We start from the raw sequence: 140,529 nt of genomic DNA, 5'->3' as shown, positions 1-140,529 counted from the left end.
CATTCCGCGTGGAGACACGCCCGTTCACTGCGCCTTGTGCTGATGTCCTGGGGATGGGCATTTATTCCTTTCTCTGCCCGCTCCAGCATGAGGGCGGGGATCACGTTTGGACAGTTTAGAATAAACTTCACTCAACGTCTAAGATCTGTGACTTCTCCCTCTTCTGAAGACAGGACGGGTTCGTCCCCAAATATCGGCACGACTGATGTGCCTTTTGCTGGCTTGTGAAACTGTGGCTCCTGAAGTCGCATGTGCCGTTCTCTTCGTATACTTCTCAGGTTCCTTCTAGGGTGGGCCACCCAGAGCGCCCGAGAGCAAAGCCACCGCACATTCTCCATGGCCACCGTGCAGGGCCTGGGCCCGCAGGGGTTGAGGAGGTCTTGCTGCCCCTTCCTCTGCAGCTGTCCCTCCCCTGGCTGACACACAAGTCCCCAAAGGGAAGGAAGACGATGGAATTAAGAAAGAGTGAAAAACAAAAGAGCCCAGACAGAGCAATGTTTGTGTTTCTGCACCGCACCTTGCTTATGAAGCTCCAGGATTGTCAAAATGAAGGTGAGCACCAACGTTTGTTCCATCTTGCCCCGCGTCCAGTCCTGCCCCGCTCAGAGAAGGGTCTCTGAGGGCCCCAACAGGAAGGGATTTGGTGACAGTGGGAAGCAGGGCGGTGGAAGTCACGCCTCTGGGGTCAGGTGTGAAGCCCACGGAGGAGAGGGGCCTCAGAGCCAGCGCTTCGACAGCTCACAGTGTGACCCTGAACAAGAGGCCCTTCAACTCTCCAAGGGTCACTTGTCCCATCTTTACAAGGGGCTCCCGCAAATCATTGAACGTGTCAGTCTTACTCTATTTCATCCCATCCAAGACGGGTTTTTTTTTTAACATTTTATTGTCACCAATAATAAGATGAGTCTTGAAATCCCCAGCATCTCAGATTGATTAAAACGCAGAACAAAAGGAACTCTTCCTGCCCGGGGCGACTGGGTGCGGCACAGCCCCCACGCTAGCACTTCCGAGCTGGGTGCTGACCGGCTTTGAAACCTCAGCGGGTGTTAGCATCCCACCTGGTAAACTTCCTGTGAAGTCTGCTGGTAAAAAAGCCGCACAAAGGAATACGCGTTGGGCAGCGGCTGGCGCTATAGACAGGCTTTCTGTCCCCACCTGTGTCTGAATGATGCGCTGGAGTTTTCTGTATCAGAGCCTTTCAAGTTCAACACGGGTGCCCCTGTCCTCAGATGAGAAAACAGACCCAAAGCAGCTGCGTGACCTGCCTGAGCTCCCAGCGCTCCACAGCAGCTGAAGGAGGCAGGAAACGCAAACCTTCCAGGCACCCCACAAAGCAGAAGGGGCCTGAGCAGCCCTCCGCAGCCTGGTCCCCCCAGGTCTTCCGTGGGAACAAGACAGGGTAGAACTCCGAGAGCTGATTGCTTTTATTTATATTTTGGGCTTCTGCATAATGTCTTGTTCGGGGAGGAGAGGATTCAGCAGCTAAAAAATTCAACAAACCCATAATTAAAGGAATATGTACTTAAGTGTCAGGCCACAGCCCGCACTCACCCTCCTGGCCTCACAGAAGAGGAAAGGGAGACACAGAGGGAGCTGCTGGCCCGGGTTTCAGTTGTTGGAGGCCAAGGAAAGTACTAGAAGTGAGGGGTCCCAGCTGCTCTCTCTCCGCTGTAGTTTTACCTTGAGTTCGATTTGGGGAAATTAGGCCATTTTAAAACCCACAGTTGAGTGGACTGACTCACCGTGTCCCCACCCGAAACATCCAAGAAGACGACTGAAAATGCCCAACCAATGACGTCTCCAGCTGGCCCGGCCTTTGAGTGCCGTTTAGAACGTGGGCTGCATTACGAAGCAGTGGACTGCTAATAAAATGTGTGTCGTAAATTGCAATTTAAAAGCATCAAGGGACACTGAGATTGGTCTTTTAAGAAACGCTGTGAGGACTAGTTTGATAGAGTAAGAAGAAGGAAAAAAGCACTTAACAATGGAATAAAAATCACTCATTTGAGCCTTATAAATCCAGACTGTGGTGTGTGGCGCTTCCTGGGAGCATATTGCTTTTTATGTGTGCGGCATATGCCTGAGCCCTTGCCAATAAATCAGGGGCGTAACTATGGCTGAAAAGCGAAGCTCCCCCTGCTACCAAGTCCCTCCTACCTAGCTGGGCACAACCCTGTGGTTTAAGATCTGCCAATCAGCTGAGTCCCCCGTGTGCGACTTTGATTTAGAAATGAGTCGTCTGGCGGAGAAAGAGGGAGGTGCCTTTGATCCATTTTCCTAACCATGGTTGCCGCAGACACAGCCAGGTGGGTCCCTTGGTGAGCCGGCTCGGCCGTGTCACTCTGGGAGCTGTCCCCATGAGACCGACTGAGAGGAACAAGGTGAGGAATGTCACTGTGATGCAGAAGCCCAGGGCGCCATCCGCACAGAACCGTGACTGTCAACGTGTTTCACCTCCTGGCACACGTCAACTCATCACTAAAATGCTGAGGCATGCCAAAGAATATATTTTTTGCCAATCTGACAAAAAAAAATAGGTGTGATTGTGACTCATTCACACCAGATGGCTATGGTTGGCCAGTTGTCGTCAGACTTCACTGGACCACCTCAGGGAGAGAGGTCCATGCCCCTGACTGCGAAGTCAGGTGGCGCGCGCTCTGCAAGCCCTCGCCGCACACCAACCAGAACTCGCTAAGAGAAGAACAAGAACAGCAGCCGGCCATTGCATGAGCATCAGTCCTTTCTAGAGCGTACTTCTCTCTCCCGGGGCCTTCTCTCCGCTCTGGGGTCAGTGTCCTACTTTACACCCCCTCGCAGCTGTGAACGAGGAGCCAGCCACAGTGCACACCCTCCGGACCAAAGACAGGACAAAGGTAGAGGGCTCCATTCTCCTCTGATGCTTCCTGGCGCGTTTCAGACACGGTTTCAGGAGGCGTGTCTGAACAGGATGTGGTGTTTGAACTGATTCGCTCTCGGACGGAAGACGCACGTTTGTGTGAAACACGCATCACCCACCACTCCCGTGGACGAGCATTTGATCTTCGGAGCTGAGGTGGCTGCCATGCTCCCTGTCTTACGCAGAGTCAGAGTTGACTGTCATAGCACCGGCGACATGCAGGGAGCCCTGGCGAGCTGTCCCTGTGCTCAGTGAGCGTGTGGGGTGGGGACTTTCACTCATTCTCACTGGACCCTCCAGGGTCTGGAGGAAGAATGGAGCACGAGGAGTGAGAGGACTTGCCTGAGGTCAAGCAGCGGAGGCAGAATCCAGCCCCAAGCTCCGGGCCCTGCCTGGACCCTGAGACGGGGAGAGGGCTGGGACAGACCTCACAGGCCTGGCACAGGGTCCTCTGTTCCAATGACTCCAGCTGCTGCTTCCCGCTCCCTCCACCTGGTTAACCCTCTTGGACTTGACCTCAGCCTGTCCAGACTGAGCTACCAAGCTAACTTTTGGCCCTACTCCTCGCAGGCCACCTGGCCCTCTTGCCATGGGACAGTTAATAGCTACTGTGGACGATGAGCCGACCAAGGATCAGAAGGAGAAGCAGGTGCCAACTCTGGTCCCACCACTGGCCTGCTGTGTGACTAGCTAGCAAGTCGCCTGCCACCCAGAGCCTCAGTTTCCTCACCTGTGAAAAGAAAGGGGAGGGGATAAGATTACCTTGATTTAGGGATTAAATGAGACCACATGTGTACAACACCAGGTCAGTATCTGGCACAAACAGAAGCCTAGTACTGGATAGCGGCTGTACACTTTTGCTCCATTGTGTCGTTGTTTGGTTGGTCGGGGCCGTAGTGGCTGAGAGGAGCGCTCCTCGGTGGCCCTCCGACTGTCACCAATCCACAGACTCTGGGACCACTTACAGTAAGACCAGGGGCTTCTGCAAGACCTACAGCAACTACTCCTCTCTCTGAGGGCGGGGCCTCTGCCCGCCCCTCCAGGGCCCCTCCCAGGACGCAGCTGGGTTGCACGCAGCAGGTGCGCAGCCCCAGCTGTGGGTGCCCCTCAGAATGGGGACTGGAAGTCAGTGGGGGAGACGCAGCGGGTCCCAGCAGAGCTGTGCCCTCTGCCTCTGGCTCAGCAGCGAGCGGGATCCAGGCTCCTGGCCTCCCACTGAACTTTTCATTTTCTCTTTGGCTTCAGCTCCTCTGCAACATCTGGCTTCCATCACCGAGCAGAGGACACTGAGCCCCAAGTCCCTTGCCCTCCCGAGGACGCTGAGCGTCCATTGCACTTATCGGAACTGCACTTCCCAAGCCAGAGCAAGGAATGCGCCAACAGAGATGGGGAAGCAGCCCCGACCCAGCCGAGGTCGGAGGTCAAGGGGAGGACTCAGAGCCGTGCCTGGGCCAAGTCCAACCCCCACAAAGGCTCTGGGACATCTCAGGCCCACTCAGCTGTCCTGAAAGTCTCCAAGGCCCCCACGCCCCAGGCTCCCTGCCAGGGGCTGAGCCAGCATTGAACGAGTTACAAGGGCAAATCTTGAAAGCAGAAGAGCCCTGGATAAGAGACAGTGGTTTCTTTATCATTGTCACCATTGTTACAAGAGAATGGCTGACCATGCTCACAGTGCTCTCTCCAGGTGCTTAAAGCCACGCCAGCATTGCCACCGTAGGGGGACAGAGGAGGCAGCTGCTGGGCTCATCGTGGACAAGTCCCCCCTTCATGCTTTGAAGCATCATCTGTTTAAAGACCTAAAACGTGCTCTAAGTCACATCCTTTTCTTCGGAACTTAGAGAGGAAGAGATGGAATCCCACAGAGACAGGGGCACCTGTCAGGGCCTCAGACCTTTCCCGTAGCTGAGCCGAACTGAGGCCAGTTTTGGGGGTGCACCTGCAGTGTGGGGTAGCTCCAAAGCCCACCACTGTTTTCAGACCCCAGTGCTGGGTGTTCAGGGCAAGGAAAAACCCACCCCAAGCCTGGGTCCCTTTCTCACCAGCCTCTTCCCTGAAAGACCCCCCCTGAGGACGCCCTCACCCTCAGTCTGCGCCCCTGTAGCTGTCCTGCTTGTCCCATTGTCCCCACAGCACTGCGACCACAGCTGTCTACATGCCACCTCTCCTATTCCACATCGTGACCTCTGGGCACTCAGGCCCTTTCCCTGCGCCTCTTCGGTGCTCAGTGTCTCACAGGATACACGTCTGAGACATGGCCAGGAATGGTACGAATGTGGACGCCCTACATGTGCAAATGTTGTTGTAGTTTCCAAGGTGTGTCTTGAAAGGTGAGCAGAAAATTACCAAGGACAGAAGGACACTAGAAAACATGCCACTGTGGGCAGTGATTCTGTTTGCTTTGTCCACCGTCGGTCTCCAGGGCCCAGAACAGCAACTAGAACATGCTTGGCACTTGGTGAGTATTTACTGAGTGAATGGCAGGAAGCTCCCGTCTGCCTTGCTAGATACTTCCTAAGGGAGAATTTCAGCAGAGCTGCCTGTCCCTGGGTGGTCTTCCGAGCCGGTGTCTGTGAAAAGCTCCTGGCCACCCCCAGGAAGAAGCTCACAGCTGCAGACCGTCCTGGGATGCCAGGGCTTCACCCAGACCGGGGTCTGTTCCCACAGCATCGACCACATCCGCACCACTCCTGGATTCTGCCGGAAATTCCCAAGGAGATGGGCCCCGGCGTGGAATTCCAGCAGCGGCACCCCGCTTCATCTGAGCCTGGCAAACTCAGGCTGCCTTGGGTCCGGTCCCAGGGCAGGAGCCCTGGAAACCGCAGGTCCTGTGGCTGGTGTGTGTGGGCCAGGAGCCCTGGTGGGGAGGGGACAGTGACTGACCACTCGTGAGTGAAATGTACTGGTTACTGGTGTAAGAGATGAAAATTCCGTACTCTTCATCTGGCTCCAACCCCAGTACACGTCTTCTTCCTCAGCCCAGGCAAGAGCTGCATTTTCTGGGCTTTGGAGCCCAGGGGCTCCCCGGTGCAGGGACTGCGTCTAAAACACAGTGAGGCCGACAGGTGCTGTCTGCTGCTGCTGGCTTTGCTCTTGTCTCACTCTTCAGGACGCAAAGCCCAAGAGATTACCCAGGTGTGAGCCCACCCTTTGCAGGGGGAGGGCAGCCACTTTCGGTACAGTCCCCCAGATGGGGGAGTGTTTCCTGAAAAAGAATTAAGTTTGCTGTTAGCTAAAGTGGCAATCCAAGCAAAACTATTGAGTTGGCCAAAAAGTCTGTCACATTTTTTTCTGTAAAATAAAAGACTCATTTTTTCATTTTCACCAATAACTTCATTGATTTGGGTATTTTGAGGATGTCAGCTCTCTCCCACTATTGGCTTCTAGTGCGTAGAGGCCAGGGTGCTGCTAAACACCTTCCAGTGCATACGACAGCCCCACAGCAAAGAATTGTTTGGCCAAAATGTCAGCAGGACCAAGAAGCTTCACAAACCACTTTTGATGCATTCGATCAGTCACAGCATTTTCTCCATACACTGCATCCTCTTCTGAATCTCAGTGTGTTTTTACCTTTCTTGAAATAAAGCATAATACAAAGAAAATGTTGTATATTTCTTCCATCTTCAATACTAAAAAAATAGGTGCACAAAAATCGCTAATTTTGACCAGTTCTTTAATGCAGGCTGATATGACAGCTGTCAGAGTACAATCTAACAAAATGAAGTTCAAATGAAGTTAGAGACAACTAAGCGCTCCTGGAGCTATTGCACAGGAAAAAAAAAAACATACCGGACTTTTTGACCAGCCCAACACTATAAAGCCAAGTGTCTGGTTCTAACTCCCGACCCTTCCAAACTGCCCTCACCTGGAATTAGGTGGAGCTAGTCTTTGCCTCCCTCCCCACCTGGACACAGAGGCGTCTTCATTCACAACCTGCTGAGTCTTCCTCTGCACAGGGATCTGTTTCCTATCCGAGCCCCTTCAAGCAACATTCTCCCCACCCTCCCTGCAAAGCCAAGCAGATTTCTTCATCCCAGGAATGTGCCTCCTACAGCAGCCCCACCCATCAATCAAGGCTGACAGCAGCCAGGGTCTTCAGCAAAGGTCAAGGAGAGGTGGGTGGAAGGGCGCTGTGGCCTGGTAGCCTGTGGCCTGGTGGCCTGTGTTTCTAAGCTCAGGGCTCATGGTCCCGGGATACCTAGGGCTTCTGTGGACACACCAGCACGGGGAAGGGTACCCTACTCCCTAACTATATCCCCCTTCTCAATCCAGTAGTGGCTCTGCCTTGTGCCCTTCAGGCCCTCAGGGTCCTGCATGCCACCTTTCCCCCACATTCTTTATGCCATTAAGACTGCAGATAGAGACTTGACCCCGGCCCTGACCTCAAAACACTGCAGGGCCTCCAGACAGCCCCTCGTTCTCCTGGTTTTGCTTTACCTGCCCAGCTACTAACTATCCCGGGTTCCCTTCTGCAGTCCCCCCAACAAAAGCCTTTTCTGCTCAGCCTCCATGCTTGCACACTCCCAGGAACAGGGGACTCACTCACAGGCAGCCGGTGGCACCACCAGCACTCCCTAAAGCTGCAGCCCCCACGAGAGGCAGGGACTGAGCAGGGCTCTTTGCGGTGAAATTCCTGTCTTCCGTGGCCACTCAGTCACCGGCAGCTCTAAGCACGACTTCAAGGAGCTGGGTCACACTGTCCTAGGCAAATGAAGCCTTGGAGCACGATGGGTCCCTAAGCCAGGTCCCTCTCCCATCTATTACAAAGGCGATGAATTTTTCAAACGTGAGTCTAGGGTTTTACAATGATCCCTGTGAAATCCCAGGGAGATTTTTATTCATGAAGTCTGTTTGTTTTCTTTTTCTTGGGGACTGCGTATTGATGCTGGAGAAAGGATTTGAGATCTGAAAAGAGAAGGCTGCTTCCCATCATCTCCTTTGTGTGCCCCCCACCTTTGTCAGACAGGCTTGGGTGTGCCTCTGGGCTTCAGCTCACTAGCTGTGTGACCTTGGGGAGGTTTCTTATACACTCTGAGCCTCAGTTCCCTCAATCCCAAACGGGGGATGGTAAAAATCCACTTGTTTCATGAATGCTCCGAGGGTTCAGTAAACGAAAACAGAGCGTGCAAAGGACTTTCCACATTACCTGGCTCTGGGCACATGCCTGGCCAGGATTTCGGGTGTGGGAAAAAACTGTCTCATCTGGAGCCCTGTGCTTCCGATCGCCGCCGTCGCCAAGGAGGGCGTCCCTGTGGAAACTGAGCAGGATAAAGGTGAGAAGCCTGCGCTCCGGGCGAGCTGCTCCGTGACTGACCCACAAGGCTGTTGGGATGATGTTGCCTGGATTCTAGTTTGGGGAAAGAAGGGGTTTCGGACGTGGAGTGTGCGGCTTCCTAGCTGTACCTTGCACGGAGCAGAGCACGCCCCTCACCAGTATGGCCCCTCCCCCTGGAGGCGGAGCAGGGAGAAGCTGACCTTTGGATCAGCCAGACCTGAGTTCAAACCCCGCCTCCACCCTCACACTCAGGTTCCTCTCCCACCTGGGCCCTGACTTCTGCCTCCTCATCCTAATTCTTCAAGGAGCTCAGCTTTCTTCTCTTTTTAAAATTCTGTTTACCCAGGAACTCATGGAGGCCCCCAGGCAGGCTTACGGGTTATTTTTCCTCTCACCCCCAAACTACCCTGTGTTCTGCCACCAGCCCACAGGATTGAAAGAGCCTATTCAGTGTCTGTCTTCCCGACCACCTGGGAGCACCTTGAGGAGATAGACAGAGACTCATTCATTGGTGTCTCCAGCACCCGGAAGGATGCCTGGCACCATGATGTCCCCCAAAATATTTGCTGAATTAATTAATTAAAAATAAAAACAGAATCCAAACCTGGGTGCTAGGAATGGCCATAGACTGGAGAAACAAGGAGGGGACCTGGTGGGCTGGGAAGAAACCTGCATAGGTGAGACCCAGGTTCGAGGCCAGCCCCCCCTCCCCCCCCCCCCCCGCCCCACTGCTTCAGCCTGGAGAGAGGGAACCACGCTAAGGTCCCTCCCGTTCCTGACTCGCTCTGTGAACGGAAGCCGTTTAAAGCCAGGCTCTGTGCCCCCCATCTTCCCTGTAGCACAGGGCTGGGCCTGTCCCCAAGGGAACAGGCCTCCAGGGCAACCCTCTGACTTGGCCACACCGACTGAGACGAAGAAGGGAACTGTTTTTAAGAATGACGTGTGCCTCCTCGTCCAGCCTCGTTACCTGTGAGTGCTCCGCCTCATTTGCTTGCTTCTGAGCGAGGTGAGGCGTTCATTCCACATCAGCCACATTTACGGGAAGTCTGGGAGGAAATAAATTTGCCACAGACATTATAAACCATGCTGAAGCCATTACAAACCGCTGTCCTGAAAGCAGCAGCCTGAGGTGACTGAAATGGATAGATGCATTAATGCATGGGAGGAGGAAAGGGGAAAAGGAGGGAAGGAAGGAAGGTGGGAGGGAGGGGAGGGGGAAGAAGAGGGTGGGAAGGTTGAAGGGAATGAAAACAGACACCATTTATCATCCATGACCCGTGTGCCAAGCACTGTGCCAGGTTCCTTACCAGTTCAACCTCATTAAATCCTTTTAAGATTCCTGAGATGGTTGCTAAGTTTGGGTTATAAAGCAGAAAGGAGACCCTTAGGCCCACAGGGGAGCCAACACTCTGGGCTGAGTCAAATCGGCTGGCGAAACCTCGGGAAGCCGGGAGCAGACCACCCGGTGCTGATGAGGGAAGAGTGGGGCCGGGCCGGGACCGGCTGGACGTCTGTACGCAGAGAGTCGAGCACCCACCCTCCCAGGGCCCCACCTGCCCCCATCCCTGCCCAGCCTCACAGGTGCGAGGAACCTTCCGCAGAGTTCCAGAAGTGTCCTCCTGGAGCATTCCCCTCTCTGGGTCGCTGCCTCGGGAACTTTAGCCACCTTGGCCCCACAAACCCTCGGTGCTACCTCCAAACTTCGGGGGGTCACCGGACAGGGTTTGGATTCCTTCTCCCAGCGCCCCAGTCTGGACGCTTTCCAAGGCGAGATGCAGGAGTATTCGTATTAGCTCATTTGTTTTCCTGCTCCCAGGGAGGGCTGTCCTGCGCAGCCTGTTTTCCAGTGCCTGAAAACTGTTACTTCATATATTTTGTCCAGTCTTTTAATTTTTTTAAGTGGGAGGATGAGTCTGGTCTCTCCCTCATGGCCACAAGTGAAAATTCTTTCCCTTGCTTGAAACGTTCCATAGCTTCCAAATGCCTTCAGAAATAAAGCTCCAGAAACATGGAGTGACGTATGAGAACTGGGTGGTCTGGTTTCTGATGGCCCTCCCAGACTCCTCGGCCCACCCCGCTCCCCCTTACCATGGGCGGCAGCCACGCACAGCCATTTAAATTTTGTCTCAAATTTGCCAGGACAGTTTGTAACTTTGCACTTTGTCTGTGCAACTCCCTCCGCTCTGAAGGGACTTTCCTCTGCACCAGTGAACTTGAACTTCCTCCTTCAAGAACCAGCTCACTTGCCACTTCTTCAAAGCTTTGCCTATACCCCCACTGTGGGCAGAAGGAACAGTTTCTAAGCAAGCATACTGCCAAAGACTGGGGTTTGTTGGTCAGACGAGTAGCTGACAGGGACCCTGGGAAATGTAAGGGGCCATGCGTGGCCCCGTTCTGGCCTCGCCCCTTTGCGGATGGAGAACTTGGTCTCCACGTGGGGGGATCTGGAGTTACAGCCCTGCCCTAAGTGTGGTACCCCCAGGCAGCCCGGACGTGTCATGCCTGGTTCTCTTTTTAAGCCAGGCCCCGCCCCGCCATGTCTCAGCTCCCCCAGCTGCTGAATCCTGTTCCCAACACCTCCTGCTGCCCCTGTTCCCTTGGCTAAAAGATGATGTTCACTGCGTTTCTTGGCTCCACCTCTGGACTGTAAGGTAGCACCAGTGGAGAGAAGGGAAATCCAATGCTTGGATGTCTCATAGCAAGAAAGCAAATTTATCAGCCCCGTGGCCAAGGAGGGCAGGCTTGTGAAGAAGGCAGGCTCCCCCATGGCCCTCGGAGACCCCCGCTGTCCCAAGGACACCTTTTAATGTTTAAGTCTAGGGAGAGAGAGGCAGTACGGGAGACCACAGCTCCTTCCTTCCTGCAGGACAAGCTTCTGGGGTCACAGTGGCTGGACCCCAGAGCCCCCACATCTGTGGGCTTCCAGGACGGAGGGGACAGAGGGGGCCAGGACCCTCGCACTCAGAGCGCTCCTCTGCCCATGAGGGACCACGTGGCCTGTGCACGTCCCCTCACTCTTGTGTCTCACCTGAGCAATGGTGACTTAGCCAGGGTGATCTCGGAGGCTGGAATACGTGTGAGGGGTGCGAGCCCATCTCCGTTCTCTAGGACGTGTCCCTTTGCTGGGAAAGGGACTTTCCCAGCACGCTGCCAAGTCACACAAAGGAGTTAATGCTTAGGCCACAGGCCATGACCTTAATTCCATCAGGCCCCAGACCCAGTACTGGTGGCCTCTTTCACCCTCTTCCCTCAAGAAGGAAGCCACTGGGGCAGGGCTGGTCCATGGTGTCTTGTCTGACCTCATCTATTCTGCTGGTGACATTCATGGTCTCAGGGCCCATCCCAGGGCCCAGCCAAAGCATATCCCAGGTTAGGAAATTGGGGGAAGTCGGAGCACCCACAGGGTACCCAAGCCTTCCCTTCCTTCTCGCAGAACCCAGTGGTAAAGGATGTGAGTTGTCCGCACACTAGTCTCTGAATGAAACAGAGCTGCCTCCCACTCGGCCGTCCTCGTGGTGCCATTTCTCTAGGTCTCCATCTGCAGGGGGCAGAAGTGAGCCTGCGTCCCCACCTTGAACTCCTAAATCAGACAAAGGAATGCACCACACAGACCAAGAGAAAGACATTGACCTGAAGACAGTGGCCTGTTTCTTGTGAGTGCTCCTGACATCAAAGGGGTCCCAAGCGCCAGCAAATGTGCCAAGCCCTCAAGGAACCCGGGGAGAAGCCCGCGGGCTCTCTGGGCAACACTCTCAAGGAAGTGCCTGACCCCTTCCTGAAGTCCGTGCTGAAATGTCATTTTCGTAATTGCCTTCCAATAACAGTGACTCGGTTGAGCAATGCGGGCTCTTTAGAAACAGTTTCACCGAATCCTGCTCTGGAGAGCTTGGCAGTGATTGAGATGGACGGAGCCAGCGAGTGGCCCTGTTAGGCGGCCAAGGAGTCCCCACAGAGGCCCTGCTACCAGGATGCGTGCGGCAGAGACAACACTAGAGAAGTGGGGGCCCCAGCCTGGGGCTCCCCACACCTTTGATTAAGACGGGCCAGGCTTGTCCCCGCTGCTCTCAAAAACGTGCTGTCTGCAAACCCAGGGCCTGGAGTTCTAAACAAGGAGGTTGTTCAAAGCTGGATTAAAGGGCATAAAAATAGTGTTAGATTTCACGGCACAGTGAGGCCTGTCAGAGCCGAGCGCACAGAGGGGATGGCTTTATGGCAGTGATCAAAACGTCTGCCGGGATGGTGCCCACGCTTCCTGAAAAGGCAAAACCCGGGCGTTTGTGTCAAAAATACTTCTGAAGAAGCTGCAGCAATCGGAACGTGCGAATGTGCCGAACTCTCCAGGCAGAGGAAAGGAAAGAAAGAAAAATAGTCGGTAGCCTCATCATGTTGGAGAAGCTGATGGGCAAGAAATAGCGCCTTGGAGCAGCGTGGAGGAGGGCAGGTGGTGGAAAGGGGAGGAGTCATGGAGGCTGGGTTTGGGTCCCAGCACTATCAGCAGGCAAGCTCTTGCTTTTATTGAGTTTCTACTATGTGACAAACACCATAGCAGGCGCTTGAAGTGTGATACTCAGTATAAACACTTCTTTGAGAGAGCCGTGTGGCCTTGAAGGTGTCATTGGTCCTCTCAGAACCTCAGTGTCCTCTTCTGGAAAATAAAGGACACTCACCCATACCTGCCAAGGCGGCTGAGGAGTGCTTTAGGTCGCTAGGGCTGCCGTAACAAAGGACCATGCACTGGGTGCTGAGACAACAGGAAATGACTTTGTCCCGAGTCTAGAGGTTAGAAGTCTGAGACCTAGGAGTCGGCAGGGTGGTTCCTCCCGAGGCCTCTGTCCTTGGCTCGTAGACAGCCATCTTCTCCCTGTGTCGCCCCTCTGTGGGTGTCTGTGTCCTGATCTCCTCTTCTTATAAGGACACCAGCCCAGCCTATTGGATCAGGTCTCACCCATATGACCTCACTTTACCTTAATTACCTCTTTATAAGCCCTACCGACCATCACGTTCTGAGATCCTGGATCTTAGGACCCAACAGACCACTTTCAGGGGGACGCCATTCAGCCCATGCCAGAAGTGAGAGTGAGCACGTGGATGAAAATGCCAAGCTCCTAAGAAGGGGTCAACGAATGGCAGTTGGATTTCAGGAAAAGTCACCGAAGAATGAAAATCACGATTTATTAAGATCGTAGCACGCTGGCCACTGTGATGAGCACTGCGCCCCGAACATGCGCCGACTGAAATGCTCATGGCAAATCAATGAGTTGGGTGCTGTTCTACTTTCCATTTGATTCAATGAGAGACTGAGGTGCATACAGATCAGGGCAGGACGTTGGCCGATGTCACCTAAGTAGTGAAACCAGAATCCAAAGCTCCGTCTGTCTGTTTCCCAAACGTAGCGGTCCCCATCCGTCTACGTTAGAATCTGAATCAAGCCCTTTGCCTCTCTTTTTCCATGCCCGAGCCCCTCAGAAACACCTTGCCGACTGAACCTGCTTCTACTTACACTCTTCTGATGACGGGGCGCTCACTACCTGTGGAGACAGCCTGTTCGATTTCTGGACAACACTAACGGTTTGTATAAAAGTCCTTCCTCCTGCAGGCAAATGGATTGATTTCAGATTCAAAATCAGACCTGAGTAGACTCATTCTTGATTGTCATTTCCAGAGAAGGCACCTTTGACAAGTTCCCATTGCTTTTAGAGGTGAAATAGTCATAACTTCTCCTCCTTCGAAACTGCCGACAGCGTGAAGAAAATAGAGACAGAAGATGGAAATTGCTTTTCTCTCTCCTTGCTAACCCCGCCCGCAGGAAACAGGCCAACCATGCACGGTCTTCAGTCAGGGCGACATTTACATTCATTCGGGTGTCACCGGACTGTGCTTTCCTCCGTTTCTTTCTGCTCAACGCGCTCATTAGAGCACCCAGGCCCGGCAGTAGATTCACCTTAATGCTTGTCGCCCTCGGGTTTCAGTAACGCGGGCTCCTTCAGACTCTAACAAGCTGCAGAAAAATGGAAAGAAGGAAAGCTCTTTCTTGCTCTCTTTGCAGAGAGTCCTGCCATTGTTTCCCTTCGTCCTTTCAGAACGGTGGGTTGGCAGTTCTCATTTTATTTCAGAGACTTGAGGGGCGCAGAAGGGAAGCAGGAGGCTGGGGAAATATTTACAGACAGCAGAAGCTGCTCCTGGGGCGGGGGGGGGGGGGCCTTGTGTCCGGGTCCAAAGCATCAGGCAATTGGAACAACATGTGTGTCTGTTTTTCTAAACTTGAAAGATGTGTTTGGACGCTTACAATGAAACTGTGTTTGCTTAACTTCTACATAATTACTTTATTTTTCTCGTACAGGGCGTGTTTACACGTCTGCAGCTCCCTTCTAGAATCTGTCCGCACGCTCGTGCCTTTCTGCAGTTCCACCCGGGGTGTGCTTTGCACTAAACGATCTATCTTAAGTTCTTTATCTGTTGGTTCACTTCTTGGAATTAGCGTGTTGTTATGAAATAATTTATGAAATGGAGGTTCTTAACCACTCCCATTCGATTTTTCACCCCTTCCCCACCCCCCACCATAATTATATATAAGGTAACAAGAAATAGCTGCATGCATTTTGCTGTCTTCTTTAATTAAGCTATTTCTTTATGTTTGAGCCCCATGGATTGTTCCTGGGACCAAAGGACATGAATAGCCTTCTGACTTGCTATCTACATGAGGTGCACTTAAAAAAAAAAAAGAGTTTAGCCATTTACAACACGGCAACTGTTCTTACTACCACGGCACTGGCGCCAAGTACTTTATATTCTGTACCTCAGGCACTTTAGCCAATGGTCTTCACGTTGGTATGTGTATTTAATTTTTATTGGCAGATGCTAATCACCCTCCAATGCCTTCATCATCGGTTTCTAAACAGGATAAGACACCAACTCTCTTATCTGCAACCAAGACTCTGCCGGGATCTTGGCTACCGACTTCCGATGCTGTGGTACTTTCTTTATGCCTCTTAGTAGATGATGGCCCAGCGCTCATCTATTCTTTTGCAATGAGCAGTCTCGGGTGGGCTAGCCGCTCCACAACTCAGAAACTGAATGTTTGCCCTGCGGAGGCCACTGCGTTAGCAGCTGTGACGACCATGCTTGTTTAAGATAGGGAAACTGAGGCACCCACAGGCAGACTGCCTTTTACTCAGGGGGGGGGGCTGTCCAGAGCTGCTTTTCCCCAACATTCCACGTGTGCTCTGTTCTCTTCACCAAAACCGTAACCATGCCCAGTGCCCTGCCAGGCGGGGCAGGTGCCACGTCCTCCTGCTGCTCCCGTAGGTCTCATGTTTCCACAAAGGTGGGAAAGGATCAGAGCTATTTTGCAAACACGTGGGCAGGGAGATCAGGCTCTGAACTCTTTTGATGCCATCAAACAGTGACTTTGGCTGGCTCATTGCTGAGCCGCCAGCCTCCGCGTGGTCAGAGTAACAGCTAAAACTCGCCGTGTGTCCCTACGCACAAGCTCCATTATGAATGCCTGCAGGGCCTTCCTCAGTTTCACTACTGCCCCCCTGTATAGACAAGGCAGCTGAGGGTTATGGGGTTTAAGAAACTTATCTGAGGCCCTGGTCAGCCTGGCTCAGTTGGTTGGACTGTCACCTCATGAACCAAAGGGCCACCATTTCAACTCCCAGTCAGGGCCTATTCCTAGGTCATGGGTTTGGTCCCTAATCAGGGTGCCTACGAGAGGCAACCAGTCAGTGTTTCTCTCCCTCCCTTCCCCTCTCTCTAAAATCAGTGAGCACGTCCTTGGGGAAGGGGGAAAAATGTATCTAAGGCCATGTTGGCAGCATGTGGGGAGCTGGAAGCTAAGTGTCTTTCTCATCAAATGTCCATCATCTAACTGCAGTCCCCAGATGAAGTCTGTCAGCTGGGGGGCCAGGCCAATGCCAACGTCTGAGCAGTGGCCGTGGCACTGTAGTTATAGAGCCTTCGTCACACAGACCTCAGGGAGAGCTGGGCGAGAGCACTAGGGAACACACCGTGGCATCTTTGCAACTGTTCTGTAAACCTGAAAGTATTCCAACATAACGTTTGAAACAGAAAAGTAAACAGTTTTCCTTAATCCAAGCTGCCCTTCTCATGGGAATCCCCTTATAACTTACAATTGTCCCGAAAAGAGGGTTCTGGAAGAACACTTGGGGAGCACTCTATTCTAAACAACTTGTGACTGTTATTCCTGGAAGTCTGTGCTCCACCCCCTCCCCTGCCCTGAGCTCTCTCTCTCTCTCTCTCTCTCTCTCTCTCTCTCTCTCACACACACACACACACACACTCACACACACAATACAAGCTGCTGAGACTAGTTCCACACACACAACCCCCTCTCTCCAGGCGGACAGCAGCCTGGGGGTTTCATGTGGCCTATTGTTAGGGGCAATTGTCCCAGGTTTTCATCTTTGTTTTTTTTCCCCCTTTACAGGGGCCACAAGGTTGCAGCTGAATTTCTGTAGAAAGAGAATGACATTCTTTCCATTTAAAAAAAGGAAGGGAGGGAGCATTTAAAAATATGCGTTGGTACATACTGTAATTATCCCTCAGAAGAAACGCAGGGAGGTGACATTAACTAATGGGAGTCAGCAGCTGCCTGCTAATTGAAAGCCATCATCACGAGTGCGGAGGTGTCCAGTGCTAATTGCTCATTTAGTCTGTCTGTCTGGTGTCAAAAAGGAATCCACTGGGCAGGGCAGGGGCAGGGGCCGGGGCTGCGTTTTCGTCCCTCCGGCACAGTTCAGAGTCGGGGTGCCCTGAACACGGCGTTGCCTGGGAAGGGGGGAAACGTCACATGTGATCGTGGTTTCAGTAATATAACTTTTGCCTCGATTCACGGAGGTTTTCCAGAGGGAGAAGGCTCACTGAAAACTGGTAACAAAGTGAACGGAAAGGGAAAACTGACCATATTCCTGACCCCGCTGGGCACTTCACCATGTCTTCAGTCCTCCCCCCAATAAACCTGCTGGGGACAAGTTTTGGGCACCATCTGTACACAGGGCCCAGAGCTGTGAAGGACTTGTCCAGTTTTCCCCCAACGTGTGGCAGGCACGGACCTCTGATGTCCAGCCCAGCCTTTGCACTGCCCCAGGGCCCTTCTGCTAGGCCAGTGATCATTAGTTTCTATACATCCTTTCAGTCCAAAAGGAGTAGAGATGCCTTGTTGATGGGGGACTCAAGTGTTGAAAAACTGTTAGTTTCAAGTGATAGCTAAGAAGCTTAGTAATCAATGCATGTGAAAAGCTATTGTTTCAGGAGCTAGAGGTGGGACCCACCCTGACTCAAGGAGACGGTAAACAGTTCCACCTTCCAGCCCCAGGACTGTGAGCCATCAAGGTGGTGTCCGAGCTGCTGTGCTTCAGGGCGGCCCAGGACACAGATGAAAGACCACAGCCCAGGACACAGATGAAAGAATGCTGACGCTTTTTATCTGATTATTTTTTCCCTTGAATTCCAATCCCCTTACCTATACTTTTCTTCTCCTTATAAAAAGAGTCAGCTGACAATGGAATTTAAGACGGTTTCAAACCCATCACCTTCTCAGATCACCAGCCAGCTGGACAAAGCACCCATAAAGATTCAATCCCTGTCTCTGCTTATTGGTTCTGGTAGGTGACAGGAAGCGCGAACCCTGGCTTTTCTGGTTTCATTATAGAGACGCAAGATGACCGGACAGAAACCCAGTTGCACTCCCTAAAATATCTGCTCCCAGATGGGTGCGGGAGATGTCTTAAGCCTTTAGCAGTCAGAGTTGCAGGATCCACAATGTCCTGAAGAGCAAAGCAAACAGGAGATAAGAAGGGGGAGGGGACGGCAGGGTGGTTACAGGGTGGTTTCCAAGAGGGTGGTTACACCTCCAAGTGTCCGAGCAAGAGGATTAACCCAGACCCACAGAAACAATGGACAGGACACAGAGATGAACCTTTCACTGAACAAGCCATAGGCCTGGGGCGTGATGACTCATCGACCTGCCCGCTGAGGAATTTCTGACCAGATCACCCTGTGAGGTTACTCTTGGTCACAGGACATGTCAGAGTCATTACGGAGCCCTTTTCCTCCACAGGGGCCACCCTAGAATTCTGTCCCTCACCTCAGTGAGCAGCTGCATCGTATCAACAGCCCCCCATGTGTGGCTCTGCACAACCAAGCCCCCGACGGGCCTGGTCCCAGTGCTGTTCCGGCCACAAGTGCCCATTTCAATATGTATGTCTCATGTCATGTCTGTCTCGGTCCAAGAGCAGAGCACCATCCCCAGCTCTCCCCCTGCCTGGAAAGCCCCATTAATGCTTCGGAGAAGACAGTCAGTCCCCCGGGGCCATGCCCGCCCTGAGGCGGAGGAGGTGAGAAGGTTCCAGAGCAGCTTAGCAGGCCTTCGGCCCCATCCAGCAGGAGGCCCCCCAGTCACGGGCCCCTGCATCTCAGAGGCAGAGTCCCCAGTTCTGACTTCTCTTGGGGGGAGGAAAAGCGTTTGCGGAGCCTAATCGTGGCAGCGTACACACAAAGCCTGTTTAGAAGTCCATTTCTGTCCTGCAGATGGCATAATGCAAAAGAAACAAGAGCACAGCAGGCCCCCCGCCAGCGGCAATTCAGACGACTGGCTTCCGTGTGCTGCAACACGTTAGGCAGGAGCACACACACGTTTCAGGGCCGGATGGCTTCTGCTGCAGAGCAGCGCCAGCACCGCCTGGCACGCCTCCTCCCTGGGTCGCACGAACAGAATGTGCCGAGTGAGAACTCAGGTCGTGGGAGCCACCGAGGAGCAAGGAGGTCCGAACCCAGGTGACATCAGGAGTAGGCGATGGCCCGATGGGGCTGGAATGAAGGTTAGCAAAATGCCAGAAAACCGGTGCCTGAAAACTGCGTTCTCAGTTTCCCCACATGTGGAAAACAGTCGGGACCTGATGAGTTCCCCGTGGAAGCCAGTGAGAGGTGGGGCTGCCCTCCCCCGCCTCGCCCACATGCGCCCACATCAGAGAGAGGGCTGCCAATCACCTAGCCTTTCCAGGAAGACAGCTGTACAAACATACTGGACGCATATATTTTTACTGCAAGTGGGCGCACAGCTAACCATCTTTTTGTAACAACTGTCACTCTGACTCTGTTCTCAGCCACGCCATAGGTCTCAGCCGCAGCTGGGGTGGCCCTTTTGGGCGGGGGTTGGGGAGGGGCATCTGGCTTCCAGCTAGCTCTGTGTCCCCACTTTGTAGGTGCCCTGCTCCCGCAGCGACACTCTCCTGGCCTGTGTGCAAGTGGAGCTGTGTTAGAACAGACGAGTCACGCCAGTTGCAATGCATACTGAGCTTTGCCTCTCTTTTACTGAGTGTCCCTGAGGGACTGGCCGTGAACTCTGCTTCACCCCGTCTCTGCTCTGGGGGAGGTGGGCGGAATCCGTCTGATTCAGGACCCATGACCAGCAATTGGAGGAAACGGGGGGTTGCACGCGGGGCCGAAAAGCTCCCTCCCACCCAGGTATAGCATTGCCACTTTTGTCCACGCCATTGGCCAAAGCCAGTCGCGTGGACACCTGTGGAAGTTAGGAGTGCAATCTCACCAGAGGGCAGGGAGCCAAACATAATTTGCAAAGCATGCTAATTACTACAGAATGCATTGGCAAACCCCTCTCCCAGGCCTGAGAGGAAGACGCTTTGGAAAAGTTTCCAGGGCACGGGGGTTGTTGGATGAACTCACGAAGAGTCTAGAGGCCTTGCTAGAAGTGAGTGTGATGAAGCTTTATTCAGGGATCTTTGAATTCAGCGAGGGAAAACTCAGAAGTGTTCTGAAGAAGAAAGAAAAGGCAAAGAGTCTGTGGAGTAGAAAGTGCGTTCCTGAGAAGGGGCAGCCCTGCGTCCGTAGCCCTGGGTCCTAGCTAGTGGGTGTCAGGTGGTGTCAGAGGTCAGGTGAACTGGGTCAGGGGTCCTTTCCCGGGAAGCAGACGGGTATCTGAGGTCTGACGGGTATCCAGGCGTTGTTGTGGATGGAAAGTTCCAAGTTCAAGTTCCCAGGGACCGGAACGAGAATAGAGTCTTTCCTCATGTCTCAGCCTTCCCAATGTTAATAATCCCAGCAGCAGCTTCAAATGACTCCATTTCATACATTCCCTACTCTTTCCTCAGGGTGCTAAATGAACAAGGATTGTATGGTTCATTTTTTGCCATTCTCAGGTTTTAATAAGTATTATTGATATTTTGGTGACTTGTGGCCTGGACTTTATTATCTTGTTAATATTTTAATATGGATATGCATGTGTTAAATATTTAGTAATATTTTAGTTATAGATATGCATGTATATAAATATTTAAATTTTATTTTTATTTTATTAATTTAATTTAGATGTTAAGGAGAAGCAAATTTTGCTGCACCAAAACATGCCTTTTGGGGATATTGATTATTTGAAGCTGGTTATTATTAAAAAGCAAAAGACCAAGAGAGAACCTATGACCCTCCCACTTCCCTGCCTAATGGAATTTATTCATTTATTTTTAAGATTGTATTTAGTTATTTTCAGAGAGATGGGAAGGGAGGGAGACAGAAAGAGAAACATCAATGTGTGGGGAAAATATTGATTGGCTGCTCGTTGCACGCCCCACGCGGGGACGTGGCCAGAAACCCAGGCACTTGCCCAGACTAGGAATATGAACTGGCGACCTTTTGGTCTGCGGGATGACGCCCAACCCACTGAGTCACACCAGTCAGGGCCACCTGCTGGAATTTAGACAGAAAAACTCGCTTCGAGAGGGCTGTCATCTCAGCTGAGTGTGAAGCGAGTGTGGCAGACAGGGAGAAACCGAGCAAAGTCTGTCGGACCCTCCTCTGCGTACCCTTGGTTCTGGGTGGCTGGTGAGCGTGGGTCTACCACGGGTTTGCTCTGACTCAGCTACCTGTGAATTGCCCACCTTCACGTTCAAGTGCCAGGCCCCTGCCTCCCCCTCCTTAGTCCAGAACAGCATGAAGGCCTCCGCTGCCCATGTGTCTTGAGCCTCAAATTCCTATGGAATCCCCGCAGGTACACATGTGATCGAGGGATCATCCCCCTGTTAATCTGTCTCTCGTCAATTTGATCAACAGTTCAGCCAGGAACCTGGAGGGAAAAGTGCTCTTCTCCCCGCCCTGTCATCTTTCAACTCCAAGACCTTAGTTTAGTTGTTCGGTTTTTTCCTATAAAGCCCTTCGTTCTACAATCACACATTTGCCTCTCATGAGTAAATTGATGGCCCATTTTCCCATGTTTGGAAAAGACCACCATATTTTCCATCACGGAAATTCTCGGGGACAAGTGTCTGGGGTGTGGGCAGGGAGGCGTTGGGGGGCTGAGACCCTCCTCTTCCCCAGGCAGGACTGTGGAATTGGATTTCACAGAAAATAGTAAAAAAAATCATTTCTACAGTTGCTGTTCACTTACTCCCCAGTGTCCCTCTTCTGGGGCCTGGAACAGAGGCCTCATTGTGGGGCATCACTTCGCGAGGGCAGAACGAAGACTGCAGGGGGGACGGGGGAGCTCAAAAGGTAAACAGCCAGGAAGGTCGGCATCTTGACCAGGTGGTGGAACAGGGTGGTTCGAGATGCTTCCCACGTGCCTCACGCTGCCTGAGGGGAAATGGAAAAGCGAGGCAGCCTGTGGGAGACGCTGGGCTGTCCTGGGAAGCCCCCAATTCTTTGAGCGGTCACCTAGGAACATGGCACTGAGGCTCAGGTGGGTGGCCTTCTGCTCCCACTGGTGCCAGGGCCCTGAAGGCCATGGTGCTGGTTGTGGGGGTGAGGGTGGGGGTGGGGGCAGAATCCAACTGAATGAATAAACTTCATTCGGCAGGTAAGCCAGAGGGTGCTGCCTGGGGGGAGGGGCTCAGGCCCAGGATGCCTCCCTGAAATCCACCCCAGACATGTGCCCCCTTGCCGGGGCCACTCAGAATCATCCTCCCACCCCCTTTGTCCTTCTTTCTCCAACTTGACCACTTAAATGCCCACTCTCAGAATCTGCCTGCTGGTGATTCAGGACCATGTTCAGGGTGGAGCAGAAAAGGCCTTCATCAAAGAGGAGAATATGCTTGTGCCTGTCTTTCTCTTTCTTTTGCATGTTGGCAAAAATCCAGGGGCAGGCGACATCTGGAGAACAGGTTCCTTGATGGCGTAGTTGGTGCTACACGTCCATTCCCCTGATATTCGTAATTGGGGGAAATGGTTACCCCCTTTCCAAATGCCCTGTGTTGCCGGAGGGCAGATGCCCAGGGCCTTGACTGTCTGCCCACCTTGTGTGGCATGGTCTCTTGGCATCTCTGAGGCTATTTCTTCAGCTGTGAAATGGAAAACAAGGGAGAGGACAGGTTAAAAGCTAGCAAAGTTCTCCCTGGCTCTATTTAAATGACATCCTTCTACTAAATGCCATGATTTGGCATTTTATGTCAGTTCAGGGTATTTTAAAGAAATATAACACTATATCTTTCTAGGGTATGTAATGGATCTCTTATTTCAAACATCCTCCTGTGATCCCCCAGCATTTAAGACACGTAGTCAATATTCTTTAAATAGACTGTGACCAGATGCCAATGACCAACCATTCTGGGCTTAAGGGTTCTTAACTCTGGCCAACCCTACTTCCATATTTTAATTCACTTATAACAATAGCTAACAGCTTTCTAATACTCACTCTATGCCAGGCATTGTTCTAACAGGTCACATCTTCCAAACAACCTCATAACAACTTGGTGAATTGGTGCTGTTTTCAGTTTCCCATTTTACAGGTGAGTCAACCGAGGCATAGCAAGGCAAGTGCCCACCCACCTTCCAGAAGCTCCATGCCTCTTCCTTTCTCCTAAGGGCCCACCGCCATTTCTCTGCTCGGGATTGATTATCCAGTGTGTCCTTGTCAGGGCCGCTGCTCTCTTTGCGCAGCTGTGGTCTTGCGTTAACCCTCAGAACGGTAGCCTGAGGACAGGGGTAGGAAGGCATGGAACCTTCTTCGCAGGTATGTGCTGGGGGCGGGAGGGGGTGTTGGTCAGAGGCCCAGAGGGGAGAAGGACCCTGCTGGCAAGTGTGGTGGTTGGAGTGGGGGTCTCCCCCTGCTCTGGCCCCCATCTGCACCCATTCAACCCCTGCATCCCCGAGCAGCAGGCCTGCTCTGAGTCGGAGACCTGTATTCTCCCCTGTAGACAGGTTCCAATTTCACCTTCCTGAAGTTTCATTTTAGCCATGAGTCTCCTCAAATGGCTATTGCTCCAGAAGCATTTTCAAAGAAATGAAAACCGTGTTCACCCGGGTGAGAAAACAAGGGCATCTTTTCTCAGTTACTGAAAAGAGGAGACCCAAATGCTCCCCTCCCAGAGAACACGCCCGTTGGCTCCTGGTCCAGCCTTCTGGGTGTAGGCGGGGGCCAGGGGCACGGCTGCCTCCCAGCTGCGGCTGTGCTCTCCCCATGAGCTGTGCTTGCTTGCCCACCGGGGAGCGCAGCCTGGGAGAGGCAAAGGAGCGGATCTCCTGGTCTCCGCCCCCTCCTCCAGCCACATCTGACCTGAAGGTGGTTCTCACCAGTAGACCCTAGAGGCATATGAAGTTCACCGGAGAGCCTGGACCCCAGGAGGGGCCTGCCAATGTCAATAGCATTCAAACCCAAACGGAACTTGAGAATCACATGTTTGCTTAATGAGCATGATAGGGCAAATTCTGGGCACCCAGTGGCGGCTTAGCTGCAGCCAGGGAGAGAAATCCACCCCTTCACTCAGAGTTTGCAGAAGGCACGCAAATATGCCTCTGACTGGCCCTAGCTCAGACCCAGGCGGACTGGTCTTGCTACTTCAGGCACCACCTGAGTAGTTCTTGCCAGGGCTGTGGGGAGCCTTGGGAGACCCCCACAGAAGTGGGAAGGACTGGCTTAAAGGGTCCCGGGGGTTGTAGAGGCTTAGAAAGGTGGCAGAATGCACACAGTTCTGCAGTGGGAATAGTTCCTATCTAGAGAGCCCCCCCATGGGCTGGTGGCATGAACACTGTAACTCCGTTCATGCCGGGAACCCTGTCATGCCCTCCATTGCAGAGAGGAGGAAACTGAGCCCTTTTCCCAACAGCTGGAAAGGTCGTTGGACCCAGCATGCCGGAAGTTCATTCCAGGTAGGACTCATTAGCTCCTTTCCCATGTGATGATGTTGCAGTGGCTTGTTTATGGTCATACCAGAGTTAGCTAATGATTGATCTGCCCTACACATTGGCTCTTGCTGCCTCCAAACCCCACTGGTTACTTCTCATCAGCCCATTCAAGCCCATGATGTCATACCACAACCCCAACACCTGGGCCAGCCCCACCCCCCCACAGCCCAGCTGCTTGGCAGTAGAAAGTTACCACCAGAAGTCAGCAGAGATGCCAGCGTCAGGGCTGGAGTCCTCTTTACAGATCAGTGGTTGGGGATTTTAGTCTGCAGGACGAGGGACCTGGTAACGGAGAGACAGAAGAGGTGCCCCCGAACAAGAAGGAAGGGGCCAGGACTGCGGAGACTGCCCAGAGGGAGGCAGAGATCAAGTTGTGGTTGACCTTGAATGCATGCCCAGGCATGCAGGCTGTATATCATCCTCCATGCAGGGGCATTTGAACCCGGGGAGTGAGCCTGGCAGGGCTGGGTCTGTGGGCTAGACGGAAACTTGTGCTGGATCTGTGGAGGGCAGATGGACAAACGGGCTGGGTTTGCACAGGGAAAGGTCAGTGGCCCTATTTAAGAGGAGCAGATGAGCGATAACATGTGCACTCTCTAATTGTGGCCCACCGCCCATGTGTGCGCTCCTAGCACAGATGTTTATTATTTACCTGTTTGCCTACTGGCGTGTCCCCAGCCACTGGAACAGTGCCGTAGACAGGTACACCTAGTAACATAGTCATTGAATAAATGTGTGAATAAACAAATAAGTGGGGAACTGCCGGGGCCACGTGGGGGTTGAGAAGGAGAGCAGCCGATCTCAAGGCTCCAAATTAGAGTTTTCAGAGGGTTCATCCCATGGGCTGGGCATGAGCCCCACCCACGTGGGTGGGGTCAGGGAAGCCTGGTTCCTGAGACCTAGCCCCAGAGCCTTGAGGCTGGGACAGATGGCAGATGTGGAGCTCGCTGTCCCAGCCTCCAGCAGTAAGGAAGAGCTCTAAAAGCGAGAGAACGCCCCGCCTCTTCAGATAAGGGACTCCCAGGTAGGCTGGCTCCCCTGAGATGTTTACATTCGAATCCTCAGACCCTGTGACTGTACGTGATAAAAGCGACTAAGGGTCTGGAGATGGGGAGATTATCCTAGATTAGCCAGGTGGGTCCCTCGTAGTTACAACTGTCCTTATAGGAGGGAGGCGGGAAGGTCAGAGTCAGCGAAGGGGATTGGACAAGGCAAATGAGTGACGTGGCCCTGAGCCAATGAAGGCAGGCGGCCTTAGGAGCTGGGAAAGGGGAGGAGGCAGATTCTCCCCTGGAGCCTCAGGGAGGGACACAGGCCTATCAATGCCTTGATTTTAGCGTCTCTACCTCCAGAATTATACGGGGATAAATTTGTTCATTTAAGCCACTGAGTCTGTGGTACTTTGTGACAGCAGCCCCTGAGAACTAACATACCTTACGGTCCCTGAGTACCTGCTGCCCTCGGGGCGGGGGTGGGGGTGCCTCGGGCCCCAGCCCCTGATTCCCTGGAGCCGCTCCGATAGGCTAACCAATAACGAGGATAGCGAATGCAGAGGCCCGGGTAGGCACAGTGAGGGAAACCCCCTCACCCAGCGGGGTGTGGGCGCTAAAGATCTGTTTTTCTTCTCACCGGCCCAAACACATCAGGCAGTTGAGGTTTACACGCCATTACTGACAAAGTTAAAAGGGAGCGGGAGCCTGAGATGTTGAAAGAAATAGGGAATTCACAGGAAGCTGGGGAAGAACAGAGCTCAGGGGGCAGGCACATTCCTGCCAGGTGACCCAGAAACAGTGGGGCGTGGGGGTGGGCACCGGGCTCCCCAGCCCCTGCCTGCAGCCAACCTACCTAACGCCAAGGGGGTGCAGAGATTCCCCTCCTGCAGGCAGGCCTCTCCATCTGCACCTCTTAGGCAGGAAAGGGCAAGGTTCTTTCTGAGTCTTTTGTTTCTTAATAACCAGCTTAAAATCAATACCCCAAAAGGCTCAGTTTTGGGGGCAGCAAGACTTGGTTCCCAGGGGAGAGTTCCTTTACAAATTGTAAATGTCCTCTTACAAAGGATACCTTTTACTCAGTTTTTGGAACTTCTCTCCTGTCCATGGTCTCTTTAAAATAACCAGCCTCAAATAACCGATATCCGAATAAGGCATATTCTGGGGTGGCAAATCCCTCTCTGCTCCAGCACCCAGGCCCCCTGCACTGACCTGCCCAGCACTCTCTTACAGGGAGGAGCCCGCGCTCCGAACTTGGCTTGCCAGTGGGTTAAAAAGGTCCCCCGATCAGATACCTCCTTTCCTGCCAAACCTGCACCCTTGCGGACCCCCCTCACCAGATAGAGTGCCTACCCTCTCTTTTTAGCTCCCATTCTTGACCTTTGGATTTTTTGGAGGACACTTTTGATTGTCACTGGAGTGGGCGTTTCTACTCCCATCTAGAGAAGCAAGGTCAGTGTGCCCCAAGAACGTTGAAACACGCTGCACCTGACTGTTCGGGCAGGGGCACTGACCTCTCTTCCCTTAGAGGGTCGAGTGAAAAGAAAATGACAACAGCCAACACAACAATAGCCAGTCTGTGCGAGTGAATCAAAATTATACCTATCTTCTGTCAGATGGGCAAAAAATACATTTTTCCGTGTGTTACAGAATCTCGGTAATTAGTCTACATGTGCCAGGAGGTGAAAGGGGCTGGAGATCGCTGGTCTGGAGGGCGGAGGCCAGGAATGCTGCTGCGGGTCCACCCGTGTCCCAGACGGCCCTGCCCCACCCCCAGGGCCTCGCTGGCCCCCGACGTCAGTCGTGTCGGTCGTGGGAAGGCTGAGAAACCCTGCTCCGGAGCGCATGTATTGCTTGAGGGTGGGAATTGCAACTCACTTGTTTTTACATCCCCAGCTCAGAACCCGGCACGGAGTTCCAGTGTACCTCGCTGTTGGTGAATACTGTGTGCATGGATGAATTCTTACCTTCCTAAAACACGGGTGATGCACGGCCACCTTCAGGCTGCAGACATGCCTCGGGCCCACTACCATCGATGCAAACATAGCCGCGTACACACCCGTGGGGACGTGCAGGGGACGAAGGCATGCGGGGGCCTGCCTGGCTCCAGGCTGATCACCACCTCCAGCGCCTCATCACCCCCGACCCCAGGAGCAGGAGCAGCCTCTTTTCTCTCTGCAGCCAGAACCACCTGGGGGCAGACCTGTCAGCAGAGGCATTAAGTGTTCCCTGTAATTAATCTTACATTTGGCTATTGCGGCTGCATTATCAGATGAGCAGTGGACTGAAAAGAAAAGAGATCCTTTTGGTGGTTACCCACTCAGGAGTCAAGTCAACAAGAGGAAAAGTGAGATGTCAATTTTGACGCTGCCACAGTGGCCCAGAGCATGGCAGGCAGGCTCCACCCGTTACATTGAGCGCTGATGGTGGGAAAACGGGGTGGATGAGCCAGAGGGGACGAAGAGCAGGCTGTCCCGCGGCAGCACCGGCTGGGTCCGGAGGGCAGGGCTGGGACGGCCAGGAGGCAGAGGCACTAACCCCTTCCATGACATTTCCTCTCCTGGGGACTGGAGGAAGCTACAGAAGGGGCTGGTGAAGGGGAAGAGAGAGCCACGGGGGGATGGCACAAAGTTGGAGGTGGGGTGACATGCTGGAAAAATTGGGACAGAAATAGCCTGAAAGGTACTGGAACTCTGCGAACCAGATCGAGTGACAACGGGCCCTCCCTGCTTCCACCCTGTTCACACTCCACCAGCTCTTCCAGGTTTGGTGCGTCAGCAGGCTCCCCTCTAATGTGATATTTAGCACCCGTGGGTATCTCCTGGCTGCTGGTTCCCAGCCCTGACAGTCTGTGAAGCCCCTGGAACAAAAAGAAGCTCCCACTCCCGCCTGGGTCTCCTGGGCCCACCTCAGTCAGTGTGTAAAGGTGGAGTCGGTAAATAATGAATCACTAAGCAAACTTCCATCGGGAGCATCTGTGGAGCGTTGCAGTGGAAAGCAGGACTGAAGGTCAAGGGCCAGTCGACAGAAGCCGCACTCACTGAGTCAGAGGGTTTGGGTTTCATTCGAGAGGTGACTCGGGCTCAACCGGGGGTGTCCCACGCTAAGTGGGGTGTGTCCCTCACATCAGGACATGTGCTATAAATTTTCAAGTCACCATCAATGTCCTGAAGTTCGTATCATGCTTTAGGTTTGGTTTTCAGGGTGTGGCAGTGAACCCCTCTTCAAACAGTCTTCCAGCTAAGGCCTGGAACTGGTCTCGGTTAACTGTGGTTGAACTTAGTGTGTGCGAGACAGTTTCAGCCTCGTAGTGCACCATGCCTCGGAAAAAGTGATAAAAGTTGACTAGGATTTTCCAGTGGTGGCCTCTGGGAGGCGGGGTCCTTTGTATTCTTCAATTTTGCTTTTATCAATTTGTGTTTTGTCCACATGTCCTCTAGTGCACATGCCTGTTTGCCTTGATGGTGTCGTTGACCTGCCCCCCACCCTTTTCTTAGAACCTTGAGCCTCATCGACCCAATGACACGAGAGATGCTGCCGGGTGTGTGCCACGTGACGGCACCCCCAGGCTCCAGCTGGTGGCTTGGATGTGGACATTTTACGAGGCGCCAAATCAAAACCTTTCCCCAGGATCCTGGAGATGAAACTCAGCTGTCTCCCTCCAGGTGGCTGGAACAGGAGGTGTGGGAGCTTGAGAGCGGATGGCAGCTGGACGAGGCTGAGAGAGAGAAGAAAGCAGCGTTTTTTAACGAGGTGCAGAGCCAGCAGCGGCGGGAGAGGCCTGCTCTATTTCAGGCTCCGGGTTCCAGCACTCTTGAGGCCCCAGCGAGTTCCTGCCTCCTGGTTCTGGGAAGGACCCCCATCTCTCCCCAGGGGTCCCCCTTCTGGCATCAGCTGGTCCCCGTGGGTTCCTTCCATGAGTACCCCAACTCATTATAGTTAACAGGTTTGCTTTACTTTTCAGTCAGAAGAAAATCTTGAGAACAGGAGTGTATGTTCTTTACATTTCTGTACGCTCTTCCTCCCTCGGCCTCTCATTTCAGATCTAGACACTCGCGACCGTGCCAGTGCCACCAGGTGTTGCTTTGAGTGAGTGCTTCCTGGGGCTGCCAGAAGAGTGACTCGCTCTGGTGAGTCTTGCCTCTGTCACCTGCCCCTCCATGCCTTTGAGGGCCAGCTCAAAGGCCAGATCCCCTTTGAGGGCCAGCCCTGCCGGTATCCTGGCCAGGAGCCTACCCTTAGGAGTTAGAGCAGGCAGAGGCTGGAGCGAGCAATTTCCAGCTCAGAGCTGTGTCCAAGATACACCTCTACTGTGTGCGGGCTGTGCAAGTGTGTAAGTCACTAATATCCCGACCCTCAGTGTCCTGACCTTTGAGACGTTGCTGACAGAGGGCATCTGCCTTCTAGAACCTGGGGGTCAGGGGAGTGGGGGCGGGAATCCGGGGACATGTTGCTATGACCTCAAAAGAAGCTCTAGGTAAACCACAGCTCACATGTTCGCCTCATCTTCTCCGCTTCTCCCTCAGAGTAACGTCCACTTGAAGAAGATCATGCCTCCTCTTAGCATCTTCTGCTCTTAGATCCCTGAGCACACGTCCTTGAGCTGCATGATCCAAACACTTCATTAAGATTCTCCTGGCCTTCAGCTTTCAGGTCTTCCCAGGGCACATGTGCCTGTCTTGCATGAGTCCACATCCCTCCCCCCCAAAATATCTCGGCAGATTACAACTAGGGTTTCTTTCTTGCCCACTATCGTGTTCATCTCAAGCTGCAAGCAGGGTGCATCCCTGCTCCACACCCTTTGTTCTGGGCCTGAGGAGCAACCCCGTCCAGCACAAACATGCTCATAACAGAAGGAGAGGGAAACGTTAAAACGCCCCACAGAGTTGGTGCATCCCACTTCCTCTCCCATTTCATTGGCCAAAGCACACCGCGTGGCCAAGCCTCCTGTCAATGGGAAATACACTTTCCTTGCATAGATGAATGCAAGAAAATACTTGGGCCAAATGCTAGTCTTTCCCTGGAAGGTTCCCTACTGGTCGCAGGGACTCTCTGGCTGGGCACACAGGGAAATGCTGAACTTCAGTGTCGCAGGCCTGATTCCGTCTGGGTAGGGGAGGCGGGAGGACGATGCAGTCTCTCCTCTGCCGTGGTGTCTCTCTGGGCTCCGGGGAGCCTCTCACCCTCATAACAACCATATTTACTTCCACCTACAGTACCGACGTCACATCAGAAAAACTGGAAGAAAATAATCCGGAATCTGACGTTGGCTTTCTCTGTGATCTTTTTTTGGGGGTAATCTTTCAGCCTTTTTTTTTTAATGAGTATGTATTTATTGAATAAGAAACTAAAAAGACATATTTAAAAAAATTAGAAGGTGCATCTGGCAGTGAAGTGGAAGATGGATTCCAGGGGAGAGACGCCGGACACAGAGGAGCGAGGGAGGACTAGGGTGAGGCTAAACTGGGGCAGTGGTGGTAGGGGCAGAGAAGGGCTGTCACATGAACTTGGCCTTGACAGGACTGGCGATAAGGGGTTGAGAGGAAGGCTCCCGTCAATCGCCCCCTTTGGGCCAGCACTGATGGACATGGAGGCCCATCTACCTGCAGAAGGACAGGACGCCCCCCGGGAAGGCTGCAGGTGTCACCCTTGGATGTGGGAAAGCCAGAAGCTGCTAGAAGCAGTTGCCTCCTTGAACCCTCCCTGACAGCCCCAGAACATTACCCAGGTTCTGCCTGGCAAGTGGGTCAACACGCAACCTTCAGACATTCTTTTACTATTTGGAAACTGTCCACCAACTTCCACCATCTTGCTTTTAGAAAACCAAGGCGGGTGGACACAGAGGACCATTCCATCCACCCTCCTGTCCCTGAGGGAGAAAAGTGCACAAGCAGACCTTCCTGACGTTGCAAGGGACCCAAGTTCTCAGGGCAAACAGGTTCTCGTCACAGGGTGAGACCCTCAGCAAGTCCGGGGGTGTCTCAGAGACTTAGGCTCCGTGTTATGTAAATAGAAACTCGAACATTTGCACCATAGAGTTTGTGCGCATCGAAAGCAATCACTTTTGCAAATAACACAACAATGCCTAGTACATAATTAGTAATTATTATAATGATAGAGCTATTTCGGCCCCACAGCACGACGGTGCAAACCACTTGGCAAGGCTCGGGCAAAGCCCCATCAGCACAATCAAAACAATAAGTAAGGGCCATCTATAATCTGTCCATCCATTCCACCATGTAAGGATCAGGACGTTCTTCCGCACATCCAGCCTAAGTTTCTCCACTGCAGCTAAACCCCTAAACTGACACCCAGCCATGTGCCAATGGCCTGGGTCTGGAACAAGTCCAATGCTATGGGAAGAGTGTTTGCTATGGAGTTAGACAGTCCTGCTTTACAACTGCATGACCCTGGGCACGTCACTAAAAATCTCGAGTTTCAGCCTCTCCCTGTTCCAAATGGGAGCGATATTATCTGCCTTAGATTCCTGTTTTGAAATTATTTTGAGCGTGATAGATGCAATGCATCTGGCCCGTCAAAGGTATGGATTAAACGTGAGCTCTTTTCCACATATTTCTAGTAGATTTCACCATTTAGGGAAAATCTTTTTTTAAAAACTCAAGAATTATTTATATCCAAGACTGTTATAGCTATTCAGTATCTGGGCCCCTCTGTCTCTAGAGACATCCCATAATGCCAATTAGAAGTGCCAGTACACTGGGATTAAAGAGGGGTGAGTGGCAAAGCCAACAGTGAAGTTCCCCTCTTGACACCCAGCTTGCTGCTCCTGGAGCTTATTTCCAAATATCTAACTCTCAAGAGGGGAAGAAAGCATGACAAAAACAAAACAAAACAAAAAACACAACCCCACGTTTCTGGGGCCAAGGGACTCTCATTAAGATCTTACCTCGCAGGGCTGTGCGAAGGCCATCAGGGGAAGGAGGGGGTCTGTGCCGGCGGGAGAAGACGTTCACACGAAGCTGCACATGCCACGTCACCACTCTTGTTAAAATACAAAGCCGATAACAGGGAACCAACAGTCACTGGGAGAACTGAGGATGCTGAGTCACCGAGTGGAATAGCCCTAGACAGGGCCTGGCTGAAGGGCCTGGGCCCGCTCGGTTTTATTATCACTCACAAACCCAGGCTTGTGCTGATAAGATTGTATTTCCTTTTCCTTGTCGTTCTGTTCTTTCGTGCCTCTTGGGTCCCTTTTCTCCAACTCCTCAGGAACCTTTCCCGAAACCACAGGAACAAGACTGAAACGACCTAATTTAGTTTGGGGACCACAAGTGCGTTTCCTACTTTCTCTGAAAACCACTTTCTCCTCAATAAATGGGGTAAGACGTGCCTGCTTCTGGACCTCATCTGTCTCCTGCCCATCACCGCCACCTTGGCTCGGGCCCATTCTCCCTCCCAGGTGAGGGCAGCTGCAGCCGGTCTTGTTTCCCAGCCTCGGGACTTAGCATCACGGCTCCCGCCTACCCACGCCTACCCAGCCTCCAGCCCGCACCATCCATGCTCCAGGCTGTTGCTACAGTGGTGTTTCAGCGATGCCGTCTGACCATGCCAAGCACCTCCTATTTGTGTCTATAATACAAGGGACTAACCGCCCTCCACAAGAATGGAAACTTGAACAAGACCTCAGTGAAGACATGTGCCTACACATTGCTCATCATTCCTGCGTCTTCTTATTTCTTTTCCCGGAGACTTCCTGTCTAGTCATATGGCACAGTTGTCCCAAACCTCTGGGTCTACGCATGTGCTCTGCTCTCTTCCCTAATTCATACTAGTGGAGGAAGGAGCTGCACAGAAATCTGCTCTCTCAAGGTGCCTCCCCTCCCTCTCCAGGTCTGATCCAGCACCTGTCTTCCATGACTCTGACGCTCTGTGCCCTGACAGGTGTTCTGTGCTCCTGCCACTGTAGGGTGGTCTCCCATGCTGGCCGAGCTCACTGGGACAAGCGTGTCCCTCTCATCTCCGCCTCCCCGGTGCCTGACGTGGCTGATGGTAACAGTGAGAGCTGAAGTCACAATTCAGCAAGGAGTGAAAAATTTGTACTTAGCCAACTGATGTATGCCGTAACAGACGCACGCCGGGAGCTCAGCTATCCTGGAGTCGGGAACTGGAAGCAGACAAACAGTAGAATCCCTCTGGGCGGATGCTTTTACAGTCTTCAGTTTGGGGGAGGTAATTATTTATTGAGCGTCTAAATTTGGTGGGGTCCAATTACAACATGGCCTGGCTCAGACACAATCTGTCTTCTCTCTCTCCCACTCCTGAATGACAGCTCAGGTCAGTTCAGAAATGACTGGAGTCCCAGAATAGTATCAAAACTTCCATCTGGCCCCAGTCAGTCTGTCCACCCTCTGACTTGGGAACCAGCGGTGAGAACGTGGACCTAGTGAGTTCCATCACCTGCTCCAAGCCATACCCCCCACTCTCTTGCTGCGCTGGACCCTGCAGGGCCAGCAGCTGACAGGAGGGGGGATGACAGATCGAGAGGCCCTGTCTTCCCGTCTGGCCGGTGCTGCCTGTGTCTCAGTTCCCCAGGCCTCAAAAGTGGACTCGGCTTCCTCAGACCCCGCTGAGCACCCCACGCCCAACCATGACCTGGCCCACCTTAGGCTCTTGCCCTGGAGGGTCCCCTGCAACCTCCTTCTCCGGGCTTCCACACACCTACACGTGAGAGGCTGTGTCTGCCTTGCCTCAGTTTACCCCAACGCCCGGGGCCCAGGTTCTCTGGTGCTCCAGCTCTGAGAGCCGACGAGACAGCGAGCAGCCTCTCTCCCAACTTTCTGCCTCCTCCATCCATGGACAGCTCTCCTGGACCCCACTCTCTAGATCCGTCTTTCATCTCCAAGCCCCTCCCACCATTGGCCCTCCCCCTAGAACCTCTGGGTCACAGGGCTGGTCCTTCTGCCTCCCTGGGTGGGGTTCACACTTCTTCTCTGAAAGGGGAGGGTCCCAATTATCCTTCGTCTTCAGCTCTGGGTGTCATCCAAATTCTGAAACACCAGGAAAAACTTCTTTTGTTGCTATCGATCGCATTTCCATGATATCAGGGAAGAGATAGATGGGAAATCTGCTTCGAGGAGTGGCATAGGACGGTGTGCCGGGCTGAGCTACAGGGTGGTCCACGATGGCACAGCAGCCCGGTGACTCCTGCAGACAGAAGGGCGGGCACACTCCCTATCAGAGACGCTGATAGTGGTCCCGCATCAGCAGAGTGGTGACTCGCCGTCACCATAATGGCTGAAAATGTTGATGTTTGCACACATCTAGGCATGCAAGTATCTATTTACTGTGCTAAAGGAACTTTTGGTACCACCGGGTTGTGTTGCAGTTAAAAAAACACCTATGCTCGGGAAATTCCAGTGGTATGGAAGATGTTAGGTCCCGGGCATTCCAGGGAAACGTTCCCTGTGGGAGGGACAAATGGACCGATGGCCACAGCATGACAGCCGGGGTTCTGTTGGAGCTGGGCAGGTGGGAAGGCCTCACAAAGGGACGGGAGGGGCTCAGGAAGGTTTCTCCGGGAGAGCTGAACCGGCATCTCTTGTGTAGGTGGAAAAGCATGAGGGGCCCGTTTCTCAGCCTTGGGACTCGAGAAAGAGGCAGGAACAGCCGTTGCCTGAGCCCTTGCTCCACTGAGCCCCCGAGACCTCTGCTTTGAGCATCTTCTCCCACCTGGCCCTCCCAGCCGCCCTGCAAGGGTATTAACAGATTTCTTTATTATCATTATATTTTTATTTTGATGATGAAGAGTAAGATGTAGAGAGACTGACTGACTTGTAACAACAACAAAGCTGGGAGCTGCACCCAGGTTTGGCCGGGCGCTGAGGCGTGTGTGCCCTCCGCGGTGGGCAGGGGCAGGGGCAGGAAGGACTCTGGGAAGCCAGGTGGGGCTCAGGACAGCCTGAAGCTTCCACCTGGTGCCCACCTTTTTTTGCCAAAGAATAAAAACCGTCACTCCCCACTGCTCTGAAACACAGTCATGTCAGGAGTGGCCTCATGGGAGAGCAGCCCAGGAGAAAATCAAAGTTGAGTGCGTGCAGGCTCGTGGGGCATTCACACACACGTGATGGGCGCACGAAAACCCCAAGGACAGCGGAGCAGCATCGGGTCTCCAAGACATTTTGGGGAGAGGAGAAGGGGGAAGGGGCGATCTGCCAGTCGTTGAAGAAGGAGAGAACCCGCGTGGCAGGCATGCCCCTCCTCGCTGGGCCTTTCAGACACAACGGGACACGGAGCATCTCGCCAACAGACCCCGGCCCGAAGCCCTCTCGTGTGCTGTACTCACTCCAAATGCGGCTACGGCAGCATCCTAGCTTCTCCTTCCTGAAGCCGGTGTCTCTGGGGCCCCTGGCCATGGACAGAGAGGGCAGAGAGAGGCCAGAGAGACAGACAGCATAGAAGCCACCCGCGTTCCCCCTGGCCACGGCAGGCTTCCTCCCGAAGCTCACCGAGGTCTGAGAAGGGAGGCGATTCGGCCCCACGGCAGGTGAGAGTTTTAATAATTACACGGGCCTGGGGTGACATGGGATTTTTAAACCAAGACTTAAAGTGATGTGGGTCTGTTATTTTCTGTGAGTGGAAAAATGATGAGCCCAGAAGAGTGAGTGTGCACCCAGGGTCAGGAGAAAGTGCGCTCAGCTACCCGACATCCGAACTTCGCACCTCGCTCTTCATTCGCAAGGTTCGCTTATTCGAAGGGCAGACATGCGCGGACACATGCACACGGGGCTCCTCTAGGGGTGAGGAGTGAATGAGGCCTCAGCTCGACACACGAGCAGCTCAGCGTTTTGGAGGAATCTGGCAGCCTGGATGGACCTGCGCGTAAGTGCTGTGGGGGCCCGTGGCAGAAGGGGCTGGGCCCTCTGGCTCCTCACAGCTGAGATTCTCTGTCTCACTGAGTGTTCCAACAAAACCCTGAAGCCAAATATTTCTCGTTCAGTTTCCAGGGTGTAGAAACACTGTGTGCCTTCAAGAACAAAGGTGTCTGTGTTCCCTCACCCCTCAAGCCTTAGTGGCCCTTGAAGGTAAATGTCCGGTTGTGGGCCAATGAATTCACTCCCTCCCAGGGCTGTTGATATTGTCACCAGGGATGTCTAGAAACACAAGGTCCAGGAGCCAAGGCAGGAAACCCAGAAGCCCTGGTTGGGAAGTTTTCCAAATTCACCAGCGCCACTGCCTCCCAGGTGAAATGGCTGGATTCACTTGCTTGGTGCTCTTTCAATCCCTACTTACAAAAATCCTGAGGCTGCTGGACCAGCTCTGGACAGTTCTGATGGGGGGTTGGAGGAAGTCCTCCAGAGGACGTGACTGCCCGTTGACCAGTGAGCTGGACCCAGGCCACCCAAGGCTCCTCACCTTTGCCCTGCCCTTGGGATGTGCCCTCTGCCCCTGACCCCCGGGGTCCAGCAGAGGGAGCTGTTCTAAGGACACGGTCTGGAGAAGGTCAGGGCTGTTGAGTCCATATGGACAGTGTATAGGACCGAACTCCAGGGAGGCCTACACTCTACAGATTCTGGTCGGCAGTCAGGGATCCATCTTGCAGATGCCTAACTCAAGCCGGTAAGAAGGCTCACTTGCTTACCCTCACTGACACCTGCCAAGCCAGAGTGCCCCCCCTTTTCTCTGTCCCTCTTTGCACGCCATGTACGGGACCAACCAACTCAGGGACTGCTCTTCCCAAAGCAGCGCTGGAAGCTGTGTCTACCTGCGGTGGCCAGGCCTTCATGCTGGTTTCCCAGGTGGCCTCACAAAGCAAATCTCTTTGCATGACAGCCCTGAAGCTTCAGGATCCCAAGGGCAATCATCCCTCCCCGTCCCCAGCTGCCTGTCCCCTGGGTTAAGCTACCTCTGCTCTTCAGTTGTTATTTTCAAGCATGGTTATGAATCTCTGGGTGCTGCCCCCTGTTCTGAACCCTTTGAACCCTTCAGCGGGCCTCTCTTTTGAAGAAATCTTTCAACTGACGGTGGAAAGAACCGAGAAGAGAAGCTTCCAGAGGCGGGGGAGGCGGGCACAGGGGCCCCGAGGCAGTGGGGCCCTCCTGTGCTCGAGGACCAGCTGGAGCCACAGGTCCCTGCAGAACATGCACAAGGGCAGCTCGGTCAGGAGGCGCGAGAGGGCGGCAGTTAGTCTGGGCAGCTCTCATCCGCAGACAGGGACCTGGGGGGAGATTCCAAGTAGTGTACGCGACATCATTTGATTTGTCTCTTAGACACATGGCAGTGGCTGAAGTGAATGGACCCTGGAAGAGGCGAGGATGACATGGGAGGGGACCGAGAAGGTTGCCGCCATGGTCTGGGAGCTTTGCCTTCTAATGCTCCCTGGTGTGTGGATGCTGGAAGCTCCGGGGGAGATGAAGTCACAGCGTGGGTCGGGGAGAGGAATCATACCACCGAGGGCTAACAGGGTCTTTCTCTTCATGCTGACCAGATGCCAGACTCTTTTTCGTGTCTTATGCAGGGGTGGCCAACCTTTGTGGCATCTCTGGGCCACAGTGGAAGAAGAAGAGCTAGCTGTTCTGGGCCACACGTTACATACATGGCGACTCATCACCACAAAAATATCTCATCATGTTTTAAATAAATGTACAATTTTGTGTTGGGCTGCACTCGTAGCCATTCTGGGCTGCATGTGGCCCCCGGGATGCAGGTTGGACCTCCCGGTCAGGACATAGGAGGTCATGGGTCTTCCCAGATGGTGGCAGTGTCATGTGGGGTCTCTGTGGCTCCAATACCAATCCCATGAGGTCACAGTTGGTTGTGGGGGAGGGAGTAAACCTGCCAGAGTTGGGGATCAGTCAGGCAACGGGGAGCCACGGATGGTTCGGCACCCCTCTCCAGGCATTGGCCGTGACATTAATGAGGGAGATGGTGGGGTGGACGCTTGCCCTTGATCTCCAAGGCCAGGGGCAGCTGGAGCTCCTCACCGGTTCTCAGCTGGCAGACAAGCCCCTTGGAGAACTTCTGGGGCTAATTAGCATTAGCGGTGGGTTTGGAGGACAAGTTTATATGCACACGTTCTTGGAAAGTTCCCATTGGACACATCCTTATTGATGAGTGTTAATTAGACCTTCTAGATCTCAGCTTGGCATGGAATGGGAAATGAGTTGGCACAGGTCGATTCTGTGGACGAAAGAGACTGCGCCTCCTTGAAGTCTCATTTGCTTCCAGGGCTGGGCAGCTGGGCAAGGTCCGGGGCAGCACCTGGAGACCCCCAGACTGGGAACCGGCCAGCTGCCTCTTTCCGATTGGAAGGCCGGAGACGCCCTTGAGGCCCCCAGTTCTTGAAGGGCAAGGCGGTGGGGTGAATTCTGCAAGTTCAGTCCCAGGGTTTCTCTCCTGGCCTTGATGGGGTCTGAGACCTTGGGGATGCCTGCCATTCGATCTGTCCAAGCGCCAGGGCTCCCGTGTGGAAGTGGGAACAAGACAACCGAGGCGCGGCGCAGACTTCGAGTGAGAGTCAGCGGACTGAGTGTCAGCTAAGGACCTAGCGTGCCGGGCCCCCGAAGGCTCGTCCCTGTGAGCAGAGCTCTCCGGTGCGGTGCCCTCCCCCGTGGGCACACCTGCTTTGGACACAGGTCCCCCCAATCCTGACCCCACACTCTCCACAGCCGAGGGCACAGGTATGTGTGTCTCCAGTGCCTTGGGGCTGGGGTTCTAGGCTTTGGGAAAACAAGGTATTCCCCCTCAGTGCTGGGCAAGCCCCCACCGGAAGGAAAGACCACACACCCAGGGATGCAGCACGGATGGTCCCCTGCCCATTGATTTAATCCAGCAGGGGCACAGCTGGCGTGTGAAGCCCGTTTTTGCGCTCCCCCGGGATCTTTTACAGATGGTCACCTCTCAGGATCCTATAGTGGCCCCAGTTGGGCTCCACCCACAGCCCCCGCCCCAGGGAAGCGTCACCAGTTCAAGACACCTAGCTCCTAGCTTTCACTCCCAACAGTTCCGGCCCCGTCACTCCTTGGAGGGCTGCCGAGAGGCAGCAGGGGCCCACTGGGCTGTTCGACCAGACGGCAGAGCCTAGAAACGGCCTTGAGCGAGCGAGCAGGAGGGTCAACACTCCTGCTCCATTGCCAGAGGGCAGGGCAGCTCTGAAGCCAGACCAGCTCAGCCCCACAAGCTTCCCTGCTGGGCTGAGCTGCAGGGCCCCTCTGAGGGGGTCCCACTTGACGTCACAGACTTGCTGGCCTCCTCCACACCCACACCAAGGCTATTAGGCAAACACTGTCACGTGAATTATTCCAGGGTCTGCTTCTGGCAAACCTAACCGAACACAGAATCAAATGCAGATCATAAGTACAATATTTAGCACTTACTCTGTTCCCAGGCACTGAATTAGGTAGTTTTATTTTTAAAAAGCACATTATCTCATTTAATTCTCACAATTAACTTTTTTTGGGGGGGGAGTGTCAGAGGTAAGAACGCTGGGGCCAAGCGATACAAGCCACATGCGCCAAGTCACACATCTGTCAAATGGCGGGTCCAGGACCCTCATGTCTGCCTCTCCCACGAGGGGGGGTGGTGCTGTGGGAGGGAGGGAGGGAGGCCGAGCAGGTCGCCAGGTCTGCTGCGACCCCAGAGCCAGGCTTTGATTTGTTCTAGATATTGGAGTCCCCACAGAATGTTTAACTTTTTAAATAAAAGGTTCTGTTTTAAAAAGACCAATTGGAAATCATTGCGTATCTGCTGCGCGGGTCAGCTCTGAAAATTCCGTGAAACAATGAATATAAAGCGCTGAGGGCAGAACTGGGCACACAGCACACAGCTGGTGAACGCGAGTGGACAGGACCATCTGTTTATAATATAACACGCACTCGCAATTTACATGTGTGTGTCATAAACACGCCATCTCTACTTTGAGGAAACAGATAATTTATATATTTTCAGTAGATGGAAGTACTCTCAATGTCTAGTGGTTAGAAATACGATATAGAAACATGCGTATATGCATTACTTCTATGTGCATATTCAGAGTGTGTGGATAGGAACGATTTGACTCTATGCGCATGAGTGGTTTCTGGAATACGTGTCCTTAAGAAAGGTGAGAATGAGCTTGACCCCCACCTCGTGCCTCTCTTGACTCTCCCCCCACTTCCCCCTCCTTGCCTGCTAAATATTTGCCAGGAAGTCCAAGGAGCCTGGCTCACCGTCACCAGCTCCTTCCAGCCCTTTGCCAAAGGGATTTTTTTAAATCAAAAGGAATTTCTAATTCACTGCAGGGCTCACTCAGTGTGCTGAACTTAATCTTTTTGAAATGCCACTTCCCCGAATGACGGGGGCTGGAGTCTGGTGGAGAATAAAGCGTCCCTCTCAGCCTGCCCTAGGTCCGCTCTTCAGAACCACTCTCACTTGGACAGATCTCAGTACTGGGGACGTCGTCAGAGTCCCTCAGAAGGCCCGCCAAGAAAGGGGCTCGGGTCGAGTGTGCCTGAAGTAGATGAACGCCCACCTGAAACAGACGCCGGGGAACGGAACCAGCGGCTTTCATTCACTCTGCTGTTCCTTTAACAAATATTTATCTAGGTACCTCACTTTAGTTCGGGATGGAATGCCTAGAAATAACTCGTCTGTGACTCCGCCCCCCAGGAATGCCCAGACTGGTGGGGAAGCAGACACACCGTGGCCACCAAGGAGAGAAATATGCGACACGCAGGTCAAGGACAGAGAAGGGACTGACACCTGGTCTTCCAGGAAGAGCAGGACAGATCCCTTCGGGAGACAGCATTGTAGCAGCAATGAGTGATGGCTCCTTCTGTTACAAGGGGCTCAATCCCAGCCCCTGGGCTTACCCACAAGAGCAGTGTCATTGGCTCAGGTAAGCACAGAGGTAGCGACGCAGGCTCTGATGGATCTGGGAGAGCTAGTGACACAAACGCCAGTTTAAATGTTCTGAAGCAGGTTTCTCGGTGTCTCTGGGCTTTGCTTTCTTCTCTCCAGTTTCCCCTGGGGCACATTTCCCTAAATCAGAGTGAAGTGGCCTCGTGCAGCTGGGGGCCCGCATCTCAGGCAGGCGATGAATCCACAGAAGATCCAAGCTTCTTTTGCAGCGGCTCCTGGGCTGCCACTAGCGTGACCTGGGTCTTGGGCCTCCCTGGGCCAACCCCTGCTCCCAGTGGGGTAGAAGAGGCTGCCTGGGCTGGCCCGAGACGCGAGGCCATCCCTGCAGTCGGAGCAGGGAGAAACGGGACACATCAGCCCTTCCCGGAGGGCAGACACCCAGAACACTCCCTTGGGACCCTTGGGAGCCCGGCACTGCTCTGAGGGAGGGTGCTGCAGCAAGACAGAAAGGACAGAGGCCCTGCCCTGGCGGGCTTGCACGTGAGGGCCACATGGTAGGGCACATGCATGCAGGAAGTGCAGATGCTAGGGGGCAAAGCGAGCCAAGGAATTGGGGGGAGGCAGCGAAGGGGCAGTGGTCGCCCCATTAAAGAGTTGTCGGGCGAGTTTCCCGGGAAAAGGAGACAGCGTTGTGCAGAAGCTGAAGGTGCAGCAGCCTGAGTATAGTGAGTCTCTGGGCCACGAGGGACCCCAGCAGGGGAAGGGCCACCCCCCGCCCAGGGCCCTGAGGCAGCACACATCCCCTAGCTTGACCCTACTGAGGGACTAGGAGGAGAGCGTGTCAGAGGAGGTGAGGCGAGCGGAGCAGGCACACCCGAGAAAGCACAGTGAGGGGGGCAGCATTCCTGCCGAGGGCAGCGGGGGGGCTGCAGGGACTGACCTCCAGGGCCAGGTATGGCCCCAAGGAGAATCGAGATGCTCAGATCAGAGAACCACAGGTGGGTCCTGGGACAGAAGACGTTAGACGTCTCTCTGAGAGTCTGGGATGGAGTGTGAATGGGTGAGTGGGAGAGACTGTCCCCCGCACAGGGGGTGGGGCCCGGGACCAGCCTGGATGTACGCAGCAGCCGCACAGGCTAGAACAGTAGAGAAAGAGACTGTGTCTGGGGAGGAGCTGCCACAAGGAGGGCACAGTAGAGGGGCCGAGGGGCGGGCGCACGCCGTGCTCCAGGCCTGCAACCAGACGCTCACGGTTTAAGAGCGTCCCTGCGGAGGCAGGAGGAGTCTCCCAGAAGCAATTGCCTCTCTAATCCTCCTTCCCAGGAAACTCGCTAATATTAAAATGACCACTCAAGGGGAACAGGATTTGATTTCAGGTGTAATTGAAGGGCATTGCCTAAGTACAAAAAGTGAGAGAAACGGGGGAAATTTCCTGGAGATGATTCATTTCCATTTCCTTGTACAAACATGGCAAGCTGCATATTAAAAATGCTGGCTGAAGAGTATTGCAAGTAGAGAACCATTTCTTTTCCTTCGCAGATTAGAAGAGACGGCATTCGGGAGGCCCTTGGCGGGTGAGGCACGGAAGTGGGCAGAGCACTGTCCACCAGTGCGTGCCGTCAGCACCGACAGCAGCAGCCCCATGCTATCGAGTTTCCCTCCACGCAGAGTGAGCAGGGGACAGAGTCCCAGGGTCTCAGTCCCACCTGGCAGACATGTGACTCAGAGAACACTGCGGGAACCCCTCAACGTGCCACATACTGAGCCAAGCTCTGGGGGCGCCATGGCTTCTCGAATGTGCCAGGGTCGTCTTAGAAGCCAGAAGACATGGACCCGGCCCTCCAGGATAGGACGACCCTGCAGTGGCAACACCCGTGAGCCCTGACCTCACCTTTATCTCTGTAGAGCCGTTTGCACTCGCTGGTCGAGGGGCTTTCTCCTGCACTAGTCCTCCCCCCTCACGGCGACCCTGGGCCAGGGGGTCGAGCCAGACCTGCATCACGCCGGTGTTTTGGTGACCAGGTCTTGGTTCTTGTCCTGAAATGCCAGACCGCCCAGCACCCGCACCTCTTTCCGCCAGTTCTCTCGGCCTCCACCCTCCAGCTAAGAGCGGTGTTTTGAGTAGATTAAATTCTCAGAATAACCCTTGAAGTGCTGTTACAACTCCTGTCTTTAGATTACGACATCGAGACAGATAACCTGGGGTGCTTCAAGGTCACACCTCCGGGACTTGGCCCCAGGCGGCCGGATCAGGAGGCCATGTTTTCAACCACAGGGCTCGGTGCCTGAGGTGCCTCCAGTCAGTCCCTGGTGTCTGAGTGTGAGCGTAGCTTCCAGTAGAGACATTACCCTCAGTCCTCACTGGGACTCCTGAGAGCTCTGGTCAGTAGCCCCATTCCCGGCATTGGCAATGTCGGCCTGGAGATACGAGGCCCATTCGGACATCAGCAGGTCGCTCCCTCAGCATGTCCTGACCCAGCTCGGCCCCATGGCATGCTCCAAACCCTTGTGCCCCCACCCCAGGATGTGGCAGCCGCTAAGATCTCATCATAAAGTATCCAGATTCATCTTGACTTCTCTCCCCTCCAGGAGAGCCCTGAAGTTTCCTTTGGTAGGTGAGGGTTTCAGCCCCCAATTCAAATCACCACTCTGGAAGCTGAAAGCTCTTGGGAGAAATGAGGCCAGCAGCCTGTCCAGGTCCACACAGGAATAACCAGTCTGACCACATTCAATTAAATGAGTACAGTGTCAATCAAGAAAATGACTTCAGGGGCTACTGAGTCAGAGGAAAATCAACACGGCTTGGACACCAACCCGTTCTGGTGACAAGGAAGTGTACCAGGGCAGAAAAAACACCAGGTGCAGAACGAACGTCCCTGGCTCCCCATCCTGGTCATGCCACCTGTTTGCTGGGCTCTGACACTGCGTCCTCCACTCTGTAATGGCCATCACCCAACCTGTCCGCAGGTGGGGAAGCCTTGGAGAGGACAACTATGAGAAGGTACCTGGGGCGCCATCTACCCACAGAAGCTGCTCAAGGAACCCTAGTGGAGCACACTGGCTGAATCCAATGAAACCCTGAGGTTTGTCAGCTAACGAGGGAGCACGTAGTGACGTTGCCATTATCACTGTACTGACAAGCAGTTACACATTTAAAAAAAATTATGTGTTGATTTTAGAGCAAGAGAGAGACACATCAATTTGTTGTTCCACTTATTTATGTATTTATTGGTTGACCTTGTATGTTCTCTGACCGGGGATCAAACCCGCAACCTTGCATAGCAGGACGATGCACTAACCAACTGAGTGCCCAGCCATGCTCTTTTCAACTGGCCCTGTTTGTCCAGGGGCCTCATCCAACCAAACCGCACACTGGCTCCACCAGCCTCTCAGTCAAGCCAGGGGTGTATGTTGCAGGCTCGTACCTACCGCCCTGAAATCCCATGAAGAAACCCAACTGCAGAAACCCTGGAAATCACTTGGGAATGTCCCACTTCTCAGCAAAAGTCTTTGGAGCCCTTCGAATCATTGAGACCTGGAGGAAGAGAGCCAGGGCTGAGACAGAGGCCACCAGCTGGTAAGGGGCAGGGGCCCAGGACTGGGGCGGGACCACCTGAGACTCAGACTTCGCTCTTCCACAAAGTGGCTGTTGGTCTCTGAGGAGCCGTAGTTTTCCCACTGGGTTTCCACAGAGGGGAGAAGGGTGGGTTAGAAATTTGATCCACCACAATAATTCATTGCTGTGGTCCAATGTGTCTGGCCCCGCTGGAGCCTGGGAGACTCCCCCGTGGTACAGAGGATGAGACAGGAGGGGGGAGTAAACAGCAAGCCCACCGTCGTGGGAATGAAGCGGCAGAGGCAGCCCTGGACCCAGTCCAACAGGGTCAAGGTCTCACCACCCGAATGCCCTCTTCTTGGGTCGTTCATCAGGACGGTTCTGAAGGTCAACTTTGACACATTCGGAGCTGATGTCCAAGCAAAGTTTCAATCACAGTTCCTGCCACATCGAATGTAATTTATCTTGCCTCCCAAAGACAGCAAGTGTCGAGCCAAACTTCTGGAAATTTAACTTCTGTGTTTGTATCCGAGTGAGAGGGGCTCGGGAGACCAGGCAGAACGCAGCCTGTTCCTTCCTCCTATCTCCCTGAGGACGGCCCCATGCTCCCCCCAGCTACCTGAGGGTCTGTCCAGTGTCTCCCTCCTGCCACCCAAATCCAAGGAGCCCCCTGTTGTTGCCCAGCCCCACAGCCTGTTCCCAGCGCCCTGGGAGGACTGGCTCCCTCTCAGCACCCTCATGGGCTCCCCCCCGCACCCCTACCACTGTCCCGCTCCTGGTCTGCGTGCACTGTAGACAAGGTGTCCAGTATCCCCACGGGGTTGGTTCCAAACCTGTGTCGGATACCCTCACACCCCTGCTAACACCCGCCAGTACCTCCCAAACACTGCAGAGTAAAGGGTCAGCCCTCCACACAGCTGCCAGCACCCACCACGCTCTGGCCACTCTCTCCACATCCAGCCCCACGTTCCCACCCAGCTCCACACAGGGCAATGCTCAGCTGACCATCTCTGCCGGCCTCAGGGCTTCCTGTCTCCATCTCTCTTCCTCCTCTTCCCATTGGGAAGAACACTGTGTCCACACTTGTCATGTCACACGCTCACACGTCATCACGTGCCAGCTCCACGCTGGCCTTTAAGACTTAGCTTAGCATCACCCCCCCCCCCCAGGGGACTCCCCAGAGCCCTGATGGGAGGCACCTGTCCTGTGGACTGGCAGGGACCCATCGTGGCTGCAGACAGGTCACCTACCCTATAGTGACAGTTCTGCCCTTGCCTGTCTCGCCCGCCAGGGGTGACTTCAGACTCCGCACTGCTTTTCTAGAAGTCCCCCGGCCTCGCCATGAAGGCCTCTAGATGAGGCCCCAGAATCTGCATTTTTAGCAGGTCATCCCTGATTTCTTTGGAAAACGTTCTTTGAATCTAGCACTGACTCCCCAAGTTTAGACCAGGGTTTGGCTCAGAGGAGGTTCTCAGGGATGGCTCATGAATATAAAACACTAAATAGTTCATTCAGAGTCTCAAGCCCCTAAAACTATCCATTCTTACTGTGTCGACTTCTTCACCGTCAAAATGCAGCGACAAAAACCTGTGCGTTGTTCTGCAGGCCCTGTTTGGCCCCAGGCCCCAGGCCCCGCTACCGGGCAGTGGGGTTCGTTGTGCAACTTTCCGTTGTTTGCTGCGGCTGCTTCTCCAGATTCTGGCCATGCCAGGTTGTCCTGAGTGCCTGCCAACACTCCCCTTATAAAACCAGGAGGCCAGGGGGAAGGGCAGCAGCCCCAGGGCCATTCGGGTCCATTTAAAGGGGGACTCTCTTTAAAGAGTCGATGATTTGGGAAAGGAGAATGCCCCTCTGGGGCCACAGAGGTGCCTGTGACTAGTTATCATTTGACAGGTCTGAAACCACAAGGTCAAGTGGAAAATGCCTCTCATAAAATGATTGCTGCAATGAGGAAGGAAGAAACAAGCGTCTGCCAATGACGCATCTCGTCAAAGCCCCACTCTGTGGTGGCCCTGGCCTCTGAGCTGGACACGTGGTTTCATGGAGTCTTCTCACATGCTCCCCTTTTACAGATGAGGAAACTGAGCCTCCAAGAGGCAAACATGTTGCCTAAGACAATGTGGCTACGGCGTAACAGAAGCAGGATAAGCTCGTATCCAGCTCACCGTCCCTAGACGTCTTCTGCCGATCATATCTGAGCTGGGGTGGGGATCTGGGAGCCAGAGACCACAGCAGGGCTGCCCTCCTAACCAAGGGATGGGGGGGCCTCAGTTGACATCTCGAGGCCAGCCTCTGAGAAGCTTGGAGCTTGGAGGTGGGTGTGGATATGATCTCTCTTTTCGTGTGGGTTCTGATAAAGAGCTAACACAGAGCTGGAATGGCCACTTCAAGGACATATGTCAGGGCCGGTGGGTTCGGTGACTGCATATGAGACAGGGAATAGAACGGGTGCTGGAGGGGCCGAGCTGCAGGAGGGCCGTGGTAGGGCCCTGTGCTATCAGGGCTGCAAGCCTCTGAATGGAACCTCAGGGACAGGGAACTGGGTACCATGATATGAGGAATCAGTGACCACATGGGAGAGGAGGGAAGGGACAACGAGAGGAAGAAGGAGCCGGGAGAATCCCGGCTGAGGAAGGGATGAGACAGGTGAAGGAAGAGAGACGACTTTTCCAAACTCTCAAGCACTGAGTCAGCACCCCACCTGGAAGAACCAAGGCAACGTGGGGCCGTCTTGGGCTGCAGAGGGGACTAGGAGTGAGGACTGCACTTTGAGAACAACCTCAGACTCAGGCACGTGTGCACCCATGACGCACCGAGCCCTCAGTGGGACGAGCATGTAGTTTTCTCAGCCACTGGGAGGACCGAGCCGCCGAGAGCCACAATAATTCACCAGACGCCCCATGACAGACCAGGGACAGCCCACGCAGTTCAGGCTCTTGGGTCCTGATGCCTAACCTTGGGCTCTTTCTTGCTGTACTGCACCTACAGGTGACCACAGAGTGAAGGTGTGCTCATCCCAGAGGTCGTTTCAAGGCAGGGCCGTAGCACACGGTGCCAAGAGCCTCGCTCCTCACGGTGTGGTCCTCAGCGCACATCCCTGCCTGCTGGTTCCCGGGGCAGGATCTCGGGTCTCCGCCTGGACCTGCCGATTCACTGTCCGTGATTTAACAAGACCACTGGGGGATCTGTGCCCTGGTAACACTGTGGGAAACATCTGCCAGTGGGGTGTCATTTCAGACTCAGCAGGAGAAGTTTTACCGTTGGGAACAAAGATTATAATAGAAATAACCATCATTACTAAGCACAGTGTTAACCAGAGCGCTGCAAACTTTTCAAAATATCTGGCCGCGAAAGAGCTATAAATTGCTCTGCCTACCAGCCAATGGCTGACCTAAAAACTTTTGGCTAGATATGATGCTTTGCCTTCCCAATGACATAGATATTATATGTGGTGGTATATTTACCCAGTTATCATTTATAACCTACAACAAAGCAAAACTGTCCTTTCTGTTATCACTTATTTACATTGCTGACTTACCTTGACCCTAGAACACACTAAAGCTCACGCAACAGCTCGAAGGTTTTTCCTACAAAGTCCCCTGTAGCCCTGTGCTGGCCTTGGCTCCTGCCCTCATCCACAGATAAGAGAACGGTGTCCCCACTCTGAGCGTGTCTCCCCGCAACACGGGGCTCCTGCACTGGCTGACTCCTGCGTTCGTCGGGTCTTCTGTCTCAGCTCCTTGGGCTTAGAAACTGCCAGGACAGAGGAGGTACTGGGCTCAGAATAGTGTGGATAATACCAAGCAGAATTTTTCTCCGCTGTCTGAGATGGGGAGAGGCGGGGGTCAGGGTCCAGGAGGGAACCCAAGGGATCAGCCAGGGCAGGTAGAGATTGGGGGAAAACAGCTTCGAAAACCCAGGTCTCTCAGGTCAGACAGGACTGGGGCCAGACCTTGCTCTGCCTCTTATTTGCTGGATGACACTGAGTGACTTACCCACTCTGAGCTGCCCTAGCCTCATGTATAACATGGGGAGAATGATGGCCCTGAAAGTCACCCTCGTGAGCGGAGGAGAAGAGACCAAAGAGATGAGGGGTGTGCTTAATGAGATCGGGCACACTGGAAGGAGCGAGGTGAAGCCCTGCTAAGCGGATGGAGAGAGACCCATAGACTGGCTCACTGGCCTTTCCTTCCTTCCTTCCTTCCTTCCTTCCTTCCTTCCTTCCTTCCTTCCTTCCTTCCTTTCTTCCTTCCTTCTCTACTTCCTTCCTTCTCTACTTCCTTCCTTCCTTCTCTACTTCCTTCCTTCCTTCTACCCTCCCTCCCTCCCTTCCTGGAAAGAAGGCCCGGAGCAGGCTCCAGATAAGGGTAGTGGAGGTGCATGATGGCACTGGGTGGGTTGAAGGAGCCCACTGATGGCAAGGTCTCTAACTGAGCTTGTGAGGCACAGTGGAAAGGTTGTGACCAAGTAGGTTCCACCTGGTCTGTATTTTATAATAACACAGTCAGAGCAAGGGCTGAAAAACACAAGGGGGTGAGGAAGCTGCAGACCCTGTGCTGGCCGCTGCAGACAGCTCTCCAGGTGCGCGCGGTGCAAAGGGGGATGAGGGCTGGAATCCAGCCCACCTGCTTCTGGCCCAACTGTGTGCTCCGGTGCGGGAGTACACCTCTCCAAAGCAAGGGGGGCATTTCTTTTCTCAAAAGGCCCACCCACTCCCTGAGTTGTGGGTACAGCCACCCAGCAGGCGCCACTTTTTGAAACTGCAGAGACTCTGGATAAACTAGCAATGCCCTGACTCTGCCTGAGGAATTGGAGGGAGCCAGGCCCAGCAGTCCTGGGGACTGATGCATTTTCACCTTTAAAGCCCGGAGAAAGATGAAGCCAATATCCCTCCCGAGGTTTCACAGGTGCAGGGGCTCCAGCAGGTGGACCCACGTGTCTGGGGCCTTGTGACTTGTTAGTGGAACAGTTTGGAACAGAACTGACCTTCACATTCTTCCCTCTGACACCTGCAGCCTCCGAGGGTGTCTTTCGAAGTGCAGGGGTAGGGACAAGTGAGCTGGGTCCCAGGCTGCAGGGTGGCCCCATGTCTTTGCAATTTCTCGGAAACTCAGTTCCCGGGGGCGGGGAGTGTCTAGGAGTCTTCACAAATGGCCACCACCTTACCCATGACTACATTCCACACTTGCCCAGCCCGGAGCAGAGGAGGGCACCAACAGCTGGAGTAGCGGTACGTTGGGGTGATTTTCCGGTCAACTTCCCATTTCCAATACAGTGCTCACTCTCCCAAGTCTTTGTTATTCCTATACACAGGAGCTGGGGTAATGTGTGTTGGGTTTAGGGGAATGCAGAGAGAGAGATTTACAGGGTGACTCCCTGGAATGGAGTGTGCTGGGGGGAGGGGGGAGGGGGAACGTCGTGTGGTCCGATGGAGGGGACACTTTGGGCACGGATGCGTCGGCACGTAGAAATTCACCGGGTCTCACACTGGAGATTTGAGCACTCCGTCTGAGTGGTGCCACACGCCAGGAGCCAATGTCTCTTCCATGGGTCTTCCCACCCTAGGTTGTTCACATGGCTCGTCTGACCACCCTCACTGTACTCCGTTATGGAGTGACACGTGGGTGTGCAGAGGAGGCAGCTCATTTCTGCCACTTGTCATTACAAGCTCAGACAGTCCCCAGGACACACCACTTCTTCCCTCGAAAGAGGTTCATGTCAGATTTTAGTACATGGGATGGTCTGGACCCCGCTGATTGCCACAGAGGTGGGCACATCAGTGTCCTGCCTGACTCCCAGCCCTGCTCTGACGGCATCACTGTGTGAGGCAGAGGCCACTGACTGCTGGTGAACTGAACACCAGGCTGGCGGTTGGAGTGGGAGGGTTGGCATGGTCTAGACTGCCCTTGGCCACGTAGGAGGGTGTGCAGGGCACACCCTTCCAGGTTGTGAGCATGACCCACTGTAAACCTAGATTAAGCAGTCATAACAAGGTTTAAAAACTCCAGTGGAAGGAAGGGCAGACCCATGATTTATCTCCATGCTATTTGGAGTGAGGTTGCTTCCTCTTAAACCTGGAAAATATAGCACGTATGTGTGCACAGGAAGGCAAACACCCCAGATATCTTTTCCCTTGGAGCCCATTTGCTTCCTTTTTCTGCTAAGATATTCGTCTGAGCAGAGGACACAAATTAACAGGTATTCATTAAAAATGCTTCCTAAACTCTGACTCAGCACATTGAGCACCAGACTGTGAATAAGAGGGTCACCGGTTTGAGTCCCAGTCAGGGCACATGCCTGGGTTGCGGACCAAGCCCCGCAGTAGGGGGCATGCGAGAGGCAACCACACATTGATGTTTCTCTCCCTCCCTCCCTTCCCCTCTCTAAAATAAATAAATGAAATCTTTAAAGCCAATGCTTCTCCAGTGGCTTCTTTGTGCAGGGGTTTGGAAGAACCGGCATGCTGCTTCCAGGAACAAGGGCAGGGCTGCGAATTCTGTGAGCACCAGACCTGGCCGGCCTTCCCCCCGTCGAGGCTCATTGTGGATGTGAGTGAAATGGTTGAATTAAACGGAGTACGGAAAAGCTAAAACATAAATAATCCTTCTCAACCGAGCTCCCTCGGAGATCAACCCAGGCACACGCAGAGCTCAGCTAGTCAAACCCCGAGTTACCGAGCCATAACTGAGCTCTGATTACAGACCGGAAAACACTGTGTTCAGTTAGCTGTTTCCTTGTTACTCACTGAACGTTTATCTAGAACCCTCTGTTTGCCAGCAACCGGGCTAGGCTCCGGGGCAGCTACAAAGTGGCAAACCAGAATCCTCATGCTCCAACGACTCAGGAAGCAACAGACAGATGTTGTGATAAACACAACAGTGTGCTCACTCCCAAGGCTCGTATAGAGTGTGGGAAGGGCGTTTTGGCCTGTCGTTTGGGGGATGTCCAGATTAGTTGCAAAATAATCTTCACTGAAGTTCACGAGTCCAGAGGAAGGGGAGGAAAACAGGGGTGGACTATTTTCCCACGTTCCCAGCATTGGTGGGCAGGGTGGGCAAGGGGAGGCTTATAGTTGTGAGTACGAGAAACACAGAGTTTCTTCTTGTGTCCTTATTTATTATTATATTATTTTCCAGGTGCGCAACTGTGGACCTACTTCTGCCACACTCTGCGTTTTCCGTACAAGAGCTGATGGTCACAAGACCATTGTAAAGGACCCCTCGTTTTGCAGGTCCGGACACAGAGGCTCAGAGAGGTGAAGGTGGCTCAGCCAGGTAGCAGAGTTCACACTTTACCCCCAGGGGCCAAATAAGGGATTGGGGAATCTGACCTCTGCCGGGAGTGACCTGGCAGAGGTCAGAAAAGGCTGACCTCAATCAGCCTTTGACCTCTGGGAGTGGGAGTCACTGAACAGGCTCTTCATTTTCCCTCCTCCCCCGACAAACCCTCTGTCCCCTGGCGTAATAGCTCTGGCGACAGTCCCCTGCAATAAAACAAAACAATAGCCATGGTAAGCAGCTCAGGAACACACCCTCTATATGTCCCCGCCCCCTTCCTGTCTCTCCTTTTCTCTCTCCCCATCGTCTTTGAAATTCTTCTCTCTGACACACTAGTCACACACCAGCTTTCCCTTTGCTCAGCGATCTCACTCTCATTATCATTAATTAGGGTAGCCAAAGGGCAAGAGGGAGGGAAGAAGGGGGAGGGGAAGAGCGGGAGAGACACACTGGCTGCAGAGGTGGGTGAGAAAGCAGAACGGTGAGAGTCACCGGACTGGAAACCAGGGCAGTGGCTGGCTGTGTGCACGGGTTTCTCCACCGGCTGCCTGGGGCCGCAGCCTCTCTCATTCAGTACAAGCCTGCAGTCTCGCGCTGCACCGAACCTCGGTTTTCTCATCCGTAAACCTCCGACGATGATGAATCCTACATCGCAGGCTTTCTGCAAATGTTAATTGGGCTGATACGTGTCCAACAGCTAGTACAGTGTCTGCACATTATCGACATTATTTATGAGCTTATGAATATACAAATCCACAAACACCTCCCCCTTGAGTTTGTGGGCTGGACTCTGAGGAATTCGGGGAGTTACTCTGGGCCACAGTTTCTTTAGCAGCAAAGGGAAAGGTTTGAATGAATGGTCAAGTGTCTGATCCGTTCTGATCCTGATATTCTAATGAGAACCCGGGCACCAACATGAATTCATCGCTGTTGTGGGTCATGGGGGGTATTAAGGTCCTATAAAAATGGTGTTAAGATTTATATAAATTATGCTATAATGAATCTTTCCAAGAGCTCTCTGAGGTTGCAGTGAATTCCCTATATTTAAAAAGGAGACAGAGAAAGCTCAGAGAGGGTAAGGAACTCATGCATAGTTGCACAGCAAGCTGCGGCAGGGGGGGGTGGGGCGGGATGCCCGCGTGGAACTGGCTGACTTGCAAGCCCCACTGCGCCACACAGCCTTCTCCAGGACCTGCGGACAGAGTGTGACTGAGAGATCTAAACTTTGGTGCTCAGGGTGTGGGTAGTGGGCTGGTCACCCTCCTGACAACTTGTAGATTGTTGAGCGGATGTCCTGCATGCTTGATGGGTCATAACAGAGAGTGTGGCGACTGTCCAGTGGTCTCAGGTATAAGTGTTAGGGGGGATGGATTGAAATGTGTCCCCCTCAGGCAATGTGATAGGAGGGTCTGGGTGAGGAAGAAGGCCCTGCTCTAGAGGGCAATTGCCACCTGGGTTGGAACTCCCTGTGTTGAATCTGGCACAGGGTAGATGCCCAGTTCAAGTTTCTATGTGGCTACTTCAGCTTCCCCAACGATTTTTGACAGACAAATGTTTGGTCTGGGTTTAAATAATTTTTTTTTACAAGCAGTTGTGTGTGTTACCATAAAACACATCATATTTTATTAAGGAATCTGTTGCATAAAATCATCAAGATATGGTTTCTTTTCTCACTTTCATCGGAGAAGGGCATTGGGGGAAATTCAGAGCCTTTGGCTTCCTTGCTAGGTTTGAAAGGGGACAAGCTTGAGAGAGCGTGGGGGTTGTGGAGTCGGGGGAGGGAGGAAGACAGCCGTCACCCACAAAATGTCATCTCCCCGCCTTGGGTCTCCTGTCTGTCTGCAGAAGCCCAGCCATTTCCCTGCAGTCCAAGTTAGCAACATTTGCTGTGTTTATTTTGACATTGTCACACTGTCCCCAGGGAGTGGTATTGACAGGCTTTCTTTTCCCTGTGGTATCACAGGGCCAGATGCATTGCTCCTGGGTATCACAATCACTTCATCTTGACACCAAACCCTGACATATACAGATTCCAAGTAACGTGCTTCTGCTTCCCGGGGAAGCTCAGGCGGCCCCTGGTATTGGGGCGAACAGACTGTGACAGCCCACCTGTCTGGGGAGATCACTGTATTTAGGGCACGGTGGGCTTGAACTCAGAGGGCTACAGGGACAGAGAAGTGGAGGCGTTTATTGTTCTGTTTAACGCAGAGTTATTTGATTACCTTCTTAAGCTTCTCGCGTTACACACAGCAGACCCCGCAGGGAACAAGGAAGACAGTCTCCGCCCTCACAGAGCACTGTGGAAGGGGGCTGCCGCAACCGGACCACTGTTGCCCCAGCGACCTGTTTCCAGTGGGGACAGTGTGCTGACAGCCAGGCACAGGAAGGGACAGCGTGGCAGAGAGGAGAGCTCGTTCTGGGGAAGACGGTGCTCAGTAGGCGCTCAGGGTCAGCTCTGGGTCAGGCCGGTGGTAGCAGGCACGTGTGACGCAGACACACACCTTGCCCACGAGGAGGTCACTTCCATTAAGTGCCGAAATGGGCCTATGGGTAGAGGCCACCGGCGGTCCGGGAAGCCATGCGGCAGCACGCGTGGGGAAGTCAGGGCCTGTGTCAGGGAGGGCAGGGTGCGGGCTGAGGCTGGAAGGTGCACAGTGAGTGTGGGGACAAGATGGCGGGAAGAGGAGGACATGCACAAACACACAGAGACAAGGAGAGCAGGGAATGAACGGGGTGGAGCAGAGGCTGGTGCCTGGGAAACATGAACCACTGCACAGTGAGGAGAGGAGAGGGAGCAGGACCCCGGGTGGAGAGCCAGCTGAGGGCAGCCTTGGAAGGTCGGCGCGCCGCACCCAGGGCAGGGGTGGGGGGGCCACCTTCCGTCGGTGGATGGCAGGGCATCACAGCAGGGGCGCTGGCGGGTTGGTTATCTCAGGTCCCGAGATGACGATGCCGGTCTCCCCGTCCTGCCCTTCTCCTCCTTAAATGAACTCTTAGTAAAAACATTGTAAACATATGAGTTTATGTCTCTGTCTTAACAAGAGGAGACTCGTGAATATCATGGACCCTCCCTGGATACTTGCCCATGACCCTGACAGCTGGGACCATGGTTATCACTGAAGAAGGAACTCAGAGCACACACTAGCAAAAGCCTGGAACAAACCTGCACCTGGCGGTGGCCCCTGACCCCCGGAGGTCACCTGAAGCTGCCACAGCAGGTGAAGGGGGTCCAAGGGGCCCTTTCTCCCTGCACTGAGGATATCTTTTTTAAAATTAAAATTCCAGATTGCTTCAGCCAGGAAACAGAACCAAACTAGTCCTTACTTAGAAAGTAAGGAGGATGAGAGGAATTAATGGGAAAACGTAGATTCACGTAACTGAAAGGAAAACTCATCAACTAAGTAATAACAATCACCATCACACAGCCAGCGCCTGCTTACGATGTGTCGGTCTCGATGTAAGAGGGTTATAGCGTCACCGTTATATAAGAAACATTCAAATCTGTAGAGGATGGGGATGAGTTCGTTCAAGCCAAACTGATGACAAATTGCCAGGAAGCAAAATCCCAACAGATGGGGAAATGCTCCAGAAAACGGCTGTTTCACCACTTACTTTACACACCAGAGTCAAGGGGCGGGACTCGAGGGGTTACAGGAAGTTCATGGGTGACAGAGTAAGACGCTAGGAGAAAGCACAGGAGGGGGGTCTCTGGGAGTGGATACAAAGTGAAAGAAATAGACACCACTTCTTAGATGCTGGTGGGCACAGGAGTTAACAGGCGACACTTTACAGGGGAATGATGGACAAGAAGGGGGTTTGTGGTGGGTGTGCCCTGAGGGGGTCTGGGAAAAGAAGGAAATTACCCTGACATCCCCGAAGGTAGGTTATCTTGATGTAGAAAGATAATAGATTGGCCTTATGGGAAGCTCGGATGTAACTGCCCCTGCCCCGTGACTGGCTTTTAGTTAGAAAGTTTTAATTTCAGACCACCGTCTGTGGTTACTTTCTGTCTCTGAGTTTGTAAGGCCACCAGGCGGCCTCCCCTGAGCTGGTCAGGTTTAGAAGGTGGCTCCTTTTTTGTTCCCAATACGTGTTTACCTAATGTTTACAAAATACAAAAGAGGACACTAGTATGAGGTTGATTTTATGGATTAGGAAGCAGAGGCTCAGAGAGATTAAGAAAGGATCCCAGGGTCACACAGCAGGGCAGCGTCCTGGCTGTGCTGTGGACGCAAAATCCCAGTCTCTGAATCAGCTCCTTCTCCAGCGATGCTAAGAAACAGGAAGCAGGAGTGCCCAATCCTGTGCTTCAGGTAGAAGGAAATGAAGCCCCGACTTTTCAGGGAATTGGTGTGTGTGATGGGCCTAGCTTGGGACACCTGCCACTTTGTGACCGAGGGAGAGGAGGGGTGACTAGTGGGCTCCCCCTCCTCCAACTACTTGAAAGGAGGGAGAGTCATTTCTCAAAACAAAGGCCAACACTGAGTTCCCTCTGAGATTTAACTTGGAACAACAAACAAACCAAACCAAACCAAACAGAACAAAGAGGTCCACTACTGAAGGCAAAAAGGAATTATCCCCATTACCCCCTTATTTTAATATCAATAAATAAAAAGAGAAAAAAGTTGTAATTGTCCGTGTGAGTTTTTATTATTATTAGGCAGCTTTTACATAGAGCAAATGAGTTAAAGTGTTTTTTTAAAAAATGTATTAATATAAAAATCATTTAAAATCCATTCTTCTTTAGGTCTTTGAAGTGAACTTTCAGATCTCTTTAAACATAGACTATATTTTAACAATTACTTCGAAGGAGTCCCTTCTTCAACGTTGAACAAGACACCAGTAGCCTGAAACAACCGGCCCAGACAAGAATTTATTCAAGCCCCTCCTGACGCAACAGGCAAATGCCTCCCCCAGTATTCGAGGCACGCAGTGAAACCGTACTTAAACTTGGAACTAGGTGCAGAGACCCTCAGATTCCTCTAAACATTCGCATCTGATAAACTTCCTGGCATTTTGTTTAAGCTTCTCAGTGGAAACTTACAAGCCTAAGTGAACTACTGCTCAGTCGCATTGCTAAATCGGTGTTTTCACGCTGCCTCCAACCAGTCAAAACTTCCTTTCTATTGTTAGGCTGCATCGGTCAAATGCCGGACTCGTGCCAAGTCCCCCACAAGTGACCCCACTTTCCCACCACTGCCTCCCCTGCGTGGAACGGGGTTCAGCGCTAGGGAAATGGCCAAGTTTTCCTTCCCATGCCAAGCCTGCATCATCGTCAACGTCTGAGCTCGTCGACCAAGGGTTTCTGGCCAGGACACAGGGTCTGAGGTGCAAGGGCAATTTTCTTTCCTTTGTGACAGTTGGCATGTTCTGTCTTTTATTTTTCCTAGTTACTATGGCAACAAGCATCTCTAAGTCTATACATTTTTTGCACCTGGGATTAGTTTCTGCACTCTCGCCCTGATCTAAGTTGAGTGACCTAACCCCTTTTAACCCTGCTGCACAGAGTGCTAACTGTCCCCAAATGCCCCTTTCCCTTATGTGCCCAGGACAAAGACTACATTGACCAGGGTCCCTTCCCTTGGAGTAGCTGGGAGTGGCCTGGGGAATGACAGGGAAGCAGGAGTGCTGTGGGCCAACTGTAGGATGTGTTCTCAAAGGTTGCAGGCATGCCCCACCTCCTTCTGAATGTCTGGAATAAAGATCTGATGGCTGGAGCAGGAGCAGCCAAGTTAGACAAGGAAGTAAACTGAGGAATGGATGGAGTGCACTGCCGTGGACAGCCTGGGTCCCTGACACCATGGAATCCCACACCAGCCACGCCACCAGGATTCGTACAAGGGAGAAATTAACTCCTACCTGATTACTGCTGTTTTCAGCAGCCAATTCTAATCCTAAGGGCTACGGATGTTGTGACCTGATTTGCAGAGAGGAACTTCTGACTCCTTCCGCGTCAGCTCTCATATTGCCTGTGAAACTCTGCCTTCTCCCGTGTCTGTCTGGGGACCACAGGCCTTGGGCATCCAGATGACTTCAATGATTTTACCAAATCAACACTTCGAATTAGTAGTAGATGTCACATCTTTTAAAACTGAGGCCATAGCTTCCAGCGCGACCTCAAGGTGGATTTGGCTGCCTCCAGAATGGCGAAGCACAGACCGTTCAATGCAAGGGGCCAACATTAATTTATATTTTATGAGTTTGCAGTTCAAAATATATGTCAACATCAAAACATTGAGTAAATCAGCACATATAGAAACAGCAAGAGCTGACGTACCGCACACTTTCTATGTGCATGCTCTATTTATTGTGCCCCTGCTCATGGCTGTCTGGTTGGATGAGGAGCAGGACCGAGGTTCAGCCTCCTCCGTTCATTCTCTCCGTTTCCCAGGATGAGGTGCTGGTTTTTAAATGTCATGAAGCCACAACACAGAACCTTTTCTATCTCTGAAGGGCAATGCCTTTTCGAGAATGAAGGCACGAACCTGGGGGCTTTGGGCAGATGTCGAATCCAGCAAATGCCTTCTGCTTGTTTGACCTACCCAGGAGGAGTGGACAGACATCGTGGAACAGAAGGTGTCCAGTTGCAAGGACCCTTAGGGACCACCCAAGGCAGTGGTGTCAACCCCGGAACAGTGGGCCCCAGTGGCGGCCCCACACAGCAACTCAAAACATCAAGCCACCTTTGCAGGTCCCCCCTCTTGTCCCTTCTTGTGTTTCTCTCTTAAACTACTTTTCCTAAGGGCGATTAATCATCGCCTTTATGATGTCTTCAGTGTCTGGGCCAGGCCCCGCATGGAGCACACAGCCAGTGACCATCTGCTGAGTGGACTAACACAGGTCCCCGATGGGGCGCCCCGTGGGTCCCCTCACGCACACTTCAAACACACTGCCCTAACTCAACCCCCTCGTTGTCCACAAGAAGATGGATGTCGGAGTGAGAAAACGGTCAGAGGTCAGGTGGCTACAGTCACAGAGCCAGGACATCCAATCGACAATGCTGTCCGTGGCTCCATGGAGATTTAGGGCTGAGGGGCCGAGTGCTGGGCTGTCCCCTCAACCCCTGTAGCTATAGGACAGAAGGGGGTTGTTGTAAAAGGCAGATTCCTGGGCCCCACTGCAGGTCCCCTGCATCCCAATCTCTGGGAGTGGCATGCAGGAGCCCTGTTGAGCTTACGTCTCCTGCTGTCATCCTCGTGCCCACTGACCTTGAGCTTGGACTCCGATGCTCCCTTATCTGGCTCCAGGAGTAACCCGAGGCTCTGTCCATGGTGATCATTCTTCTGTTTGGGGCCCGGTTCAAGAATTGCTGACCTGAGACTTTATCTACAGAGAGTCATGTTCTTGCATGAATTATTGACTCCATAAGCATTTACTACTGACAGTCACTCTGTCCCTAGGGCTCCATCCTTGTCCCTCTTTTGTTTTCTACAGCATCCCCCGGTGATCTCATGCACACCTGGTCTCCACCACCACCTGCTACCTGTGGCTCTCCCGAGTCTACCTGTCCTGAAAAATGCAACTACCCGTAGCTGTGTGACTTTGCAAGCAGGGCTGCAAACTCTTTGTCACTCCTCCCTTCAAGAGGGGGGATCTATATCCCTTCTCTAAGTACCCGGACAGGCTTTGTGACTGCTAGAATAGAGCACAGTGAATTTCGGAAGCCCAGTGATCAAAGGCAAGCACTCCCATCTGGTCCTCCTGAACTGCACTTTCAAGGAGAGAACTCGCTGAGTCCAGCCTATAAGCCAACCCCTCGGCCATCCCAGACACAGAAGTGAGGAGGCCTGATACACCCCCGGCCACTCAAGTGACCCTCAGCTTTAGGTCCTGCTTGATGTGGTGAGGCAGAGACAAGCCCTCCCTACGGGCTTCCATCCACATTCCTGACTCTCAGATCCAGGGTGACAAGGCCGTATCTGCCGTTTTCTACCAGTAATTTTGGGGTGTGGTGTAGTATGCAGGATTGGTAACCAGGACCAGCTGCAATGGAAAGCCCACAAAAACCTGGTATGGGACAAGCGGACACGGCCATCATATCCTTTTCCTTCCTGGGCGTCGGCCTCCGCTCTGTGCTGGTTGGGACTGTGCTGGGCTGAATGTAACGAATAGGGTTGAGTGTTGCTGAACATTTTCCCTCACAGAACAAGGGATCCAGGTAAGATGCCGCCGGCACTGACTCCACATCTCAGGTCCGGCTTCAAGAATCAAAGGAGCACGCTCAGCCTGCTCCTGCCATCAGAGATGGCTGCCGCCTCTCAGGTGCGCCTGGTGTGTGTGCTTCCCAGAAGAATCGGAGCTGTGTGTGGAACACAGGTATGTCAGGCGAGGCAGGACACTCTACTTACATGTGAGTTTGTGGTTTTGGCCCCTGTGAGTTCCCAGGTTCCTCACATTCTCTGTTTTTGGCCACCGCTTTGTGGCGATTTGCTACCGCAGCCCTAGTAAGCTGGCACCTCTGGGAAGGTGGACCCTGTGGCAGGGATGTTGGGAAGCTGTGGTCCTTTAGGGGTCTGGCCGCCTCCAACAGCGGCAGGCTCTGTATGACAATTTCAGGGACATAACAACGTGTAATTTAACCAGAGCATCTGGGCCGAGTCAACCCCACTTCTGCCAATTTGCCTGAAGATAACAAAATTGCTAGTTCAAAAAGACAGAGGAACCCCTAGGCTCACTGCAGCGTTAACTACGACAGCCAAGACACGGAAGCAACTTTGGTGTCCATCCATAGATGAGTGGACAAAGCAGATGTGGTACGTATACACAATGGAATATCACGAGGCCATAAAACAGAAGGAAATCTTGCCACTTGCAACAACAGAGATGAACCTAGAGGGTACTGTGCTCAGTGAGGTCAGACAGAGAAAGACCAATACCGTTGGTCTCACTCATACCTGCAATCTTAGAAAACAGCCACACAGGAATCAGCAAAACGAAACGGAAGCAGACAGGGAGAACAAGGAGCAGGAGGGCGAGGAGTTAAAAGAAACGAACCTTCTGCCTCATGTGCAGCAGAAAGAAGCAGCTCCTCAGGGCTTACTCTTAAGAAACCCTTTCCTAGAAAACCCGAGTATATTTCTCTTTGTCTTGTCGGTCCCAAGGGAGATGACAGCTACTCATTCCTGAGCCAAATTCTGGCAAAGAGAGCGAGGTGGTCGGGACTGACCAGTTGCTGACCAGCCGGCTTGGCAGGCTGTGGGGTCTAATGCACGTGAGTAGTGCAGCCTTGCGGTTCTGCCGACTCCACCCCCCCAAGATTCTCCGGGTTGGAAGGGGGCTTTGGGTTATGCCCTCCTTACGTTCTCTGTAAGGGGAAATCTCCTGCACGGCTCTCCTTCACGTCTCCACTGGGCTTGCTGGTCCATGACTGGGGAGGCCTGCCAGTGGGGTTCCTCTTCCAGAAAAACTGAAACCCACAGTGGGTGATGACGCTGAAAGGATAGCCCGGGTGTGGAGGGGCTGGGGCTGCAGACACACCAACAACTTTTAGGGCTGACCCCAGGACTTAACAGAGAAAGCTGCTGGGCTGGGAGGGAACTGAGCTGCTGGGGGAAGGGGAGCAGGGAGCCAGAGAACCAGGGGGTCTCTCTCCTTCCAGCTCCCCACTTTCAGCTTGAGTCTGCACATTCCCACAGTACCTCTTTTTATATAAGGGAAGCTGGGCCGGTTCCTCACAGCCCTGAGAGCCCTATTTAACACACTGTCCCAAACACAGAGCACCACCCGCCAGCAGCTCCGAACTCACCTTTGACAAGCAAAGCAGCGCTTTGCTTTTCTGCACGATCACCCAGACGGCACCAGAACCCATTAGGACCTTTCCACCAGGATGTGCCAGGGGCAGGGGTGGGGCGGGGTGAGATCAATTTCCTTAACCATTGTTCCTGAGCTCTGCTGCTGCTCCACAAGCATGGGGGGGGGCCGTGAACCTTACGTCAAAGTCGGGGCTCCCCGAGGGAACTCAGTGTGCAGACACCCCCAGTAATGACTAATACCAGTTGTTCTCCGGCTGGGTGTGTGTGGGGACGTATTCAGGGGGACGAGGAGGGATGCTCGAGTGTGCACACATTCCTGACACTTAGCCCCCAGCTCTGGGCTCCTGCAAAGGGTCCTGGGGTGGCAGAAGTACTGCTTTCCTGGAGTGTCACAACTCCAAAAAAAAAAGAAGAGGACAGGCCCTCTCTCCTACCTCCTGAGACACGCACTGCAATGGGAAGGAAGAGGGTGGGGAAAAAGCCCATCAGCCATCTGGGAAAAGATGTGTCTGATGTGCGTATCTTTATATAGACACGGTGATGATTTATGCGTGTCTCATCCCAGAGTCACTCAGTGAGGTTTCCCTCTTGCTGCGGAGTCACCGAGGGGAACTGCCAAGACCTACGGGCTGAAGCAAGAGGCTGACTGGTCCTTGGCTGCAAGGCAGACCAGCTGGATGACCTGGGGCCACTGACTTGCCCGGCCTGGTCCTCTCCAGATGCTACCAGGATAGGAGTCCAGTCTTAGACTACTACAGCGTTTTCTACAGTACTTTTCAAAGTGCTTTCCTGCACATTATATAATTTGATCTTGCAATAAACAACACTGCTTTATTAATCCATCCAGGAGCCGTTTACTGAGCATGGGCCATGTGACAAGTGTGTGACGGGTGCTGCTGTCAGCGGGGAGAGAGACGCAACATTGTCCCTGCAGCAAGCTGAATCAAACAGAAGGCAAAGGCACCGGTTATCTCATCATGCAAAGCCACAGGGCGCTTCAGGCCCTTGTCCTTGAGGGCAGCAGGAAGACCACTCTTGTATTTTGGGAGCTGGAAGATGCCCGGAGCCACACGTCCAGGTGCTGAGCCTGGGACTCCGTTAGAAAAGGTGGGAAGAGGCAGCCTGGGAGCGAACAGTAGTTGATGGCTCCTAGGATACTCCCTGGCTTCCCTCCTCCCCCACAGGAAAGCATTTTGGAGAAACACCAAGAGTGCAGAATACCTGCCACACATCTCGGTGAGAGCAAAGTCCAGATGTTTCTAGGGAGGCCAAAGGGCACCCTCCCTCATCCAGAATTGAAATGAAAACAAAGGGACTCATGAAACAAGCCAAACTTTCCTCTCAAACTCACGGAGGGCAGAGACCTGGCAAGCTCCCGGGCCCCCTCAGCACTTGGCAGCAGTCCTTGAGGAATTTTTAGATTCACATGCTTTTTTATTGTTTTGTCTCCCTGCCCACTTTTGTCCTCCCCACCCCCTCTAAAATCCATCTCCCTTCCCCCTCTCTCAGTATCTTTCCTTTTCTCCCCCAAAGGCCCTAGGGGCTCCCCAATGCCCCCACCCCATCTCCAGGGCGCTGTTTACACACTGTGGGCAGGGACCTGGCACGGAGAAGCCCATTATGAACACAGCTTTTTTACTGAGTGCCTACTATATCCTGGTACAGTTTGAAGGGTCTGACACATATGAATTCCCTTAACCACACAACAGCCCCATGGAATGGACATTTTCCCACATGTGGAAACTCAAGCACAGAGCAGAGTAAGCGTAGGGATTCTGTAACTAGCCTCAGAGCTCACACTGGGTGAGGTGAGTGGCAGGGCAGCATTTGAACCCAGGCCTCTGATCGGCTGCCCTGGCCTGAAGCCTGGGGCTACAGCCTCTCTGGTGAAGGGGGGCCTAGAGACCCCTCTCCGTGTCCACTGCAAAAGACTGGTCTCCCCTGGGCTGGTGAGGCTGGAAGCATTAAAGGACCCGGAGGCCAAGCTTTGCCTCTTTCCTCAGCATTCCTCAGAAAAGTTGCGAAAGATGTGAAGTCCAGTAAAGAGGACTAGACCTGTACAACTAGATTTTTTTAGTGCTTGTTAACTCTGGTGTCCAGCGTTTGGCCTCTTAGCCTGGCACTCTGCCATCTGGCAAGATGTCTCCCATTTCCCCACTTCCCTGGAAAGGATGGAGGGCAAAAAAAAAAAAAAAATCCTCAAACTTACCCCTAAGAGGGCCTGGTTCTAGAAGCCCCAGCCCCAGGCCACCTTGGGGCCAGCCCCTACCTGGGGTCCCCCTTCTCTACACCACGTTGCAGCTTCAGAATCCGGGAGCAAGTAAAAAAGGTAGGCGGTCAAGCGGGGAGGGGACCTGCCGCGGTGGCCACTCAGTGGCTCCGAACTGGGCCCAGTTGGCCCAGCTCCGCCGCGATCCTCCCTCCTTAAATTCCACCTCAGATCCGGCGTCCTCGAGCATGTGGTGCCTCTGCACCGTCGCCAGCAGGGGGATCGCCCCCTTCTAGCCACCTCGCACCCGACCGGGGCTCCTCAGGGCACTGCCACCTCCTCCCTGGGCTGACCCCACGAGGCCCTGCGCAAACTGGACGCCCTTCCCTAGCCTTGCCAGTTTGCGGGCGGAGGCCGCGGCGCGAGGTGGAGCGGAGCTGTCCCCGCAGCGCCCCCCTCGGGGAGGCGACTCGGTCCGTGCCGCCTCCAGCGTTTCCCCGGCCGGGCCTCGGCCGAGCCCGCTTGGGTCCACGTGGCTCTGGAGCTCTATATTCGGCTGGCGGGGAGCCCCGAGCCTGGGGAAAACCGAGCAGAGCACTGGTGGGAGACGGCTGCGGGGGAGGGGCAGCGCGGGGCCGAGGGGCGGGCGCTGGGCGGAGGAAGGGGAGGGCCGATGGGCCCAGGCGCCCGCCCTGCTCTGGCGCCCCAGCTCCGGGTCCCGGCCGCCGGGCCTGCCCCGCCCGTTACACCCGGGGGAAGGTGTTCCCGAGACCGCTCCCAGCCTCTCTCCGCCTCCTCAGCTCCAGCCCCTGCCGGCGGAGCTCCACTATGCCAGACAGTTTCGACACTTTGCAAAGACAAAGACCAGAGGGAGGAGGAAGAGGAGGAAGAGGAGGAGAGAGAGAAGGAAGGGGAGATGTGAACTGGGAAGGGGGCGAGTGTTTGGGACACTCTCCGAAGCCCCTCTTCCCTAAAGCCCCGGAAATTCCAGCGTGTCCCCCGCCGCGGTGAGTGAGCGCGCGGAGCCGGCCGATGCCGGGGTGCGCAGGGACTGCGTCCGTGGAGTTGGGGCTCGGGCAGTTTCGCGTGTGTTCCAGTGGAAGGGTGGTAGCTGGGACCCGGGAACAGAGTGGTGGGGAGGGGCGCAGGAGGGTGTGACAGTGGAAGTGAGAACGAAGACCCCAGGCGCCAGGGGAGAGACATACGTAGGGTGACCCTGCCCTCGCCCCGGCATCACCAGGATCTCTGGGAGAAGGCTGGGGCTCAGGAGGCTTCAGTTTTTACTGCGAGAGATGCTGGGAAGCTCAGCGCCAGATCCTGGGCAGCGGTTTCTGGGGTGCTCCTAGTGACACTGCACACTCGGAGCCGGGCTGGAATATCCCGGATCGGGGCCGGGGGTGGGAAGACACCGCACCGGCAGCGGGGCTCGGGGTGATCCGGTACAGCGTTCGCGGGACAGTATCCGGATCCAGCCTCCAAATCTGCTGGGAGCAGGCGTAGGTTCGGGAGGTGGCCGTTGTTCCCCGGGGACTCCAACGGCCCACGTTTCACTGGATACCGTGGGGAGTTGGCGCCGGGGAAGAAGCAGCTGGACGTGGCGTGCTAGGCAGTAGGGGCTGGGGTGGGCGAAGCGGAGCCAGTGGCGGGGGTGGCGCTGGTGGCAACTCGAAACTCTGAGTCCTCCCTAACCCCATTAGGCGCCGCAGCTGCAGCGAAATAATTTTGACAAAAGTTAACAACTTGTTTGCATCTCCCGGACGTGTGACCTGCCCGGGGCAGGGACCGCTCCTTCGCAGAACGCAAGGGGGCGGGAAACCCTGACCCCGGGACAGAGCGCCCCCGGAAGGGGATAGAGCTACATTCCGAACTGGGACGGTGGCGCAACTTTCAGCTCTTTTTAACTAAGCGTGAGTGTGTTTGAGCATGACCTTGAGGGAGAAAGCGCCGCTGAACTTGAGGTGGGTGTAGAGGTTGTGCCCCGGCTTAGCACAGATATTCCCGAGCGCTCCTTCTTCCAACACCCGTGGCCTGGTCTCCCGGAAGAGAGTGAGGATCCTTCCGACTCTTTTTTGGTCTGGAGCCCCGAGTCTCTTCTTCCTCCTACCCGAGGGTCTCTCCTAGCGCCTACCACGGGCCAGGCTTGGTGGGGGCGCACCGCGAGTGCACATGTGCGCACCCAGAAGTGAGAGTGGATGGGGGCTGGGCGAGTCAATGCGTCTCGTCTCCAGGGCTTTCCTTGTCTCCCCAGAGGGAGACTGCCTTGGCCTTGAGGGCAGTGACCTCCTCACCGGGTCGCCCCATCAGGCATTCTCCTGGCTTTCACATGGCCACCCCCGGGGACCCCTTGCCTCTTCTGGCTCATCCTCCTTGTGGGTCCCCACGCCCAACGGATTTGTGTTGAGATAGTTTCCCCAGGGAGACAGCGAGGGCCTACCCTTGCATTGCGGCTGTGTGCGTTTGTGCAGCTGATGGCGAGGGGGGCTCTCTCGAGAGGGGGAAAGGAGATAAGCAGGGATCCTGCTTGTCCGGTCGTCACCACTGCGCCTGGAACGTAGTAGGTGCAAATGCTAAGATGGAAGGCGCCGGCAGGGGCCTGTACATCTCCTCCTCTCTTTCTCTGCCCCATTTAGACATTAATAGAATAGACATTAATCTACCTAGTCAAGCACTGAGCTTCTGGACGTGCCTTGAGCACCTTACTACACGCTGGGTGTAAAGCCGGTCCATTCCTAGAAGCTGCTGGGAGAGCATCCTGGTTTTCTTTTCTGGGAGCTGTTGGGAGAGCGCCTGGGAGTTTAGGAAAAGACAAGGTGCACTGCCCCCTGCCGGTTGCTGGGGAAACTGGCTCTTGATTCCCCGGTGGGGAAGGGGCGCCCACAGCAGGATGCCTGGGGTCTTTCCATTCATGGTGCCTCCTTTCACCTTCTCTTCCTGCCCCCAGACACAGGGCACCATGGCTATTTTTGGAATCCGTGGTTGGCTGAAAACAGGGACCTGAGTTGACCATTGCATGTCCCCTGCCTCTGCCCAGATCTGGGAGTAAAGTGAGGGGGGTGGGGCTCATCTAGTTTCCCCCCCCTCTCCCTGACTTTGGGCATGAGATTTAGTGTCTCAGGGTCTCAGGTTCTCAGTTTCGATATCTGTACAACGGGATCATCACCACTACCTTGCAGATACGTTGTGTAGAATAAACGTTGCATGTAACTGTGAATGTGTGTGTAAACATATGTGTGTGGGGGAAGGAAGGCTAGCATAGAGCTTTTGGTTGAGTAAGTAAGTGACAGAAGGAGTAGGGGTCTTCTTCCCTGGCCTGGGAACAATCTCACGTGCCTGGAAACAGCTGAGCTTGCATTCTCCAGACCTGCCTTGGCTGTCCAGGTTTTGCCCCTGGGGGCAAGGCCAGGGCCTGGGCAGAGCGGCGCCTTCCCCTGAGATCACTGACTGGGAGGCCTCCGCACCCGCCACCAGTGTGGGGCTAAGAGGAAAACAGGAAGGGTTCCCGGTGATGGTGGAGGGTTTCTTTAGTGGGTGTGGGTTTTGCTTCTAGACGCTCTGCACCAGCAGGTGAGAGCTAACTTCTAGCCACCTCCTTGCTGACCTCAGGGCTGTGTTTTCTCTGGGAGACACAGGCCAGGTATTTCTCTGGCTAGACTGCTCAGCACCCCTCCTGAAGTCGGGGAGCTCCACGGAGTTGGCTGGTGGACACCTTTGGTCCTCTAGGAATGGGGGTGGTGGTGGTAAGGACTCCCTGAGCCTCATGTTTTTGTGGGACATTGTGCCAGGTAGGTCTCTGCCTCTCCCCTCCACCAAACAGTGCACCCCCCCACCCTGCAGACCAGGGCATCACTTGGAGGCAAGCTGTGGGCAGCTCCCCTGGAAGGGGCCTCTTTGACTCTCCTGGTCAGTTAACCTTGCCTGAGTCCTTTGCCGGGTAACAGCTGCTGACTCAAAGGAGTTATATTTGGACAGGATTTTGCCTTATGAGATCAAAACCTTAACCCTCTCCCCAGGCCCCTCCCACACTATAAAAAGCAACCAAGAAATTGGAAAATGAAATCCACAGTCATCTCGGCCTTACACTGCTTCCCAGTGAGCTGTGTGTATGTGTGCACGCGCGCGCGCACATGCGCGCACGCGTGCACACCGGAAGAGCTGGCTTGGGCACAGAAAATCCTGGAATAAGACTTATGTACACTTTGTTCAGTTGCTGAGTCCACGTGGGACCTTCAGCACCCGCCAAATCTGAGGCTCTGAGACTCTCCTGCTCTGATTGGAGCACGGGAACCCAGCAAGCGCCTCGGTTCTGTCCCCAGGGCCAGTTATTCGAAACTTGGCAGCCAGACTGTTCCAAGCTCTAGGTCTCAGTTTCACTCTCTGCAGAATGAGAGGCTTGGAGTTGTGCTCCAGTCACTTGGGGGGCATGAAAGCCTTTCTTTGTGCAGACAGCCCCCGCCTCATTTGCTTTTGCCTCCAGCTCATCCTCAGAACCCTTCAGGCGTCACGGGCAGCAGAGGCAGCCCTGGGCCACCCTGTGCCCCGGCACCTTACACTCACCTTGCATTCTAAGTCAGTCTCCGGCAGTTCCCAGCTGTGGGGCCTGAAGCCTGACAGCTGAGCTGACATTTTGGGGGACTCCCATATGATACCTGTGGCAAGAGGAACCACAGTGACTTCACCAGGGCCTGTCTTGGCTCCACTCTAAGAGCTGAAAATTTTCTTCTGAATCACTTTGTTCAACTCTTTTCGTGGTCATGTCAAAGTGCCGAGGCCCGGAGGGGAAGTCACGGAGCTCATCGGGAACACTGGCTGGCCTCCCGAGCTCCGAGGCCCTCGCTGCGTCCCCATCCCCGAAGCCACACTCTTTCCTTGTCGGAAACCAGCGGATCCGTGGGAGGCCTGCAGTGTTGTTGTTTCTTCGGGTTTCGTTGTTGGTTAGATTGTTTTGATTTCCGCCGAGCCAGCGTTTGTTTCACAGGCATGTAGGTTCCAGGCACCACACAGGTGCTGGAGATAGACAGATGGAAAAGTGCGCAGTCGGTCGGCCCTTGTCCCTTGACCCTGAAGTCACAGTGCTGGTCCCCCTGCTTGCGCAAGAAAAATAAGGTAAAATAGTAGCTTGGCCATGGGTGTGTTCCACATGGTTCTGCGGAGGGGAGGGACCTGGGGAGGGGTTTTCGAGGTTTGGTGCTTTGGCTCGTCTCCTGAAGTACGTGCTGATCTCAGATTTTTGCTTCCGTGGGATCCATCCTTGCTGCTCAGCCAGAGCACAGGTCTCTGAACGATGTGCCCCTCCGACGGCTTCAGAGTGCGGCATGTGTGAGCGAGAGTGGTTGCTTTGCTTTAAAAACCTAGTCCTTATGTTTGAGCTCAGATTTAAACAGCTGACTTGGGAGAGTGGGTTAAAGGGGATGGCAGGCAGCGTGGGGGGAGGGCACCCAGGTTTCGAGAGCACACCACCACGCCCCACTGTGTGAGCTGGGCAAGCCCTGCTCCTCTGCAGGCTGGAGTTGAGGGTGCATGTGGGCAGTTATCCCGTGGGATTCGGGGTACCGTGAGGATTAAACAAGATCATGTGTGGGAGAACATCACACCCGAGGCCCAGCTCCCGGAGCCTTCTGATATCCCAGCGAATAGTCTCTGTGCAAGAATTGACTGAAGGTGGAAAGTTCTGGAAAGCTCCTGGAAGAACACCTGAAGTGCAGGCTGGTTTTCAGCTTAATGGTTTGTTAATACCACCCATCCCCCAAGGAGCGAGGCCTGTTGACTGGGCTGTAGTACCAGCATGCTTTTCTCATCCCCATCCCCAGGGTTGTAGACACCTTGTCCATTTCTTTCCCTGGAGACACAGACACTTACACCTGGGCGGTGGGGCGGGGGAGATGGAGTGCACTGGGGAGATGGACCCTGAGCCGTCCTGCTGCCTGGCCACTCAGCAACAGGTGTGACATGTGCCCGAGGTGAAGGCACCTACCTGCAGGGGACTCAGTCTGTTGTGGTTAACCCTGGGATGAGGGCGAGACAAGGGGTATTTCCTACAGAGTTGGGGACCTGAGCAGGAGACCCACTGGCCTGGGACTCAGAACCTCTAGGTCCTGGTCCCGGTCCCTTTCCACTTGCTTCTTTCTGGGGACCTTGGGTGTGTCACTGAACCTCCTTGAATCTGCATTTCCTAACTAGTAGGTGGCAGTATGAGTTCCCACTCTGGGTGATCCCTGGAGAACAGGGAGGAGCCCACAGGCTCCTTGCCCTGGAGATAATATGCTTCTCTACCTTTTATTGAGCGTTCCTATGTGCCCAGGAGGGTGGCAAGTATTTTAAACATTAGATCCTCCTGGGTTCCAGTTGGAAACATGCACCCCCAAATCAACAAGGGGTGTGGCAGCACCCAGGCCAGTGACATCTCCCAAAAAGAGGTGAAGGGAGGGCAAGGCGAGGGTCACCAGCGGAGGAAGGGCCCATCTGGAGGAGCCGACAGAAGCCACTGGGAGAGAATCACAGCCTCCCTCCTCAACCTGGCAGGGAGGAGCAGGAGGCTAAACTCTGCCGCCTTGCTCTGTCCTGCCTGCCCCGCAGCCGCTGTGCCACCAAGACGTGAGCCCACTCTGGGAGGTGGGTAGCAGTGGGAACCCCAAAGGACAGAGGAGAAACCAGAGGCAGGAGAGGAGCTCGCCCAAGGCCACCCAGCAGGGGAGGCTCGAGTTTCCCCCCAGTGCTCTCCGTGGCCCCTAGTGAGCACACGATCATATCATCCGACCTTTAGGTTTTTTCAATAGCGTCTTCATGAAAAGCAGAACAGTCTAGCCTCGGTATTACGATTACAGCCCAAGACTTATCACTTACAACTCTGTGATCAAATTATTCACCTTTTCTGTGTTTCCATCTCATTGGCCATGGAGAGGATGTGATGTGAAAATAAACCAGAGTTACCCTGCAAATCTTAGCTCTTATTCCTGAGATGGCTTGTGGATGGGTTGTCCGTGGGGCCTGTTCACTATTCAAATGTGTGAGACATATTTTTACATGAAAAGTTTTTTCCTTCCAAAAATGTCTGATTCTGGGGCCCTGAAGGGAATGTAACAAAGTCGAGGATTACTTGCAGTAATTCTGAAACGTGGACGGGAGAAGACTGTGAGCACCAGGTTGTTTGGCAGAACCCAAGGAAGACTTTTGGAAGGCTCACTTTTTGGGTGTCCAAGAAAATACTCTTTCTGCATTTCACCAGAAATTTTTTTTACTTAAAAAAAAATCAAACCCAAGTAGATATCATTGTAATAGATTTTGCTACATTAAAAAAACCATTTGAATTCACATTGAACTAACAGCCGGAACAGGCTAAAAATTCCCCTCATGCATATTTACTTAGTGGAGGGCTTTGGAGGAAAACCCAACCAGAAAACCCAACCAGAGCAGACCTGGCTACTTCTCCAACTGAGAGGGTGGGATGACTCCAAAATTGTTTCATGCTCAGAAAGCCTAAAACAACTCCACATGAAGGACGAAAAATCTATCTAATTGGGCATTTACCTTTTCGGAAATAAAAGGTTCCATGGCAAGAAAAGAAAACACACACACACACACACACACACACACACACAAAAAAAAAAACCTCTTTTCCTGGAAGACTTGACCGGAGCCCAAAATAAACCCCTGAGGCCTGCAAATACCTGCCTTCTCTCTCCTCTGGTTTCATGGGCTGTTGCCAAACACCTCGGCACCCCCAGGGGTCTGAGAGCCCCGCAGCCCCTGAGCCCTGACCTCTGCCTCTGCAGCCATTGGCATTTGCAGCCCCGACCCTCCGTGGCCCTCAGGGCAACTCTGGGGTGAGGGCCCTGCTCGTAGTGCATGTGAAGTGACTTCCCCAAGGTCACACCACCTCTCTTTCCACCCAGATCTTCCGCATGCCAGAAATGGCCTTCTTGTGAAGGTCACCCCAGGGCAGGAATGAGCCCACGAGGTCACCAGTCTGGCCGCCCCTCACAGGTCTCCCTCGGCTCACCTCTCCAACCCCCTCACCCACCCTGCCCACCTTGAATGGTGCAGGCGAGGGAGCTGAAGCTCCATGAGGTGAGGAAAGGGCAGGTTCAGGCCTCTGACCCGGGAGCCGCCCCCTTCACCTGGCTCTCCTTGTCTGTGCCTCCCCGCGTCGCCCCCCCACCATCTACTTGGCTGAGTCTGAAACAGTGACAAAGAGACACGCGTCCACCTCTCACCATCCTGATTAGATCCTGGAGTCCACTAAGGAGCTGAAACTTTGTCGTCGTAACAAGGGGACATAACACAATACACCCCAACACCACATAACCACACGAGGCAGCGTCAGAGAACTCAGCGCAAGATAACGTCGTGTCATAGGAGTCAACAACCACAGCTACCTTGTACGGCCCATGTCAAGTAGCTACTGATGAAGCGGAACCGGAGCAGACTTGGCCAAACCTGCGTCTACCTCAGGCCCCCAGGTTCTGCTGCCGAGACCCAGGTGGGCAGACGCCAGTGGCACCGCCAGAAAGGAGCTTCCAGGAATAACTCAGACATTTACTGAGGTGGTTTCCTGCTCATTATTTTGCATGCAAACAGTTTTTTCCATAGCGGAGGGAGTCAGCGACTACACGGAATAAAGGCAAGGAGCCCAGGCACGGGCAGGAGTCATAAGACAGAGGGGAGATGGGACCTGCAGGCGGCCTGGGCACTGGGAATCTGGCTTCCACGTTTTGGGGAGGGTGAATGGATGAACTGTCAGCCAGCAAAGAAAGAGGTTGCTGCATGCGTTCTTTCCTTGAGTGGGGCTTCAAGGAAAGTAATTTTAGTTGATGAATTTTCTAAAAAACCACAAGAGCTGATCTGTGGAGGCTACGTGATGAGCTGCCTCCAGTTCCCCATGTCCCATCAGTGCCACCACCATGGCCAGGCCAGGGTGCCTGCTTCCTCAGAGTTGCCCATGGCCTTAATACCAAATCCCTCGTCTTTGCAACAGCCCTATGAAGGACCTGTACTTTTTAAACCCATTTTACAGACGTGGAAACTGAGGCTCAGAGAGGCCACTTGCCCAAGGTCACACAAGCTGGAAAGTGGCAGAGCCACAGCTCGTAACTTCCCCTTTTCTGCCCAAAGCTGCAGCTCTCAGGTCCCGTGCTGTGCAGGCCCCGTATCATCCTGTGTCTCCTGACCCAGGGAGCCTAGAAGAGTTGGTGGGGGGGTAGCCCCCCTAGAGGCTGGCGAAACACGTCACACTGGTTGCCCCCAAACCGAGCTCGGGATGTGCACTATCCCACCCTATGTGTGTAGCAGGTGGGCCCAGCCTCTTTGGAAGGAGGTCCTGAGCCGTCTGCCTGTGCGTTTCCCCAGTGCTGTTTCAGCAGCCTCATCGCGAAGGCTGGGGATCCGAGCTTCTCCCCCAGTTTGCCATCTGGGGTGAGCGGGACTGGTTTCTTTAGCCCTTGATGATCTGGCTGGATTTTTAGATCCCCAACTCGTGCCTTGCACGGCTGACAGCAAACACGTACCCTTGGCTCTTGGCCACAGATGGAATTGGGACAGTCACATGGTGCCCCGGGAATCAGAAGGATTGTGGGGCTGCCAGGGGGTTGGAGACAGGACCCTGAGCACAAAGGCTGTCATCAGACGTGAAAATGCACCCAGCTCCCTAAACAGGTGCCCCTTGGGCACCCGCACCCAGGAAAATGACAAGGAAGTTGCTATTGCAACATTGGAAAATTCCCATTTAATAACCAACGTCTTCACAATGGAGAGAAAGATTTGTTCTTGCTTCTTGCAAACGCTGTTAATCCTACCACCTGGTGGAGAGTTTAATGAATAAAGACCATTGCTTGGGAACCACATGAGCTACCACAAACAAGAAGGTCTTTGTGGGGAATATTCCTGGTTGTGTCTAAAGCATAATCTTAATATCAAGCTTTAGTCTTTGGGCAAAAACCAAAACCAAAGGAGCGGATCAGAAGACAGTGAGACAGTCCGCTACCACCTAACAGGAATTTCAAATGGAAACCGCGCCTTTCATACGGGTGTGAGGCATGGGCCCCAACACAAAGACAGCTCTTCCTTTTCTGTCTTGGCCTCTGGCGGGGGCCAGGCTGGGCTAAGGCAGCAGGGTCTGGGCGCTACAGGGCTGTGTCCCTTAAACTGGCGCCTGTGTAACGACAAGTTTCCTGACAAGGTGTCCTGGCCCTGGGGACAGTTTCGACTATGGGAATACGTCTGCATGGTCGGAAACTGCCCCTGGGGTTGGAGTGAAGGAGTTCTTCTCTCTTTTTCCGAGCGTGAGCTGTGTGGTCACAAGCCATGACCATCCCTGGAGGGGGCAGGAGGGAGGTGCGTCCGCGAGGAGGCCGAGCCCTGCCCTCGTTCAACCTTCGCCTGCTCCAAGACTTCAGTTCCTCTCCGGAGTCACTCAGTGACAGCACTGGCTCCGCTGCTTCCTTGCTGTGCAGCCTTGAGTGAAAGGCTTAACCTCTCTGTGCCTCCATTTCCTCTGAGCCTGTCTGTTGGTTTTCGCAAATGCTGGCATCCGTCTGTCCTTTCACCTTTCTTGAGTTTCTGCCCAGGAAACACCATGCAGTGGTCATTCCAGGCTCATTTAACCTTCTAGAGAGGCCTGATGGTCGTTATTGTCCCAGGGAATCTGACAGTGAGATTATTGAGTCTTATTGAAGTTGGCCACCTGACGTCAGGGCCCCCAGTGGGGAGTGGCTGAGTGAGCTCTGTGCCCCCTGCATTCACCCAACTGCACCCACACCCCCCACACCCTCTCCACTTTGTTCTGAGGGCCAGACAAGAGGCCGAGAGAACAAATTCTCCCCTTCACTGAACCATAGTTCAAAGGGTTATAAATAGGACCGTTAACGGTGGTCACATGCGCCACTGACAAACTCGTGGGATGCCAGCCATGGCCTTTGGCCCAGGGTTTCCATGTGGGAAACATAGAAGTTTTCCTTCCTTCTTTCTTCCCTTTTCCCCTTCCTTCCTCGCTCCTTCCTTTCTTCCTTTTTTCCTTCCTCTGGTCCACAAACTGTTGCTCAGAAGCACACAGCGAGGCCTCCGAGTGAGGCTGCGGTTGCCTGGAAAACAGACCCCTGTCCCCCTTCCTCCCAGGTCCGAGAAAGGAGCCCCGTTCCGGCAGACACTGGGAGGGCTCGTCAGGCAGAGGGGACCGCCCCGTCTGCCCGCACAGCCCTCCTCTGGAGCAAGCCCAGTTTACCCAACAGGACAGCCGCCTCGGGGGCACCTCCTGTTCTGGGTGGGGGTGCTTGGGGGCTGCGGGGACAGGAGGGCCTGGGTGAGAGCAGGGGCTCACCGCTGATTAGCTGTGGGGTCAGGGGCGAGTGCCTTGCAGGTTCTGGGCCTTACCCTGCCCGGCTTACCAGACGGGAGTGGGGATAAATAACGACACAGGAGAGGTAGAGGAACCTCCAGGGGCACAGCCGGTCTCCCCGCTGGCAGCAGCTGAGTGTGGGTAGAGCCGGTGCCCAGGGATGGACCCCAGAGAGGAACCCGGAGACCCAGTCTTGTGACTAGAGTGATGTGTGTCGTACATGACCTGCGTTCTTTCAGTAATCAAGCGGGGTCCGGGGTGTTTTCCTATAAGCAGGAAGGGATTGAGTGAGACCCACATTTTAGGAAAACTGACCGGCCGCCATTCTGTAGGTAGTCCACGTGGGCCTTACTGGGAGTTGTGTCTGCCATATTTGCTCCAGTGTGAGAAACTGGTGACTTTGTCTCTCTGGGGTTGTGGAACGTTGGTTATGTATTTGGGGGCTGAGGACCTTGAAACAGAAATGTCCATCCTGGTCACTGAGGGAACTGGGGAGCCCTTGGTGACCACAGGCAGCCCAGTCACGGAGGTGCATGCTGTCCCTCCATCATGAACCTATGGGACTCGAGGGGGAGAAGACCACCTCCTCGAGCCCAGCTGGTCTGGGTGGTGAAGGGAAACCTGGCGCGCAGGATGGCCCTGGCTTTGACAGTTCCGACTCCGTGGCCTTGGGCAGATGCCATTACTCGTTAAAGCCTCAGTCTCCACATCTGTGAAATGGGGGGAGGACTGCCCCCCTCTGAGGACTACCGTGAAGATGGAATGAATCGGGCACCGGAAATGCTTAGCTTGGTGCTGGCCTTATTGCCTGTAATTATTCTGTGGTATCTATTATTAATAATCGCGTTTCCCCTGGCAAAGCACTTAGCCTCCGGACTCGGAGACCCATGGGTTCTGAGGACTCCAGCGTGCTCACCCTTTTCAGGGAGGGACGGCACAGGCCAGAGAACGGCTTTTGCGGCCCAACAGGCATGCAAGTCTGGTTCATTTTCAGACTCACCCGTCTGGCCTCCTCAGTCCTGGGCCACTCAGCCCCCCCCCCCAACCCCTGGCTGTGGGGACCACCCAGCCGCCCTGCTCTGCTTTCCGCCGCCCCTNGGTTCTGAGGACTCCAGCGTGCTCACCCTTTTCAGGGAGGGACGGCACAGGCCAGAGAACGGCTTTTGCGGCCCAACAGGCATGCAAGTCTGGTTCATTTTCAGACTCGCCCGTCTGGCCTCCTCAGTCCCGGGCCACTCAGCCCCCCCCAACCCCTGGCTGTGGGGACCACCCAGCCGCCCTGCTCTGCTTTCCGCCGCCCCTCAGCAGCAGCCCTGTTGTCCTGATTCCTACACCCGGCGTCTCTGCCCCTGCACCCTGCTCTCATCACGCGCCTGACGCCCCAGCACACAGGAGATTTTTCCATCAGCTTCTGATCTGCCCTCGAGCCTTCCCATTCTGGGTCACCTGTCCCCTTTGCAGCCTGGTCTGGCTAGACAGTGTCCGTCTTGATCTCACTCTCCGTGGTCACTGTGTTCTAGACAGGAATGCAGACTCGAGACCACCCACTTGTTCACTCACCACCTCCCACTGGGCACAGAGAGGCCTTGTTCCTCGCCTGTGTGCCCGTGCCCCCTCCCCATGCAGCGGGCTCCTCTCGGGCAAGCCCAGGAGTGTACTGCTGTCCCCACCAGGGCAGAGCACCATCCCAGCCTAGGAAGGGCTCAGTAAACGCTGCTGGGAATCGGTGAGTCCTGGCCTGACCAGAAAGCCCAGTGAGGAATTAGGTTGTCGTTCAGGCTCCACTCTTTACCGTGACCTTGAGCAAGTCAGTCTCTTCAGGCCTCCGTTTACACACCTGCAAAAGGATGCAAATAATGGTACACACACATCACAGACCATTGTGAGGACAGACTGGGGTTGTGAGCACAAACACCTTAGTTTGGCAGAGTGCGAGTGAGCACTTAGACATGGTATCTGCTACTGCTTATCGCCACTAGTTTCCCCTGATTATTGTTTTATTAAAGTTTTTCTAGTCCCTTGGTGTTGAGGACTGCCCTGCAAAGTATTGAAGCTGCTAGAGTTTCCACTTTACCAGGGAGCAAACTCACACTCAGCAAAAGGCTGTTTGTCTACAGTCAGGCAGCTGGACCTGACCAGCCTCCCGGCTCAGCACACCGAGCCACAGGCCGCACACTTCGGAACACGGCATGACCACAGGCTCTGATCAAACATATGAGTGACTTAAAAGCGCAGCAGCGACATTCAGCCAGGCCCAGGGTGAGCAAGTACTCAGCTGATCCCTGCGCTTGGAGGGGGAAGCGATGATTTATTAGGCAGACTGGCTGCTCCCGTCCAGGACTGCACCACGGTTTTATTTCCAGTCCTCTGCTCTGGGCCGGGAAGAAACAAAATTGGGGAACAGCATCTCCTGTGTGACTCGCTGTGTTACGTTGTGCAGGAGAGACGGACATCAGGGTGTGTGAGTGGGCTCTGAGCGGTGGAGGCACTGATAGGGGAAAGGGGGGTAATTATAGACCCAGAATAGCAGGAGGGAAACGGAACTGCCACTTTTCCTGGGATTTTGCATCTGCGCACCAGCGAGAGTCACTGGACGTTCTCCTGGCCTCCGAGTCTCCTGGTTTGAGCCCAACTTGCTGAGGAGGGTCTGAGTCGCTGCCTGGTGGTGGCCAGTTTGGTGGGTGCATATGAGAGGCTGGAGGGGCTGGGGCGGGGATGAGAGGCAGTGAGTGTGCTGGTGAGTGCCCAGCGGGGACCCGAGTCCTGGCCCTGCCCTCCAGCCGTGTGGCCTGTGAGCCTGCCTCTCTGGGTCTCCGTGTCCTCCTCTGTGACCTTGGGCGAGTCACAGGACCTTTTCTGGGCCTCCCTGAACATGGGGATTATGTCCGACTGGCGTTCCTTGGATGGCCCATGTGTATAAATGCCTTGCATCGTTTTTAAGAGTTGAGTTGTCGGTCTGAATAGGAAGTAATCGTGGGAGGGCTGGAGAAATGGGAGGAATAGAAGAAAACGAGGAGGGCAGAGGGTGGCACGCAGAGTCAACACGTGGCATTTTAGAAAAATTTTCAGGGCCCAGGTCACAAAGCAAAGGGCAAGGAGAGTCTAAGTAGCTGATGACGTGCTCCTGGGACCAGCAGGTAAGGCAAGTTGGGTATCGACCTGTGTGTGTTTGGCGCCTCAGGCCCTGCTCCTGGGTACAGCCTAGTCTTTAAAAGCCCCATGGTTACAAGCTCACCAGTTGGGGTAACGCAAATCACCAGATATATTTTTAAAGGCCAAGAAGACAAATGACAGAATTGCCTCTGGTTGATGTTCTGCTCCAAGGGGAGTCTTAGGCTCTAGCTGAAGGTCACAGGCACCTGGCCGTGGAGTCAGACACTGGGGCTCAGGTGGGAGCAGGGCTCCGCATGTCATTTCATTGGCAGACTTGCCCCTTACCTCTGATGGCACCGACCAGTGATCATGGCCCTCCCTGTATGTGCCTGCAGGCTTCCGTGTTATGGTGAGCATCCATTATTTCGTAAGATACAGAGTACGTAACACTCAACTGGAGGTTCCTGCTCGTGGTAAATCAGGCACTTCCTAATGGTGCTCAGAGATTCATCGGCTTCCTTCCTTCCTTCCTTCATTATCCATTCATTCATTCATTGGCCATTACTGAGTGTTTCCTGTACCCATAGGCTGTGCAGTGCAGGTTGGGGTGGGGAATCTAGAGGTAAGTAAAATACTGCCCTCTCCCCCGACCCCTAAGGCACTCAGTCTAGTCAGAGTAACAAGTCGTAGGATTGAGGTGCTCTCTGGCACATACTATGTTTTCTGGTAAATGCAAGCATGAAGGAATAGGCAAAGGGATGAAGACAAGCACGTGAATAAAGAAGCTGCCTGTACCCAGGCTGGTGAGGCCCCTAAAAGGAGGGCGACACAGGAATTCTTGGGTTCATTCTCTCTTGGGAAACGGTGATTGGCTCTCTCCCTCTTGGCCAGCCGAGTGCTGGATGGTGAGGGGGGAGTGGTGAGTAGGACAGAAACACGCTTGCCTTCACGGAGCTGTCAGGCTGGTGACAGGCACTTTGTGGGGACAGAGAACTTTCTGTGAGTGTGCAGGGGCCGTGCCTAGCCTTGTCTGGGTGGTGAGCAGAGCTGTCCCTGGGAAGGGCCACTGACACCAAAAACCAAAGGCTGAGTCGAACGCACGGGAGGCAGGGGATGGTGTGAGCTGGGGATGGGGGGGTCTGGGTGACTGTTTACAAGGACTCCTTGGGCCCCTGCCAAGGGCAGGGGCTGACATTGAGGAGGCAGCACGGCCGGCCAGGTCAGGGGGCTGGGACAGGACGCCCCCGCCTTCATTCTTCTCTCAGACAACAGCAGGCCAAAGGAAGTGTCGTTCCCACAGCCCTCCTTCCCTGGACACTCAGCCCCAGCAGCCCTCCCCCGGCCCAGTCTTCTGTGCAAACACCCCGCCCCCGCCAGCGAGCTCCAAATAGAATCTGTTTATAGTCAACACCAGAGTCTTCAGGCGGATCTGGGGTCAGGCTGTGGCTGACACCTGCTGATTTTACTTCTGAAATGGTTTTGGATCTCTCCCTCCTCGTTTGCTCACAGCCCTGTCTGGTCCTCACCCACTCTTGGCCTGCCCCTGGTGTGGGCCACCCTTGTTTTCTGACGTTCGTGTTCATGGTGTGGTGATATTGTTGCCAGGGGTGTAAAGATAACTTGGTGGTTGTATCAGTTAGCTTCCTCTAGGTAACAAAAAGCCCCAAACCCCAGTGCCTCAAACAACGAACATTTGTTGTTTCTCTTGAGTCCAGGGATTGACGGGGCATTTTTTTGAGTGTGGGCAGCTTGGCGGGGGCTTTCCAGACCAGCTTGGGGGCTGAGCCTTGGGCTTCCCTCCTTGGAATACCTCATCCCGTGCGGGGAGGGGCTGGCTCAGGCGTGTTAATGTGCCAGCAGCACGATTCATTCCAAGCAGCAAGGTAGAGGACGTTCGGAGCATTATGCTTTGGCCTTTGTAGGCCTTTATTCCGTCCCGTGTTATTGGCCCCTTGGCCACAGCAAGTGACACGACCAAGTTCAGAGTCAAGGTGGGGAGAAATCAACTCCCCTCTAAAGGGGCGTGCATAGAAGGTGGAGTGAGGGAACTGGGGGGCCTTGCTGCCATCTTCTGTCCCAGTGGCTAAGAGGAAGACTTGGAACCAACAGAACAGGGATGTCCTGTTTTGGTCTGTTCGCTACCACTTGCTGCCTTCAGCACCCTGGGCAAGTTGACTCACCGTCAGAGCCTCAGCTGCCCATTCGTAATGCGGGAACAGTCAGCTTGGCCCCTTGGGGGTTTTGTGAGAGGGTCACAGGAGAAAATGTGTGGCCTGTACACTTCTCGGTGTTCGGGACCCAGTAGGAGCTCGGCTGGGAGCCTGTTTGTATTCCCAGATGAGGTCTCCGAAGCCACGTCCTGCTGGGCCTGGGCCCCTTTGTCCCAGGGCCCCTTTGTCCCAGGGCTGGTCCCGCACGTTTACTTCCACATCTTCGCCCTTGTTCCTGGAGACATTTTCCTCAAGGGTTTTTTTGTTTTGCTGTGTTTTGTTTGCAAACCAGCATCGCGCTGGTACGTCCACGGAGAAGCAGCTAAAAACATCCATTCCTTTTCAAGTTCTTCTTTCCCCAAGTGGGTCATTTTCCCCTCGGTTCTCCTGAATAGCGCTCCCAGGCCCGTGGCCCACGTGCCCCCACTGGTGTGGCTACTGGTCTGTGTCCTCCAGCGGGCTGAGCTCCTGGAGGGCAGGGATTGTGATTTACTCACCTTTCTGACTCTGGCACTGGCTCTGTGTGTGGAACAAAGTAGGTATTTACTGAAAAAATATTTGCTGTGAACTTGTTGCGTAAGTGGAGAGAGGGTTGAACGCCTGGCTGAGGACCCTGAGTCATCTTCAGAAGGCAGGGAAGGAGCACACGTCCACGCTCACGACACTCCTCCTGTCCCCTTTCAGCTGGCACTGTCTTCCGCCGCAGCCTTTCTGACCCGGAGCTGCCAGCAGGCGTCATGCGAATCGTCGGGGGCTGTGGTGGGCAGTGGCCCTGAGCTTTGTGGCCAGGACTGTTCCACTCGGGACCAGAGATGGACCGTCCCTCGACCTACTGAGGTAAACGATGCGCTAACCCTCTCTGCAGGAGTGACAGGTGTTACCTTTTCTGGTTCCTTCCTTGGATTATGCTGGGTGGGAAGAAGGGTTGTGTACCCCTCCCTCTCAGTCTCTCTGTAGCGTGGCCTGTTCTCCCGGGATAGTCCACGAAGAGGGAATGCATTCTCCCTCCGGGCGGAGCACAGGCCTCTCCGAGGGTCAGGCCACCTCTCTCTCTTTTTCTGAAAAGGAAACTGGGACTCTCGTGAAAACCGGTCAGGAAAATCCTGCACAGGGATCATCCTTCCCTGACAAGTGCCTGCCGGGCCTCCCCAAGGGGCCCGGGGTGTCCTGGAGTGAGAGTCAGCCAACAGCTGTGGCCCACAGGACGAATGTGGCCTGGACATTTTTTGTCAATAAAGTTCTCGCGGCGCCCAGCCAAGCTCGCCGTTCAGGCCTGCCTGCCGCACAGCCGCACACTACGGCGGTCGTGACAGACACCGTGTGCACGCAGAGCCTGAAATATTCACAGTCTGTCCCTGACAGAGATGTGGGCCAGCCCCTGGCCCAGAGCCGAGCTGCCCACCTGTGGCAGCAACTCACGTGTGGCTGTTTCTATTTTGATTCATGAAAGTGGAGTAAAATTAAAAACTGAGTTCCCAGTCGCACTTCCCAGTTTTCAAGTGCGAGTAGCCACAGGTGGCCCGTGGCGACCACGGCAGGGCCGGCGGCGGAGTTGCTGGGGTGCCTAACTCGGCTTGGGCATAACTGCATCCACTGTGGGAGAAGGAGGGTTGTGGGGTGGGGGGGAGGGGTTTCTATTGTACGTGATTATTGGCGAAGACCTCTATCTACCTACCTCCCTGTAAAAATGCAATTACTTTTAAAACGTCTTTGGGCAGCCGACCTATGGTCTCCACATGTGAGTCCATGTAGAAACGAAGGCACTTGGGCCTTGGGATTTCTTGGTTTTATGTATACAAATGGGTAGATACGAGCTTAAGCCCTCCCCAGTCGCAGGCAGCCAGAGGCATATGGCTGGGGAGATAAACAGGAGGGGAAGAAAATGAGCTAAGGGTGGCGTTCTTGGAAGGAGGTGGAATGGGGGGAATCGAGGTGGTAGAAATGGGAAGGATTCACTCCCTTCCTTTCAACGAACCCCTGGAACAAAGCCTCGAGGACCCGGCCTTGTCCCCTCTCAGAAGGGGCGAGCTCAGCCGGCCCCACGCGGCCCAGGCCTCCACTGGAACTCCCATGCGTCCCCGGTCCCCAGCGGGACAGACGCAGAGTGTGCTGATGCCTGCTGGTTTCTTTCACGCACCAACCCATACTTCTGAGTTCTTTCCCAGTGCCCAGCTGTGTTCCAGGCAAAGACCCCTGGAGTTCCCACTCCAGCAAGGAGTCAGGGAGGGGAACAGATTGAGGGGAAGCTGAAAAGCAGACGTCTATGGGCATCGGGCAGGGTCGGGGCCAGGCAAGGGCTGGGGAACACGGTTTAGGTGCCGTGGCCCAGGGCACGTTCGTGGAGCCCAGTCACCGTGCTGAGAAGAGCGACCCAGTGAGGGGTGAAGGGGAACAGGGCGGGGAGTGGGGTTTGCCTCGCAAAGGACAGGGGGGAGGGGCAGGCTGGTTTTGTCCCTGTGCTCCTCCCAGGCTGGGAGAGTCACAGCCACGGACCCTTTCCCTTAAAACTCAGGCATTTCCTCCCCCAAATACACGCTATCAGCTGGCCCAGAAGCAGCGGGGGGCCAAGGCATTCCGATGAGATAAGAGGACTTCCTGGCAATTTGGAGTGAAAACTGGCCCCAGAGAGAGGTGGTGGAATTTCCGACGCTGAGAGCCTTTGAGAAAGAGCTCCGGTTGCTGGAACTGGGGGTTGGTTACTAGACAGACCTGTCGCAGAAAGCCTGGCAATGGGACTTCTTGTTAGTCCTTAGTGGGGGATTTACCCTCTGCGTCCTCTGAGCCCTTGTTCCTGGGCTGATGAATCAGGACTAGACCTTTTTCTTCTTAGCATTTGTTTGTTTGTTTATTAATTAACATAGCCCTAATCCAATAGGATTGGTGGCTGACCTTACATGTCCACTTCTGGGGCTGCTTTGGACAGACGCGCCTGAATGTTGGGAGAGTAGGTGCTGGTGAAGTGCCTGCCAGCTCTTGTGAGGGCTGACTCTGTGTTGGACACTAACGGCCCCCAAACGTGGGCCGGTTTAGCCCCCACAGCCCCCCTGGGGGCACACTGTGCTGTCACTCTCCCTGTTTCACTGGTGATGATGGAGCTGAAGCACAGAGTGGTTAAGTAACTTACCTGCAATGCACAGCTAATAATAGTAAGTGGAGAAGCAGAACATGGCGTGTTGTCTACCTTTTTTTTTAAATAGCAACATATTGGAAACACCTTGGGTAACCAAGAGTTTTTACCAGCACTTTGAAATGCTTTGGTTATTAGGTGCAAAGGTGGAATCGATGGAAAATAAGACCAAGTGTTAACTGTCCCAGTGTGTCAACAGCACTTGAACTCCCTCTCACCTCTGTGCCCTCTCCCGGAGAGTTAGGGGGGCTCGTCGGTGCCCGCATCCGTGCGGCCGGTTTTTACTGAGTGCTGGTTACATGCCTGATCCTGGGGCAACGGCTGCAAACGGCACGCGGTCCCTGTCTTCCTGCAGATCACAGTCCAGCCCCCTCCCTCTGCGTCGCTCCGACAGGTCTTTCAGCAGCCCTGCTTGGTCCCAGCGCGGGACGGTACCCTTAGACCCTGTCCCTCCCTATACCCGTGGCTTCATTTGCAAAGCGGACAAGGGCCCCCACAGACCCTGGGTGCAGGCTCTTCGTAGCTGTCGGCAGTAGGCTCTGCAGGTGCACCTGCCTCGTTACCACCTTCTGCAAGGGTCCGGCGCCTGAAGGCTCAGCCCTCTGGGATGCTCCGAGATCCAGCCCTGCTTTACAGCTGGGCTGCTGCGGGGGAAGGAGCCAGGGCCCTGGATTCTTCAGAACGGGCTTCTGGGTGGCTCTCCGCTTGCCCGTGGTGTGTCCTTCACCCCATTGATACAGTGGGGCCAGTCCCACCGGCCAGGGGAGATGGACCCCACACCTGTAGGGGGTTCAAGAGGATGGGCCCTGGTGTGACCATGTGGGCACGCACCCCAACTGCTTCTCTCCAGCTCTCAGGTTGAGTCAGTTCCCATCTGTAAGAAAGGAGACAGTCCTCGTGGCCACCTGCGGAGCTCCTCCGGATTCAATGAACAACTCCTCAAAGACTGGGGCGCTGTGCCAGGTCCACAGTGAATGCTGACGAAATTGAAGATGTGACACCAGGTGTGTCATTTGTGGCCGAGCCACTCTGTGGTGGGCCCCCTGCCCGCTGCTGCCGCTAGGTCAGAGAGCAGGTCTGCCTACCGCAGAGATGTTGCTTCCACGAAGGATGGAGACTCTGGGGAAGCTGCAGCGGCTGGGCCTCGGGGCCTCGGCAAGACTAGCGTCACAGATACGGGGGCGCCCCGGGGGTGTGGAAATTTCCCTTGTGCTTCTAGAAGCCAAACCCACAGATTGAGTCAGCCTCAAAACACCAAGTTTTGCTCACACCTGGCTGATAAACATGTGGGCTTTTACTAATAACCTTCATTGTGTAGGGACCCCACTTCTCCCCCCACCTCTATTTGTGACCTGCCCAGTTGCATTTGTCCACCTCCCAGGGTTATGTCACTCATGGCTCTGGGACAGAGTCCAAATTCCACAGTCGGACGGACAAAGCTCGATGTGACCGGGGCCTTGCTGCCGCTCTCCTGGCCCCAGCCTGCCTGCTGTAAATCCCCAGGGTCCCTCTGCGAGTAACGTTAAGGGCACGGGCTCTGAAGACAGTTGATCTGAGTTCAAGTCACTCTCTGTGCCATCCTGGACAAGCCACTTCAGCCCTCTTCCCCTGCCAGACGGACAGAAGAGATGGCAATGCCCCAACCGCAGGGCTATTGTGAGGGTTCAGTCCGTTCATAGATGCAGAGATGCTTAGTCCCTGATGGCTAGTGCGGTCCATGCAGCTCGCTGCTGGGGCTGCCAGGGCCCCACGGGGGCCGGGACCACGAGTGACCCCACGGACGTTCCGCAGCCAGAGTCAGTGCTGCGGCCGGGCCAGCCCTTGTGGCTCTTAGTATGATTGTAAGCTGAACCTCAGAAATAACCATCAGGGACTTTGGAAGAAAGAGCCCCCTGAGATTTATTACCCAAGTGAGGTCACAAATAGAGAGAGGGAAAGTGGGGTCCCTATGGTTTCACTTTTGGCGAATGTGAAGCAGAAGAGGGGAAGGAGGGCATGGGAGGGGAGAAGGGGAGTCATTCTCAGGGTCACCAAACCAAGGCTTTCTGCAGGGGACTTCCTGGGTGGGGCGGCCCGGTGGCCCGTCCCGCTTTGTAGCTGCCGCTGTGTTTCCTCCAGATGGGAGTCTTTGCAGTGGGCGCCTTGGCGATAAAAGCCTAACTCGGGCCCTTCCATCGTAACCCAAAGAGCTCGTTGGCAGGGGCTGACGCTGCAAATGCGCGGACGTAGAGGGGTGGCCGTGACTGTGGTGCAGCTGTCTCCCGTGTCCCTGCAAACACAAACGTGCACTTTCAATCGAGTGACGCCCTCCTCCTTACCTTCCGGCGTGAACCATCCTTCAGAACTGCACTCAGGGGTCACCTCTTCCGGAATTCCTTGCCCACATGGCGCCCCGCCCTCCAGCAGCCTCCCCCACACACCCGGCGTGTGTCTCGGCCACACCGCTGGCCCCGGAGGCCTGTGTGGGGTCTGTGTCCCCTGTCAGACTGGGAGCCCCTTGGCGAACAGGGGCGTGTGATGCCTTCCTTCTTCATGGGCTTAGTGAAAACCCACCTGTGCCAGGTGCACCGTTGCACCTCCAGAACCAAGGGCGGGTGTAGGAAGGTGGGCACTGTCCACTCATCTTAGCCAGCCCCGGTGGCTGGGTTGATAAACATGGCGGGCAGCTGGCTGACCACTCTGCTGGGTGGACACACGCCTGGCCCCCTTGGGGATCATTTCTCTCTTTTTCAGCCCCCTCATGCCTCAGCCAGGCTTCCATCCTTCCTGTGAGCTGTCGCCAGCTTTTGGGGAACTGAAAACGGGGGGGGGTTTCCCTGCCTGAGGCCACCTTGGCATGGCTCACAGCTCAGCCTGGGAGCTGCGGGGGCACCGACTGTTCATAGGTCTGCGTGCCTCAGGCTAAGCTACGAGAGCAGGCCCTGCGGAAGAGCCAACTGTCCGTTCTGGTCTGGACTGTGGGGAGGAGGAGGAGGGGCACGGGCGAACCAAAGCCATCTGATTGGACGTCCATTTGGCAGACGAGGTCCTGTGTGCAATGTCCCGAGCAACGTCACCGTGTTGCTCAATGTTCTGCACGCAAACACTTGCTCACAGGCAGTAAAAATTCCCTCTGGGCTGGGGGATCGGCCCTCAGTGAAAGAGGAAGAGGGCAGGCGCTGGGGGCAGGAGGGGTGGATTTGGGGACGGCTTGTCTCGCGGTGCAGGAAGGGCCCCTTGCAGCCATGTCTAGGAGGCACCAGAGCCAGAGGCTCCCCTCAAGTCTGTTCCTGTCCGCGTTTAGCTAATTGGTCATAACAGAACGAGGAGCAAAGGGAATTCGACGTCGAGTTGATACACTGGGGGGCACAAGCCTGATCATCTAGCCAGGGAGCTGCAGCTGTGCATGCCGGGGACCACAGCATCGCATCACTCAGCCAGGGGGATGAACACTCGGCCCTTCCTCCCCAGTACCGGATTGGTGGGGGCGCGGGAGGAGGGGCTGGGCCACGGAGGGCTGTCAGTGTAACCAGGGGGTGTGANGGCCCTCAGTGAAAGAGGAAGAGGGCAGGCGCTGGGGGCAGGAGGGGTGGATTTGGGGACGGCTTGTCTCGCGGTGCAGGAAGGGCCCCTTGCAGCCATGTCTAGGAGGCACCAGAGCCAGAGGCTCCCCTCAAGTCTGTTCCTGTCCGCGTTTAGCTAATTGGTCATAACAGAACGAGGAGCAAAGGGAATTCGACGTCGAGTTGATACGCTGGGGGGCACAAGCCTGATCGTCTAGCCAGGGAGCTGCAGCTGTACATGCCGGGGACCACAGCATCGCATCACTCAGCCAGGGGGATGAACACTCAGCCCTTCCTCCCCAGTACCGGATTGGTGGGGGCGCGGGAGGAGGGGCTGGGCCACGGAGGGCTGTCAGTGTAACCAGGGGGCGTGAACCCATCCAAAGCCCACGAAGACTCGGAAAGCTGATTGGTCATTTTGAAAAAGCTTCTAGTCTTTTCCCAGCTAATACAATCCGAGGGGAACAAAGAAGTGCTCTCGCTCTCCTTCTCTCTCTCTCTCATCTGCGTCCCCTCTCCATAGGCCTGTGACCCTAGCAGCCACGTGGCCCACGGCCATGGGGACCCCCCCATGCAGGCTCCAGGAGGGAGCCTGAATACCGCGGCTCGGCCGTGGGCTGCAGAGGGAAACACGCACGGCTCGCTGCATGCTGGCCTGGCTGCGCTTCACCAGGAGCCCAGCCGAGCTGGGCAGGGGCCCTGGTGTCGGTCAGGAGCGTGGATTTTCCGTGGCAGCGTGGATGGAGGTGGGATACGGGAGAGGCAGGAGGGGACCCCCTAGTTTTATATCGTCAGCTAAGGTCACCGCCAGACCCCAACCTCCCGTGCAGGTCTCTGGAAATTCTTTTCCTCGTGACACTGTAAGAACCGATACTCTGGGGGAACATCTATTCCTCCAGCACAAACGAGGATCTTGAGATTCCAGGAGCCCCCCCTCCTCATGCAGCGGGTGGGGCTGGCCGATCGCCTCACGGAGCATGACCCCATTAAACACCTGCGCCCAGAGGAGAGGGCTGTGGAGGCCTCGGGGCTCGCCACCCTCTGTGCCCCTTCTTGCTTCCCTGGAGCCCCACCAAGGGCTTGATGCCACCTCCTGACTGCGAACCTCATTTTCTCTTGCTCTCTCTGCTGCTGAGGCGACTGCCCTCTTTTAACCCCCGGACTCCGCACATCTGGCCTCCGGGAGGAAATCAGAGAAGGAGCCCAGGGTGCGGGGTGCCGCCACCCCAGGCTGTTCCAGGAGGCAGGCCTGGGTGCCGGGCAGGGCCCACCTCACGCTGCAGTGGCGTTTCCTGAAATGCTTTTTGTCAGGAAGCTCTCAGTGGAGCTGCACGAAGGCATTTGCTTCCCCTCAGCCTTTGAAAATACAGAGAGGCTCAAGAACAGAAGATCAGAGTTGGCTTGGACTGTCACCGAGGCACCGGAGGTGCCCAAGGGGCCAGGAGGTCTCTTTCCGGAGGGCCGGCCCCTCTGTCACCTGCTTCCTGCGTGGCAGGTCCTGCATGGGACACAGTCACCTGGAAGACAGAAGGTCCCCATTCACTGCGCCACTCCCCACTTGGCTTATTCGTGGATTCAGATGTAGATTGGGGTGCCTCCCCGTGCCAGGCGGGGTTCAGAGAGCTGGGGAGCTTCCATAACTAACAACGGGCAGCCCCTCGTGAACCCTACAGTGTGGTGGGGGGTGGTTTCTGATAATCTTCAGAGTAAGGGGCAGATCCAGGGACTTGTGTGTAGGAAGAGAAGCGCTGAGAGACGGGGCCGGGGAGGCGGGGCAGGGTTTGTGAGTGCCACAAGGGTGACTGGGGCCAGCCACTCTGAGAAGACAGGCATGCAGAGGCCTGGAGGACTTGAGGGCATGACCCTCATGGGTGCCTGTGGGGACAGCCATGGCCAAGCCCTCCTGTGGAAGCAGCAAACCTGGTGGGTTGGAGCAGCAGACCATTCAGAGGCCCTGCAGAGAGAGTGATGGGCTGGTGGGCCAGTGGGCAAGGAGGGCGGGGCCTCCGGCAGGGTCTCCTTGGCACTTGGGAGACACTGCAGCCTCCAGGACCCCTGTGGCTGCCTCCCTGAGTTCTTCCTATTCCGCAGCCTTGCCCCTCAGGGCAAGCACCCTTACTCCCCTCCCTGGGCCTGGACCTTCTCCTCTGGGAGCCCCGGATGTCCCCCAGTGACCTCTGGCCTCGCATTCCCAACTCCAGGGGGAGCTTAGCTCACCTGCCAGGCTGAGACCTGCCTGGGTCTCCCATTGCCCCCATCTGCCCAGTGGTGCCTCTGGCTGGTCCTGAGCCTGCGGCCTCCTTCCCTTTGCAGGAGCACCACGTGGGCTCTTCTACAGGACACTTTTCGTCCTGTCTCCTTGGGGACTGACCTTTCTCCTGTATCGGACCGCTCTGTGCTTGCTGCCCCTCCCTAGCATTCAGCACATCGCCTGGCATTCACCTGCCAGATTCCTGAGGTACATGCTGAATCCCGCGTGGCAAGGGCAAGGGCAAGGGCAGGGTCCCCTAGGCCACGGCAGCCGGGATCCCATGTGTGTCACTTTCTGTACCGCAGCAGTGGTGCCCCCGCTGCTGGGCCTGGTCAGGGTGAGGAGCCCCGCCCCCACGAAGTTTGCCCCAGAAGCTTTTGCTGCCTAGACTGTGCAGTGCCCCCTCAAAGCTCCGTGGCACGTGCATGTGCCCTCTACCTGCCCTGTGCCACCTGCACAGAACTTGCAGGGGCCCTGTGTCCATGCACAGGCTGTCCCTAGGCCAAGAGTGCCCTTCCCCTGTTTCTTTATCCAGCAAGTCGTCTGCTGGCCCTTACAAACTCAACTCCAGAGCCACCTCCTGGGGAGACTGTCCCTGGGCCCTGTGTCCTTCAGCACTGGCGCTTTTCTTGGTGGCATGTTCCCTTCTCACCACAATCGTCCAGGAGGGTCCGGTGCACCAGAGGGCTTCATGTGGCCCTGCCCGCAGGGCCCTCGCAGCCTAGAGCAGGGCGGCGGGCTGTTACTGTGAAGGCCACCTTGTCGGCCTTCCCCAGTCTGTGGCCCACGTCATCTCCCTCTGGGGTGACTGCTCAGTCCTGCCATTGTGCACAAATGTAGCTCCTGGTCATAAATTCCTCAATGGCAGGGTGTGATCACATGGCAGTAAAACTCAGTGACTAGCACCGTGCCCGACACCGCCGGGGAGGCCACCAGGACACGGGGTGAATTAGTGAGCCTCTGAGCCAGTGATCTGGGCAAGACACTGCCCTTCCCCTCCAAGCACCCAGTGCTGGAGGCGGGCTGGGTGGACCGTCTGGGGTCCCTGGGTGGTAAACCCAGTCTCCTCCTCCAGGGCTGTCGTTTCTGGGCATTCGGGATGTGAACCCTACAGTTCGACCCCAGGGCCGTTCATGGCCCTGTGCCAAGCTAACATGCAACAAACAGGACTTGAAGCTCGAGGGGACCGGGGTGGATCAAGCTCCCCCACCCTGCCCCTTCCTCCAGCTGAGGGTGTTGCACAGAGAAGGGCAGTGACTTGCCCAAGATCACGCAGCATTCGGAGTAGAGGCAAGATTTGAAGTTGGGTGGTTCTGTTCCTCACCCAGCGCTTCGCCCACAGACCACACCCCTCCTTTGGCTCGGAGCCTGCAGGCAAGGCCCCGCCTCCCACCCAGAGAAAACACAGCCTTTCACCTTACCCCGTGTTAAGAAGCAGCCCCTTCTCCAGGAGGTGACAACGTGGGGGATTGACCGGGTCCTGCAGTCGGCCAGATCTGTGTGCAAGGGTCAGATCTCAGGTGGGCTTGGGCGAGTCCCACCTCCTGACCCTCTGGTATCTCCTCTGGCAGCTGGGCTGTAAGGCCTGACTCAGCTGAATGGCTTTCCCTGGTTCGTTGTGAGGGCTATGCAGTGATGAACCCGTGGGCCCATGCTCGTGGTGGTCCGCAAACTGGCTTCCCGTCCCCGCTTCCTCAGGCACTCCCCCCACTGGTCCCCACCCCCTGGTCCCCTCCCCACTCTGCTCCAGGGAGCCTGAGTGGACCCCACCCACTCCTGTCTGCAGCGAACTCCGTCCAGCTGTCCCTCTTGTGAGTGGCCACTCTGACCTCATCTTGCACCGCATTGCGAGTCCAGGAAAACAGGCCTGGCTGTTTCCACCCCGGGCGCCGGGGCAACTCGCTTTTTTCTCCTTGCCCTGTAATTGCAGGGTTAGACAGCGGTTTCTCTGTTGCCTGAAAGTCCCAGCACTCTCTCTGTTTCTCTCTGATAGGCAATTGTATCTCAGGAGCCCACATCAATTAGCCCCTGGCCTCTTTGTATGGGTGCGTTTTGTATGGAGACAGACGTCTGGATGGAAAGGAAGACATTAGCTGCTTGAAACAAACTATACAATTAGTCAAGCCCTTTAATGAGGCCTCCACTTGGAGTTGGTGGCTCTGGGTGGTTGGAGAGCTTTGAAAGTCTTCATCGGCTCTTCATCTTCCTGCCTCTTGATCTAGAACCATCTGCAGGAGCCCAGATCTTGGGTGCTGGCTGGGGAGTGAGTTTTGGGACAGGGGCTAATAACGGAGGGGTGGGGGTTGTAAGTGCCCAGTAGACTCCAGGGCTGGGGGAGTCGTCGTGTCTGCCAAGTGGGGGACTCCCCGGGTCCTAGGCTCTGGCGTCCGCCGAGATGCAGGCTGCAGGGAGCCCAGGCCAGCGTTCCGACTCGCTGTGGGTGGGGGGTGTGGTGGCTCGGCCACTGCCGAGCTGGGCGGCTTTGGACAAGCTGACCTCTCTGTGTTTCAGATTTCCATATCACATTGGGAAGATACTAACTCACTCAGTCACCATTACAAAGAGATATATTTCCAGTGCTCATGACCTCTTGCCTGGGGAGAGGGCCCACCCTGTGGCAGGCCTGTGAGGAGGTCCTGGGAGTCGGTGAGAGTGGGCCCAGGCCAGGGCAGGTGGCCGGCCACGCTGATCTCCACCCGTGACAGGGCTCTTCCGGTGCTTTACATCAACTTCTGACCCCCCTCGAAATGTCCCTTTGAGGGTGGTGCTAGTTATAGCACTGCTGTCCCGTCCCTGTCCCCATCCCCACTTAACAGAGGAGGGGAAAATGGCTCAGAGAGGCTAAGAAACTTGCCCAGGGGTGCCCAGCAAAGATTAGGCAGAGCGGGATTCAGACTTGGGCAGTTTGGCTTTGAGTCCCCATGCTTAACCACTGGGCTTACTGTCTGTCGGTGGCGGGAGCAGCGGCATCAGTGTGTTTGTTCCCATGTGACCACGGACTGTGACAGAGGCGTGCACCGGGGCAGGGCTGGGTCTGCCTGTTTTTCTCAGAGGACACCAAATAGACCTCACGATCTGGGCTCTGTGGGGTTGGGAGGACCGAGCCGCCCCTGCACCAGGAAGTGCTGAGCCCCGCCCTCCCCGGGAGGCCTCGAAGCCTCCCTCCAGCTTGGTCCTTCCCCCACCCTCCCTGCGCCCGGGAGGCCCCTGCTGCTTTCTGGGGCCCCTGAAGCAGGGGGGGAGCAGGGAGCCAGGTGGGGGCAGGGCACAGACCCATCTGTTTGGAATTAGACCTGACTGAGCGCTGCTGGCCAGAAAGCAGCTCCTTTAAGCCAGAAAGCAGAGTTTGGAAACACGCCACCAAATGTCTACGCGCAGTTGACTGTCCTCTTGAGATTCCATCCTGGTCTCTTCCCTCCAACTCTCTCCTCCCAGCACCTTCTCCACGCCCCCGGGCTGGGGACAGACACAAGGAGACCCTGTCCTTGCCCTGTGAGGGTGGGAGGAGGGAGACAGTGCCTTGGGGTCACATCAGGGGGCACGGAGGGGACCGCCACCAACAGTAATAGTATTTGTTATGCGCTAGCCAAGTGCCAGAGCTCCCTGTGTCCCCACGCAGGTCAGTGTTAGGTTTGTCTCCAGTTTACCAATGAAACCTGGGTTGCTGGGGTTAACTCCCAAGACCCCACAGTCCCCGAGTGCCTCTGCTGGGGTTAACAACTCCCAAGACCCCACAGTCCCCGAGTGCCTCTGCTGGGGTTTGAACCCAGGTTTCCTGCATGCTGGCACCGGGCTGGTTGCCCAGCTGTGGTGGGGGGTGAACTCCTCCCAGGTTGGGGGTGGTGCAGATCAGAAGGCCCGAGTCCTGTTTCCTGCTCTGTCCCGGACCTTGCCTCACACAAGTTGGTTAACTGCTCCAAGCCCCAGGCAGGTTGGTTAACCTCTCTCAGCTGTGACATACAATGCATATGACACTGTGGCCTGTCCCTGCAGGGACAGTGCAAGGAGCTCCAGCCACGATGAACCGGTGACAGTGCTTTGGAAGTCAAGCAAGGACCTAGCTGGGCTCCTGGCCGAGAGCACCATTGCCCTGCTGGCTTTTCAGTTGGGGGTTGGAGAGGGAAACGCAGGGCTGAGTGGGGCCCCAGGGAGGCCCCGAATCCGGGGACTGTGTTCCCAAGCCCTCGTCCCTGGGAAGCCGTGTTTCTGTTTTGAAGTTTTTAAAACTCGCTGCGTCTGCACCCTCACACTTCCTCTTCCTTGGTCCCGTCGCTGGTGTTCTGGGTTGCTCTCCACCGCTCCTTCTCCACCGCTCCTTCTCTGCTCCGGGCCGAAGCCTCTGGAGTTGGAAGCCCAAGTCCCGAGAGGCTGTCTCACTAAACAGCCCTTGGGAGACGGCTGGACGAGGTTTTGGAGGCGCCACTATTTTTTTGGTTTTTTGAATGGTAGTTTTATTTTCTGATCAGAAAAGTAGCCATGACCACTGAAAAGAAAAGTGTGAAGAGCCAGGGCGGGGCGGGGGGTTGGGAGTGGGAGGTGGAGTCCCACATAAACACCCCTCCCAGGAAGTCCTTATCTTAGCGTTTTAGAGTGTTTCCTGCCTCTGTGCTCCGTTCCTATTTTGCTAGAACTGTGCTTCTGATGTGGGGTTATTGCCTTGTTTGGTGCGAGTCAGCAGAACAGCAGGCGTCTTCCTGTGTTATTCTTCACGAGCGTTACTAACGAGGCAGACTTTTCTGACACATAACTGGTATTTGAACGCACGACAATGCGCTTAATGATTTCCTTACGGCGGGGCGGGCGGGCGCCCTCTGGCGTTTTGCTATAAACCCTGATAAACCTCCTTGGGCGGCACCCTGTCTGCGTGTCTGTGTGTCTGTCTGTGTGCTGAGCTGCTCTGGGAGGGAGTCCCGGAAGGGGGGTGACTGGGTGAGGCAGAGCCCTTCTGGGGGCTTTGGGCGCAGGACTGGCCTTTGGTAATAGCTCGGGAGGGGGTGCCGGGCTGGGGGGTGGGGTGGGGCTGGGTGGGGGTGGGCCTGGCTGGAACAAAGCTGCCTTTCCCGAAGGCCCCTGTTTCTGCCCAAAGGGGTTCGCACTCAGAAGAAGGGGACCAGGTGGCTCAGACTCAACATCTTTTGTTTTTCTTAAACATTTTTATTGAACTTACTGGGGTGACATTGGGGAATACAATTATACAGGTTTCACGTGTCCCTTTCTTTAACACATCGTCTGTGTATCGCAGTGTGTTCATCACCCCAAGTCAAGCCTCCCCCATCACCGTTTATCCCCCTTTACTGCCTTTCACCCCCTCGCACCCCCCCGTCCCTCTGGTAATCACCACACTTTGTGTCGATGAGGGGTGTTACTTGGTTTTGGTTTTTGCTTAACCCCTTCATATTTTCACTCAACTCCACCGTCCCCCTCCCCTCTGACAGCTGCCAGTCTGTCCTCAGTGTCTAGGAGTCTGTTTCTATTTTGTTCTCAACATCTTTTCTTGGTGCCTTTGAAGGAGCTGGAAGAGTCCCGATGATCTAGCATGGGGGCCTCACTTGAACCTGGCCAGACTAGCGGGGCAGGGAGGACAGATGTGACCAGGCGTGGAGGTGTCGCAATGCTGGCACGGGTGGCCACCTCCGGCGGTTCCTCGTGCAGAAGGCACAGCCACATGCTGCCCTCTTCCACTGTCCCTGTGCTTTGTCTGCGGACGTCCTGCCCGTTGTACGTGAACTTCTGTGCTCGTCCTCTGTGCAGCCTGGGGGTTAAGCCGCCTTCCCCCACTTCCCTCCCAGCTGTAGCCCTGCCGTCTGGTGCAGGACCCTGCCCATAGCAGGCTTCCAGCAAATATATGCTGAGTGAGTGACTGGAGAGTGGGTGGAACATAAAGAGGTGTGACTGTTAGACGTTCCAGCACCGGACCCCACTGATTGGCTCGGTTCTTGGTGTGTGCCTGCCACGTGATCCCAGCCACCCCCCAGGCTACCCTACGGACAAGGGGACTGTCCTAAGGTCCCACATGTTTCCTGACCCTCACTACCTGTCACTGTCACCGCAACGGTTCCTCATGTGTTGTTTAAAAAACTCTCTGTGACCCAGAATATTTCTATCTTTAACATGTAAGAGAGCATCGTGGAGTGTGTTTGACACTCTCCTTGGCCCTTTGGAGGGCTGCAGCGATCGCCCGAGAGAGGAATTGCTGGGGCGTTGTCTCGGGCGTCTCTTTATGATAAAGTCAGTGGGGCAAGTGCTCGGTGAGCTGCCTGCTGAGCAGCCCGGCACCAAGGAAGAGACCAAAGTCACACACAGTAACTGTGCTGAGCACTCAGCTTTTACTGAATGCAGGTTCACTCAGAGTAGACCATCAACACACATTAGTACCCTACTCACACTCTGACAGTCTTAGATGAGGGTAACATAGGCACACAGCAATCAATGGCGGGTGACGAACCTGGTCCCAGAGTCTCTGTGGGTCTGGGAGACAGCGGGGTGAGCAAGGGAGCCGTCAGTTTCTTGCAGAGAGGGATCTCTGGAGTCAGGTGGGCAGCACAGCAGGTGAAGTCCTCAGTCCAGCAGGGCAGAGCCTCCCGCAGCCGATGCCGGGGGACCTCAGCGTGGCGTGGAGCAGCACTCTGGTGTGGGGCTCGGCTGTCTCAGCAGTGGTCTGGAGCTGCCTAAGTTACACCCGTGACGGTGCTGCACTCCACCCTTCTGGGTCTCTTGGTAAGTGTCTCGGCCCCCTGATGCCAAGTGGGGACTCTCCCCTGGGGCCTATCTGTGGTGGTCCCGCTCTGCAGACCTGTCCTGATCACGTGTGCAGGTATCTTAGGCATGTCTCCTGCCAGAGGTGTGTCTGCTCTGACTTAGGTAGTTTCCCTCTTGAGCCAGAGTCATGGCCGCTGGCAGCCATCTTGGTTGACACGAGCGACTCCACTTTGTTTTATATGGTTTGTGCTGTCTTGACTGGACCAAGGCCATTTTATTAGTCCTGCCCTCTACAGGCATGGAGTGTGCCTCTGTGCAATTTGTCCCAATACTGCCAGGTGGTTCCCAAGAGCTGCTGACTAGTCCCCTGTCCTGTTAACAGGGTGTGAGCTTCTGTGTCTGCGCAATCACCCAACACCTAGCGTCCCAGGGCCTGTGCATTTATGCCAGGCTAATAGGTGTCAAGCGATGTCTCATCCTGTTTTTATTTTCATTTCCCCAATTTCTGATAAGGACCCAGTCCTCTGTGTCCCCACCAGCCTCAGTCTGGTCCCGCCTCCACTTCCCGGTTCACTCTCTTTTGCTTGCCTTTCTCTGCTCCCCCGGCCGCCCATCTAGAATAGCAGGCTAAGGTCGCGATGGCAGACCTGGCCGTGACATCTCACCTCGCTGGGATCCAGCCTGCTCCAGCACCCATAGGCGGTGCCACTTCTACTGGGGGCCTTCACCCTCTGGGCCTCAGAGTCTCACCTGCCAGTCAGGGAGGAAACTTGAGAATTAGGTGAGATCATTTATGCAGTGCTGGCACGTCGTAAGGCTGAGCAGTGGTGGCCGTCCGGAGGTAGGGCCCTTGCAGTCCTGCTTGGTCATTATCTGCTTGCCTGGCTGGCCTCCACAGTGTGGGAGGACCCCAGGGTGGGGCTGCCTACCGCACTTCCTTCTGTTTTCAGCCCCCGGCAGTGCTGGGCAAACAGACCTTGAACACATCGTGTTAGCCTCACCGGAGGAGAGTTAAGTGTCAAATGATGGGTTGGCCTAGATGCCTTCCAACCCTGAAATTCTATGATCAGGAAATTACCCAGGAAAAAGTTCCCCTTGCTGAGTCCTTTCTAAGGTTTCTCAATGGGACTTGATTACACACTGCAGGTAATTATAGGAGGCTTCAGTGGCCAAGAGCTCTGTGTGGCCTGATGGCTGTTGGCTGCATTTTGGGGCCTATCATCTTTCCACTGTCCAGGCAGTTGGAGTTCTGGTGGAGGCAGGGCCTCTCCCTTCAGCTGGGCAATGGGAAGCAGCTCCAGGGGACCCAGCCTCAAGTTGGCGGCCCTTTACTATCTATCCTGGGGGATGGCAGGTCAGTGTCTAGTGGCATGTGAGTAACATCTGGCAAGTCATGGGGAACAGGAGCAGAGGAGACTTTAAGAACTTCCAATCCAGGAGTCACAGTTTCCTATGCCCACAGGGGCTGCATGAGGAATATCAATGGATAAAGAGGTTTGGGTAAGGCAATAGGGAGTAGTGGGGCCTGTGGCAAACTGGAAAGCTCACTAGGTTCTGACAAAAGGAGATGACTACTGCTCAGTCCCTGGGGAATGTGAGCCTAAGGTCCCTGGACCATTCCTTCCTTTATGAAGGGAAGCTGGAGTGCAGATTTTTGGTGAAGTTTTCTGATTTTTAAAAGTTATAGCTGATTTAATTTTTTTTCAATTGCAGTACACCAGAGACAAAACATCCCATGAGGCAAGAGTTTCCTGAGGTTACAGTGTTTATATCCTCTGATTTAGCGCAACATTGGACAGATTGGGAAACTGAGGCTCAGGATTTGAGGACTTGTCAAAAATTGCCAGAGATGTAGTGACCCCAGGGGATGTGAAGCATGGCCCTTTGTGGCTTAGTCTGGGCGTATTGCCCACCGCCCTGAAGGTCTCCTCACCATCACCTTTTCCCAAGGAGGAACTGAAGCCCAGAGGAGGAAAGAGGCTTGCTCAGAGTCACACGGCTTGTAATGGCTGAGTCCAGCCAGGCTGCGGCTTCTGGGCCCTCCACTGTGGGGCGCTGTAGCCACTATGCTGCCAGAAATGACCCTGGAATGGCTCCACTGAAAAGCCTGACTGGGAGCTTGGCGAGGGCAGCATTCTGACTCGCTGCCCATCTGCGGAAAACGGCTCTCATACCAGTAGGCAGGAAGCGACGGCTGCCCAGGGAGATCCGTCCCTGCGTTTGCTGAGCTAACACTTTCAGCCCTGAAGGTTGCTTGGCAACCTGGATTCAGGTACTGACCCTGCCTTCTGCCTGCAGTGTAGCCTTGGACAAGTGACTTCCCCTCTCTGGGCTCCCCTGCACAGGGGCTGGCCCTAAGGGCACCAAATACAAGGTTGTTTGGAGGATCGACTGGCTCAATCTCCACACAGTGTTTGAAACAGGGCCTCTGTAGGTACTTAGTAAGTGTTAGCTCTTGTGTGTAATGGGCCAGGCACACAGTAGGTGTTTGGCGAGGACAGTCACCCTTCTGCTGCTTTCACAAGGACCACACACTGCATGCACACCTCCTTCCTCATGTACCTATACGGAAAGCCCCAAACCCAGGGAACCTCTCGTTTTCACCCCGGGTCAGCTTTGGCTTGCTGAGAATTTCCCAAATGTTGAGCTTTTTAAACCCCTGAGATGGATGTTACTGCCCGAATGTGCCGGTGAATCAAAGGGACCGGGTCCGGGTGCTGGATGACGATGCCGGAGGTTTAAAGTTTTTCTCTCTTCGCCCTCGGTCTGCTGTGGCCACGGCCACTTCTCATCTCTTTGAAAAAGGTTGCTCTTTATTCACATGAACCCGCAGTGTGAGAACGTGGGAAGAAAGAACCAGAGGGTGGCCGTTACATCCACTCACCTGTCGTTATGTTGGGCCGGTACTCCCCACGCCTCTGGGAGCCTGCGTGCCATTCGGTGTGTGATAACAACGAGGGCCCATGGCGTCTTCACTGGCTCATGCCTGATAGGGGAGCCTTCACATGGGAGTGCAGAGAAACACACTGGGAAGTGGGGAAGTGGGCTGATGTTCAAAAGGCCACTGATGGNGAGAACGTGGGAAGAAAGAACCAGAGGGTGGCCGTTACATCCACTCACCTGTCGTTATGTTGGGCCGGTACTCCCCACGCCTCTGGGAGCCTGCGTGCCATTCGGTGTGTGATAACAACGAGGGCCCGTGGCGTCTTCACTGGCTCACGCCTGATAGGGGAGCCTTCACATGGGAGTGCAGAGAAACACACTGGGAAGTGGGGAAGTGGGCTGATGTTCAAAAGGCCACTGATGGGTTTACTCTCTGACACTGCAATAGCCAATGGGAAAGGGGGTCTCGGCCTGGGAGCTCCAGTGGGGACAGGCATGCATCAGGTTCCCCCAGGACAGACCTAGCCCAGAGGAAGTCACTAGAAAGGGACATTGTGAGGGATCTGTCACCCTTGCTAATTTGCTGGGCGACAAGCCACTGTCCTCCTGGGGTGACACGATGAGGCCCCGCTTTCCTCTCGGACCTCATCCAGTAAAAGTGTCCTGTTGGCTCAGCAGGCTCCCCCCACACGGGCCTTCGGGCTGAGTCCGAGCTCGGGGCTGCCTGGCGATGTGACGCTGACTCACCCCTCTCCCTGAACTTGGTCCCCCAGCCCTGGCTGGACACTCCCCAGTGCTGTCTTCACTGTCACCCCGTCCTGCAGGTTGTTTACTGCTTGTGTGATGTGGTCACCGTGTATCACCAGCATCCCCATCAGGGCCTGACACGTTCTGGGCCCCAGCGAGCCTTGGCTAGATGACCGACCAATGGTTGTTCTTCCGGTTGTTTGCTCTAAAGCTGAGAGTCTGGGCCAGGTGCTTGAGGAGCCTGTCTGCTCTGGAGAAGTCCCTCCGAGCTTGAGAGCACTTCCCTTCCTGAGAGCCTCGGCTCCAGCTGGCCTCGAGCAGGGCTCTCCGTTCCTCCCAGCAGAGCCAGAGGCCAGGATCTGGGGGTGTGGAGCCCTGGGGAGACTCTCAGAGGAGGGGACTGGGGAGGGCAGGGGCGGGGCAGGTGTGGCGCAAGGACGCGCCCCCAGCTGGACCACGGGGACCCTGGAACATCTGCCACAAGGCTGGTTCCACATTGAGGGAAAGAGTCCTCGTGCAGCCTCAGGTCTCTCAGTCACCGTCTGGGGGCTGCCTGGGGTAGGCATGGTCGAAGGAGGGGGTCACCTCCAAGGCGAGGCATCTCCTGTCTGACGGGGGCCAGCTAGGAGCTGCTAGCAGCAAACAGCCAGAGTGGCTGAGGATTGGTGGCCTAGCCCAGAAAAGCCCATCCCACAGTGTCCCCTCCATAGGGACTGGCACCTTCCAGGTAGCCTGACCCCACTGCGCTGAGCCCCCGCCTGACTGAGGACAGGAACACCTGAACCCTGCCTTTGCAGGTGAGGCGACCCCTGGGGTAACCTGCTACCTAAGGCACACCCAGCACCTCTTGGTTACCAAGCCCTGCCCCTCCCAGCTGCAGCGGGTGAGTCACTGAGGGACGCTTAGCCATGAGTGACAGGCTGGCCATCCCCTAGCCACTGCGTACATGGCCCTGAGGCTCACCTGCTGTGAGGTGTTTCGGATGTTGGTGGCAGGAGAAAGTGAGCAAATGACACAAGCTGCTTGTTGGAGAAAAGGCATTACTTTTAATTAAACCGTATTATGATTTTTTAAGCCCTCCTGACACGTCATTTCCACGAGAGAGTCAGAGGCAGGTCCGGCCCGTCCTGGGCTTCGGCTGCCCCGTTGGCCCCTGTGTAATGTTAGCGTCCTCGGGCCTCGGGTCATCATCCATTATTGACGCCCAGAGGGCAGTGGCTTGGGTGAGCGGGAGGGGGAAGCCCAGGCGTCTTGAGCATTTAGGAAGTTCTCTTCAGCCCCACCCCTGGGGGAAGGCAAGTTACACACCTCACAGGTAACAAGACCTAGACAGCGTGTGGCTGAAGCTGTTGTGTGTCCACAGGGTACCGTGAATACCAAGGGTATTATTGTCTTCCGCCATTGTGGCTTAAGGTGGGCCCCCACTCAGCATTCAGGAAGAAAGCTAAACCAAGGATATCACCTCCCTAATCCCCAGCTGCTGTTTCCTGCCAATTAGAATATTCCAGAGTCAGGCCCCGCCCCCACCCCCTGTGGTTCTGGACTTCCCACCAGCCCCCTGCACAGGCCTCTGTCAGGGCTGCAGAAGGGGCTTTGACTGGCAGGCTTCCAGCCGCCCCCCTGGCGCTCAGCACCCCTGGGACCCGGCTAGGCTCCCCCATCACTGAACCTCAGTTTCTTCCTCTGTCCCACAGGAAGCCAGAGCTACCTGGGGGCCTACTGTGAGGTTTAACGGCTTAACTCCGTGCCTGGTGCAGGAAATATCTCAGAATTAGAGTGCACGGTCCTGACCTCTGATCTTTTGTCTCGAGCAGGATGTGGTCCGAGAGGTCACGCAGTGCAGGGCTTTCCTGAACAGTTGGCAGCTCGGAGCTGCCTGACGTTCAGGTCCCCTAACTCGCACCCGGTGCTCTGCAGGGGTTCTCTCCTCGCCCAGCGGCTCCACGGCTCTGTCACCCCACACGAGCCCTTAATATTGGCTCTGTGTGCCGGAGCAGAGCACACTCTAGGCACACCGTGGTTAGACCTTCACGCCCTCTCCCTGCGGTAAGAATGAGCATTGTTTTCTCTGTTTTTCAGATGAAGAAACGGAGGCTCAGAGAGGTTAAGGCACACCCTGAGGTCACACAGCGGGTAAGTGGCAGAGCTGGGATTTGAACCCAGCTCTCTTTGGCTCTGGAACCAGTGCTCTTAACTGCCTTGCTTTGTCTGCCTTAAACTGTGTTGAAATGATCGTCCCCCCTCCACCTTGATGTGGGGGCCTGTGACTTGGTGACTATTGTGTGTCTCCCCGTGCCTCCTAGGGCACCCAGGTCACACACGGTAGGCAGCCCATACTTCTAACAGGTTTAGAAGGAAACCCAGTGTAACCCCACGTGGTCGGGCAGCGCTCAGGTCAGGGAGGTTCATCCAATCATCAGAAAGCTCTGGTTTACAGCGGCTCCCCCCCCCCGCCCCCGTAATGGAGGTTTTACCGTATTCAAATGCATCCAGTTGCTGACTCGAGTCACTACACGAGAACTGCGTTCTGCCCCGATTATAAAGAGGACGTACTCCATGGATGTATCTACAGGTAGTTCAGAGGATGTGTGATTCTCGGTGATTCGAAAGTAGGGCCCTTGACCTCGTGGTAGGAAGGTGGGCAGGGAAGTGGTGCAGGTGGGGTCCAGCATGGGGCCCCCACCCCTCATTGGTTAGGCGCCCGCCAGGGGCTGACTCCCCCGTCAGCCTCCCTTCTGTACCCCGCTGCGTGCCTCTGACGGTATTTGGGTCCTCCTGCCTCTTGTGTCCCCTCCCTCCCGCCACCAGGGGTGCCCTAGTGCTGCTCCCCATCTTCGAAACCTACTCTTTGGAAGGTTTCTTAGAAGCTGTTTCTGAGAAATCTCTGAGAACGAGCCAGCCCCACTTTAGTGATGTGGCTCCAAATGAGCTGCCTGACTGGGCCCCTCAGGTCTCCAGAGACACCCTGTGGGACAGAGGCAGGAAGAGGGCTTGGCATCCTTCTGGGGCCACCAGCACGGACAGTGGGTGCGGTCTGTTAAGGGCTTTGGTTTTCAAACCAGCTCTGGGGTGGTGAAAAGGCCCCACAGCCGGGCTTGGGCCCCCAGCCCCGCTGAGGCCGGGAGAGCTCCGTTTCAGCCTCCACTTTCCGCCTCAGTGCAGGTCCAGTTTCAAGGACATTTGAAAACCACTACCTAATGGTGGTGTTGTTGCCCAGAAATCCAAAAAGCAGGTTAGGTCTGGCTCTGCCAGACCGCACCATGGGGACCGTGCCCACCCCTTCCCTTCGTGGGGCCTCAGGTTGCCCATCTGCAGCTCCATAGCCCCTAACCAGCTGGGGCAGCAACGAGCAATCTTTGGTGATGCGCATGCAGACTTTTTTTTTAGAGAGAGAGGGAGCGAGAGAAACATCAATTTGCTGTTGCACTAATTGATGCAGTTGGTCGTTGTTTCTTGTGTGTTCTTGTGTGTGCCCCAACTGGGGATCAAACCCACAACCTTGGCACATGGGGACGATGCTTCAACCCACTGCGCTCGCTGGCCAGGGCCTCATGCAGGTTCTCTAGTTGACAAGGCAGAGCTGTTGAAACAGAGAAGGGGGAGGGAGTGTGTGATATTGGACACAAGCACTCCCACCCTCCATGGGTATCCCGGTCAGGACAAACCCAGAGCCTTCCGCACGCCCAGGTTCAAGGATGAGCCACTGTGGCCGAGTTCACTCCGGCAGAGGTCACTCCAGCCTTCCAGGAGGCCTCGCCATGGCTGCGGGCTGTCTGGGAGCCAGACCCATGGGCCCTGCAGTGGGGCTGGGTGCCCCATCAGATGCTGTGTACCCCACATCCTGCCCAGGCACAGAGGAGCCTGTCACACGGGACTCACACTTTCCTGCCGCGGTTCAGGGCAGCTGCACAGATGCACAGTGTGGTCTGTAGTATTTTTGGTGTGTTGTTTTTGCAAAGGCCAGAGGAAGTCTGCATGCTGAGCCCCACGCTCCCTGCCCTACAGATGGACGGCTGATCTGCTCAGCAGGGCACAAGCAGAGCTCAGCTAGGAGAGGAAACCTCGGGACACAAGGTCCCAAGATCAGAGGCGACCCACACTGAGCTGGACACTGTCCCGGGCTCTTCCTGGGCAGGGCTGATTTGAGATTGCTGTTGTGACCATCCCCATTTTCCACAAAGGGGACCCTGAGGCCCAGCCGTGACCAGGACACCTCACATTTGATGACACACAAACCAGAATGAACCTCTGCTCCCTGGGTTTGGAGTGCTTTTCACTCTGCCCTCAGAGCACAGGCACCAGCTGGGCAAAAGTAGGTTTTCAGTTGTTTGTGGGGAAAATAACATAATAACAAATAATAATAATACAAGAATAAACGCTCTCTCGCACTCTCACAACTGTAAACCTGCGTTTGCCCATGCCTGTACTGGCCGAGGGTCTACCACTGTTCTCAGTGGAGTGGGCGGCGCACAGAGGAAGTCCCTGCTTCCTGGTGAGGGGGGTAACAAACAAGGAATTCCAGACACAGCAGAGGGCTGTGAGGGCTGTGACAGCAGAGGGCTGTCATTTTGTGCTGAGGGCTGTGAGGGAAAATGCAGCCCAGCGAGGTGATGATGCTGATGGTGGTGATGTTTCAGAGTGATCAGGGAAGGCCCCTCGGAGAAGGACTTTTGGGCAGACCCAGGAGCGCAGCAAGGGAGCAAGCAGCCGTGTGGATTTTAGAGTGAGAACCTCCTAGGCAGCAGGAATAGCATGTGCAAAGGCCCTGGGGCAGGGACTCTACTTGTTGTACTGTTGCACTCTTTGGTTCCGATTCTCTCTGTGTCTGCCTCCCCATTCTCCCACTGACAGCTGCTACTCTGTGTTGTCCCCTCCATCTGTCCTCTGTAAGGGTCTGTAAGGGTCTGGTGGGGGTAGCGGTCGCGTAGCAAGAAAAATCGAAAAGAATCGAATGGGGCAGAAAGGAGGTACATCTCCCACAGGAAATGGCCCGTCTCCTTCCTTCCGCCTCTCAGCACAGTCCACTCGGGTGGCGTTTGCAATGGTCCCTGTGTGTTTTTGGTGGAAGCACATGTCCAAACCAGGGCTGTGAGTGTTTAGTACACTGTAACCCGCCGTTTCAGGCCCTTCTTTCCAAACAGTGCAGGGACTTGGACTCCAAAACTATGGAAATAGAGCAAGAAATTGTGTAGGAGCTCACTGCCGACCTTGAGCTGACCTCAGGAGCAGAGCCCGGGGTGCAGGCAGGGGCAGGGGCAGGGGCAGACCTCGGTCCAGCCGTGGCCAGGAGCAGGCTGTGGTCCTGGGCAGGCCCGTCCCATCTGGGGGCAGTCAGTTCTCCCTACCATCTGTGCTGGCAGTGAGGCCTGTCTGGCCTCCAGGCTGGGCATGCTGGAAGGGACATGCTTGGAGAGCTAGGGTCTCCAGGTTCTAGTCTTGGTGCCACCAAAGACTCATTTGCCACCTTGGGCAAGTCCCATCTCCTGCCTGAGCCTTGGGCCTCATAAATGGCAAAGAAAGCAGAAAAGTGAGGCCCTCCTTCAGTTTCTCTGACCCTGAAACGCCCCGAGACCTGGCTCTGAGGCGGGCCGTGGCCAGGCCTGGGGATAGAGCCTCCTGGCAGCTTCCCTCTGATTTCTTAGAACTGGGGCCCCAAGAAGGGGGCACGATCTTGGGGTCCTGCCGAGGGCATTCAGATAAAAGTTTGGAGCAGTTCTCGCTTCTCCCTGATCTGGGGCCTGCGGCTGCCAAGCCAGAAACACATCTGTGAGCAGAGGAGTGTGTGTCTTTCCTCAGGGCCCAGAAGGAGTTATTAAATCTTCCATTAACTGAATCTCATTCAGCTGGAAAAATAATCATCAGAAAGTGGTTCTGCCTGGTTACTGGCCTGTGAGCTCCTTTAAAGTTTCCCATAAGGGATGATCAGAAAGCTTTTGCACCGTGAAACTCGGAGCCTGGCCCTGCCTGCCTCCTTCCCAAAGAGCAGGCAGCCGTCTGGAGGTTGACCAGCAGGCCCATCGTCAGTCAGCATCGCTGGGTTACCCATCTGTCCACTTGCCCAGTAAACGGCCCCTCATGGTGGGCCAGGGCCGAGGGTACACTCCCAGAGATGCAGAACGAAAGGACACACAGTCTGTGCCCTCGACCATCAGGCTCAACCTGGCCACGTGGTCCAGTCGGTTGAATTCCAGAGAGTTCTCGCTGAGCTCACTCTCAAGTCATGAAAATGCAAACATTGAGAAACTGCCCCTTCTCTATACTCTGTTTCACCCAGTGTCTGCCCCCACATTCATTGGTTGAATGTACTCTGTGTTCACGAACTAAGGCTAACGTCTCTCTTAAAACCGAATCCCATTTTCTTCTTGTCCATTTCACCGGACACATCTGAGTCTCACAGGGGTCTCCCTGGGGCGGTGGGGAGGGGTCAGGGGTCTCCCCGGCAGGCAGCGCTGGAGACCTGACACTCACCCGCTGGGAGGAGGCATGAGATGGAAAGTCGCTCCATCAACGAGGACATGTCATTGATAATAAAATGCTCTAATAGGTGGAAAATAGAACAGCCTTGCTGTTAAATCTGGGATTGGATTTGATTTTCCTTATGAGCTCATCAGTTAGCCTGTCGGCGTTTCGTGGATGTTGGCGGAAGACATGAGACTCCTGGGTCAGAGACCGGTGACTTTGGTACTCACGGTACAGCCAGCAGCATGAGTGCCAGGCTGGTGTCAGCTCCCGCTTCACCCCTACGTCCCAGGGGGCGGGCCTCAGGGCCTGGGCCGATGTGGGCACCTGCGGTGAGTTTCCGAATAGACCCAGAACGCCGAGCTTGGGGAAGCCACTGTGTGTAGCAAAGAGAAAGCAAGCCATTCCTTCGCGTTTCATGATTCATGGCTGCAAACACAACCCTAAAAACTGATCCAGACAAAGAACCCGCAGGGCATTTCCTTCTTGGCTTATCCTGAAAACACGGATGCACACGGGGCCCGTGGAGGAGCGGCTTCTGACACTGAGCCGGCACTGAAGGAGTCTGGGCCTGAATCCTAGACCTGGCACCCACTACCTGTGAGGTTAGGCAGGTTGCAATATCTGGGCTTCTTTTAGCCTTGGTTGTCTCGTCTGTACAATGGGATGATACCTACCTTTCAGGTGACGATTAAAGAATATGTAAGATCCCTCTTCTAGGAACTCCGTGGGGAACAAGAGAGTCTCCGAGGCCAGAGAGCTGACTTGCAGGGTCTTTTCTGCTATATGTAAATATGTTATGTTGCAAGACAAAGACGGGAGAGACAGGGAGGGGGGTTACCCATCATGAATCAGGAATACAAACGGTTCAGGGACAGTCTCTCCAAGGTGTGGACATTTGACCCAGCATCCTGAGTTAAGTAAAGGATATCTTAATATCTGTGGGCAGAGCATTCTTGGCAAAGCTTGTAGCCTGTGCAAAGGTCCTGTGGTCGTCGTGCTTGAGGCCAATGTACCTTGAGCAGAGAAAAGCATAGAAAATGGAGTCAAGACAGCAGGCAAGGCCCAGCTCTTGCAGGCCCTTGTAGACTATGGTTAAGACCTTGGATTTCATTCTAGGTGTGGAGAGAACCCACTGGAGACTTGAGCAGGTTAGAGGCATGGGCAGAGGACAATGTGGAGAGGATGTGGAAAGGCGTGAGGTCTGGGAAGTGATTTTGTCCTGGTGTTACCAAGAACCCAGACTGTCAGTGCTTCATGGACCCTGGGCCAGAGGTGAGGGGCGGCTGGAAGGATCCTTTTGCCTGCAGCCTGAGCTCGGAGTGCACTCTTTACATTTTAGGGAAGAGGTGATCCTTTAGGCCCTGGGTTTTGGATTATTCGCCTTCGTTGCTGAGAATGAAAGTGTCCAATGGGCAGCTGAGTCCACAACACACACACAGACACCTGCCTGCACCTGCCTGTATCTTCCTGACACAGGTGTTGGTCATTCACCGGGAGCGGGAAGGGTTGGGACCCCAGAGGCAGCCCAGGACCCCAGTCAGGACGGCCGGCCAGCCCTTTTTCTGGTCTGGTACCCCCCCCCCCACAGCCTTGTGTGGGCCCTGCGGCAACCCAGGCACTCCCGGATGAGATCTGCATTGGCCCGCGTATGGAGGAGGGAGATTTTGGGAGGTCGCCCTGCTGGCGAACCCTAAGTGCTGGGACCCTCAGGGGAGAGCCCTGCGGGGCCATGTGTGGCCCACCACCACCAGAAACACCCCTGGACTTGGCACCCCATCCAGCTTCAGTCTCCCAGACCTCAGGGCGACGGCCTGCTCAAAGCCCGCCTCTCACACTGCATTTTAGGAGGAGATGAAAGGAAGCAAAATGGACAGAACAAGAGGTTCTGAGGGTGCTGTGTTCCCTGAGTGGGAGGCCCTTTGACGGGCGGCAGGGGACACGCCGAGCAGCCTCCTGCCCCCAGCCCTCAGGAACCGTGACAGAACGGCCCCCTCCCTGGGGTCCCCCTGTCCACAAAGGCAGCCCCTGTCCTGGGGGTCAGGACTGCTGACTCTCTCCTGCCCTACTTGCCTCCCCCATTGGGTAGAGGGTGAGTAGCAGTTGTGTGCACCTTTCGTGGAGGGGGGAGGTAGGGGTAGGCAGAGTGAGGGTACAGTCCCCATGCTGGCGTGGGCGGGTGACGGGTGCCAGCCAGAGCTCCTGCTGTGAGACCAGCTCAGGCCGAGACTCCAAGACTCCTGCGGCTCTGCGGCTGGGCTGCTTGGGTCCCCTTTAAGCTTCACTCTTTACAAAATGTACGACCTGGGCCTCTATTTTCTCATCTGCAAAATGGGCACATGAGTCGATTCTGCAAGGTCATAGGACGAAAGCTCTGAGAGCTGTCCTCAGCAGTCAGTGCCAGGAGCAGCCCCTCTTGGTGGGGTTAATACGGAGAGCAAGCAGATGGGCTGGCAGCCCTCACCAGGGCCAGGGCGCTTCGCCGCAACCTTGCAATCATTCAGCACTCCTCGGCACGGGTTGCTACATTTCTGTTTTGTACACCAGGGCCCAGGTGTGGTGTGGTGTGGTCAAGCGGCTTGTCCAAGGTCACACAGCCAATCAGGGTTTGGAAACGCAACTGCCATCAACGTCCCCCTTTCCACCTGGACCAGTGTTGTCCACCTCTACGCCCTGCTGGCCCCAGGAGCAACCCTGAGCAGTTCCTTGGACCTGCCCGAGCCCCTCCATCCAGTAAGTGCTGGACGATGATAGAAGGTTGGAGGCAGGGCCAGGGGGCTGCCAAGCTCCAGGGGAGGGGAGACAGAGCCTTCTGGGAGTTCCCCAGTCCCCCCGACCCCCTATGTGGTTGAAACATACACACTGCAGGGCTGGCCACCAATGCAGGCTCAGCCAGGCCAGTGCAGCCTTGACCATGGTTGGATCTCAGGTCAGCCCCCCACCTCAACAGCAGCCACTGAACAAGTGTCCTTGGTCCTCGCTGTGAAAGAGGCACCGCCTCACAGAGCTGTTGTGATGGCGCTGTGAGCACCCCGGGGGAAGTGCCCAGCTTGGTGCCTAGCGCACAGCTGCAGCCATGAGGGACAGGTCCCCGAGCCTCCTTCCCCAGCGCGTGTTGGTGTGGGTTTTGTCGGGACTCGCCAGCTATGCCTGCACGCAGGGAGATATCAGCTCCAGTCTCTCACTCTCTGCGTGGCTCCGAGGACCCCTGCCCCTCCAGACTGTGGGGACACCTCCCACACCCTCACACCATGTGCCTTGTCATTGCTGCTGGCCTGTGCGTTCTTGTCTGCTTTCTGGGCTCTGCTGTCCCAGGCTGCCCCGTGCTCTCTGCTATTTCCTGCTGGAGCCTCTCCAGGGCTGGCTGGTCTCAGCTTTTCTGGATGCTCCCTGGACCCTGGGGTAGGACCCCGGCCCACCTACTGCAGACCCCGCGTTCCCAGGCCTGCCAGCAGCCCGCCCTGCAACCCCTTGTCAGCAAGACAAGGTTTCCCTCCTTCCCCAAGTATAGGGCTCAGGGTGGGGCAGGGCCAGAGTGTGCGGAGCCAGGTGGGCGGTTCTCTTGCTGAGCTGAGCCCCCCTCTGAGGGGGGCTCTGGCGGGGCTGGTCCAGGGTGGTTTTATCCCAGGGACCCCACTAGACACCCTGACACCCCTCCAGCCCCAGGGTGCTGGGGAGGGTTCGTGCCAGACGCATGCTTGTTGTCTTGGGCTGCGGCCCATCTCAGAACACGTGGGTGGGTGCTGGGCCCCTTGCCATTCTCCTCCAGGTTTATCCTGCAACCTGAATCCCGTACTGGGTATCACCAGTTATGTCCCCTCCGCCTCTTTGGGAGCCTTCCAGATGCCCCTGTCAGTCAGAGTTAAAAACCTCCCGGTGGAACCAGGCGCTGGGAGGGAGTTCTCCTTTAAGGCCACGCTGACTCTGTGAACCTCCACTCCAGGCCAGCCAGGACCCCAGCCTGTCACTCAGGCCGGAGCTCTTGGAACCAGGGACAGGCCCCGAGGTGGGGTGCAGTGGGGCTCACACTTCTGAATAGCTTATTTTTTTGCCGCGACTTCCACACCCCCAAATTGGGGAAATCCCTTTTTTCCTCCGGGAGCAGCTGTCGGCCTGGGCGTGCCTGCCGTCTGTGAGACTCCCCAAATTCCTGACCGCATTTCACGCCTCGAATGTCGTGTGGGTGTCTTCGGGCTCCGAACTCAGCGCCCCTCAGTCCACACACGTAAGAAGGTTTGCAGATTTAAGTTCCTTTTGTGCGGCTCACAGCGTGAAAACGTACCCAGCCCCGTGTCCTGTGACCCCGGCGCTGGCTCATTGTGTTTCTGAGGGCCGCCCCTCCAAACCGCCCGATTGTGGATGTGTTTCTGAGCCTGGATTCGTGCTTTGGGAACCCTTTGTTTTCTCCTCCAGCTCCCACCAAGGGGCATGGGAGAGGCACCAGGAGAGAAGGGTTTGCAAGCCCAAGAAGGTCTCTCCCAGCCTGCCAGTGGGTTTGGGGACATGGGCAAATGGTCAAGTCAGTGCAGGACAGAGTGGGGAAACTGAGGCCCCACGGGAGATGGGCTGCCCTGGGCACCAAGAGAGGGGGGTGCACACCCCTCCCGCCCCGCCTCCACCTACTAATTGCTGCTCACAGGCCATCAGTGGCTCCCCGTCGCCTTCATCCCAAATCCACATCCCTGAAGACGTCTGCGACCTGGACCCACCCACCGTGACCACTCTGAGGGGCACCCAGCTCTTCTTCACTGTGCTGGGTGCCCCCATCACCACCGCCACCACCATGTGCTTTGGGGAGCTGCCTGGTTACCCCATTCTCTCTGCTCTCCTCCCTCCTTGTCAAAGCCCCCTGTCTTTGAGGCTCCTCCTTTCCGTGGCCACCTCCACAGAGCTTCTCCATCCCTTCAGTTGCCATCAATTGGCCACTGTGGCCTCTGCAGGGCCATGGAGTTCCTTTGGAGGTGCCGGTCCCTGGTGAGCCCAGAGTCACCTACATGAACGGCCATGCCCACCTGTTGGTCCCCCCTCACTGAGGCTGGGTTTCTCTTGGGCAATGTTTTCCAGAGGATCTGGGTCTGGCCCAGGCAGTCCAGGTCTGGGCCAGCTTTTGGGTGACTCAGTGGGTGGAGCTCAGACAGAAGGAGGAAAGGGGGCTGTCATTTGGTGTGCCAGGCCCTGAGCTGGGTACCCACAAACCCTGTGCTGGCTCATGCCGTGTTGCCGAGGAGGGATGGTCCCTGTCCTGCTTCGACAGCTCAGACGCGGGCTCAGGGGACAAGCCCCGCCTGGACCCCACTCGCGGGGCTCTGCCTGGGCTGGAGGCCGGCTCCTTGGCAGGTCGCTGGACTGGCCTGGGCCTCTGCTGCCACCTCTGAAAGGCGAAGCTACAACCCAGCACCAGAGCTTCGGCTGTCACGGGCTCAGGCAGTGTGACCCACAGTGGTGCTTGGAGCAGGGATGGTGAAGAGAAAGCCCTCCACCCAGGGTGTCCATCCCTCTAGATTAATAGACGAGTCGGTGCTGTGTGTGGCCACCTGAGAGGCAGGGATGGCTTAACACCTCCATTGTGCAGTGAGGGACTTGGAGCTCAGGCCATGTTGTGTCCCTGGGGCCAGCCGCCGAGGGCTCCGTGCCTCGCAGATTTTCCCGTGCAGGGCCCCTCCCCGGCCGCGCAGATGGGCCCGCTCCCAGCCCTCTGCACCCGTGGCGCTGTCTACTCTTCCTTGGTTGGGTCTCGGTCCCTGATGCCTTTCGAGCCCCCTCCCCTGGGAGGTACCACACTAGGGGGAGCTGGGTTGGTCTTGGCATTTGCGGCATGGTTCTCCTTTCTGCTCAGACGCCCTTTTGCTGTGTGGGACTGGAAAAGTCTCTTCCCCTCTCTGAGCTCAGCCCCCACCTCGGTCAAAGTGGGTGGAAGGATGCGGGTGGGGTGTTAGTTGCACCCCCTGCAGGAAGAGGGGAAGCACTGGAAGGGAATTCAGTAACGACACCTAACGTGTTCAGAAGCACTCGAGATGCGCCAGGTGCCCAGAGGCTTCACCTGCACGGCTCGTGTCCTTCTTGGCACAGCCCCGTGGGGTGTGGGTGCTGTGCCTACAGATGAAGAAACTGAGGCAAAGCGTCAGGCCAGGGGCGGGGTGGGGGGCGGGGTGGGGGGCGGGGTGGTAAAACAAAGCAAAGCAAGTCGAGTCCAGGGCTACTGAGTCAGCCAAAACCGAGGAACCGGGGATCTGGACCAAAGGGAGGTACAGAGAAGATGGCAGTTATTCTGCACCGCCCTTTCCTGTGAAAGCTTTTGCCGGGACTGAAGGTGCTTGGATCCAGAGCCGGAGAAAGCAAGTGGCCACGAGGCTCAAAGGCTAGACTGAGCTTCGGCCATCTCCCCGTGCAGGGACACAGGGATCAGAGGTGACACCTGCAAGGAGGACACACCTCGGTAGGCATCCCAGCTGTCCTTGGAGAAGGGCTGGGCCCTATCAGGGAGGGTGCACCAGAGATGCCCACCACCACAGGGGACTAAGGGGTGGCCCCCATCGTCCGAGTCCCCGTGCGGAAGAAGGTAATGGGCCCGAGGAGGAAACATCCTTCTCTCCAACCGGCGCCTCTGCATTTTCGCCATGCACAGTATGAGCAGTTCTCCAGGCCAACGGAGGGTCACCCGATGGCCAAAGAGAGGAAACAGGCAACAGAAATAGACGCACGTGAAACAGACCCAAGTGCCATCCAAATGCCACAGGCCGAGACGGGGCCGTTTGATTCACTGTGGTAATTGACTGCAGGGCAGTAGAGGACGAGAGGGAGGACTCCACCAGAAAACTGCCGCTTTCACAGAGATCGCGGGGATGGAAATGCCGGCCCTGAAAAGTACGAGGCGTAAAATCGACGCAGGGCACGATTCAGACACGGTGGGCACAGCAGACGAGAGGGTGAACGAGGTGGTGTCCACCTCAGGAAGTTGGACAGACAGCAGAGTTCAAACCCGAAGAAATCCCAAGAAAGCAAATCCTAAGGAGAGCAGGTCTCCGTGGGACGGAAGGATTAGCCGTGGTGACGTGGAGGCGTTCGGAGGACGCAGAAGCCTGGGTCGTAGTGCTGGCCCTGCCTCCATTTCACTGTGTGACCTTGGACAAGTCACTTGCCTTCTCTGGGCCTCAGTTCCCCCTTTCAGGGAAACATGCGTGATCACCCATTTTGCCCCGTTGGTGTGTGTGAGGGTCACAGGGAGGGAGGCTGGGCAGCTCTTTATTAGAAACGCTGATCTTCCTGCCACTCCGCAGTGTTCGCCCACCATCCCACCAGCACCCATAGGCCGGGGGTGTGCCCAGCCTTGCACTAGCTGCCGCACAGTTCAGCAGGTGTTTGGTAGACGCCGGAAACGCACCCCGTTCATTCATTCGGTGTTCCCGGTATTTAAAGCAGTTGTCAGTGGCCAGACCCGCCGCCATCTCTCTGCTGCCAGGGAAGTTGACCTTCCTTATGCGTCTCCTTAAGGAGGTCCCTACCTTCCGAGCCCTTGCGTGGCTGTCGGTGGTGACCCTGTTAGACTGTTCCATGTTCTCTGCATCCCTCCTGCAGAGAGGACAAGGAGCCAGGGCCTCCCCCTCCCTCTCCCCTCGCTCTTTGTTTCAGGAAGGTGTGGCCCACTTGGCAGGCGGAGATCCTTGGCCCGCGGCGTCTTGGTCCCGGTTCCATCTCAGGGAGCCAGGGCTGGGGTTGCGCCTGGGTCTCGAGCTGCCTCCCCGAGCAGAGGGCAGGGAGGTCACGCACACCTCCTTTCTTCCCCGGGGCCCGGGGAGGGGTGGGGGGGGCCTTCTTGCTTTTCTGCTGGGGTTTTTTCCCAGTGTTTTCAAAAGCACTAATCGTTACCAGCCCAGGAGCCTCTGCTGGTAAATGGGAGCCCCGTGAGTGCCGTGGCCTAGGAAATACGGCTACCAGGCTGAGCCAGATGTGGGGGGAGGAGGGTGTTGCCGCCCCCTGCCCGGATTCTGCCTGGATTCTGAGCTCAGCCTCGCTCTCAGTCTCATTCCACCCCTGGCATGAGCTGGGCGCATTCGTATCTCACACGGAGCCAGGACGTGCTGGGGAACCTAGCCTCTTATCCAGAGTCTTGTTTGATCAATGTCATTTATTGACGTGAATTTGTCTCTGCCCTTGCTTGGCAATGGGATGCAAGGTCAGGAAGAGCATCAAGGGCCCCACTCGTCCTAAAGACAAATGCAGTGAGACCCTGTCACCCCTCAGCTCAGACCCTCCAGTGGGCTCTGCGTCACTCAGAGAAAACCTAGTCTTGGGGGCAGCTGCCACAGCTGCCACACACCCTCCCCCGCCCCCCCCCCCACGTGCCTGCTCCTCTCCTCCACGCTGATCAGGCATGCCAGCCTCCTTTCTGCCACCTTAGAATCNGCCGGCACCCCCCCCCCACGTGCCTGCTCCTCTCCTCCACGCTGATCAGGCACGCCAGCCTCCTTTCTGCCACCTTAGAATCACTTATCATGCATCTCAACCACCTAACTCAGTGCCAGCTCAGCCCAGGGCCCAGCAAAAACACACAGTGAGTGAATTGGATGGGTGGGCAGATCTTGCTTGATTGACAGCGCTGAGATGCGAGCACATCTCTTTATCAGCCCCATTTTGCAGTTCAAGGAATGGTTCAGAGAGGTTAGGTATCTTGTTCACAGTCACACAGCAAATGGGGGGTGCAGCATCCTCTGCCTCAGTCTGTGCTCTCGCTCAGGTGTCTGCAGCGCCAGCCCTTGCCTTTCCCCCCACTCACTTCTGCATTCCTGATGCCATGTGTGTGCCAGGTGACAGGGACACAGTGAGTGAGACTGAGCTTCTATCCTCATGGAGCTCCCAGCCCAGGGAGGAAGGAGACCGGTAAGTAAACAGGGCAGGCAGAAGGGAGCCAGGGCGCTGTGGACACCCAGGGAGGCCCTTCCTCGTGCCAGGCGAGGGCAGGCCTTTCTCAAGGCGTCAGTGCCAGCTCAGCCCTGAAGGATGAGTAAGCACCCAGCAGGGTGGGACGGCTTTTCTGCACAACGGGGTCAGCTTGGGCAGGAGCCCGGAGGCAAGAGCGAGTGTGACCTGTGAGTCAGTTGTGTTGCTTCAAGTTGCAAGCAGTCTGCTTTACACAATAAAGGGGATTTATTATCTCATGTCCCTGAGAGGTCAAAAGGTAGGGCAGGCTGCAGGAGCGGCTAGATCAGGGACTCAACAGCACTTCTCTGGTCCCGTCCAGCAACCCCCTCTTCCATGAACAGGCAGAATGACCGGCATGACTCTGACTTCCACATCCAAACATCAGACGGATCAGAGCAAAAGAAAGATTCTGCCCTTTGGACAAAAGTCGGGGGTTTCACTTTGATTGGATAGAATTAGGGCACGTTCTCATCCCTAGACCAACCTCCAGGGTAAGAGGGGTGGGAACCTTCTGCTGGCCGGTTAAAGTGGAAGGAGCCGGCCTCAGAAGGTTAGTCTGGCTCCAGCCCTGCTTCTCAATGGAGGGGCTGGGGCTTGGCTGGAAAGGGAGGGCCGTGGTCCCCTTTAGGTTCCAAATACAAGCCAGAGACAGTAGACAGTGGAGCGGTAGGCAGATCGGAGTGACCCTGCCGACTGAGCTGAGGCGCTGAGGAAGCTGCAAGGGGCCGGTGTGGGCGTGTAACCATTTCCGAGCAGCCTCTCTGTCTACCCAAAGGTAATTGCTCTCCCTTCAAACGTCACTGTCCTGGAAGAAAACGTACCCTGCTTGTTGATGATCTACAGGTGGAGGATGGGGGAGACTTGTTCAGACAAGTAGAGATGGGGGCACAGTCCAAGCAAAGACCAAAAGGGCTCAGTCCTGGTCAAGGGCAAAGGTGTGACCACAGCTTTCTCTGCAGAACCTGGACGACATCAGTGAAGTCTGGGGACCTGTGGTTGCTTCCTTTGGTTACCAGTGCTCCCCTTTATGTCCTTCCAACTCTGTCCTCTGAAGACCGGTGACCAGACAGGAGGCCACCTTCCCCACAGAGCCCCTGTCCCTGTGCCCGGTGCCCTGGCCCCTCCAGGTTCACGGAATCAGAGGATTGTGGGTCTGGATTCAGACCTGCTCTTCCTTTCCCAGACAACATGGGAAACCCCTATTTCTAAGCTGGCGGTAGACTTTGAGGATTATCTGAGTAAATAGATTTGTGTGAAGAATATGCCATCATGTCTGGCTTTTAGTGGGTCGTCCAAGAATACTCGTTTGTTGAAAAAGGAAAATTAAGGTTGAACAATTGCCTGATAGACACCGAGAGCTCAGCAGCTATCATTTTATCTTATCTTCCTAACCATTCATTCTGTAAGTGGATGTGGCATTACCCCATTTTACTGAAAGGAAACTGAGAGCCAGGAAGGCCGACAAACCAGCATTTGAACTTGAACTTGGGCCACCTAATGCCCACTGTGTGGGACTGAGGATAAGTGGTGGAACCTGAATGCCAGGGTGCACGGAAGCTGGGACGAGCCCCTCAGCACGTCCTTTACGTTGTTGGCGTTGGGATCTAAGTGGACTGAAGGGGGTGGGGGGAGTGTGTCCTCAGCAGTTGCTGCGACTGTGTCATTGACTCAGTTCCCGAAATTGGGTTGAATGCTTAACTGTTCTAGGAAAAATGGGTGGGACACCCGGGTGTCCCTCACCAGCCTCGCAGAAATAGGCCTTGATGTCTCATCGTATATGTGCACAGGCCAAGGCTCAGCAGATAAAAAAACCATTTGTAGTCTCCCGCCACGTCGGCTTGAATGACCAAACGGCAGGTAATAGAATTTATCCTGGAGGAGGTGGCGACAGAGACTTGTTTTTTTTTAAACACAGTAATAGAATTTCGTCTTGTTTTCTTCTTCCTTCTCTGTGCAGATGACAGACAACCCTCCGTGCCTTTGTCAAGCCAACCGCCTGACCGCCACCTCTCTGGTGACAGCGTGGTCAGGCAGCTCTAATTAAGGATCATCGCACACCATCCTTTCCAGGGGACAGTGACAAAGACAGCTTCCTTCTGTCCTGCACTGTGAACCTTCCTTCCAGGTCCTCGCCCCCGAGGGACCTGACACCGTCACCAAGAGTAATTACCCCTCAACGCCTTTGGACGGAAAAGGAAATCACTGGTATTATGTCCGATGAACGTTTCATCAGGAGACAGTACCCGTGGTCTGAGGTTTGCTGACGGAGCAGCCCGCATTATTTCTGGAAGAGACAAATTTTGTGCAAGAAGAGTCATCCCACCCTGAATGGTCCACGCGGCCTTTGGGTGTCCGTCAGCAAGACGAGGGGAAGGCGGCCATAGCGGGGCTCGAGGCCCCCGGGAGTCCCTGCCTGGCCTTGGGATCGATCCCCATCTCTGGGGCTTTTCTTCCGGGCTCCTCCCCAGTTAGGCACGATTTCCTCCCACCCATCCCTGGGAGTCCTCCTCAGGACGGCAGACATGGCGACCGTAAGGAGAAGGACCCTCAAAGTACTCACCCTCCTCGTCTTCTTCGTCTTCCTCACCTCCTTCCTCCTGAATTACTCCCACATCATGGTGACCACCACCTGGTTCCCCAAGCAGATTATCATCGAGCTCTCGGAGAACTTCAAGAGGCTGATGACCTACTCTCACAGGCCTTGCACCTGCACCCGCTGCCTCAGCCAGCGCGGGGTCTCGCCCTGGTTCGACGAGCGCTTCAACTGGTCCGTGCAGCCGCTGCTGACGGCACAGAACGCGTTCTTGGAGGACAACACCTACAGCTGGTGGCTGGTGAGAGCTGGGGCAGAGTGGGGGCCGGGGGCGAGCGGGGACCCCGGCACCTGGGCCCACACCTGGGGCCCTGCCGGGCTCTTTGCAAGAATCACAGTATTTGTCATTCCTTCACTCGTGTGTTTATTCAAAAACTACTTACTGAGGATCTTCTATGCGTAAGCCAGAGCAGAAGGCGCTGTGAGGACACTCTGGCCCGAGCACTTCGCAGTGTTGGGGTGCACAGGGGCACCGCACTGGTGGGGACCTCCACTGGGGCCGCTACCCCAGGGGTTTTCGGAGTGTGGTCCCACACCAGCAGTGGTGGCCCCATGGCCTGGGAGTCTGTTGGGTGGGCAGGATGTGGGGCCCAGCCCAGCCCAGCTGGGTCAGGACCCGCACGGTGGGGCGACCCTGGGAGGTGACCCACTCAGGAGCTTGGAGTTGCCCCAGGAGGTCTTATCAGAAGCACGAGTTTAATCCTGGATTATCCCTTTTCCTCTATTGTGATAAAATAATATTTATTACCTTAACCATTTGTAAGTGTGCATGTCAGGGGTTTAAGGACATTGACAGGGTCACGTGAGCAGCACCACTATCTAGACTGGCACCATCACCCGACGCCCTGTCCCTAACTCCCCTCCCCCGAGCCTCTGGCAGCTGCCATTCCACTTTCTGTCTATGAACTTGACTCTAGGAACCTCATGTGAGTAGAGCCTCACACTCTCCGTCCTTCTGTGTCTGGCTCACTGTACTAAGCACATCTCCAAGGTCCACTCGTGCCGTAGCTTGCGTCAGAATTTCCTTCCTTTCTTAGGACGGAGTGATATTCCACTGGATGTGCACTCCGCATTGTTTGATCTACTCATCTGTCACTGGACATGGGGTGGGGCCCCCTGCCTGCCCTCCCCCTCCCCTGGCCAGGGGCAGCACAGCCAGGCTGACCTGTCCCCTTCGGTCCCCTGCCCACAGAGGCTCCAGCGGGAGAAGCGCCCCAGCGACTTGAATGACACCATCAAGCTGCTTTTCCGAGTGGTGCCGGGGAACGTGGACCCCCTGCTGGAGAAGAAGTCGCAGGGCTGCCGGCGCTGCGCCGTCGTGGGCAACTCGGGCAACCTGCGGGGGTCTGAGTACGGGCCCCAGATAGACGGCCACGACTTCGTGCTGAGGTGAGCGCCTGGCCCCTCGCCCGGGCCCCGCTGGGCCTCAGTGCCCTGATACAGGCACGACAGGGTGGGTCGGACTCACGGGGACTCTCCGGAGGCAGAAGGACCAGTGGGCCAGGAGCTTGGCCCCAAGAGTTCTGGCGAGACAGCAAGATTGACTCGAAGATTCTCGTTTGATCTTTACAATTGTCCCCATTTTGCAATCTAGGCCACACTGTAACTACACGCCTTCAGTGTAAAATGCATTTTCCTGCCACCAAGTAAAATAGATATTCCAGGAAGGAGCCCCCCATCTCTTCTGGGTTTCTTATAATTGCTGTTCTCGGAGCCTCAGTGTACACCTGGAGGTCAACGGGGACATCCATGGCGAGGGAGACAGAGTCAGGTTCAGGGTCAGACAGTCTGGAATTCGAGACTGCCACTTGGTAGCTCTGTGTCCTGGCATAGACTCTGTATGCTTAGGTCTCCTTGAGAGTGAAGTCCCTGCCGGGCATGGCGTCCTACAATTTAACGAGGTGTGTCACTTGGCCACGGCAGTGCTTGCGCTTAGTAGGTCGTCAGTGGTAGTGATGGTTAAGCTCACTTGAGATCACAAAAGAAAAAAACCCCACCAGGTCTTGTGAGCCGTGTGGTAACTGTCTCCAGTGGACAGATGAGGAACTGGTGGAAGGAGGGTGGAACTGGTGGAACTGGCCTGAAGTCACAGCTGGCCCCTGGGATCGGTGACCATGTGCTACAACACGTGTCTTCTCTCTCTTCTCCTCCCAGGATGAACAAGGCCCCCACTGTGGGGTTTGAGGTCGACGTGGGGAGCAAGACCACCCACCACTTCATGTACCCCGAGAGCTTCAGAGAGCTGGCTGAGAATGTCAGCATGGTCCTGGTCCCCTTCAAGATCCTCGACCTGGAGTGGGTGGTCAGCGCTACCACCACGGGCACCATCTCCCAGTAAGCTTCCTCGGGCTGTCTAGATGGGGGCCTATAGACTGGCCCCTCACTGACTGTCCTCACCATGTGGGTGCCCCCAGCCACCCCCCCTCCACCACGCTGCTCCCTGCCCCACAGCCCGGCTCACGCTGCTTCTGTCCCCAGAATGCCTCTCTCCACACGCTTCCTCCTGGGAGGCACCAGCCCCACAGGCCACCTCCAACCCACCACGCTCCCTGCTCCCTCACCTCCCATCACCCTTAAGACTCCCCGGATTTTGGCCTTCTCCCTCCTCATGACCCGCAAGTGGGCCAGCATGGTGTGCTTCCCAGGAACCCTGGCCACTCCTGGGGAAGGGCCTGCTGGAAGGGGCTCCGTGCCCCTGACTTCTGCCCCCTGTCTCCGCAGTGCTACCTGCTTCTTGAGCTGAAAGTGGCCCTGGATGGGGTGGGGAGCAGGTGGGGAGATGGGGTACTGAGTGGGTGGGTGCTGGTGTGAGTCACCCATCATGTGCTGCCCTGAGACCGGGGAACTGCCTTCACACCTTCCAGGCATCCACTCGGCACCAGGCGTGGGCTGCGTGCTGTGTGGCCGAATGGCCCCACTAGTCGTTACCCTACCTCCTTCTGCCCTGAGGACCTTGAGGCGTGGCTGGGCCTGGTGCCCAGGGCCAGACTCTGTGCAGCCCCTGCCTGGTCTGCTCCCTAAGGCTGTACTGTGCCCGGGGCCGTGGCTTCAGGGTCCAGGTGGCCAGAGCCTCCTGGTGTGAGGCCCAGTGAAGACTGCGGTGCAGGACTCGGGAGGGGGCTGTGCCTTCAGGAAAAGGGTTCTGACTGGAGAGGCCTGGTGGCCTGGGGCAGGGCCTTGCCCTTCCCCCTGGTCCCAGGGGCTCTGAGCCGATGTTGCAGCTGAGTTAGAGTGAAGCCAGGTGGCCTTCATCTTGGAGGCACCCAGGCCTTTGCAGGTGAGAGGGAGGTGGCGTAGGCCTCATCAACCAGCACCCCAACAGGGCGGTAGGTGCTCTGGCCTCCATATGCTCCTTCAGGCTGACAGGGGGCTTGGAGCAAGTGCCCATTTTTATCCTTTCTGGGAGAAGGCCCAGAAAACAGCAGGTCCTCGGATGAGCCAAGATCGCCCTCTGGTGTCTGTCATGGGCCACTGCAGGGCTGTTGCTGGGAGGTGCAGTAGGGGAGAATCAGAGCGCCCCCTCAGCCTGGCCCTGCCTCCCTCCCAGCTGCTCCCCACATTGACGGTCTGCTCTCTCCTCCCGCAGCACCTACGTGCCGGTCCCTGCGAAGATCAAAGTGAAGAAGGATCAGGTGAGTGGGGCTCAGGCCCTTCTGCCCTGAGCTCAGCCCACATGCCAAGTGGGGGGACCAGGGCCGGCAGAATCACCAGGGAGTCTGTCCCTGAGGCTGACCCCAGGCCCCTCTGAATTTTTGGAAGGCCTCCGGGGGTTCCAAGGAGGCTGCAGTTTGAGAACCACCGCTCTACGGTGTGGGCGTCCCAAAGCCAGCCCTTCCCTGTGTCTGCAGACTGCGCCTGTGTTCCCATCTTCTCCCAGGGTGGGGTTGGCCAAGGCCGGGCAGAGGGCAGAGCGCCGAAGTCAGGGAAGCAGCCACCACACCGGTCCTTTGCCCACGCACTCTTATCTGGGGAGGGTCGGGGTCAGGGAGGCCAGGCAGCTTCCCCGGGAGCTTCGGCTGGGCTGTGGTGACCTGGAGCCTCAGTCCTCCCGGACTCCCGCACGTGCCAGTCGTGTGGGGCTGCCATGCTGAGGCGAAGAAACCACGTGGGGATCTGTGGGGCACAGGGGGGCAGGGGCCCCAGAGAGGCCAGGCTGAGAGGTCACCGGGCTGGAGCACAGTGCCTGCCCCGGGCCTCCCCGGGCTGCATGAGGCCTCCGGCATGTGTTGCCCTCTGCGGCGGGACAAGTCGTCTCGCCGTCCTCAAGGCCGCTGTGGGTGGTGGGACCAAGGCCATACCTGGTGCCAGGACATGCCCTGCTCAGCCGCCACTGGCTGTGTGGCATTGAACTCCTTGCGAAGCCTCCTGAGCCTCCTCAGTGTCCCCCTTGGTAACAGGAGAAGAGGGGAAGCTTGCACATAGGGTCATTTTAGGGACCAGAGTTCATTCAGGCCCAGGCCAGGTAGCCTAGGTAGCTCAGTGTGTGAGTTTTTCTGCAGCGTGGCAGGTGTGTCCTTGTCCCTCCCACCTCCTGTTGTTCCCTGGACCCTCCTCCTGCGGCCCCACTGTCTCACTCAGTCTCTGTCCTCACTGGATTGACGTGAGATGTCACCGGCTGGTCAAGCCTCCACCCCCCCAGGGCTTCATCGACCGTCTCCACTTTATTCCTCTCCCCTGACCCACCCTTCTGCTCTACCATCTTCTCTGTCTTCCCACTAGAATGCAAACCCCACAAGCACGGGGGCAGTAGTTCCTGTCACGTGTAGGAACTACACGGGGGGAGTAGTAGTTCCTGTCCCCCTGCCCCCGCTCCCAGCTATGAGAGTGTGTCCCACCTATAGGTGGTGGTGTCCTTCCCCAGCCATCTCTCTAAGGCCGTGTGCTCCCCTCCCACAGATCCTGATATACCACCCAGCCTTCATCAAGTACGTCTTTGACAGCTGGCTGCAGGGCCACGGGCGGTACCCGTCCACCGGCATCCTCTCCGTCATCTTCTCCCTGCACATCTGTGATGAGGTACGCCACCCTCCCCTGGGCCCGCTGGTCACACTGAGGGCCAGGGCTCCTCATGCCTATTCCCAAGGGAGGCAGTGAGAGCATCTGTGGTCAGGCTGCCCTTGGCCCTGACCCCAGGCCCCAGGCCCCAGGGGCCCTGCCAGTGCCTCTTGTGGGGTGCTATATGGAGAACGTTCTCAGGAGTCTGCTCCTCTGACCTCAGAGCTGAACGCCAGTACCCGGGGTGCACCAAGCCCACTTTCACCAGAACTTCGAGAGTGGGAACCAGGCACCCAGGGGTTCTGCTGTCCCCCAGGACTGACAGCCAGAGAGGTCTTAGAAAGAGCGCGTTCCCGACCGTGGACTCGCCAGGCAGAGCTGGGTTGCTGTCGACAACCTGGGCTGTTCATTGCCGCCCTGGGCAGAGCGGCAGGGCGGGGACACAGTAGTCCCCATTTTCTCCCTGCTTCTGGGCTCAGTCAGGACACCGAGATGCCCCTTCTTGTCACATATAGCCTGTCCCCACCCCAGCCTGCCTGGCTCATGGTTGGAAATTCCAGGGAGGGGTCAGGTGGTTGCCAGGCACGTCCGCCGTCCCTGCCTCACCTGTCTGTCACCATTCCGGTCTCTCTAACCAGCAGCCTGGGGGTCCCTCCTGAAACCGTATGTCCCCATCTCCCACCCCGCCTCCAGCCAGCTGGTCACAGACCCATGGGGCTCTGCCTCAGAAATGCTACTCCCTTCTCTCCCCTCCTGCTCTGGGGCAGGCTCATGTCCACTCTGGCACTGACCAAAGGAGCTACCCTTGCGACAGAGCTATCCCTTGCCCGCCCCGTCTGTCCCTACCCCTCAAATCTGTCACCCCTGCTGCTGCTCAGAAAGCGCTCCTCTCCCTGGGAGACCTCCCTATGTCCCTCCCTGGCCTCTGCGACACACTTTCCATGACCCAACCCCAATGTCACCTGCTCCCTGCCCTGTGCCACCAGAGTCCCGTCCCTCACGGGCTGCTCAGCGGGCACTTTCTGACCTTGATCTTGATTTTACCTAACTCGCTTTTGTGGCACCAAACCACGGGAGTGTTAGGAACCTGGAGAAGGGTTTCTGTGGCCCTCGGGGACGATGTGTGCAGATTCGGGAGGGCCTGTAGGCGTCCTTTCTTAGAGGCTCTGTCCGGTGCCCCACTGTCGTCTGGTCCTCACCTTTGTCACGCCCCCCCCCCCACAGGTGGACTTGTATGGCTTCGGGGCAGACAGCAAAGGCAACTGGCACCACTACTGGGAGAACAACCCGTCGGCGGGGGCTTTCCGCAAGACCGGGGTGCACGATGGAGACTTCGAGTCCGTCGTGATGGCCACCTTGGCGTCCATCGACAAAATCCGGATCTTCAAGGGGAGATGACGCGGTGAAGGGGTACGGACGGGTACACCAGAGCACGCCTCTCACGCCAGCCTCAGCTTCCGGCTGGAGCCGTTCCATTCCGCTCTGGGGGCTTCCAGGGCCAGCCTCAGGGGTGTGCCCACATACCCCTCACAGCCTCCTGTACCCCAGCATCTGACAGCATCTACACAGTATGGTCACCAAGCACCGCGGGGGCTGCAGAGCACGTCTCAGCCGGCCCGGGCGAGGAGCCCCCTTGCTGTTTTGGAAGATGGGAGAGTCCATCTTCTGAAGATGGCTGTGTTTTAAAAGGAAGGACCGTTCCCCAGGAAAGATGGGCAGAGGCCTTCCTCGGCCCAGGGGCCCTGGGCTGACTTGACTCCCAGACTCCGGTTCTCACTGGGATGTTTCTGAGTGAGGACGGCCTCCGGCACAGGGCCTCATGGGTCATGTCACCACCGGGGGCAAGATGACACCTTGCTGGCACGATGTCTGGCCTCTCTCTCACTTGGCGTGACAACCCTCGCCCCGAAGGTCTGTGTCCTTGGCGAGTTGTTTCTGACTCCAGCGGCTGTCTCCTTTCCAAGCTGAGGTTCTCTCGAGTGATCAAATGTTGTTAAAGTTATGGCTGAGAGCAGATCTGGCTACTTCCATGTGCCTTTGTATTTGGGGAGAAGTGCATGCGTTGGCTGAAGTGAGGCAAACACCCCAACTCGGAAAAGGGGATCCCTGTCAACCACCCCCGTTGCTCTCAGCTGGAGACCTCTTCTCATTTCCTGAGTCAGCCCCCGAATCAGCCCAAAGCTCAGAAGCCGTGGAACATGACTCCTTTTTCCACACACTGTTGGACGTGGTGCCGTCACCTCCGAAGCCCATGGAGAGGGTCTTCCCCCACCTGTGTTTCCCCCGCGGGCCCACATTCTGGGCCCAGTCCCTGCTGGCCAGCTGCATGGTGCCCCGGGGGTGGGGGTCCCCTAGGAACGCGCCCGTCAGAGCAGGGGAGTCATACCTCATTCTCACTCTCTTCCTTGTCCACCTTCCTGATTATTTATTGATTTTTTTTGTTGTCTTCAGCTGATATCACGAGCACTTTCCGGCTCTGTTGCTGGTCCTGGGGTTTTAATGTCGCTTTCTCCTGCTCTACGAAGCAGCTGGGGAGTGGGGAGCTGTGTGCTCCGTTGGAATCCTCAGACTTGGGGGTTGGGGATACCGAGGGTGGGTAACTCTTGGGGTAGGCTGGTGGGTTTGTGGAATGCCCTGTGCCTCCTTCTCTCCCTGCCCCGCCTTCTCGTTTCTCTTTGGGATCTCGGGTCCAGCCTCAGGCCAGGACACTCCAGGACCCTTGGGACTGGTGAGAAGTAGAGTCTCAGGCATGGGGGGGAGTGATGGTTGGTTCCAAATACTGACATTCATCAGAAAAAACATTTTTCCCTGTTGAGAGCATTTCCCCAAAGGCCACCGCTACTCTGAGGAGGTGTGACAGGGCCCTGAGTAGTGGCGTGTGAAGGAAGCCAGTCCCGGAGCCAAGGGGCAGGCCTCCTCCGCTCCCTGGCCAGCCCTGCTCTCCTGGCCTCAGTTTCTCCTTCTGCAAATGGGGAGAGAGGAACTGTGGGAGCTCAGGGGCCATAGCTGGTGTCAGACAATTCAAGAGAGTCCCCAGAAATGGCATGCCACATTTTCTTCTGAGTCTGTACATGCGAGCATTTTCCTGGGGAAAAGTTTTATAGCTTTTATTAGATTCTTAAAGATTCAGAATCCAGAAGGTGTTTTTTAAAAACAAACAGATGAACAAAAAAACCTGTCCCAGCTGTAAAATACTCCAAAACTCGACTCTCTTGACTGATAAAGGCTCGTAGGTCGCTGTGAGGACAGGCCACCACAAGGCACGCCCACGGCGGAACCTGAGGTGAGACAGGAGGGACTCCGTGAGTGGCAGGTGGCCGATTCATCCCAGGGACAGACTTTAGGGAAGACGGTCGCTGGGACAGGGAGCCGTGAGACTGGCCCCCGAGCCTCACTCCCCTTCTCCTGCGGGCTGAGTCTGTTCAGCATGTCATGTTCGGGACCAGGAGCCTGCTGCTTTGGGCTTTGCAGCGAGAGCAGGCCCCGAAGGGAGGACGTGTCCCCAGCCGAGCTGCTCACTGCTCTGGTCTGCGGCCCGCTCCCTGTCCTGTTTCCCTCCTTCCCACCAGGCTGCTCAAGCTGTGGGGTTTCTTCCAGCCCTTGGAATCTGGCTCCCCCATTTCACAGATGAGAACAGCAAGGCCCAGAGAGGGACATGACTTGCAGAAGTGAGCTGATTGTGACTGACAGCACAACTCAGGCATTTGGGGCAAAAACAGGGCGTGACAGACTCCACGTTGAAAACGTCCAGGGGTGGGCTTCCCCGGCGAGGCTCCTCCTGTGTCCGGAGGCACTGTCGCTGGCGGGGGTGGGGAGGCTGCTAGCTGGCTGCTCAGCCTCTGGCACCGGCCCCTCCTCAGGCTGCCTCGGGGGCTCCGGCAAGCTGTACTTCCTGCCTCTTCAACGCCATCCCCTCCAGGGAGGGGACAGCTGTGTGCTCATAGCCCCAGCCATGACACCTCCTTGTGTCTTACTCGCTTAGCAAAGCGGACTGACAAAACAAAGTAAATGCATTGTGGCTGGGATTACAAGTAGATGCATCGATTGGCTTAAAGCAACAGGACCCCTATGGCTGGTAAGACCCGCTGAGGTTGGACCTGAGTGTTTCTCATAAGGCATTCACTGGTGCTGTGGGCAGCAGTACAAGACGCAGCCACTCAGGGAGACTGGCAGGTCCACCACCTCCCCACCTTCCCCATGGTTGGGCTGCCTGGGGCCTAGGGCTCCTCTGTCATTCACCCTGCAGGCAGAGAGCTCCTTGGAGACCAGCCGAGGGCCCAGGCAGGGTGCAGAGATGCCCGAGCCTGAAGCCGTAAGGCAGGGGCTGATGAGTGGGACGGAGCCCAGCAGCATCCCAGCCTTCAGCCCTACTCCCCGCCTCTCCCCCTTCCCCAGAGGGCCAGGAGCAGGAGACACCTGTATGCTCCTCCCCCTGGATGCCCTGCCCTCGCCCACCTGTTGAGGGAGAAAGGAGGCAGGGTCATGCCCTCTGGCTCCCAGAGTGACCTGGGGTGGAGCAGAAAGTGCTTCCATCCATGCGGTGGAAACCCTCAGGTGTTGCCCAGCAAGCTACGAGGGCCGGGTTTCTCTCGGGAGAAACCAGCTGAAAGGAAAGGTATGCGGGAGGCGAGCCAGACACGGCGGAGTGGGCACTGCATCTTGGTCTCTGCTCCGGCTGACGTGTACTGGGCCTCTGGGTCGAAGGGCAATCAATTCAAAATATTGGAACTGCGGTTTGCTTTGCCTGTGCTCTCCCAGGCAGGCTGAACACAGAGAAAACGAAAAAAACTCAGGAAAGAGTCACCTGACGTCTCCGAGCCGTGCCTGCCTCACCTGCCCTGCACAGTCCCTGGCTTGCTTGTCTGGGAACCCCACGGCCCGAGGGGCCTCTGTCCGGTGTGAGATGGCTGGACGCTGGCCATGTGCCATCCAGGCTCAGCACTGTCCTCTCCCTCGGACATCCGGGTTTCAGCCACTGGGCCACCGGCCACCAGCTAGCTGGTCACCCTCCCCTGGGGCCTGGCTAGCCAGTGGGGAGGTAGGGTCAGCTCTCCTCGTTTGTCCTGGACACCAGCTCCCGACCCGGGGGTGCTTTGAGACACCTCTGCATGAGGAAAAGAAGAGGGCTTAGGAGGAACAGTGGCGACGGGCAGAGTGCACCTTGCCTGCAGCAGGTACTAGCACTTTCTTGGCAGAGAGCACCGTGCTTCCTCCAGGTGGCCTCCCTCCTGATGTCCCTGGGGACTCATGGTATCTGGGGTCGGCTACAGTGTGGATCTGCCATCCATGGTCCATGGCCCAGCCCCTGAGCCAGATGCCAGCTTGAGCCCCCGCCTGTGTTGGGAGCCCCCACCCTGCAGGATGAGCCCGGGGCCCGACCTCATTAGCATGTCACGGAATTCATGCCCAAGCCAAAGTCTCCCAGCACTTTCTCTTTTTGGCAATCTTATTTGCTTGGTTGTTGGTGTTCCTTGATTTTCCCTCCCCCCCCCCCAACCCGGCCTCACCCTCATGTTCAGCAGCCAGGCATTAATCTGGATGCATTTCGAGTGAGGTTAGCGAGAGTCGCCTTCCTCAGCCTCTGCTGTTTTATTTATTGTTGAACTCATTTCCAATGATCTAAATCAAAGTGAATTAAAAAAAAGAGCTATTTTATGGCATGGGTGTCTGTGTTGTTTTTCTAGGACAGCCGAGCCCTCGGGCCGCCCCTCACGGTTTTCACGCAGGAAAGGTTGCAATACAGAGAGGATGGGAGGCTTCACCTCCTGGGCTTCCTGGGTTAGCGTCCGCCCCTAGTTAGTGCCCCGGGGAGACCTGTGCCTCTCCCTGCTGTGTGACCACGGGGCGCCAGCAAGCCTCTCTGAGCCTCACCTGTCTGCTCTGTGAAATGGGAGCCACAGGTGCAGCTGTCTGAAGCGGGGTGAGGGCAAGAAGAAATTCGTCTTTCTGGGCCGATTCATGCCAGCTGCTCTGTGGAGGGCCTGGCTAGGGGAGGAGTTGGTGAACTTAGTGGGGCCCCCGCTGTGGAGCCAGGTGGCCTCCCTCGGCCGCCACACAGGTAAGGTCTGGAAGGAGGAAGCAGGAGGCAGGAGATGAAGAGCATAGAATGGGACCAGCTGCAGTCGGGGAACATGAGGTGACGGAAGCTGCGGGGGGAGGAGAGAAGGCAGGAGCTGGTGGAGGAGGCACGCCGCAGAGCAGGGGACTGGAATCCTGCAGGTGTCAGGGCACGGGACAGTCACAGCAGCCGCTGTGAGAGCTGGGAGGCTGTGGGCACGGTTGTCTGGATGAGTGGCCTTCAAGATGGAGTCGTTTCAGGTGATGGAGAGCAGGTGGAGGGAGGGAGCAAGGGGAGTAGACCCCTGGGGTCCAGGAGGGCAGGTCCTGTATGTGAGCTGCACAAGGACACTACAGTCACCAGGATAGGGGCACAAGCTGGTTGTAAACACATTTAATATACAAAGTCTGCCAGGAAGTAGAGAAAGTAGGCAGCGAGGTGCTGAGTGCCATTTGTAGGAAAAGGCTAAGTACTGTGCATGCAGACTCAACCAAGAAAAATTAGGGGCAGGGGGAGTCCGGAAACATCAGTGGGTGCCCACAGAGCCACGGCACTCACCCCGACATCGCAGCTGGGAGCTGAACCAGAATCTGTCCCAAGTACCTCTCGGAAGTCAGGGCAGGGACCCTGCCTCTTTGCAGGGCCAACAGCCCCTGGGACACCACACACCTGGCACAGGTCCTGGCACACAGAAGACCTTAAGCCAAGGGTCTTGATTGCTATCAGTCAGCTCTGGGCCTCCTTTCTGGAGCCTTCTGGCAGGAGTGCTCAGGCCTAATGTTGGCCACTGAGGTTGAATGCCCTGAGGCACCTTCAGATCCACAGATGTCCAGGTTCAGCTTTCTGTGCCCCCCCCCACATTCTGAGAACTCCCCCCAAGTCCCCTGTGGTTTACAGCAGCTGGACTGGCTTTCCGGAAACTGTCCAAAACAGGAGGTGGTGTTGTTATGGATCTGCAGACTGTGGCAGGATTCCTGCCCTTTCTAAGTTCCCCAAGGAGAGGGCTCGGCTGGATCAGGGCGCCCACAGGTCCCAGGAGCCACACACCCAGATCCGGATCTTCTCTGGAAGGCGGAAGTGATGATTCCTGGTGCGTCTGCCTCCTGGGACTGTGGGGAAACTAACCTATTTTACGTGCCCATTCATTTTCTTGGACAAATACGTATGGAGGGCCACTGGGGGCTGAGGGTATGGAGATTGGGGAGCCAAGGTCTCTGCCACCAGAGGGCCACAGACTAGTTGAGGGGCATGCAGCCGGTGGCGCCCCCAGGAACAATTGTGGATGACCGTGGCTCCCTTTTGTACACCATCAATTTGGACTAAGCACTTTGCCTCTGTTAATCTCACTCATTCCTGCAACGATTCTGGCCAGAGGCGTGATTCCTGCTGCAGGACCAAGAAACTGAGCCTTGAGGAGGCAAAACAATTGCCAGGGAGAAGGTGTAGCCAGGACTTGAAAAGCAGGGTGCTGAGTTCGGGAGCACTGGGTAAGGATGAGAAGCCTCCGCTTCCCTCCGGAGCGGTGGACACTGTGTTCTCAGCTTTGCTCCAAGCCCAAGCACTTTGGAGAGGACCCCCCACTGGCTGTTTCCTCCCCCTTAGAGCCGGCCCTGCCCTGGGAATGCCCAGAGCTGTGGAAATGTTCCTTCTGACCTTGGCCAAGAGTGCAACCAGGCTGCCTACCGACAATAGCCACCAGAGGGCGCAGTGGACCCACAGTTGGCCTGTGGATTTCTTGCCACTCAGGGTTTGGTTGGGAAGGAACCACCAGAGCAAGCATGCAGACCCGCGTATAAGGTCAGCACTTACAAAGCCTTGGCATTAGGTATTATCAAGGCCAACGCCCTCCGGATAAGGAGATGAGGGCTAAGAAAACTGGGTCAAGAGGAAAGTCCCAACCAAGTGGGAAAAGGTCAGAACCCCGGGCGAGTGGACCAGCTGGAAGGCTTTGTCGCCCAGCATGGCTGGCCCGGGGCCAGGCGGACCCCCAGACCTGGGACTTCTCACTCCCACCGCTTCTCTGTGACTCGCTTACTTTGTAACCTCAAGGGAAAACCTGACCCCTTGGAGCCTTGGTTTCGTAGTCTGTAAGATGGGTATTAAATGACAGAGTATATTGGAGACAGACTGGGCAGGCGCCCTTTTCTGAGTCCTGTCCGTGCCTGGCATTATCGTGCATTTTCTCACATCTCACAGCAGCTGGAAGGATGAGACCATGTCCTTCCTCCAGGAAGGGCTCAGACGCAGGCGCTGGAAGCGATTTGTCCGTGGCTGCATACTCCACAGGGCTCAGGGGGATGGAAGACCGGACCTGGTCCCACCCACCAGACGGGACAGGCTCATGCCTTTGTAACAGAGGAGCCCCTCATTCCGTGACTCAGAACGGGCGGCACAGGTTTATTTCCTGCTGTGTCAGTCTCATGGGGTCTCTAACATGGTCCCTCCGTGGGGTGACTTGGGCTTCCTGGCTCCTTTCATCTCATAAGAAGGCCAACTTCAACTTGAACACGTGGGCTTCAAGGTCACCATGCAAGGGGAACGGGGGTGGGGACGGCTCGCTAGTTCTGAGCTGTCTCCACTTGGAGTCACCCCACATCCTGGTCACTCACGTGGCCACAGTGGCCCATGTGGTCAGAACAAACTTACAAGGGGGGCTGGGCACTGGGAGACTCGGGGGCACTGACCATCTCTCCCCAGGTCTTCTCCTGATGCCGCAGACCCAGACGCTGGCTCGGAGCTGGTGGTCCCTGGAAGCGAGCAGAGAGCCCTGCCTGGGGGTGTACTGCACATGTGAGGACCTGAATCAGACAGTGGGGTGGATTCCCGGTGGGCAAGCCGGGCTCCAGGGCAGGCGGGGCCTCTCTCTCGGGGCAAGGGGCTCGTCGGGTCTGCTCTGCTCTCCTGCAGACCCTGGAGGGGTCCAAATGTTCTGGAAGTTAGGGCTGGACTCTCTTACTGAAATAGAAGGTCATTTCACCTTCCCTGTGATGAGGGGGGGGGCCGTGAGAAATGAGGGGCAGGGGCAAGAGGGGAGGCAGGAGGGAGGAAGAAAGAAGAACCCGGAGGTGCCCTCTGTTTCCCTCCTTGTCTATACAGGTGTATTTCAAGAGATGCCACCATACAGGGAGACCTATTTTGACATTTTATTGGTTGGCTATTTTGTAACCAGTGTTTTCCACATCAAAAAGGTTGTTTCCTAATCACCGTTTTCATAGCATCGAGAACCTCTCTCCAGGAGACCACGTGCCTCAGTGAGCACCCACTGTGCCCAGGGCCTGGCGTCAGGAAGCAGAGCCATGTCCTCAGGGGCCGGGCAGGAGGGGTAGGGCTGCCAGTCTTTGTTTGGGCAAACACCACAATTAAATAGGCAAGCCCGGTGGGGTGGGAGGGAAAGAAAGAGATAGGAAGGAAGGAGGGAAGGAAGGAAGGGAGGGGAAGGAAGGTGAGGCAGTGCTAAAGCTACTAATATATAGCATTAAAATATCTATAATTGGTATTAAAAACAAATCTTTTTAAGAAACGGAACAGGACAAATGTTTCAGAACTACGTCCCTGGTGAAAGTCTGGTTTCCAGACTACAAAGGACTTGGTCCACCTCCACAAAAAGGCAAACCACCCAATTTAAAAATGGGCAAAGGGTCTGAGTAGCTCTTTCCCCAAAGAAGACAGACACACGGACGACACACACACACGGAAACCTGCCCAACAGCGCTGGTCACCAGGGAGAGGCCCGTGGAACTGTGGTGAGTTTGCACGCTGCCCCCTGGAGGAAGCTGCAGGCAGAAAGCTGGAAACGGAGACCGGCGAGGATGCGGAGACACGGGCGCCCTCGTCAGGGCTGGTGGGGAGGGAGAATTGTGCAGCCGCAGGGGACGGCAGGCTGGAGGTTCGTCCAAGGCTACGGAGGACCGCCATCTGTCTCAGGGAGTCTGCTCCTCTATGCCTGCCCGAATGAATGGGAACAGGGGCTCAAAGACACGCATGCTCATTGCGGCCCCGCTCACGACAGCCGAAGGCGGGAACAACCCGAGTGTCTAGCAGCAGAAGAACAGACAGGCGGTGATGTGTCTGTACAGTGGAATATTACTCTGCCATCAAAAGGAACGAAGGACTGGGGCACACCGCAGGTGGGTGGACGAACCTCAGAAACATCCTGCCGAGTGAATGGAGCCAGACCTGAAGGATCTCAATTGTACAATTCCGTGTATGTGAGCCATCCATAATTGGTGAATCCATACAGGCGAAAGCAGACGGGTGGTCCGGCACTGGGGGTGGCTGGGAGGGGCGTGGGGATAAGAGGTGCGGGGTTGCATCCTGGGGTGCTGCCAGCATTTTGGACCTGGGGTGGGTGGTGGTTGCCCGGCCTCGTGCAAGCGCTAGGTGGCACTGACTCCTACACTTGAAAATGGTGAGTCAGATGTTAGTGGATTTTACCCGAATTTGAAAAAGTTTTACAATAAATAACTCTAAAGTAGTAATAAATAAAACATGTTTCTCACACATATTCTCTTGTGAAGAAACGAGCCCCAGGAGGTGGGCCGAATGTGTGGGGGGTGTGGAAACGCGGGCCGAGTCAGTAAAGGAGCCCCACAGTGAGTTCGGGGCAGGAGGAAGAGCGGACCGGCTTCCTCCCTCGCTGAGCCCGGGCCGGGGAGGGAGGCACAAGCCCCCTCTGGGCTGAGTGCTGAGTCCAGCAGGTGGGGATGCTTCCCGGCCCCTGGACGGGTTCCACATCCCTCCTGGCAGCCAGCCCTTCTGGACAGAAGGGAGGGAAAGAGCAAGGGACGGGGGAGGATCAAGACCAGGAACAATGGGAGAGGGGAGCCGAACCCGCCCTCTGCCCGCTGGCTGGCAGGGGCGTCTCTCGAGTTTTCTGAAGAAGTCGGAGCCCACAGAATTGTTCCAGAAATTGAGCTGCGATTGCGTGTCAGGTCCTGGAAATCAGACTTCCGGTGAATTAAATGTGCTTGCTTTCACCAGCTGAACTTTCTGAGTAAAGGTGGAAAATTCACAGTGCCCACCTCTCCGGGTCATTGTCGGGCAGGCAGGGGCAGCCCGTCCCCGCCTGGCACACACAGGCTGGGAGGCAGAGGGTTAGAGGGAGCAGAGTTTCAGCAGATGCCTCAGATTCTTCCCAGGGCTCCCACCCCATGAAAACCAAGTCCCAGCACCCACCCCACCCCCAGCTTCCAGCTCCTGCCCCCGACCTCCAGCTCTGCTGTGCCCCTGCCTGTGGTCAGTTGCCCACTGCCTCATTTTGCACCAGCGGTCCAGCCTGGGACAAGAGCAGCTTGCCGGACCCCTGGGAAGTCATTGCTGCCCTGACTGGGACTGGACCTGTGGCCTTTCAGTGTCTGGGACGATGCTCCAACCAACTGAGCAATACCAGCCAGGGCGCAAATCAGTTTTCAGTGTAAGTATTCCCAAATATTGCACGGTGCACACACATGGAAAAAATGTTTGTTGTTTGTCCGAAGTGCAAACTTCACTGGCTGTCCTGTGTTTTATTTGGCAACCCTGCGTGTGAGGCTTCTCGACCCTTCGGACACAATTGTACGAATTCTCTGTATTAAATGTCCTCTGTTGAACTTCCTGCCGGGGACCTTTCGTCTCTGGGTCCTGCCTGATGCAGTGCGGGGTCCACTGTGAGCCAGCGGCATATTTCTGGAACCCTGGAGACACCCCTGTGCCCTGCCTTCTAGTCAGCTCTCGGAGCCTCGGGAGTTCAAAGAAAGGTGGAATTCAGCACTCACACTGACTGGCCCTCTGTACGTGCCCCGCGCTCAGAAACTTGGCAGAGACAAAACAGTTTGCTATCTTAATTGCTGGCATCGAAACCCCCCTCTGAGAGAAGTCTCGTTCAGGAAAATACCTTAACCAGCCACGTGGGGTGACATTGGAGGTCCCGAGGGCAGAGACCAGGACAACGAAAGAATTGGCCAGCCTGCCCAGCTTAGGAGAGTGAGGGGGGTCTTTTCTGCCTCTGAGGGAGCAGGGAAGGGGGGGTCCAGTCGCTCTGTCACTGCCTAGCAGAGCGTCCCCAAACGCTGCGCCGTGGAACCACAGGTTTATTGTGCTCACAACTCACGTGGGTGGGGAACTGGGACAGAACACGGCAGGGCGTCTTACATGGGAGCCCCAGGAGGCCCAGGCCTCGGCCTCAGCAGAATGACTTTTGTCAACGTCTCAACGCAGGGGCTGGCCCCATAAAGGCATCTGCATTCACTAGTGTGGTGGCGGGTGACGCCTCAGCGGGGGTTTGGGGGGTGCAGGCTGCTGGCCAGAGCATCTGCATGGCCTCTCCGGGTGGTCTGCGCTTCGCCACAGTATGGAGGTCTCAGGGGACCTGCAGGTCCTACATGGCAGCTCAGACTTCCCAAAGCCAGCGCCCCAGCACAGGAAGCAGAAGCCACGTTGCTTTTTGGGACTCAGGCTCAGAAATCTGGTGCCTGCTACTTCCTCCACGTGCATTTGGGAGGAGTCTCAGGCTGGCCTCTAGGGGGCAGGAGAGCAGCATCCCCTCTTGACCAGAGGGTGGTGCAATCACGAGGGAGGAGAACTCGAGATGGGGGATGTGTTTCCAATCCTCTCTGGAAAAAAGCACACTCTGCCCCACCCCCTGCCCCCAGACCCTGAGAGAGGAGAGAGAGAAGGACGGAGAAGAAAAAGAGAAGAAATCCGGGTGCTCTGTGGAGGCAACTGGCAGCGAGAAATGCGCCGGCAGAGGGTGGCTCTGCCAATTTAGAAATGGGTGGTTCACTTCACTTGGAAGTTGCACGCATCGCTCTAGCGTAAATGTCCTGCTGTGCCTTCCCCAAACTTTGGTCAAGGGTCTCCAGGGCCACACAGAGGACTTGGGCTGGGGTGTGTGTGTGTGTGTGTGTGTGTTTCACAGGAAGGAAAACTCCGAATGCCAGTGGATGGGGGTCTGAGGAAAACTCACACCTGCTGTGTCCCCCCGAATAATGGTCCCTCTCCAACGATGTCCCCATCTTGAACCACGTGCCCCCAGAGTAAGTTGCCTTACGTGGCAAGGGGGAGGTGGCAGCTGTGTGATTAAGATAAGGGTTTTTGGGTGGGAAGGCCGTGCTGTGGTACGGGTTGGGCCCCATGTAGTCGTAGGACCCTCGTGACGAGGCGTGAGGACAGGGTGTTGTGCTCCTTGTGCCTGGGAACAGCGGCTGCTATAGATCCTGGAAAGAACGAGGAAACGGAGCCTCTCCCAGCCTCTCCAAAAGGAGCCAAGTCCTGCTCACACCATGGACTGTAGCCCTGGGAGACCCATTTTGGGCTTCTGGCCTCTCCTCCCCCCAGAACCATCAGACACCAAAGCCACGCTGTTGACAGCCCTGCTGTTTGCTCCCGCAGCTACAGGGAGTTCATAGACTGTCCCCCAAGACAGTGCTGTGGGGACGTGGAAGGTTCCAGAACTTCTTTTTAGCTGCTGGCTACTTCTCTTGCTGGTCCTTTCCTGTTTCTCCACAAACATGATTCATGAAAGCTTTGAGGCCAAGAAGACATGTGGGCTCGTCTTGGCGATGTCAGAGGGTGTTGACTGTGTCCCTGACTTTGAGCCAGCTTCAGGGCTGGAGTAGAGGTGGCAGCCGAGGCCCTGGGTCCAGGGGAAGAGGAAGCAGCAAGCTCCCCGCATGCTGGGTGGGGCGGGCTGGAGGGGCACCTTCTCCTCACTGAGTCGGGCTTCAGCAGGACTCAAGGGGGAGCCTTTCCTGAGAAAACACCCGCCGTGGGCCTTTTTAGAGGCTCCAGGAGTTGGTGCCAAAGTCAAGGGCCCTTTCCACCGCCAGCGTTCAAGATCCCTGACAGCTGGGCCAGAAAACAAGCCCGGCCTTTGACCCTTAGGCCCCTTGGCTGAGGCGGCGGTTTTGGCCTCCCCAAGGCTGCCGGGCAGCTGGCTGGCCTGCAGAGCAGGGCCAGTTAATCAGTAGGCTCTTGTTTGTCTGGCTCGGCCTTTCGGTGACTTAGCACCTCCTTGGCCTACTTATGAGGGTTTGGGATATCAGCGTTTCATAAAGTGTAATGAGTAACCAGGGCCCTGAGGACTCCACACCTGCCTGTGATAAACACAGCTGACCTCCCCGGGGACTTTGGGCCGGGGGCAAATCCCACGTGGTTGAGAACTTGTGGCCTCCTGTGGGGCTGGGGGCTGGGCCCTGATGGGGGGGCTGGTCTTCGGTCCAGCACCCAGTTCTTACCCCACTGTGGGCCACCTAGCCTCTCCGAGCCTCTGCAAGGGATACACTTACTTCCATAGTTTAAGAAATTGAGGCCCTGCGGGGGGGGGGACTTGCCTGAGGTGACAGCCAGGAATCCACCCAGATCTTTGTCACCATGGACACCGTGTCTGTGCCAGAACAGACCGGAGACCTGACAGGAGGCAGTCCAAACCTTTCGGGTTCCCTCCCCACGTCCCCAGGCTCCAGGGCCGGATGGCAAGAAGACCCAGTGCTCTCCACTGGGCACCCACCGCCAGGCCATTCCAGAGCACAGGTGGGGGGTGTGCAGAGGCCTGAGAGCAAGACCCAGGCCCCTCCGGGAAGCTGGGGCAGCGCGGCTGACGGTAGGGTGCTCCGCAGCGGGCAATGGTGGAGAGCGGGAAGTCGAAGGACACTGCCGAAGGACAGGAAGTGACACAGCATTGGAGCTGGGGGATTCAGGAGACGTGTCCTCAAAGGACCAAGGTATCTCTACAAATACAAAGAAAGGGATTTCCATCGCGTGGATGTCGTGAGGCAGCCTTTAAATACATTGTTGTCCCTCTTTCTCGAATATGTGCTGCTCGGAGAGGAGGTATTCCCCATCACTCTCCAGCTCAGCATGGCGCTCAAGTGCTCATCATTTTGTTTTTTATTAAAGGCAATTCTTTATTCGCTCGACGTATATTATCAGGTCCCTCCTATCTGCCAGGACTGAGGAGAACGTGGCAAGCAAAAGCTTTCACTGCCCTCTCCTCTCATTAGGCCCTGAGCCCATGGAAACAAGGACGTAGTCTGGTCCCTTGGGACAAACGGCGGGCAGATTGTTACATGCTCGAACCATATCTTAAATACTCAGGAATCCCGCTGTCCGAGTCAGTGATTGGTCGCTTGAAATCGGTGGTGGGAGTATTTACACCACAGAAATGAGCAGAGGCCACGGGCCAGGGCTTGTTTCTTCTGGAGCAGAGTGTGAACCGCTGGCGCCCCATCTCCCCTCTGTGTCCGGCCCGCCCACGATGAGAACTGGACAAGCACTTACTCAAACCGATGAGCACTCAGATCTACCCCTGTGAAAGAGGCATGCACCAGGTCCGTTTTTCAGCTGAGGAAACCGAGAGTCTTGTCCTTGTTCAAGATCAGAGAGCTTGCAGGGGTGAAGCTGGAATTCAGCCTCAGCCCCCTGGGGTCTCTCCACTGCAGGGAAGAGGAGAGGAGGGGCCCGGTGAGGCGAGGAGGGGTTTGTGGGAGCAGATCTGGGTTTCTGGAAGTCAGGACCAGGCCCCTGGGAAGCAGAGGCAGAAATGCTCTCGCCTGTTGTTGATCAGTTTTGTTTCCAAAGATCTAAGTGTCCACCTGAGAGACCTGGCGTCCTTCTCAGCCAGGCGTGTTTAAAGCCGATTTGAGGTGCAGTCAGCTGATGCGCCTTGGGGCCGATGGCTTCAGTGTGTGCAGTTGTTTGCCGAGCAGCAGAGAGACCGTCGGTGTTTGTAGAAAAGGCGGTTCACAAAGTTTCTCTGTCACCGGGCCGGCCCCCTGCTCCTCCATCAAGCTGAGAGCGCGAAGGAGGCGCTGCCACCAGGCCTGGGTCAGCTGCCTGAATCCCGACGCCGCCATCGGTTCTGCCCCCGACTAGGCTCCTGGCAGGTGGTGTGATCGAATGAGGCCTGTGTCTCTGGGGCGGGGTCGACGAGTAACCTATGTTTATTCTGCTTTGAAAGTGACATATAGTCAGTATGATGTTATCTTGGAAAACACAGATAATTGTAAGAAAGAAAATAAAAACTACAACCCAGCCACAGAGAAACCCAGACACATGTTTATCATTCTGGTGTCTTTTTTAAAAAACAGGTGTGTTTCTGTGTATGCCTACAAAATCACATAGTTCCTATACATTCGTATTTTGCTATTTTGTTATTTCTACCAAATCCTTTATCAGAACAATTTCACATGCTGGTGGAGTCCTATAAAAATTGTTTCGTAGTCTGCTTAGCATGCTGTCCTATGGAGGTACCAAAATTTATTTTATTTCATTGATTGCCAGTTTTGGACATTTATGTTTTTTATTCTTACAAATGTCACTGGGCCGGTGACTTGTTCTATACAAACCCTTGTCCAGGTGTCTGTTCTGTTCCTGTTTTCCCTTTTGATCGGGGTCCCTGGAAGCGGGGTCCGTGGGTCAGGAGGAAAGAGGGTTCCAAGCCATGCATGAGGCTAACGTTCCTAAAAATGGGTTCCAGGACCTTCCGGAACAATGTGTATTTTCATTTTACCTTCACAGACCTGACATAACCGACATGTGCTGCTTTGGGGGCCTGAGCCAGGGAGCGTCAGCCACATTTCCTCCTGCCCTGCTCTGCAAGGGCGGACCCTGCAGGGGGCGCTGGCCCTGCCCCTGGTGGCCTCCCCTGTCCTTGGGCCCGTGGCCGCTCTCCGCCTGGTGCTGCTGCTGTAATGGAGGCTGGCACAGAAGCAGAGCCAGCTCTCCCCTGGCACAGGGGAGGTGTGGATTCCAGGAGGGTTGGCACAGCCTGAAGTCTTCTGGGAAAAGCCACAGCTTACCTGGCCAGTGCCCGAGGCTGATTTGGCACCCAAACGTGCCCCCTTCTCAGTGGGAGGCAGGACGGGGGGGCAGAGGCGGGGGGTGAGGCCTGGCTGCCTCCCCGACCTGCCTCTCAGCTCACGTGGCTCCCAGTGATGCTGAACTGTGGCTGCCCCCGGGGCAAGTGGAGAAAGAGATCAAAAGCGAAGGAAGGAGAGGAGAAAAAAGAGGTCCCTGCCTCTGGGGTCTAGATTGGGAAAGAATTGGGATTGTTCTAGATTCTCCCTCACAATTGACACTAAAATACTCAATGGGTCTCCAGTCTTAGAGACACGGTGCTGAGCTTTGCCTGCAAAATGGCATCAAATCATTCCAGGTGTTTCCGAAGGAGGCCTGCTATTCGGACAGAGGCCTACAGGGGATACGTCCTGTGCCCAAGGGCGAGCTGCTAGAAGGTGGGAGGACCGGACTTACGGTCAGAGCTGCCCCACCGCCGTCCACCACCTGCTGGGTGCCATCAGAGGAGGTGGAGAGGAAAGGCACAGGCGCCTGAGCGTCCCAAGGTGGGTGGGGAGCTAAAGGTGCTCCAGGTGGCAGGAGCAAGAGGTGCCGAGGGGCCCACGGAGGGCGAGGGAGGTCCAGAGCTGGAGGGCTGGGCCTTTAGGTTGAGGTCAGCAGGGAGCAGTCAAGGGCGCACCCTGGGGTGGTGGTGGGGTTGGAGTGAGGATGTCAGTGCCCAGTGTCAACCTTCAGACAGGTTACTCTTGCCTCAGCAGGGAGGGGACACTGGGTGCAAGTAAGAAATGGAGGTAGTGGTGAGAAAAGGAAGGGAGTATGACAGCTAGAGATTCCTCCTTCGTCCAAGCAGCACACACTCAGGACTCAGCTGTGCCTGGGGCTGTGTTGGGTGCCAAGGACAAGAGCGGACACCGAGATGTCCTTCCACAGAGAGCAGGCCCTGGAGGAGACGGAAATGA

At 55.6% G+C, this 140,529-nt stretch overlaps 1 protein-coding gene across 3 annotated transcripts; it reads left to right on the top strand.

Moving 5' to 3' along the window:
• The first annotated feature begins 64,581 nt into the window (after nucleotides 1-64,581).
• ST3GAL1 (ST3 beta-galactoside alpha-2,3-sialyltransferase 1) lies at nucleotides 64,582-128,394 on the top strand. 3 transcript variants are annotated; one of them, XM_037048590.1, is made up of 8 exons: nucleotides 64,582-64,902; nucleotides 81,209-81,361; nucleotides 117,109-117,985; nucleotides 118,937-119,133; nucleotides 119,899-120,078; nucleotides 121,331-121,376; nucleotides 122,641-122,760; nucleotides 123,964-128,394. In XM_037048590.1, exons 3-8 carry the CDS (start codon nucleotides 117,674-117,676, stop codon nucleotides 124,135-124,137), a joined length of 1,029 nt encoding a protein of 342 aa, XP_036904485.1. In that variant the 5' UTR covers nucleotides 64,582-64,902; nucleotides 81,209-81,361; nucleotides 117,109-117,673; the 3' UTR covers nucleotides 124,138-128,394. The 3 variants fall into 3 exon arrangements, with proteins under 3 accessions (XP_036904485.1, XP_036904487.1, XP_036904486.1); XM_037048592.1 differs by lacking the exon at nucleotides 81,209-81,361; XM_037048591.1 differs by lacking the exons at nucleotides 64,582-64,902; nucleotides 81,209-81,361 and adding an exon at nucleotides 101,880-101,906.
• Nucleotides 128,395-140,529: the final 12,135 nt, after the last annotated feature.

This window comes from Sturnira hondurensis, unplaced genomic scaffold (genome assembly GCF_014824575.4).
Source record: "Sturnira hondurensis isolate 20B ecotype Veracruz unplaced genomic scaffold, ASM1482457v3 Scaffold0006413, whole genome shotgun sequence".
NCBI classification, from domain to species: Eukaryota; Metazoa; Chordata; class Mammalia; order Chiroptera; family Phyllostomidae; genus Sturnira; species Sturnira hondurensis.
Note: the sequence above shows the minus strand (reverse complement) of the source record. Positions and strands in the feature narration are given on the sequence as shown.

What these genes read in the sequence shown, in the direction of transcription:
- ST3GAL1 (XM_037048592.1), top strand. Translation starts at nt 117,674, where the DNA reads ATGGCGACCGTAAGGAGAAGGACCCTCAAAGTACTCACCCTCCTCGTC. An exon ending in ACCACGGGCACCATCTCCCA is followed by an intron (nt 120,079 to 121,330) that starts GTAAGCTTCCTC and finishes CTCCTCCCGCAG; the next exon opens with CACCTACGTGCCGGTCCCTG. An exon ending in CCCTGCACATCTGTGATGAG is followed by an intron (nt 122,761 to 123,963) that starts GTACGCCACCCT and finishes CCCCCCCCACAG; the next exon opens with GTGGACTTGTATGGCTTCGG.